This window comes from Megalops cyprinoides, chromosome 9, assembly GCF_013368585.1.
Source record: "Megalops cyprinoides isolate fMegCyp1 chromosome 9, fMegCyp1.pri, whole genome shotgun sequence".
Classification (NCBI taxonomy): domain Eukaryota; kingdom Metazoa; phylum Chordata; class Actinopteri; order Elopiformes; family Megalopidae; genus Megalops; species Megalops cyprinoides.
In genome coordinates, this window is record NC_050591.1 from 35,782,756 (window position 1) to 35,926,194 (window position 143,439).

At 43.4% G+C, this 143,439-nt stretch overlaps 8 protein-coding genes across 13 annotated transcripts in view; 4 read left to right on the plus strand and 4 right to left on the minus strand.

The window, feature by feature from the left end:
• The first annotated feature begins 16,436 nt into the window (after positions 1 to 16,436).
• LOC118783476 (myb/SANT-like DNA-binding domain-containing protein 2) lies at positions 16,437 to 21,376 on the plus strand. The gene is made up of 4 exons (XM_036537369.1): positions 16,437 to 16,880; positions 17,521 to 17,764; positions 19,526 to 19,586; positions 20,301 to 21,376. Exons 1-4 carry the CDS (start codon positions 16,437 to 16,439, stop codon positions 21,148 to 21,150), a joined length of 1,599 nt encoding a protein of 532 aa, XP_036393262.1. The 3' UTR covers positions 21,151 to 21,376.
• A 4,375-nt stretch (positions 21,377 to 25,751) lies between these two features.
• Positions 25,752 to 70,242, plus strand: esamb (endothelial cell adhesion molecule b). 2 transcript variants are annotated; one of them, XM_036537064.1, is made up of 7 exons: positions 25,752 to 26,250; positions 60,593 to 60,738; positions 61,800 to 62,001; positions 62,759 to 62,914; positions 67,632 to 67,754; positions 68,520 to 68,649; positions 69,630 to 70,242. In XM_036537064.1, exons 1-7 carry the CDS (start codon positions 25,992 to 25,994, stop codon positions 70,096 to 70,098), a joined length of 1,485 nt encoding a protein of 494 aa, XP_036392957.1. In that variant the 5' UTR covers positions 25,752 to 25,991; the 3' UTR covers positions 70,099 to 70,242. The 2 variants fall into 2 exon arrangements, with proteins under 2 accessions (XP_036392957.1, XP_036392958.1); XM_036537065.1 differs by lacking the exon at positions 25,752 to 26,250 and adding an exon at positions 52,660 to 52,734.
• Positions 70,243 to 74,359: 4,117 nt separating this feature from the next.
• Positions 74,360 to 80,144, plus strand: LOC118783838 (V-set and immunoglobulin domain-containing protein 2-like). The gene is made up of 7 exons (XM_036537796.1): positions 74,360 to 74,369; positions 75,482 to 75,645; positions 75,909 to 76,113; positions 77,790 to 77,948; positions 78,895 to 79,014; positions 79,394 to 79,532; positions 80,018 to 80,144. Exons 1-7 carry the CDS (start codon positions 74,360 to 74,362, stop codon positions 80,142 to 80,144), a joined length of 924 nt encoding a protein of 307 aa, XP_036393689.1.
• A 3,055-nt stretch (positions 80,145 to 83,199) lies between these two features.
• Positions 83,200 to 95,337, minus strand: LOC118782621 (fasciculation and elongation protein zeta-1-like). The gene is made up of 10 exons (XM_036536018.1): positions 95,007 to 95,337; positions 92,207 to 92,556; positions 88,909 to 89,020; positions 86,520 to 86,606; positions 85,762 to 85,927; positions 85,031 to 85,305; positions 84,614 to 84,694; positions 84,027 to 84,102; positions 83,717 to 83,782; positions 83,200 to 83,521 (listed from the first exon to the last, which is right to left on the minus strand). Exons 2-10 carry the CDS (start codon positions 92,518 to 92,520, stop codon positions 83,505 to 83,507), a joined length of 1,194 nt encoding a protein of 397 aa, XP_036391911.1. The 5' UTR covers positions 92,521 to 92,556; positions 95,007 to 95,337; the 3' UTR covers positions 83,200 to 83,504.
• Positions 95,338 to 99,870: 4,533 nt separating this feature from the next.
• acad8 (acyl-CoA dehydrogenase family, member 8) lies at positions 99,871 to 107,890 on the minus strand. 2 transcript variants are annotated; one of them, XM_036536557.1, is made up of 11 exons: positions 107,754 to 107,890; positions 106,282 to 106,382; positions 105,744 to 105,913; positions 105,371 to 105,480; positions 104,643 to 104,719; positions 104,118 to 104,255; positions 103,495 to 103,630; positions 102,946 to 103,043; positions 102,415 to 102,567; positions 101,686 to 101,788; positions 99,871 to 101,395 (listed from the first exon to the last, which is right to left on the minus strand). In XM_036536557.1, the coding sequence occupies exons 1-11, from the start codon at positions 107,866 to 107,868 to the stop codon at positions 101,343 to 101,345; spliced, it is 1,254 nt and encodes a 417-aa protein (XP_036392450.1). In that variant the 5' UTR covers positions 107,869 to 107,890; the 3' UTR covers positions 99,871 to 101,342. The 2 variants fall into 2 exon arrangements, with proteins under 2 accessions (XP_036392450.1, XP_036392451.1); XM_036536558.1 differs by lacking the exon at positions 107,754 to 107,890 and adding an exon at positions 106,511 to 106,592.
• On the plus strand, positions 106,908 to 111,296 carry thyn1 (thymocyte nuclear protein 1). 4 transcript variants are annotated; one of them, XM_036536562.1, is made up of 8 exons: positions 106,908 to 107,089; positions 108,609 to 108,654; positions 109,054 to 109,265; positions 109,357 to 109,425; positions 109,583 to 109,675; positions 110,155 to 110,250; positions 110,435 to 110,585; positions 111,075 to 111,296. In XM_036536562.1, exons 2-8 carry the CDS (start codon positions 108,612 to 108,614, stop codon positions 111,119 to 111,121), a joined length of 711 nt encoding a protein of 236 aa, XP_036392455.1. In that variant the 5' UTR covers positions 106,908 to 107,089; positions 108,609 to 108,611; the 3' UTR covers positions 111,122 to 111,296. The 4 variants fall into 4 exon arrangements, with proteins under 4 accessions (XP_036392455.1, XP_036392454.1, XP_036392452.1 ...); XM_036536561.1 differs by lacking the exon at positions 106,908 to 107,089 and adding an exon at positions 108,000 to 108,038; XM_036536559.1 differs by lacking the exon at positions 106,908 to 107,089 and adding an exon at positions 108,092 to 108,197.
• Positions 111,297 to 114,450: 3,154 nt separating this feature from the next.
• On the minus strand, positions 114,451 to 119,969 carry vps26b (VPS26, retromer complex component B). The gene is made up of 6 exons (XM_036536661.1): positions 119,483 to 119,969; positions 118,297 to 118,453; positions 117,424 to 117,588; positions 116,841 to 117,016; positions 115,414 to 115,556; positions 114,451 to 114,718 (listed from the first exon to the last, which is right to left on the minus strand). The coding sequence occupies exons 1-6, from the start codon at positions 119,703 to 119,705 to the stop codon at positions 114,584 to 114,586; spliced, it is 999 nt and encodes a 332-aa protein (XP_036392554.1). The 5' UTR covers positions 119,706 to 119,969; the 3' UTR covers positions 114,451 to 114,583.
• Positions 119,970 to 123,883: 3,914 nt separating this feature from the next.
• Positions 123,884 to 143,439, minus strand: part of jam3a (junctional adhesion molecule 3a) — a 19,669-nt gene continuing 113 nt past the window's right edge. Inside the window, exons 2-9 of the mRNA XM_036537272.1 lie at positions 129,082 to 129,150; positions 128,817 to 128,930; positions 128,075 to 128,227; positions 127,037 to 127,239; positions 125,866 to 125,965; positions 125,182 to 125,311; positions 124,630 to 124,684; positions 123,884 to 124,341 (exon numbers count right to left, since the gene is read on the minus strand). Coding sequence (XP_036393165.1) covers positions 124,306 to 124,341; positions 124,630 to 124,684; positions 125,182 to 125,311; positions 125,866 to 125,965; positions 127,037 to 127,239; positions 128,075 to 128,227; positions 128,817 to 128,930; positions 129,082 to 129,150 — 860 coding nt within the window. The 3' untranslated portion in view covers positions 123,884 to 124,305. The remainder of the gene's footprint in view (positions 124,342 to 124,629; positions 124,685 to 125,181; positions 125,312 to 125,865; positions 125,966 to 127,036; positions 127,240 to 128,074; positions 128,228 to 128,816; positions 128,931 to 129,081; positions 129,151 to 143,439) is intronic.

The window sequence follows — 143,439 nt, forward strand, 5'->3', positions numbered from 1 at the left end:
ACCGACAAATTCTACGCTTTCACAAATACTTTACAGTATGGATGGGAATTAAAATTTAGTTCTGTTTGTTATTTCATTAATGGACCTAATGGTTAAGCAGATGCCAGACTCAATGAAAAGATGGCTGCACTTTCTGAATGCAACAGACTCATCACGTGTATTTTGCTACTTCTGTAATACTTTGAAATGACTGGATAATTAAAGCTGGAAAAGAGCCCCTCTCCTGTGTTAACAGTGAAGCTTAATTTTTAGATAAATATGCAAATTTACTGAAGTACCTAAGATGAATGAGTGTAGCATATATGTTGTCCAGTTACAGAATGGAATATTAACAAACCATGATGGACAAGCACACTAAGCACAAGCTTTGCTCCTGTAATCACTACTTCCCACTGCCTCCCCTACAAGTGATGTAGAAATGTTTCTCAAATCTGCTATAGATTATTCTGATCTCCTGAAAGAGGACGTTGAATACTCTGTCTTCTCTGTTTACCTGAGGTATTGAGGTAAGAGTCATACAGTATTCAAGCACAGTCTTCTGAATCACGCCAGCCCCTGCCAGTAAAAAGCAGACAGGACAGTGCACTCGTGTAACTATGTGATATTGGACTGGATTGCCAAGTGCTTCATGGGAGGAACTAGCCTTCTCACTCCTAGCTTCATTAGGATGTCCCAGAGAGACTGCAGAAACGCTGCTGTTGGCTTATGTTCCTCTGTTTATCTCAAGGTGAACGGTTTGAATCCATTCCCTTGGTTTTTTTTTTTTTTTTTTTTTTTGGTTCTCATTTTGTTTTTCTCAACACCTCCAGTGTTTAAAAGAGGCCTCTAACAAGCGTTTTGCAGTGCGAGCACGAAGCAAGGAAATCAATACCATGCCTCCGTCTACAACTCCAGTGTTTTCCTTACCTGCTGGAGAACATGATCTGAATCGAACTCTCATTTACTTTGGCTGCGCTGTCCCCTCCCCCGACACTCCGAAACACTGCAATTAGCTCGATTAAATTAAGTGGAAGGCACACACTGCAACAGTATATTGACAAAACTTTAAGCTCTAGAAAGCTTTGAGACAGGATAAAGGGGGAGACCATTTTTGCAGCAGTGCCATAATGCTGTTCTGTTTAATGAATCTGCCAGGGTAAGAAGATATGTGTGGTAGTACAGGCCATTCAGACAGAGTTCTGTTTGGAATAAAATAAACATAAACACTTTTTCACTTTCCTTTTTACAAGGAACAAGGGCAATTAAAGAAGCTGAGTCAAATGTGCTGATAACACAGGACATTCATTCAAAATGGAATGACATAAAATGAAATGAAAATGAAATGAAAACAGAGATTCTTGCTATAATTAAAAATGCTCATTTCAAAGCAATAAGCATCACAACCTGAAACCCTAAAACCAAAAGACAAATGTTGTCAACCATCCTGCTGAAAACGGTGTGGATCTGTGTTTGCGGCCCACTGAAATGGCACGCGCTGATGGTGGGTACTCCTTCACTAACACATTAATCAGCTCAGATGGTGTTAAATAACAAAGACGCAAAACATGTCAGAGCGCGCTGATCAGGGGAGACGGGGTCTGTACGGACTCCGGGGCGTCCCGGGATTCTGCTCCGTAAGGGGAGGAGGTGGGTGTTCCGAACATCAGGGGTGTTGCAGCTGCTGTGGCGCGTGTCCCGCGGTCCGCGGGGTCCCAGCAGAGGGTCCTCAGAGACCGGGGCAGGCGACGGAGACAGCAGGGCAGGGCTGGGGACAGATGGCTCGTCCCCAGGTGAGCAGGCTGCAGGTGTGCCGGGTTCGCCAGTGCTGGTCCTCACAGCTGGAGGTAGCAGCACCATGGGGAGGCGCTATCCGCAGGAGCTGCTGGTAATTGGGAGAGTTTTGGCGGTTCTGTCGGCCATCGATGAGAAGTGAGCTGTCCTTCCTTTCCCGGCTGACCTGGCTGATTCGCTAACAGCAAGCGTACCCTATAATTAAGCTGCTTTTAAGGCGTGGTGCCCATATGCCACGTGGCACAGTTAGTCTTTCATACACCCTCAGCTGGGGCTGCAAAAACATCATGCCTCATGCAAATTTCACTCAGTGAAAGACTTGTATGTGTAACAGTAACCTACCTCATACACACACCTTTCACACCTTTTTGGTCCTTAAAGAGGGGCCTTTCATACTTTCAGCATTTACATAGTCATTTTAACGTGCACTCACTTGGAACAAAACTTGGAAAAACCCATTTTTGATCATTGTAGGTTTTATTCATTTATGAGTGTGTGCAGATCATCATAAAGGAAAGGTCTCTGCAGCAGGCAAGCCCTGACTGGACGTGACATATTTATTCCAGTGATGCTTCGCTGTGTCTGATATTTTTGTCCAGTCCAGCACTTTCCCAGAATTCCTCTACAAGCCGACAGTCTGTATTCACTGAGCTTGTAGCTCGGCTTTTGGCACGCCTTCACCATCACCAGCTCTGCTGCGCTGTTGCTTTTCTGGCTGAAAGAGATTCAAGGGAAGTCAAGGGAAGTTATACATTTCGTGTGGTCTTTCATTATCTGTGTCAAAAGATGTCTCGTTTAAAACAGGGAGCGTTACAGGAACACCTTAGTGGACCAGCACATGCATTAAAGGAGAATTAAAACCATAGTCAAGCCAGATGATGTGAGTAGGTGTGTTTGAAGCGTTTGTGTCTCTTGTTCACTGCACCCTCCAGAGCTGACTCTTGCCTGTACGCACTGTGTTGAGCTGGGTGGCTAGGCAGCGGAGCACTGACACCAGCATGATGTGTGTATCGTAGAATGGGGAGGTGGAGGAGAGAGACATGAGAGCACTGCTCCAGAGATCACTGGGGGATCATCTGTTCTCCAGGGAGAGAGGGAGACTGCCCGCAGCCGTGGATGCAAAGTTAAACAAACCTCACCGTCCAGCCAGGAGGCCGTTCTTTCTAAACCCAGAACAAACCCCCCGCTAATCGCACAACAAAGGGACAATTAGCTGCTACCCGTCGGACATTAACTCAGAAAACACCCCTCCGCTCCCGAATCATTCCCTTCGGGCATTTGCATTCTTATGAATTTTCATTTTCTGTCCATGTTTTTAATTTGTTTTACCCAGACAAAAGCTAACCTGCAGAAAAAAATGCAAATGGTGGATCAAATATGCATTATGACACCCAACGCCGCCCCCCCACCCCCCAAAACCCCAGTGCTAATTTAGGCCTGGCACACCCACCCCTCACTTACTGACCCCAAACTGTGTCCCCATCCAGGACTGTGCTCCCGAGCCAGACTTCAGACCGCCCCAGCACTCAGAATGCAGAGCCACTTTAATCAGCTCGACCTGAAAAGGCCTCATACACGTTCAAGCACACTCCACTCTCCCCCAGTCAATACATTTAAAAAAGCAGGAGCAGAAATTGACCAAGGTCATTCCAATCACAACAGAGAGAAAGACTGACCACGTAAAGGTGAGGAGGAGTGTGAGGTATTGATTGGGAAGACATTACCTCTGGTATTTGAAGACCATAGAGGGAGAGATGGGTTTTTTGATTGCTCTTACTGAAGTGGACATCTCTGAAACTTCATTACGAATGGATTAATGAGGGGAACCCTTTTGGTCCCTCAAATACTGCACTTGGACTATGCAAAGGTAATTTACATGAAATATAACTTTGGGAAACAGTATCGCCGTTCCTTGATTATTACTCTTGACTGACCTCCGTGAAAGGATTCAATCAAAAATAATTAGATCTCTTAAATCCAATTATATAAAAAATACTGGAAGAAAAGAGTAAGGCCAGTGATTGATTGCCGAGGAAAATGTTGTTACTTTGAAGACATTTGCAGGAGAAGTAACTTGCAGAGTGTGACATGATGTATTGATGTTCTAGCATTAGTGGTGAGTCAGACTTCTGATTGCGCACACACACACACACACACACACACACACGCACACACACACATATGGACATCTAGCTCAGCTGTCAGTAAACATGACTAGAAACTGGAGTGAAAGAAGTGGACCAGGCAGAAACAAAGACATCTGAGGAAACTTTCCACAGCACACCACTGCAACCACTGCGACATAAGATCGAAATGGCTATCAGTGGCAGATGGAATAAATCTGTAATTCTAAGCACTTTTCTTGAACACAGTCTTCTTCTAATTATCTGGATATACTGTACTGTACAATCTCAATAAATCTGACCAAGCAGAGGCATGCCTGTGGTGTATTTCAGTGGGAGATGCACAGCTGCAGTGTGTGTGTGTGTGTGTGTGTGTGTGTGTGTGTGTGTGTGTGTGTGAGAGTGTGTGTGTGTTTTTCTGACATGGTATCAGTCACACAGAGGGGAGTACTGACAGTCCATTGAAGCCCTTACAACAACATTGTTCTCAATCACCACGCATCACCAGTCATGGGTACGTCGGCTCCGCATGGTGCCGCGGCAACCCCCTACCCCCCACCCCCCGATCCCCCGGGCTCTGGGCGAACAGCTGGGGCCCCTTCCGCGGGGCTGATGAGAGGGCCCTGCAACAGGTAGCTTCCCCAGGTGTGGCTTCCCTTCGAGCGGTCGGAAACCCATCACTCTGGGAGCTCACAAAGCTGGGCTTAATTAGGCCAGCGGAGAGGTCCCATTGGCCAGCCAGTCACAAGCCAATATCAGAGGGGGTGGGGAGGAGGGTGGAGGGAGGGGGGGGGGGGTCCTGATTTTAAATTTCACCTCTGCATTATGGATTTACCCATCTGGCTGCACGAGGAGCGCAACGCCAGCGACCAGCTTAAACAAAGCCGGAGGGAGAGGGGGGCGTGTCCCTGATCACACGGTGAATTAACAGTGCCACGCTTAACCCATTGTTCCTCCGATGGGCCGCACGCTCACAGCTGGGCAAGGCCAAATTGCTCCTTTAAACGCTTTTATGTTTCCTTATTGAAGCGGGCGGGATGGAGGAATAACTAACAACCCAACAAACAGAGCAAGGAAAGAGACCCGGCTGCAACCTCTGTCTGTTCCTCTCCCTCCACTTCACTTACACTCAGAGATTCTCCGTCTCTCTGCAGGGTAAACGCTTGGGTTTGTTCTTGCCCCAGGCATTCATATTTCACAAAAACAGACATTATACATTCGGATCTGTGGGCTTGTATTTTGGGGTTGAACTGCTGCATGGTATCTGTGAAGATAACACCAAAAAAAACTAAGAACTGTCAACTCCTTGTTCATTGAACGTTAAGGAGAAAGCCTTTATGTGAATGTCAAATGACAGATGTGGCTGTCTGGCTCTTTACTGGAAAAAAACAACCAATGGGACAGCAAGCTTTTGATTGTCATGTATCTTCAGAGAAAAGACAATAACTGTACAAAAAGCAATACATGAAAAGGAAATCAATTGAAATTGATACTATGATGAACTTTTCAGCAAGACTAATAAATAATACAATTATGTAACAATAATACAGTATTAAAATCACTCAAACTATGGGAAAGTGGGAATGGCCTGTGTGTTTTGGGTGCACAATTATGTATCAGAAATTCAAAGTTTTAACAATAATACATTTGTGTGGTGTATGGGTAGAAAGCAAGATTGCTGTTTTTTTTTTTTAAATGGGGCACTGCTGTTCAAGGTGCTTATCACAAATTTCCTCACTAAATAACCAGCTGTATAAATGAATAACATTGTAATTGTAAACTATGTGAGTCAATCTGGAAAAAAGCATCTGATAAAGTAAAGCAAAATAATAACCATAGTAATAATAACCATAAGAACCATTATTTATCTGTTCTGTATTATCTCTTTGATCATTATTTCACAGCCCTCTAAAGTTAGAGAACAAAGGCTGACTTTATCAAAGACTCCACCTTCCACTTCCCGGTGTAATGCTGTTCTATGGAAATTAGTAGGGAGGAAAGCAGGTCTTTTATTAGTATAATGAATTGAGAGCCTGGATGGCCAAGTCTGCTGGTCATTACTGCACTTCATTAAAGCTGAATTCTGCCATTAGCTACCACTCAGATCTTGCAACCTAAACAGTAATTCCCCTGTGCAGTGGGGATTCCAGTGCAAGTGTGCTGAAATGATATTTTATTTAATTTTTGAAATGTACTTTTATTTGATTATTATTTATTTTGTATTCATTGTATGTATTATTTGACATCTATGATAAAAGGATTTATAACTGCTTGAGGTGACATGAGGAGCTGGATCAAGCAGGCACATTACAGGCAGACAACACACAAAGAGCAGAGCAGATCCATACAAACTCCCCCAAAGGACCACTGAAACCCTCAGAATACAATGCTAACTCACTTACACTCTCAGAGCCAGCGAGGGAAGCTTCACAGTGAGGATAAAGATCATTTCATTAAGCTAATTATGGCGCCCTGGTTAAAAGTCACCTTGGATTGCTCTGAGAAAATAAAACCTTTGGAAAGTGTTGGGTTGTGTGTACAGTACCAAGTGTCTGTACCTTTACCTTGATCTGGAGCAAAGAATTGGTGTTTGGTAGGTCCAACTTTATGTCGGTTTCATTTTCATTTTCTTACTACACTTACTACAATAATGGATTTTCTCACAGAGCTTTGAAATGGGATCAAGTTTACATTGGTAGAATTAAACTGTCATTTAACAGCCCCAAGTGATCTCTGAAACTTACTCCTGAATCACTTCTTCATCATGAATGAAAAAGCAAACAGATTGTACCATACATGTGCACATATTTACATATACCCAAAATTTAATGCCTAAACAAAATGGATTTACCACAGGAATTAGAAACAGACAATCAGAATATAACTGATGAACCTAACAATGTCCATAGCTGGCAAGAACGTTTAGCATACAAGAAGCAGTACATTTTTAGGAATGTTTGACATGTTTGGCAGAAAAAGGGGAAAACCAGAGAGGCTGACTTGTTTTAACTCACAAAGCACCTGACACAACAAGAGCTGGAGCAGACAGGGCTATCAGAGCAGCTCAACGGCTAATGGCTATTCATACGAGACTCAGGCCTGTCGGTCCCCAGGGGGACGTGACTAGGGGACATCTTTATACACTTTATTAACAAATTTTGATATGTGGGGGGAAAGAGGTCGTTTCCGTCCTGGGGACACATTTATGTTGATTTAAGGGGGGAGCCAGGCGCCCCTTGAATATGCATGGGGTGCTGCATCCTGGCCCTCAGAGAGCCAGGAGTGACAGTATGATGGACAACGGGGGTCTGGTATCGTCTGGGGGTTCTCCTAACAAAGGGCCCTCTCCCCTGGACTCTAATTTCACACAGGCGCTTTCATGGGCAGCTAATGAAGGACCCGTGGTAATGAGTGACATGCCTGCACAGGGGGAGAGGGACTGTACTGCAAGCAGGGACCCCAAAAACGATACAATCAAACACGGGGTACAGGACCCCCAAAAGTGTGTGGGGATGGCTTCTCTAGGAGCGTGCAGCCCGGCTGCTGCAAGCCCCGGTGAATGTCAAAGTGTGTGTTCTTTTTATTTTATTCCCTGTCCAATTCCTCTGGCTAATTAGTGGGAGAGCCTCATACATTCCCTCCTTGGCATTTCCCAGAATGCACTGCAGTAAAATATGCCTTGGGTGTAATGTGCAAGGGCAGTCTTCGGCCACGATTCATCACTCGCAAAAATGCAAGACTGTGTCACAAGGGGGGAAATAATTAGTACAATTACGAGTGAAAAACCAGCATACATATACATGGGGACCTCCTGGACCTGAACTTTAAGAGGAAGAGATGGATTTACAGCTGAGAATGGCTGAGAACGCCGCTGGGACTGCAGGGAAACGTGACGCCAAACAGTCACACGCTAAGGTGGAGGAACGGCTCGGGCATCTGCAAGCGCGCATCACGGCAAAACGTCGGAACTCCAAACGGGGCCATTGGGCAGAGCGCGGCAGAGCGTCTGCGGCTGGCCAGCAAAGGGCAGGAGGCTGTGATTGATGGAGAACTTTGGCAGGTGGAGAGAGGGCTGGACAGGGAGGTGCCGAGGGGAGAGGCTGAAGGAGCTCTGGAATGGCTCTGAGCTCTGACTCTGCATTAATGTTTCTGAGGAAGCAGCACAGCCGACCACTTCAGCTGCTGCTAATCCCCTAAACGCAATGCAAGGGAGTCATTCCTGACTCTATAACGCGCACACACACACACACACACACACACACACACACACATACACACACACACACACACACACGCATACACATGCATGTGCACACACACACACACACACACACACACACACGCATACACATGCATGTGCACACACACACACACACACACACACACACACACACACACACACACACACACGCACACACACACACACATATACACACACATGCACACAGACACACAGACGCACACACATACATGCACAAGCACACACACACACACACACTTATACATTCACACATATGTGCCTATGTACATCCATGCAAACACACACACACACACACACACACACACACACACACACACAAAACACTGCCATTCTGACATCCTTACCCATACCATCCGATCACATGTACATTACTACACCGGTGTGAATATTCTATTTTCCACACATTCCAGATCATACAGCTCTAACCAACCAATCTAGAGACTGCGGTATACGCTGCTGTATGGAATCAGATGTGCATTCTCCAGCCCGGGACAGATAATGCCTCTGACTGCCGGGCTCAGAGTCTGAACAGAGGCACATTAAGATGGCAACCCAGCGGCAGCAAAACACAATTACTGAGTGGATAACAGCAGGGGCCCCAGTGCACAGGAATAAACATTTAGAGAAGACGCCGTCTAAGGATGTGTGGAGAGCAGGGGACCTGCTGCCTCAGGAGAAGCTCCTCCACTCTGATTGAACCTGAAGCCCTTGTCTCTGCATCTGTGTGTGTGTGTCGGGGGGGCAGGTGGAGTTCAAAGACTCTGTGGGCTGCTCTTTAAGCAGTGGCATCTCAGCGTGCTGTTAATCAGAGACGGGGGGACGCTGTGCCCCCATGGTGCTCAAAGCCACCCCGCCCCCCCCCCCCCCCCCCCCCCACCAGTTCACCCTCCCTGCCACGTCCCCCTCGCTCTGTCTCCCTCCCTGTCACATCGTTGCTTAGGGTGCCACACTGCAAAGAGTACTCTGAAGATTCATTGATCTATAGAGGGTGTGGATTGGCTGAAGAATGCCTGAACAGTGAATGACATGTGGAAATCCCATGATATTAAGATCCTTGAATCAGCATAGAATTCTGGCATGGAACATGACACCCTAAAACATAACTTGCCCTCTCTCTCTCTCTCTCTCTCTCAGCGAGCTCTGCTAACTTGCTTTCGCTCTTCCTCTCCCACTGTAAGCATAGCTCTGAAATCCTTCTTTCTCTTTCCCTCTCTTAATTACTAACTGACTACAGCTCTGCTACAGCTCTCTCTCACACACATATAGCTCCTTCTCCCTCTTTCGCTCTCTCTCTTTCACATCTTCATCATCTCTCTCCTCGTTAGTCTTCCCAGAATGGTTCACAGCCCATGCCCAGTGTCCAGTGTTGGTGTCCAGTGGCCTGAGAGGTCATGACCCCTGGCCGGAGCAGAATAAGATATTCCTCTGACTGTCCATTTGGACATATGGGCAGCAGACCACCCTGTACCTCTTTATTAAGGCTGGAACCTTGGGGTCTCTGGGGTGCCACTGTGGAATTCTGTGCCTTAACATCTGAACATCCATTGAAAATCTGAAAATGAGCCATTTTAATTGGCGTCCACGCCTCCATTACTGACTATTGCTTTATTATCTGTGAATGACTTACCTGTCCACACATGGTCTTCTGGGTGAACATCAGGCACAGAGAAATTGTTTCTGATTTCTCCTCTTTTCTAAATGACACAGAGAAGCAGCTGACCATCTGCTCGGACACCATAGACACCATAGATTCACCACCGTTTGAGTGAGACCTTTTACCCTCAGAGAAAACTTCAGGGCATCCAAATTTCTGCCCTAGCAGATGACCCTCTTCTCAAGAGAATAAATAGAATTGACTCCCTGCATCTCAAGACAATTAAAAATGAATAATTACCCTGAACAACTATCAACAGCACCCCAAAACCTGAATTTTGTGGATTGAACACCTTCAATTTCCACATTTACAGTACCTTCATCAATAATCATTTCAAAATAAATTTTTATTTTGTTGGCATTGCATCAATGAAATCACTGAAGGGCAACTGGCATATTCTCACAAAGAAGTAATATACCTCAGCATATGGGTTGCTGTCATTTTCATTCATTCAATGTGCATACCAATATGTGCATGAAATAATCTGAAATGATATGTATGAAAGGCAGTGAAATCCCAGAGAAGGTGAATATGAATGCGCAGCCGGGAGGATGTCTCTCCAGGAGGCAGGAAGACTCCCGGCTCTGGGGGGCACAGCCCTGCTCTTTATTGCGGTTATCAATCAGCACCGCATAAAGGGAGCGCCCAGCACGAGGGCCGGTTCTCACACATGAACCAGACTCATTATGAGCGAGTTCAAAGGTGAATTATCACGCCGGGAATTAGCCAGATGAAATGTGTTTTAAATATCATGTTTTTGATACAGGAGGGGGCATAATCTCTGTGCCTGGGACGCTAAAGGAATCAGAGTGCTTCCCGCCTGCTGTGGTAAGGATGAAGTGATCCAATATCCACACAGAGGCATGCAGTACCTATGTGCTGTATGAAACGTACTGTGTTACGCTTTCATTCAGCAGGTCGATAGAGTCGAGCAGGCTACTTTGGATGAGTGATTATTTTTTTATGTAGAGAAGGCAGGTGTGCCTTCTATCCAGATGCACCTGGGCAGGACATACGCAGTACCACAGCACAAAGAGTCAGGCAGTTTTTGGAGTTTCCCTAGGTCTGTGTGCTTTCACATGTATCTGACTGCCTGCACAGTTTGTGAAGCAAGGATGTTTTATGCAAGGTTTTGGTGATCGAATCTTTGCTGTCTCTTCCTGTTTTTCCTCACATGCTGAAGACCCTTAACTCACTTCCTTAGTTTACTTCTCAAGCATATTAGCTGCATTATTGGCGTTACAGGCATAATTATGATTATGAAAGAAAATGAACATTCCGCAAAGTCAATTTCAATATTTGTGCTTTAAGCCAAATGTAAATGTAGTCATCAACAAGGTGATGCTACACCCCCTGTACTATACAACTCTCTGTGGCATCAAACAGCGTATACAGGATTTCTGAAATGAAAACGTTCATGCAGTTCTGGTTTAAATTTTAAACAATATTCTTATGCCATCGTAATTGATAAATAAAAATTAAATCCTTGATACCCTTTGTGCTGAGTTCACGGACACCAATGACAGTGTATGATCTACATTATTTGAATTAGGTTTAGGTGTAATTCTAAGCACAGGAAATAAATAAGGTGTGTCTGTGAAAATATTTTTTTAAAATTTAAGATATGTAATGTTACGTCCCATGGGTGTGTTGGTGCTGTTTTTCCCTGTCTTTCTCTGTATGTGTGTGTGAATCCTTGCAGGCATGTAAGTTTTTGTGGATAAAAGTGCCAACATAAGTAATGTTATTCTCTTTTTCCATACATCACACTAATCGGACAAAGGCCAGCCCTCCTGCAGATGGGGATAACATCTCCATCCCACAGTGAAGGCAGCGGTCAGGGCCTGCATTGAGAGGTGGTCATCCGTCGGGTCAGAGGCTACCCTAAGCCCTGAGGCACAGGGTTCAGCTGCCCTGCACCTGGGTCTGGGGGGTCCAGAGGGCTGCCCGCCCCGGGACGCCCCGCCGCCCACACGAGGCAGGGGCCAGTCCATTACTCAAACGTCCCTCTCTCACACCCCATCAATGGGCCCGCCGCCTGGCTGAAGTGGAGGCCATGCATCAAAGAGATGACCACTATAGATTGTTCATTAATTATCCCTCTCCCTCTCTTTGGCTGTCTTGTCTGTGGCATCTGTGACACCGGAGGCTCTTAAATGGAGTGGATGCTGAAAGCTGGCGGAAGAACAGATGATTTTGGATCAAGATGGTGCATGCCTACCCCCTTAACAGAATGTTCTGGCTCTGATGTCTGAATGTCTGAATCTGATTGAAATGGTTGGCATGTGTTTCATAATGCAAAATTCCTTTGAAGTTCCTCAAATATCACTTCCGTGATATGTCAAATTAAAGCAATAATCTTTACATTCATAATTTAATAAAGAGTAGCTGGTTGTGTGCGTAGCTATGTGCATGTCTCCCTGTGTGTGTGTCTTTGAGCGTTTGCTACGCTGATCTCTCAGTCTATTTTGACCCGCAGGTTCTTGGTGCTCCTTTCCGCCTTTGTGGTTAGATTCAGTCATCAGACTGCAGAGATGGTAATTGCTCTCTTCCAACAATTGCTGGGCAATTCAGCTTGTTGAGAAAAGCTTTCATTGGTTATTGCTACGTAAGGTGTAGGCTGTTCTTTCATGGATGAGGACATCTTGTTTGATAATGGCAATATGACTGTGGCTGGACTGACAATACTTGGCAGTGACACAGTCCTTGCCAAACCGCTTTAAGATCATCTCATTGTTTTTTTTTTCTGCAGTAAATCATTTTCTGTGAAACTTCAGTAGTGTGTAAGTGTTAAACAGTGAAGATTATTTCTTTGTCTCATGAAAGGTCATCAATCATTTTCAAAGCCCTCCTTGTCATTTCAGTTGCATTTCAAAGTAGCACATTTCATCACAGGACCAACAGAAACCATTAAATGAAGTAAATAAATAAATAGATATGTTAATACTGTTCCATCCAGCTATTTTTCATTGATTCAGAGCAGGAAGAACAATCAATGTTTCAATTCTGCTGAAAACTACAGAAAAGAAAGCACTGGTCACTTGATTCAATCCCCTGCACAGAAATTAGCTATGTTTGACAATGTCACTCAATACAATGTTATTTATTTATTTATTACAGCATATTAAATATCCAGACCTGCAATGCGATTATCAGCCTGTTATCTGGGCGACCTCTAACTTGGATTCTCTTTCTGACTCGCCGTCAATAATGTGCTCTGCGGCAGGAAGCAGGACGAGGTTTTGGCCCCAACTGTTTTGTTATTAGTGAGGAGATCAGATGTTTTCTGTAGTTACCCTCAATCTCTCATTAGGTCTTGCTCGGGTCCACGTCGGACTAATGAGATGGTCTTTAACATAAAGCGCCGCAGCCAATGAGGGATGAAGAGAGGGCGCATGTGTGTGTGTTTTGGGAAGGATGGTGAATTATTCTGTCATCTGACCGCAGGATAGCACCTGGTCCTCCGTCGCCTAGGGGGAGACTGGGGGGGGGGGGGGGGGGGGGCTGTCCCATGGGGCTGGGATAAAAGGTGCACACTCCACGGGACGGTGTGGATGTGTGGGCGTTTTCCGCGATCTGAGAGCGGCGGTCTTTTGTTCCGAGACATGCAGAAGAATTCAACGTGACAGCCAAACCCAAACAGCAGGAACGTGCTTGAAGTGTGAGCGTATTTGTCATGTGCTGTGCTCTTCATGCACCTCTCAGTGAATTAATGTGACATTTACACTGCGGCGGATGGACAGGGTCTTAATCCGTGCATTCTCTGCAAGAAAAAAAAAAAAAAAACGGAACACAAAACCCTACAGGATTTAATATCTATCCCATTTTTCAAATGAAATCCAAATAACATTACATTTCATTTCAGTCAATGCTATTGAATTATTTATACAGAAAGAAGATTATTCTGTCACCAGTAAAACTTCCATCACTATCGTCAAATAAAAAGTCAACACTGGCAAAATTCAACGTTCGACAGATACAGAATCACAGTTTAATTTTCTTTGTTTGCTGGTTTGGCTTGCTTCAAGGTGCATTACACCTGTGTTCAGTGATGGCTGAAAGCAAAGAGGGAGAGGCCTGGAGCCTGGAGATCTAAAAACACTGACTGAGCAGCTGCTGGAACCACCACTGCACCAGATAACAAAGTTATGACCTAGCAGTGGGTAGTGAGATAAAACAAAATCTGAAAGAAAGATATGAAAGGCTCCTAATGCAGATAACTTTCTCAGAGTAAATGCAGAAAATAACTATGATCAGAGCATAAAGTATTTCCTCTTAACAAGACCAATTTACACTGCTTAAAATGAAACCACCACACCGTGTGACCTTGGATGGAGGGTTACAGTGAGCTGGGTTTTGGCAGGAGAGTTTGAGGTGAAGTACCTTGCTCAGAGGTAAGATAACTATGGGTTCCCATCTGAGTTTCCACCTCCAAACCCTGCACAGTCTAATACAGCCTGACACACAGCTTCACAAAAATGTGTAACAATATTTCCATGATTTTTCCAGTTTGCACTAACATTTGCGCTCTCATATAACATTATGAAAGCTCCACATTATCAGCAGTACATAACCTCAGGGTTTTTTTTAATCAAACATGTCATTAGGTGAGTTTCCTCTCACCTTTTCATACCTTTCCACTGCTGGAGCAAACAAAAGCTACACCTAATATTAGTCTACTCTTGTGACAGTGTGAACACTCAACATGTAAATAGTTGTGGTAGTCACCTGGCTGTGCTACAACCAATATTTAAATAACCCTCCAACTAATTCTCATCACTGACTGTCCCAACAGCCTCATGTCATAAAAAGATTCCCTGTCTCTGATGTTTACCAAGCACATAATTCGGGGATTTGGTAAGAAAAAAAAAACAAGTGTAAATAAAGAAACCATCTCAGGATATTTCTCTTCCCGTGACCCCAGGCCACAGACAGGATATCTGACCTGCGCTCGGCAGACAGAGGAGAATGCAGCCGTGCGGAAATCAAGCCACACTCCCTGTGGGGCGTCAAATTAAAGGCAGCCAAATCAAAGGTACGCTCCTGGCATCCACAACATCATGACCCCCGGGGAGCACTTAAAAGAGTCCATTACACGTTGGAAGAACTGGAGTTGAGTTTCACTGCACCTGTGTCAGAGCGGACTTCAAATTAAGGGGAGCACCAAAGACGGAGTGCGGAGTCAAACCACGCAGTCGTGTATGTTAAAAGAATGGCACCTCTGCGTCCTTGTGAGTATGGCATCGACAGCAATTACACCAGCCATATGTACAAGTGCACTAATCTGTCACCCTAGCTGTGATCGTGCAATTTAAGCAAGCTTTTCTTTCTTTTCATATCTGGATGCATGCCAATGAGACTATTTATTTCTCTCTCAAACTGTATTTTTATGTCTTCATACATGCATACATACATACACACATCTCACATCAAATAGGAATGAAAAATAAAAGCATTAAATAAAGATTGACAGTATCCCATCTCTGAGAAACATACACCATTTGAACATCCCCACCTAAACCAGTGAGACAGGGTGGCCAAGCTTACAGTCAGAAAGGAACACTCAAATAACATGGACAAAAAAAAAGTTAAAATTCCCTTATTACATGGCAGGTTCGACAAGTACATTGTGTTCCTTTCATTAATACAAATCCTCTACCAAAGAGCACTTTTTATATGTATGCCTGACAACAAGTATAGTTTACTTTTTCTTCTTTCCATTTTTCTTTGCGACTCTTTAGGCTACCTTTGTCATGGACCTTGCTGTCTTAATGATACTTTGCCGACTTACACACCTCTAGGTTCTATGTATGGAGTGTATAGTGTTTCTGGTGTTAAGATTCAGAGTGATTTATCGTCGGGGGAGAAATGTTTTTGTCGAACACACTCTCAGGAACATGGAATGTTAAGTAAATTTACGTTGTTCGCCGCTCTCTCCATTATAGGTGACAGGAGCGGTGTTGTCTCCGCCTAGTGGCCAACTGTATGAATTGTTTCATATGCGAGTGACAGCTCTGGTCATTGTGTCCACTGGTCTCGTCAGACTAAGGTAATTCGCAGATACGTGGTTTGCATTAAACAAAGAGCTGCGCATTAAAAACCACAGAAGCTATTTGTATGTTGCAGAACCATTACACAGAATAAAGTGCATATGGTATAAATGTTGGATAGTATTATATGCGCTTTGAGGTGCGCATTATGCGCATATAATACCCGAGGTGAGGGGTGAAGTGTCTCACCTTATGGCGAACTATAGCTAGTTTCCTAGCTGAGGACAGGAGAAGCTGCAGAAGGAGCGGGAGCGCGGTCTGTGCGGGATATGTCTCTGCGGCTGTGCAGAATGGAATGTTTGCGCTGAGAGAGAAACTGATCTGGGGTCTGTATGCAGGTGATTACTGGTTATATATCCATATTACCTGCATTCACTATGCAAATGTTTGGTCAGCGTTTACGTGTCCACCAGAATTCTTCAGCCTTCTGGCTGTATTTTTGCGGGGTAGTGAAAACCATTGGGATATTATTCTTGCCCCACTCACTACTGTTACTTGCTACCACTGTATAATGTTGCCCCCAACCCCCCCCCAGAAATAAACACACCCTTCCCCCGCCCCGCAGTAGCAGAACCAAGATGGCTGCGCCCTGTAAGGCTGAGCGTTCCCCCAAAAATCCCAGGGCGATGAAGACCCCGAAGAGCGAAGCGCCGTCAGAGTCGGAGTCGGAAGATCTGAGCGACGGAAACCAGTATCACTCCAACCCGTCCACCCCCAGCCGCTTCTCGCCGCTCAGCGCGGCCGTCTCCAGCTCCGGCAGCGCGGGCCGGGGCGGATCGGCCGCGGCTTCCAACAGCCTCCCCGCCAGCCGGGGCATGTCATGGACCCCGTCCGAAACGAACGCCCTGATCGCCGTGTGGGGCAGCGAGCGGCTGGCCGAGGCGCGGATGCAGCAGCTGGAGGTGGCGGGGACGGTGTTTTCCGGAAAGGCTCCGGGACCGGCTATGTACGACAGGGTGTCCAAGGCTTTAGCGGAGCTCGGCTATGAAAGGACCCCTTCGCAATGCAGGGAGAGGATGAAGGTAAATCGCAACAGTTTCTGCATATATAGCTATATCTCACCAGTTATGAGCTGCGCCAGCCGTTTAGCTGCATAAGATAAAACATAAGTGTCAGGTTGGTAAAGTCATGGACGCTAAATTTGCGTAAGGGGCCAGCTATGTTATCTATAAATGCGTAATGTTAGCAAGTACTTACAGTATGAATGTCAATGTATTCGGTGCGTTGAGCTGTCATCAGTCAGCTGTTGTTTAGTACTATGAAGTATGATATCATGCGGTGAAACATGCAAGTCGACAAGCCCTTTAGCCCTAACATAGTTCTTTATGTTACTGTTTAACTTTGTTGGCTAACAAAACAGCTCGGTTTTGCAATATAGTTTTCGCATGCATGTTTAAAAAGGTGTATCAGAGCCATTCTATTACAGCCAGATATGCAGGTCCTGCCTTTCTCCCGTTTTGTGTCCGAACGGTTCGGGTCGGTAACAGGAGATCCCTGTGCTGTCTGCGTTTTTGTACAGATCAGGGATGACAATGCTGTCACTTTCTCATCTCTTCCTTTAAATAATGCGCAGGCTGAGCTGATTACAGTCTAGCTGCTGTTTGTCGTAGTATGAATTACTGTGTCCTGACGCTGTTTTCTACACACGCCGTTTGCCGACAGACGCTGCGGCGATGCTACAGCCGTGTGAAGGAGCACGGCATCGGGAAAAGGAAGAGCAGCTACTCGCTGGAGCAGCTGGAGAAGGTGTTCGGCCAGGGAGGCTGGGACTCCCAGCCCGTCCTCATCAACAGCAGCGGGCTGTACCAGGAGATGGAGTCGGACGGCAGCACCATGGAAGACTACTCCCAGGAGGCGTGGGGCAGCCAGGACCCGCCCTCCTTCCCAGAGGCGGACTCGGATACCGGTGAGTGGGGCTATTACGTTACAGTACGTTACATTACCGTCATTTAGCAGACGCTCTTATCCAGAATTGCTTACAAGGAGCAGAGAAGTGAAGAGAGGAAGAAGAGAAGGTCTACCACAGACATTCGGTTATGTCCCGATCAGCTCCAGTGTTCCTTCCATTCTTTGTATAAGAGGTTCCAGTTTGTTGCATCAATGCATTCTAGTGCTGTATGCTTCCTGTGCATACCTGAGATGATCTGCTTTACACCACATCCCTTCTAGAATGTTCATAACAATCAGGCAAATCAGAATGGCTGTGGCTTCAGTGATGGCAGAGAGAGAGTTTTCGGTTTTGAACTTAACAAGATGACTGTCCGGTTGGTAAATAAGCATCTGAATTGGCAGTACTGCACATCTGTGTGGTCATGTCAATAAAGCTTGTTTGAAGTTGAATCCGCACCACTACGCTGCAGTGGTGCCGTGTGGGGGTAAATAACCTGCAGGAGGACCCCGGGTCTGTTCGTGGGCGTCTCAGAGAAGGAGACAGACGGAAGACCGAAAGGTTGAATTAGACTCCTAATCTCCTTCCTCTGGGATTTTGTGAGATTTGCCTGCTGTTCCCCTGCAAGATTCACAGGAGATCTGAGGAAGATGATTACTCCTCTCACCCAAACTGAGGGCTTTGAAACGAGTGATTAGAGGTTTTCTTACAGCCAAGTTTAGGATGCAGTGAGAAATTGGTGGTTTCGCCCCACAGCATCTTCATATCACTCCTGGTGTTTGTGAATCGGTTGTGGTTTTTGGCAGGTAACTGACAGGTGACAGGTGATAAGTGACAAGTAGTGGTTAAATTTTACACGTTCAAACATATGGCAGTTTGATTATATGTATATGTGCTTCAGTTGTCAGGTTTTTGACGTTGACGGTGGTTTGTTGTGGTGACAGTGTAAATACACTTTGACTTTGAGATTTCCACTGTTAGTGGAACCATTGTATATTGAACTGCATCATGTTTGCTCTCCATATGATTTGAGCTCGCTCAGAACGGTACGATGCCCATCCTCCCTGCGGGATCTCAAAAATACTCCTCCACTGGAGATGTGCAGTTTTTTTACACCGTGATCATTTTAAAAGAAAAACAAGAAGTTGCAATGAGTTATTTCGCTGGTCGCATCCTAATTCATCCCTGCTCCCCAATTATTTGACAGATTAGAAAAGCTTTACACTTGATGAATCGAGTGCTAGTCTTTAATTACAAAAACTTCACTCCAAGATATCTGCACATCTCATTGGACTCACTAAATCAAATACAAACAAGTTTAAAGACACACATTTTTGAGTTCACCTAATAATGCAGCATGCACAACAACTTAGCAACCAAAGGTTAGAGTGATCAACATGTGTTTTCTCATTCTCCGTTATGATTTAATCTGACTGCAGGAATAAATAAAATTTACCCTTTACCTTTTTTAAGTTCTAGAGGCATCAGAATGTGATACAGCAGGATAGTTCAATTTCAGTTGCAAAACATGCCAATTACTCAGTTTGTTCCACAGACACAGATCTCCAAAAGCAGCTGTTATTTTCCTTTTGGCCTGTGATTTGTAGGTGTTCTGATGTGGTTTCCTATTAAAAAAAATGTTTGTATGATTTGAATGTTCGGTAGAGTGTAGTTTGGGGTTGCAGACGGGAGAAAGCATCGTTGGGCTGCAGCAGCTGGTGGGTACATGTGACCCCTGTGTCGCTGGCGTTTGTCTGAAAAAGCTTTTGTGTTTTCCAGTGGAAATCCGGCTTTCGAAGAAGAGGCTGCAGCTTAAGCAGGAATCCTCAGACGACATCCAGTGAGTCCTTACGTTTGGTCGGCCGTAATCCCCCCGGGAGCGCGGCATTGTTCAACAGCTGTCCCACATGTTCATGAAGACTCCAGCACAATCAGTGCCTGCAGCGGTTGTTTTTCTGAATCGCTTTACATTCTTAGCACTGCGTCTGTCATGAATTCATCTGATTCATTGACCTCTCTGCTCAGTACTCTGCTGACGTTCTGTTAGAATCCCTGCAATCGACAGTTACTTGTGTGTAGTCTGTTGGTGCGAACACCACAACACTATTCAATCCCACAGGTTGATTCATGTGAGTTAGACACACTAGCGATTCACTTATGAATTTACCAGTGGTCAAAATACCATCAGTAATTGGCCAGAAGAAACCTATATGCTCCTACTGTTTCGCGACTGTCTGTTTTCTGAAATTTGCAGTCCCTTCGAAGCTATGCCAGGGATACTCTCTAGAAAACAGCCAGCAATTTACTGATTGTCACGTAACATCTGATAGGAAGCTTGAGGCCATTTTTAAGGTTTCTGGAAAAGGTCTCTAAATAAGTGGAAACCCTCCCCAGAGCAAAGGGTTTATCTGAAAGTAAGTGCCGCTTCCTAAGCCGGTTTACTCTGCAGCGCACTACATGCTTTTAAATTCACAGCCAGTCCATGCTGAGCTCAGGCGAACTCCAGGCTTGTCTTTGCCCGCCCCGCCCTAGCGTTCTGTCCCTCTGTCACCAGGCAACAGGAAGTGATGCGTAACGTGGTGCGAATGCTGGAGTCGTCGCAGGCGAAGTGGGAGCCCTTCCAGACGTGGATGGACTTCTCCCGCCTGCACCTGTCCAACAAGCTGGCCATCTTCGGCGTGGGCTACAACACGCGCTGGCAGGAGGAGATCCGCTACCACCACGCCGAGATGAGCTCGCAGGTGCCGCTGGGCAAGCGTCTGCGCGAGTACTTCAACCCGGAGAAGGCCGAGGGCCGCATCATCATGACCAAGGTGCAGAAGATGAACTGGAAGAGCGTCTTCTACAAGTTCCTGGACATCACCATCAGCGAGGCGCGCTGCCTGGAGCTGCACATGGAGGTGGGCTGGATCCCCGTCTCCCGCGGCGCGGGCGGCGGGTACCAGCTGCCGGAGGGCATCCCCAGAACGCACGGCCTGTACGCTGTCGGGTTCGAGGACACGCCCGCCACCGCCCAGCCCTCCAGCTCAGGGAACAGCTGCTCCTCTCCGGAGTTCAGCGAGCCCGACCTGAGCCGGACCCGGTTGCCGCGGACGTCGAAGGCGTCGCCCGCAGTGACCTACTGCTTCCTGGGCGTAGCGGAGGACAGGACGCTGCATCAGTGCCTGCACCAGCACTTCCGCACCGCAGGCAGGCGCTGCGGGAGGCGGGGGGAACCCCCGGCCCTCGCCAGGTTCCTGCAGGAGAACTCCGCCCAGCCGAAGGAAGGCGGCTCCTCCCACAAAGACATCTATGTCAAATTCATCGAGGTGGAGCTGGACTTCCTCTCTGCCGGGTCCCTGCTGGAGTGTTTAGAGATGGCGGTGGGTTATTCCTTGAAGTTCAATGAGAAGGAGACGTTGTAAAGCCCTTTGTGTTTATAGACCGGCTTGTGAATGTATGTTATGAACGCTAACAGCCGAAAAGACACACTTGTGTTCTTCCCTAAGCGGCTGTGCCCATATAAGGTAGGGGAGGAGCTCTTCCATAGGGGCGGGGGCAGGCAGAGGGATTCAGCCACTCAGAAAACTGCCTTCTCTTTATTTATTTATTCTTTTAAAGTTTATTCTCATACATTGTCCCAGATGAGACACCCAGGTAAAAGTGAAGCAAGGATTGTAAGTTAGTGTTAGTGATGAAGAGTGGAGAATTATAGCTATACAAATACAAATACCAATTCTATCTATCCATCTGGATATATTAATATATATATATATTTAAGAACATATATTGATGCGTCATTCCAGCAAATGTTATTGAGGAAAAAAAGCTTCCACTTTGTTTTTGAAAGATTTTTATGTGAACACCGTTACCTCAAGCACATGTACAACTGTTTTTTGATCACTCTATTTTGTGTTTACATTGTTGGTAAAAAACAAAATAAATGCACATCTGGATAATAAGCTGCCGTTCACAGCACCCTGCAGCGTGGAAATTTCCATTTGCATTGGTCTTAATCAGTGACAAAGTAACAGTGCTGTCAGTGGGCTACTTCCTGTGTCAGAGAGAGTTCCTGGAACTTACATGATGTAATAGTTTGTAACTGGATTTTTTCATTTGACCGGTGCTTTGTGCTTGTTAGAAAGATTATGAGGTCACTTCCTCCCTCCCCAGGCCAGTTAACAGTGGAGGCCTTCAGTGGTTTCTGTATAAAACATCCTGCTGGCTTCACCAATAGCTATCCAGAGTATATCTATATCTATGGCTGTCCACAAATGTAACATAATTTTAGTGGACAGTAAGGATAACTGCCTTGCATAACACGGTCATATTCCTTTCATATTTCTCAAGTGCTTTTGAGTCACAAAAACAAAGGTTGCCATGGACACCATTATGCATGCATATTATGACAGCTTTTGACTTATATTATTTGTAAAGCAGAAAATCAACAACCCAGTAATCCCTTGCTGTGCACAGTTAAAGAGTTACTCCTTTTTAAGACTAATTTTTGTCATTTCATTTTGATGGAAAGTTCAGGTAAGTCATTTGGCAGGGGATAGTCATTTAATTACTTTCAAACATGTCTATGTCCAAGTAAATTTTGGAAAATGATGGGATAGTTTGAAAAACAATAGTTATAGTCTATACTTCCAAAGCAAGCAATACTGTCACAAAGCTCATTTATACCATCGATACAGTGCATTCATGAAGTGATGCGTTTTGACTTTTACCACTAGATGGCAGATGTAAGCCACAAAACTGCCAAAAATCATCAAAGGGTATGTTTTATATTTTTCTTTTCTCACCTCAGAGTAAATGGGTGTATTTTAAATCTTTACAGGCCTTTTACTACCTTAGTTTGTGATTAAATTTTACACTTAAATTACATTAATTTTCCTTGAGGATACATCACACTCAGAAACAGTGGTACAAATAGCCAACAGAAGTCTCGCACACATGTCCCTTATTTTCCTCATAATTGTTCAAAATACAGATTTCCTCCCTCCTGCAGCCACATGAGGAAATTTTCACTGGTTTCTCCCTCAGTTGTTTCTTCTGCTGCTCCACTTAGACCATATCATGGGCTTCACTAGAAAAGGTTTAATAATTAACAGAGGAGTTTCGTAGAAGGTGTCATGTTATCCCCTGGGCTTTATTGGCAGGTTACTCAATCATAAATCTTGCTTTCATCATGCACTGTTGATTACATGACTACACGCTGGCAGTGTATTCTGTAGAGGGATGAACATTAGGAGCTGTGGGCTCTAGAATTTTTTTTTAAATATCCAGGTTATGTAATCCTGGATATGCATGCAAATGATCGGATGAAATGGGAGTTTGTGAGACTTTTGAAGGAGCACAGCCCTAAGTGTGACAGGAGGGGTATTGGATCAGAGCCCGAGAGCCTGGTGCTCTCTTCACTCACTGCCTTATTTTCAACCTCTTCCAGGAGTGATCAATAATTTACACTCACCATCAGCATCTTATTTTCTTTGCACGCCCGATGAAAATGACTCTGTTTGCAACACAAAGAGCAGAGGTGTTTCAGGTTTATCCCCTGTTCCTTTAGTAAATTTAGTTATATTTCACTAAAAGGAGATTCATTGTGTTTCATCCATGAAAATGCATGCATCATTTATTCATAAGTTTGAAAAAAAAAAAAGGTCACCTTAAGGTTATTATGTATTTCAGTTCTCCTTTAGCGTACTATAAAACTTCTGTACATCTGAAATGATGAACAGTTGAAAATATCTGTGATGTAAATGTATGCTGATATCATATTATAATAATACAGAGCATTATGTGTATGTTACCTTATGATATGCAATATTATATTGCCACACAGATGAGAATACTATCCATACATGGGCACGGGTATATTGGTCAGTAGGTAAGAGGCTGTATTCTGAAACTCTGAAACCATTCAGACTCAGACCATTGTGATGTTGAGATGTTGAGTTTTCTTTTTAAGTTCAAACCTTGTCAAGGATTTTATATTTGAACATGATTTGCTAGGTGTTTGGTAGAGAGCAAAGCAGAATTGAAAATACCAGTACTACATGAAAAAAAAAAACTATAAAACATTCAACTTCACCGTTCAATAATTAACTTACTGTTTCAGCATCACAAACCCATCCCATCTGTCAGGATTGTGTACCAGTGGTTAAGATGTAGAATTTCTTTTGTTTTAAGTCATGGAAAGAAAAGTTAAAACCAGGGAAACTGCTACCTTGTAATACACTGAAACCTCAGCCCTGGAAAAGTACAGAACTGGAAGGCATGAATATTTCACTTGGATTCGCATTTATGAATCAAGGCAGGTTTTCAAAGTGGCTTTACAAGCTAAAAGGCAAGGCTAGTTTCATTTCATTTTTACCTTTGATGGTACTTTTTTGATAATGTGTCTAATTAAAAATGTCATTGTTTCTATGTAATTTGGTAGAGGATGAGACTGAATTAAATTAGAATACTATTACAGCAGCAGATAGACCATAGCTACAAAAAACAGATTCATTTCTACACCCGGCATGCTGTTCATTATCTCTACTGGTTTAAATTCATAAAAACAATTTTCACTGATTATTGTGATAATTACAAGCTTCATATGGATCCACAAACATGTCATCACAGTTCTCAAAAACCTGTTTATTGGTATTTGCAGAATTTGAATGAATTGAATTTTGCATCAAAACAATCCCTCAAAAAAGCATTGCTTTTGAGTCTAGAATTATGCTGAAATTTATAAGTGTACAAGAAACCTGATTGAGAATACAGTTTAAAAAAACAATAAATAAAGATTTGTTGTCAGGTATGAATATCGACAAGAATATGAAATATTATTTGGCTGGAATACTGTATTACTCATTGAAATTTCATGGTATTCCTCACTGAGCGCTTGTGCTATCTTTGTTTGCAGCGTTCTCCCTTATCAAAATTTCATCTCCAAGCACTCACTCCTCTATGCCCCCTCGATTCAGAAATTTGGATTATAAACTTAGATTTAAGCTAGCTCATCCACCTCCAATAATTGAACAGTCTTGCTGCATTAACTTCAGCTATGTTTCTATGGCAACTGGCCAGAGCTCGGGAGCAGGAGCTGGGTGGTTTTCACCTCCGTTCCGCGCTCTGAAGTCAGGTGCAGGGGGGTGACCGCGCTCTGACCGCGCTCCTCAGCTTCCTGACAGAGATCCTAATGAGGTGCTCCCACCCGGTACAGAGGATTAAGAAAAAAAGTTAATAAAATGCAAAAAGCACTTGTTATTTCTTCACTTAAGCCTCGCATAAAAATTGTAGTTTTGGAGCATCCGAAACTTGGAAATTGCCTCTCATGAACCGGGTACTTGTCTCAATGGAATCGTAGTTAAGATTAATGACCTTATCAGGTTAAAATAATAAATGAGATGTTCTGTGTTGTAGCAGGCGTCTTTGACGTGTACAGTCCAAGAACTGTGACCTCTCTGTGTGGTGTCTGTTTAGTAAATACTGACGTGTGTTATGTTGTCCTTAAACTCTTTCGCAACTCCTCTTAAAAGAAACAAAGCCATTTCAATCTGAAGATTTAGGGAAACGTACTGATCTTTACTATAAGTAGCAGTGTTTTAAATGACTGTGCTTTCACCCAACGTTGCAAATATATACAAAGAGTGGGAGTGACAACCTTTCCGTAATTACAAGCCAGGAGAAGTTGTGTGTAATTGTGTGTAATGCAAGCCCTTTGTATATTTACCTTCAGCCACTGATAGGGAATAGTCTACTAGCAAGCTGGGGTACGGTCTATAGACGTATAAACTTCACAAAGTACACGCATTACTTGTTTTCTATGAGTCGACATGGATCCTGTCTTGGGGGGAAAAAGTTTGCATTAGTTCCGAAGCACGAAACTACAGCACACAAATACAAAGACTGGCCAGCACCAGAACGCTGAAAGCACCTGTCGAAACGGGAGGCGTGTCTGTGGTCACGGCAGACGTAGCTGCACCGCACAGGTGCGGGGGGATGGGCGCTTACTACACTATTCCAGCGTCTGGCGACAGGAGTACTTCACTATGTGTGCTACGTACCCACTAATGATTCTCCGAGACAAAGTGCTTAAAAAGCAGGCAGCGAGAGAAACAGCAGGAAGGAAGAACTCCAAAACTGGCAGGACGTCGCTCGTTGCTTTCTGGTTCGCTGGACCGTGTACAGAGTAGTACAAAAAGCCGTCTGCGCCGTGCAGCTCCCCGGCTGCGCATCGGATATACTCCGGAGATGATTTCTAAATAATTTCATGCTCCCCACACCTCCAACGTTTTCTTCACCTCTGGGTTTTACTGTTAATTCAGTCTTCAGTTTGACTTTTGAGGTTACCGCTGCGGCGGCAAGGGACAGTTACGTGGAGATAACGTTAATTCTTCGGAGGATTGTACTTTCAGCGAGGCGGGGAGTACGTGCGGCTCACACGGACGGCGCATGTTGGGCGATGGAGATGGTGACTTCTGGGAAACTTAGCACCTTGCTGTCACTGACACTGCTATGGGCTTTTCCAGGTATGTGATAATTTACTTTCAGAATAAAGTGTGGAGAATTACGAAGATCCCGTAATTTGAGATGAATCGCTTTTAAGAGTGTGATACATGTTCTGCACTTTTACGTTTGCGAATGCAGACAATAACAGTAACCTTTAGACAAAAACAGCACAATATTTCATTTATTCAGAACTGTGGCATGAGTGCGGTTGTGGAAAGGAGATGACGGGAATTGGAGTAGAATGTTTCGGTAGCCTGATTCCGAAGGCAGCGGCAATGTTCAAGTTGCACAAGATTATCGAGAGCGGCTTGTCGTCAGGATTTGGACATAAACACCTGTTCTCCTATCTGTAAATGTAACGAGGTGCTTAGGTCTTTCCAGGGAAATCTACTACGGTAACGTGTGTGTGACAACACGCAGCAACCGACTTGCTTGCCTCTTGAAAGCACGAAGAACCAGTGCTATTTTGTTGAGACTAATTCGCGTACCTTGAGTTGACCCTCTAGCGTAATGGAGTACGGGCAGTGTAGTAGGCGTCTTATTGTTTACCCATCAACCATGTGGCTAGGATGACATCTGCTCGAGGAGCGTCAACGGTTATCTCGCTCGGTCAGGGGTTTATCTTGGGAATTTATGAAGTTTTAACAAAAAAAGTTGTTACCGTTTTTGTTGAGGAGGAGGAAAAGGGAAGGAGCCAAGGGTCCAACAGTTGTACTTGGCAAAGGCCATGAGTTTACAATACGTGCGGATTAACGTTGGAGTCAGCAATTTTAGAACCCCCGCACATGTATTAAACTTACCCTCAGTGTTCAAAAGACTTACCCTAAGAAATAACACTATTGCATCAAAAACAATCATAAAGGAGGTGTTGATGTTTTATGATTATTGGAAGTTGTGTAATGTAACGGAACATACTGCCTTTCAATGATGAGCACTTTTTCTCGGTAGACTTGGCCCCAGATTACCCACAGGTCTTCAAAGAGTTTATATATTTGTTAAAATTACAGAAATAATGTGAATGACGTATTGTCCTTTTTCACTCCGATGCCAGGTTGTCATGACATTACCAAGCCCTCCTGTGCTGCGCTCCCCTATGCTCGCAGTATACTGCGCGTGCAGCGCGTTTTGTGGATAAAATAAAATCTCATACGCAATGCAAAAAAAAAAAAATCCTATAACGACATCATCTGAATTGGAAAATCTAAAGTATGTGTTGTGGTCTTTTTTCTTTTTTGTCGGTCGAAGGGGTTGTGAATCAAGGATGTTTAATGTATTCAACCTACACGTCACGTTTATGTATACATTATATCCAACAGCCACTATATGCTAAAAATAGAACACCTCGACAGTTGTTTTGCGTTTGCATAGGTTAATTGCATTCTGAGAAAAGAAGTACGAATTTGGACAGGGCATATAGTGCATTAACTGGCGTGAATCAAGAGAGAATGTAAGTTTCGTAAAGCATTTGCGCAAAGTACTCCCACAAAAATGTTCCTTTGCCAAGAGTTGAAGCACACAATATGTCAAAGTAACATTGCTCATATAACCAGCTACCGCTGGCTTTATTCACCTGCACAGAAAGAAGGACAAGGCCAACATCTCAACATCCAGTGTAAGAAATCACATTTACAGTGTTGACCTCGCCTTTGCCTCAGCGGTGTGGAATTTAACATTAGTCAATGCCAGAAGAGACCTTTAAGGTGCTTTGCAAAAGCCCAAGAAGGAAAAGTTTCCTGGAAAACAGAAGGCATGAGGTTTATGTCAAAGCTTTCACCTAGCATTTCTTTAATGATAAGTGGGAATAGGATCACAAGGCTTTATAACAGGATAAATTCCTAATTATAAGATGCCTGCTACTTTGCACTGCAAATTAAATGGAGTAGTGTCATCATTGCTGTAACAGTATTCTACACTTAGCTTCACAGATAGACTATTGTGACTGACATTGACCAACAGAATGTGTGGACTTCTCCTGTCCTTTGTCTCAGAGACATCACCATTCAAGTTTGCCATTAACGTCTCCCAGTAATAGAAAAAATCTGTTTTTATACTTCAATCAGAATTTGTGTGGGTGGGGCTGTGTGCTGTCACATATGTGTGTGGTTTATTTGCTCAGTCCATGACATTTATCTACTGTATACACAGATCTGGTTTCACAGTACAAAGTGCTGTTTTGTGTGCTGATTTTTGGGCTCTTACAAGCAGTATGTATTACTTGCAGTGCTGCTGGTGACGAACAGTTCCCTCCCACAGACAGCCCTGTGCTGTTCTGCTCTGTTCATATTTGTGCACTCCGACGAAGGTCCCGAAAGACCAAATCCTTCGTAAAATACAAACAAACAAAAAAAAAAGCTGTGACTGATTTGCAAGTCTGAGTGCGAGGGTGTTTTTTCCAAGTTTGCACTTGTCTCTTGTCACAAGGGGCTTTGAGTCAGATTAATATGGGATGAAAGGTGAACCAATGTTCACTCTGTAAACCAGGTGAAATGCACCTGCGTGAAACAAGGACATTAACAGTCCCATCAGTTTAAAGGGAACTTGGACAGGTCAATGAGTGGTTCTAACCTGGTTACCTTAGCTCTGTTACCGTAAAAGTATAATTTGATGTATCTTTAATAGGAGATTCTAACTGATTTGAATCGTCTTACGAGTAAGTACTTTGAAATGAGTTTCAGGGAAACAGTTTAATGGAATTATTCAAGCACCTACAACAAGGCAGATGGTTTAAATTACATTATATTGTTGTCATTTTAGGAGACAGTGTTATCCAGATTGACTTACATAGGTTACAGTTTTTACATGTTATCCATGGATTTTCTGGGTTAAGCACATTACCCAAGCATATAGCAGCAGTGTCCCCATGGGGAATCAAACCAGCAACCTTTTGGGTACAAGCCATGCTCCTCACCACTATCCTGCTGCCGCTAACCTATATTGAACTGGGTTGCTGCTTTTGTGTTTGGATGTATAGCCAGGTTTGAGTGTTCCTGGGTTTCTGAAACAGAGAAAGGTAATGGCCTGTGCCTGTGTGCTAATGGCCTGGTTCTCTTCACCTGTAATCAGACAGGTGCGCCGTCATGACGGGACACGCCTTGCCTGAGTCAGTCCGCTCTCTGTCTCCAGCTCCGCACATGTGTTCATTTGCTCTCTGCGGCAGGTGCTCTGTGAATGAAGCAAAGAGTGATTTAACCGAGACGTCCTTCCATATTCCCAATCCTGTTATGTCACCCTGTTATAGGTCACAGTGATATTGGAGCAGGTAGCAGCAGGCCAGGTGCTGCAGTGTAAATTCTGTGACTGGGGTGTAATGTCTGTGTTACTGCTCCAGGCTGCCTTCGGAGGAAACTTTAACCCTGCATAAGGGCGTCTGCTAAAAGATAAAGCATAGACGTAATGAAACCTGTGACACACACACACACACACACACACACACACACACACACACACACACACACACACACAAATACTCACACATATACTCTTCCTCTCTCTCACACACACACATACACACACACACACATAAATACTCACACATATACTCTTCCTCTCTCTCACACACACACATACACACACACACACATAAATACTCACACACATACACATATACTCTTTCTCTCTCACACAAACACACATACATACACACACATAGACATAGTGCATAATTTGAGGCGCCTGGCCTAAAGCAACCTGGTTTTCCAAAAAACAGACCTCATTGAAAGTTTCCTGCAATCCCTTCTTTGTAACTGCCTTTTCCTTTCTGAAGAATAAAGGAAATCTACCCCAGGTGAAGTATTATGTTGGCTGTGGAATTATGTAACAACTTTGCAAACAGATGAATGGATTAACACACAGGCATTAGCCTGACCTTCCAACACTGTGTAAAGACACAACAGAGACAGAACGCTTTGGAGCTTTTTGAGCTCGGCCCCGGCTTTAGAATGCAAGGTATCTGTTAAAGGTAACCGCGTGTGGAATGCCGGTGATGGATGGCCGATGTTTGGCACGCTCCTCTCATTCCATTCCCTACAATGCTCTGTGCCAGGCGGGGACCCTGTGGGTCCGGTGGAGGAGGGGGAAAGTGTGCAGGCCGTTTCAGGGTGTTTCAGATCAGCTACCTGCTCTTTCCAGGACTCTGTCCTTTCACCTGTGAGCTGTGCCTTACCAACAGGTACAGCGCGTACCCTGCTGGTTCACTGCTTCCTCTCTGCTCCAGTGTCTTTGTCTTGACTGATAATATTTTAGTTTTTATTTCAGTTGTATTGTTTCTATATTCATTCTTGCAGTCAAGTAGGGTACATATAAATTAGCAGCGGATATTTGATATAAGCATATGGGAAAAAATGACAATGATGAGAGTTGTCACATACTCTGTGCTATGTAAGGCTTTATACATGCTTTATAATATATATTTAATTATTTAAATTTATGTTTTCGCTTTTTTTTCCAGTTCTATGATGTCTATATTTATGTGTCCATGCAGTCAAGCAGGATACATATAAATTAGCAGGGTAATATTAATACGGGAAAACTGACAACAATGTCATGTCACAATTCTGAATGTGCGTTATGACAGAAAAACATTTTTTTTTTTTTCCAGTACAGTAAGTCTACACAGCTATGGGGGGAGGGGGGGAGTCACACCACTGTTTGGAGGCCAGGGCTGGGAGGGGAGGTGAGGGGAGCGGGGTGAGTCTCTTCCTTGGAGGTGGAGATATGATGAGGAGGATGGCAACTTGTCAGATTTACAGCTCTTTCTTATCTCAGATAGCATGATAAAACAATACATCAGCTAAAGGTGTCAGAATGGAATTCTACCAAAGAATATTTTCCTTCCTCCATCGTAGTCCAGTTTGACATCTGGACGGCTTAGTGCTACTGTTCCTGGTACAGTATGATAGAGGAGGGAGAGGAGGCAATGCAAATATACCTCGCCGTATTTGTGGAAGAAGAGAACATAGACGTCATAGATGTCATTTTTGAGGCAGTGATAGGAGTATTGTATATGGGCTAATCTGTACTGCTGTTGGGATCACAACGTGATTGTGATCTATTGAATTGCCTTGACATTTCTTCAGAGGCAAGGACAAGGTGCTGTTGCAAAGTCATCAGCAGCCCCCTCTGATGAGATTAAAATGAAAATTCTGGTGGAGGGCTAGATTGCGGAGATGCGCTCCGGGTTTCATTAAGGACTTTGGAAGATGGTGGGAATTAAACGTGATCATTAAGCGGCGTCCTCATTCAGCCGGCGTCCTTGTGTCCTGTCAGGGGACACACTGAGGGTGGACTGATTAAACTTCCCCGCTCGGCCTCTGCACGGTGACCACCTCCCAGTCGGCCTCTCCTCTGCCTGCCTGTCCCACAGACAGCAGCCTCACACTGCGGGAAACTTTCCCAACCTGTCGCCTGGACTGTGTGTGTGTGTGTGTGTGTGTGTGTGTGTGTGTGCGTGCGTGCATGAGAGCGCGCGTGTGCGTGTAGGTGTGCACGTGCGTGTGTGTGGGTGTGCGTGCATGCGCTTGTGTGCGTGTAGGTGTGCGCATGCGTGTGTGTGCGCGCACATGCATGCATATTGTGTGTGTATGTACATTTTTTCCTTGGGTGTGTGGGTTGCATGGCCACTGAGAGCATGTGTCTGGTGACATACAGTCGTATGTTTCCTGTAGGGGACTTAGTGCTGACTACGTCCCAGGAGCAGTGGACTTAGGGACAGATTCCCACAACCAGAAAGCAAAGAAATGCTCCATAGCGGTGTAGCAGCTATATTTGTTTGTTTGGATAGTGTAATACATTTAAAAAGACCTTTACTAAAGTAATGGCACATCGTTCTCAGTATAGAAAGTTCTGTTGAAATACTCCTTTTTCCTGTATCATATTAATACAGAATCACTGAAATTGTATAAAGAGCCATGCTCCTGAGCGGGTTATGTTGTTGTGTTAAGCAGTAAACCATATTTATTGCTCCTAAGCTGCAGTGATAGCGTGTCGATGTGTTATAACAGCAGGGATTATGGTGGGTTTGTAGGCGTTCGGGCACAGTGTCTCTCGCGTGACTCGGGCTGTTCGGGCCGCACGGCTCATTACCGTCTCCCGGGAGGAAGTTTGAGGAAGCGGCGAGTGTTTGCTGTGTAGCAGAGCGGTAAGCAAGTCGCCATGGTGACAGGGCGGACAGGCTGCCTTATCGTCCTGTCCTCCCGTTACCTGTGCTTAGCGCTTACCTGTGCTCACCTCCTCCCCGTGGAAGCTGGTGCAAAAGGATGGCAGTTTCTCCTGATCTGTGCAGTGTAAACTCTCGCTACACTTTCAGTAGTTCCTTTAGGGTGGAACACTGGACCACGGTAAGGACAAAGAGTGAGCAGTGGATGATAAAGTATACAGTACATTTGTGTGGTACTAACCATACCTAGAGTGCCAGTCCAGTGGGAAATACTGCATTAGTGTACCATGTGATATAGCCGGGACCCCCCACAATCTTTGTGTCTGTGATATTTTAAGGAAACTAGATTTGAAAAATATTTTCAGGCAGTGCAGCAGAGACACAGCTGACTGTCTCAAGCTTGCTTTTCTGTTCAAATCAGTGGTAAAGATACAACTGTTTTAATGTATGATTGACATTCCAAAATGGGTGAACTGGTATACCCTTAATCAGATGGTCATTAAAGGCCAATTTTCTCTCTCTGCACATTTTTGTTTAATTTCTTAATTTAATTCAGAAGGAGTTAGGTTAAACCACAGTGCATTCTTCCTGGAGCTGGTTTATTCACCTGCAAGTCTTCACAGCCATTGGCCTTGGTCTGAAATTTAATGACAAGTTTACCATTGGACTGTAATAGATTCTTTTTAATTAAATGACGATAGATTAATGCACACCCTGTTCCTGCTCAAGCTTACTAGTAACCATGCAGTTATGTAACAATACATTGTTACAGACTAGCTCCTAAAGTTGTTACACCGGGTAAGGTCACCTTAATATTAAGTGCTACTGTAATTATTGTTGCGACTAACCACCTGAAAACTGATGCTGTGTTTCCATGTACCAAGATTTGCTGTTGGAAATGTTTTGGAGAATCTTAGATCCTTGACTCCTCCTTGATTACTGAGCTGCGTTTGGCTCCGAGCCGCCTTAGGCCTGTGCATTGCCTGCAGGTGAAATCCACGCTAATCCCCTCACAGCCTGCTGGGGCCGAAAGGTCTCCACTCACCCCACTTAATGCAGCACCGTCTTACAGGCTCTCTGTCAGAATGCAGGCCGACCTTGGGCCCCGGGCCAGGGGGTCAGGCGGGCGGAGCTCCGCGCCACAGGTGAGGAGCAGACCCGTCAGGGGATCAGCGGTTCCATCCACATGCTGCTGCTCCTTTATTCACTGATCTCGTTAATGCAAAGAGATGATTTAAAAACAAAAAAACAATGTTCACAATCCGTCAGGAGGGTGCTGCAATGCAGCCCCCAATTAGTAGAAACAAAAGCGGTTGATCAGGGGCCGCAAGGCTGGATCCATGTAGAACTGTTTGAAAAAAGCAGCGTTTCTGTGTGATAGTTTGCAGCAGAAATTCCATTCCTGTTAATGCAGCAGGCGTGGACCGATGGAGAGAAGTGAATGCATTCAACTAAATGTCTGCATAAAAGCACATATTGGCAAATAATGGAAATCATGAAATGAAATAATGCCCCACTCTCCCTGGGACTCTGCCTCCTTCTTGCTACAGGGCTGGAGTTAATGCCGTGTTCGATCTGAGGATCTCCGGCTTCACGCACCAGAGATCATTAGCAGGGCTGTACTCAGCCACCAGGGGCAATTACAGGCACCCCCCGCCTGGCATACAGGTTATGGTCATATGTATAATGTATACATGTATATGCCACCTCATTAGGCCTCCATCACTGACCATAATGCTAGGCCTTTCAGTCAGACGTTTCTCCCTGAGGGGAAAAAAGGGAACATTGAAAATACTGACAAATCAGAGCTCATTTTTACACAGCACCGTGTCATTCTGAAACCCCTGCGAGGGAAACATTCGTGGCTTTGCATTTCAGGCCATTTTTGCAGGTCGATCTTCGCAATGTTCTCAGTCCCTCAGGAGGGTTCAGTGAGGCAGGGCTCTGTAGGGCTTTCCCTCGGTCCCTGCAGCCCCCGGTCCCTCCAGCCCTTAGCCGAGCAGGTGAGGAGCCACGGTCTCTCACCACCTGCCTGGATTTCAAGGCTGATCTGCTCCAGAGTGCCCTTCCCTCACAGGGCAACAGAGTCAGGCAGAAGTTCCGACCCTCACACACACACACACACACACACACACAGTAGAGAGATCCTGACAAATAAACACATACTGCACACAGACCCTACTGAATGCACACACACATACTGCACACAGACCTTCCCAAGCACACACACGCACACACACATGCACACTCTACACCTCGTAGTCAGGGGGAAACTCAGAGGGTAAGGTCGCCTGTCAGCAGAGCCTTGGCCGTTGCTGTGACAGGCGGGGTGGAGGGGGCGGGGGGCGGCCCCCCCCGTCATCAACAGGTTTGAGGACAGCGCGGAGGTTGAGGTAAAAATGGCCTAATTACAGCAGCGCGGGGGACAGGGGGGGACAAGCTCCCCCCCACCACCCCCCCAGGCTGAAGGCCAGCTGTGTGACACGCACATCCACACCTGAGCTTTAATGGGGTCACCCCTGCACCTCCACCTGCCCGGTCCGCTCTCCCGCTTATTATGATAACGAGATTGCTGGTCTGCCCGGGTCATGGATTTATTATATCTCTCTGCGGGTAGTGCTGGTGTGGCTCTGACGGACAGTGCTGCTGTGATTTCATTCATTCCTTGGTTTATTATAAAAGATTTATTACCTAGAGGTAACTAAGAATGCACTCTGTAAGCTGGAGCTTAAGACAAAAACATCCTCATTTTGTCCAAATGCTTGTGTGACTGCTTATTTATTTCTGGCTTTTTTGTCATTTGCAGCTGCTGATGTGCTGTGACACTATACCTTACAGAAAACATAGTGATCATCAGTGAATTAGATTAAGAATCTCAGGAGCAGTTTAGAAAAACAAGAAAAAAAAAACAGTGATGGGACAAAAAGACAAAATGTCATTTCTGGAGTGCTTGCCAAAATCGTAAATTAGTGCTTCTGTGAGAGCGTTTTTTTTAAAATCAGTTATGGCATCCCAGGTGACCAACACGCAACAAGCGTAAAAAACTGAGTCAAAGGCACGTAACTGAGAGAGAGACAGAGAGAGAGACAGAGACAGAGACAGACACAGAGACAGAGAGAGAGAGACAGACACAGAGACAGAGAGATGCTGCCATGTCCTTCTCTATAGAGCTGTTCGTGTGGCAAGAACTCATTTCAATGTGCTGATATCCACTAGTGATAAAATATTGTGTGTTAATATATTCACAGCATATTTCCAGTCGCTTCCAGTACACATTCATCTAGTGTATAGAGCTCGTGTTTCTGTGACCGCTGCGTTTCACCTCCTATTGTTATCGATACAGAGGAGATAAGAACAAGTTAGCAGTCAAGCTTGTAGTTTAATAAAACAAAAAAAATGCAATGCAATTATGTACTGTCTCCATGCCAGAAACCCACTGTAGCAAAGGCCCACAACTTGCATATGCATATTTTACTCCAGTGACTGGTATCTTTTCACATGTCCTGAGAGACTAGGAAGAAGGTTTCCTAAAAAAGATGGCTTGGTTCATTCTGGAAGTCTTTTTTGAAGAGACCGAAGAATTTTAGTTTATGCTAAACGGGATCTCTTTGGATTAAGTCAGGATTTGAGGCAGTTTAGCTGAGCATGACTTTCATGTCTCGGGGAGAATTTCAAGACGCCACGCTCTATGCCAGCCCATAATAAAAACGTGCCCTTGAATGCGGCATTCTGCGTCTGTAAGGCCGCGCGGAGCTGCCTTCGGCGTGATATCATTCAATAACGTTTCCGTCCACGGAGCGGGGATTTGAAACGGGGGAGGTTATATCCCTGTCTGAGAAGGCATTCTCCCAGAAACGCTTGCACAGGGCACAGAAACAATGTCTGTTACAACTATTAAATATTCTGTCTGCACAGACTGTCTGTATTTAAAAATAAATGTAACGTAGGAATGTAGCAGAAGTATTGCGAGGGGCTTTTGTTCAGTGTAGCTACTGCCTTGATATTGTGTGTACAATAAGGCTGTCTGCTGATGGAGTTCTCCTGCAGTGTATTGATATCACAGAATGGTAGATATCACAGGCACAGTAAACTGAAGACTCTGAGGTGCTGATCTGATAAGAAACTCTGATCAGGTTTTTGGTCACCGCACAGGTGTTGGTACACACAGCGAGAGCCTCTAGAATCCTCTCTGTCTCCGCGGAGCCAAGGGGACAGTTGGAGGAGGGACTTTCCCGGAGCCGTGCCCCGGATTGCGAGGCCTTGGCCCGGGCGCGTGAGGCTAAAACAGGTGCCCAGAGGTCGATCCGGGGGCTAGAGAGGCTTCTGGGGAGGGAACAGCACGGACAGCATCTGCTGCCTCTCTCAGATTAACATTATCGACTGTGTTTAAGACTACCCCCCCCCAAGCATCCCGCTCCCCTCCAGCTGGGACAGTGATATTCACCGTCTTATGACAGCACAGACACTGCTTGGCTCTCCCTCAGTCAGGTCTCAGTAAACCAAAGGTTGCAGGTTCAAGTCCCCGGCGGGGCACTGCTGCTGTCGTGACCTTGATCAAGGCACTCAGCACTGATTGCTGGGGTAAATATGCAGATGCGTAAAGGGATGATATGTAGGCTGAGTAAGTCACTCTGGGTGAGGGAGTCCGCTAAGCACATGAATAAATGAATCACCACCTTTCACTCCGGCTTTAGGAAACTGCTGGGGTTGCAGTCACTCATCTGTCCCTCTATCCGGAAAGGGGGCACACAGGGTCGTCCTGCGAAAAGTATCAGTTATGTAACCCGCAATTAAAATTTCACTTCGACCATATATCTGATCTGAACATGAAATTCATTTTAAGTTTTATGGGTGGAAAAAAATCAAGAAGGAGAATTTGGAGATGAACCCCAGGGAAGGTATTTAGTTGGTCGCAACCAAGCACACATCCAAGGTAATGGCCCAGACAAGACGGATTTAGAAATGTTTGCTAAGTCCAATTAACCTCTGTTTGAAGTCCTCAGAGACTCTAGGTACGCTAGGTGTTGTTTACAAATGCACAAAGTGCTGCCGTGTGTGTGTTTGTGTTTGTGTGCATATGCACTTCCGTGTGTATGTGCACATTTGTGTGTGTGTGTGTGTGTGTGTGTGTGTGTGCAGTATATATATAGCAAAAAATATATAGTATTCCTGGCAGACCCAGAGGGGCTTATTATAGCTTTAACATCAATCTTTTCCCTGAGCATGTGCCTGGACTATCAGTTTTTCTACCTATTACCCTCCTGGCAGTTGTAGAAATTGCCTTCAAAATGATTGCCTTAGGGTTTGAGTGTTACCGTGTTAAAAAAAAAAAAAAAATGCATTAACGACTCTTGCCAGGGAGCCCAAAGTTAACACACCACTCTCGGTATTTCTCTTTTTTTCCCCTCAACTGCCTCAAACTGCTTCAGTCATGACGACCCGCCGCAGAAATGACTCAAGCTAACAGAACAGGTCGGGGGGAGGGAGCTAATTTTCTTAACATCAATTTCAAATGGACAAGCTGTCAAGGACAAATGACCTTTTCATCAGCCCACACAAACTTAGGCCCTAATTCCTGTGCGATGTATTATTGAGCACTTGATTAAAGTGCCGTCATCACCGTGTGTCTGTGACCCACCTTCCTGTATGGCCAATGGAGGGAGTCTGAGTAATTATGCAAATTAAGGCCAAGGAGTGGAAGCGGAACGGGGGTGCATTCCTTACAATTCCCCCGGTCTACTTTCACTGGAATTCTGGGAATTACAGGTTTCGATTTCAATTCCATTTTTTCTTAGTGTGTTGATTTATGTGCTGCTCACAGCGCAGTAACAAATGAGAATTCCTTATTTTTGCACAAATTTTAGGTAATTTCTAGGAAGTTTTATGTCAGGAACTGCGATGAATGTTATGATATTACACAGTTCCATTTTGATGTTATGAGTTCTGACTGGCTGCCCTGTACTGAGGCTGGCCTGTACAGTATGGAGTACCTGTATGACAGTGGTCTTAATATCAGATCAAGAGTTTGGGCTTCGTTCTGTCTAAATGCAATGCGTGCTGCACTTACACATCCAGACACTTTCTCCATTTCTTCCATAGGGTTGTGAGCAGTTAAAAAAAAAAGTAACTCCCTGCTGAAAGTCATGATTCAAATGGTAAGGTAACATGCATTGCTGATAGGTACAATTAGACCTACGGAGAGAGTTTGTGAGAGAGGGACAGGGACGCCGAGGGAGAGACCACAGCAGACGTCAGGATGGGGCAGTCCTTCCTATTTTATCCAGCCAGGGAAGACTACGCTCAGATTGTGCTAGAATTGTTAAGTATCAGCAAATTTAGCCCCAGGACTTAAATCTCAAAGAGAGGCTGAGCTGAGAGACCGGTAGGAGCTTTAATCCAGAAGCTTGCAGGAGACCTGCCTCAGACACTCCTTCACCTCAAAACGCTCATCTCTTTTAATCAGAATCTGTCTCTTTTAATCAGAGGGCCCGCATTCCCATGTAAGGTTGTGAAATGTAAGGGGACATTATGAGAAAGCTGGTTGCTCAGACCAAGGGAGATATTAATGATAAACATTTCCAATTATAAAAGCAGTGCAAATTTAAGCACTATAATGAATTTGCAACAGGTTTTGGCCACCATTCTGGCATTTTATATATACTATTATACTACGATTATGCTATTATTGCTGAATGAATTAACAGCAAATGAGCCTGCTGTTACATATTACAAATGTACTATTTAAAGAATTTATTTGCAGCCGCTGCTTGTTATTGAATAGTTACGCTTTATTGAGTTTGACATCTCGAAATACCAATTTCCAACCTGTCATGACATGAAGCCTAATCCATGCATAGTAAATTACTTCAGAGCTTTCAAGGCTGTAGCCTTCAAACCTTCAAAAACCCCTCCAAAATATTGATACCCCATATTCATATTGGTGTTCAGTCCCATATGGACTAGACAAAATAATGGAAAAGTACAGACTATTTATGGGTCCCTTGAGTTCTCATAAGTCGTGGTTTTTACCATGCTTTTTCTCTCATTTGAAGCTGAGATGGACCTTCAAAAACCCCTACGAAATATTGATACCCCATATTCATACTGGTGTTCGGTCCCATGTGGACTTGACAAAATAATGGAAAAGTTCAGAGTATATATAGGTCCCTTGAGTTCTCATAAGTCGTGTTTTTTTTTCTGTGCTTTTTCTCTCATTTGAAGCTGAGATTTCCCGGCAGAAACGCGGCAGCTGTGAGTGGCGGAGCTGTGCTGAAAGCTGCTCTCAGCAGATAAGCACAGATTGTGTGGAGTTTGCAGCACTGAGACGGTTTCATTTACCCTTCCTAACGGCGGAATGGAGTCACACGCCCGCTCAGTTCGCAGGGACGGAGACGCTCCACTGATCACAGACGTCATTCATGAACGATTCAGAAATGTGTGCGGAAACTGTTAACCTTCGTACGACTTATCCCTATATGAGCTGTATGTATAATATAGCCTACTTTTCTGTTTATGATATTATTTTCAGGTAGATGGAATGGACTGGATGAGCCACAATTTTCCTGTGTATTCAAAGGATTCTAAAGGATTCTAAAATAATGCTGTAGTTCCATTCAGTCATCTCATTTGAGGGGTCTGACCCCAAATGAGATTGGACCATACCATACCTCACCATTCAATAAGACACAATGGCACAATTGTTTTGCCATTCTGAATTACTCCACCACTAGCTTTGAGTTGTTTATTTGTTCTTGGTGAACTGGGCTGGTTGAGCAATGGCCTGAGCTCGCCTATGTAGTCCATACTGCTTGCGTGACATTTTTTTTTTTTTTTTTTACTATTTAGCATTTAGCCTCATTTGCCTGCACTGAACTTCTCCTGTTGTAATATGATGGATGTGTGTCTTCACACATTAGGCTGCACATTTCACAGAATTGCTGATAGATCCTTAGAGAGAGGTTCTTCCCGTCCTTTACTGGAAATGTGTTTCATTATTCAGGACTCTACTCAATGACATCATAATGACCTCATTTAATACTTCTCTTCTGTGACTAAAATACTGTGGTTACGGTTCTCTCTTGTGGATTGTAGGCATCTCACAGTCCAGCCCTGAATTCGGTCACATTGTAAGGTTTGCCGTCTCCACTGAAGCGTTACTGCTACCCCTAAACACACTGAGAAGGCACTCGCGCAAATCGTGAGTTATGGTGTCTTGCCAGCAACAAAGGGAAAGCTATACGTGAGGGGGGCCTTAGTGTAGGCGCTGGTGATGTACCAAAAACTCATTCGGTGGTTCACTGATTCAGACTTCAATCCTTCTCTGGATTTGAGGTCAATGCAGAAAATGGCATTGTGTACACCGAAACCCTTTCTGTGTCGTCATGGCCAGAAGACTGAGGATTCTGTGAACCGAGCCGTCCTTTTGAAGCAGGTACGTAGTGTCCGTGTGGAACCTGCACAATGGTTTATTTGCATAAACACAAAGCCATCAGGTGAATGTGATGCTTCTGGGAGGTAACACCACTGCTCACGTGGCAGGAGTGTGAAAAGAAGGTGTCTGTGTCAGAGGGGGAGTCAAACCCATTCGCTGTCCACACAAAGAGACCAAAGTGTGTCACCTTTATTTTTTATCTTACTACATTCTGAAGGTGGTGGCATGAAAAACCTCTGCGTAACACTTTTCTTTTCAACAGAGCAACACACAGTTGGCTTGGTCTGTGACGCTTCTGAAATTGGAAACGCTGTAAAAATTTGACAGCAAAAAGAAAAGGTCCCCCTTATCATCATCCAGCGATCAAATAACTGTCAGTCTCCCCCCCCCGCGAACCAGAGCAGATTAATCATCTTCAGAATTAAGATGCTGACGGGCAAATAAAATGATTACAGCCCTCCACCCAGGACAGATCAATAGCCATTGAAAACCGCCCGCACTGCCGCTGAGTACTTTCGCCGCTTTGATCGATAGGGAAAGGGATAAACAAAATCGATCTGCAAATCGGTAGAAACCGGAGCTTGCTCGAAATGCCACACGTGCGTGTGCGGTGCATGGGAGATTGCACGCGGTAACGGCAGCAGAAAGCATGGGAACGAGAGTCCCACGCCCTTCCAGGAAACGCGAGAATCTTCGTATGAAAGAGCGAGAGCCGAGCCCCTCCCTGACTCTGCGCTCTGCACAAATGAGTCACCATGACCAGGACCTGGGAATTGCTTAATTGCCACTGAGGAAAGAATGCACACCAGAGCCTAGTTTCTCCAGACTTTACTGAGGCACAGATTTATATCCCCAATAAACGCCGTACTGGAGTGGGAGATCGCAAATTGGGAAAGGGATATTCGGATAATGGGGTCAGATTGGACAGCAAATTGAGGTCATCTCCTTCCTTAGGAGGGACATGACTGGCTGCCTGTGTGTGCAGGGTCTCTCATAATTGCTTGAGAAAATACAGGCTGGTTGTCACAACTGTGAGGGTGTCCAAGAAATGGGATCAATGAATTAGAGGGGCAGACAGTTCAATCAGAGTCTGATTGGACAATGCTCTCCCTCCCCAATCAATTCCATGTATTGTTTTGCAAGCTTTTGAGTCCAGCCACTCTGGGGGTTTCGAAAGAGTTTTTCTTTGCTTTTCGAAATATGCTGACATGCTTATTCCAGGGAGAGAGAGTGAAAGAAAATTTATGATGAATTGAAATTGCGTAAAAATTGAATAGTTCTTTCCTGGTACACCTGGGTCATGTGTCAGGAGTCCCCTCTCCCTAACTCCCCACCTCCCCTCTCAGCTGCCTGGCTCTCGGAGATAAGCCCCACATTTCACCGTAACTGTACTGCCGTTCACCGATGGCAGCGATAGCACCGTCGCAGTGGGTACAGAACTCACTATTTGCATGTGAATATGAGCTACATCACAAACTCTGTGCACGGGGGCTGCTACAGCCGAAACGCAGGGGGAGACATCATCTCAGCCCCGGAATGAATTATGATGAGCTCCCGGTTTGGGGAGTAAAGACGGAGAGGGGCTATGGTGGCACGCAGAGACTCTCCCTTACGGGGGTTTGAGATACACATCCACGGGTGAAAGGCTTTCTGTAACCTGCGCACAGATTTCTTCTTTTATCTCTTTGATTGCTGCCCCCTTTTTAACGGCAAGCAGTGAAATCTTTACGGCATCTTTAATTTGTTTTGCTCCTTGTTTTATCGGATCTGCTTGTAGAAGCCATTTTAAACAAGGGCTGATAAAAAGAGGTGCTGATTTGGTGAGGAGATTTGGGCCCTGATTTTAATTCCGTGGTCGACAAAACGCATCCAGCACTGTTATGAATGTGAAATTGTCAGTGCAGTCTGAATACACGTGTGTATATTCTGCATGTTCATACTGCAGATTAAATAGAATCAAGAACAACATAACATAAAGTATCTACAGGTATTAGATCATTTTCCAATACGTGCATACTTTTCTGTTGCATTATTTTTCTGTTCCCATTTAGTCAGGACTGTGAAATATGGAGGACAACTGTATGTATTTATAAGAGCAGCCCCAGCTTTCCTGAAAAGGGCAGCGTGCCCCACATTCACTGAAAGTCTCCCCATCCCTCTGCTCACAGGAACAGAACAATGTGGCTTTCAGAGGGTAACCTAAGCCCCCACCATTGTCACCTGTGTAAGGGCTCAGAGACAGAATCTTTGTTTTCCTTCTAGAAGGTTTTGTGTGTCATGGCAAAACAAGCTCTGTCAGAGGAACACTTTCTGTATATATATATATATATATATATATATATTTAAAAAAGTAAAGATTACAGGTTATATAATACACAATAATCACTGAACAAGCAGTAAGAAATATACAGTACATACACTGTATGCTGTATGTATAGATATAGAGCGCAACAAGTAACCATAACACTTGTACTAATAATGTAATTGGAGCATGGGAAAAATGTTTAAAAGGCACTGAGCAATCATCTAGCACAGCGGTTGTCTAGGGGAACATAGCGGTCTAGCACACCAAAAGCCTGTGACATCACAGGGTCACTTACTCAAGGTGAAACGCACCAGCTTTAGTTCTGAAGGAAGTGAGAGTTATGTGCATCTCTCTCTCTCTCTCTCTCTCTCTCTCTCTCTCTCTCTCTCTCTCTCTCTCTCTCTCTCTCTCTCTATCAAAATGGAGCCAGTGGCATTGCAAATTAAAAACAGCAAAGAACGCATCTCAGGTTAGATAAATAACTGGAGCTTGTCCATTTTACCTTGGACTGGGCTCAAGAAGATCGGATTTTTTTCCTTCTTTCTCAGTTCATCATATACTGATGAACTCTGGTGCATGAGAAGCACCAGAGAAATTTAGAATAGCAAATAGTGCAGCGGTAGATATGTATAATAGGTTGTGAAAAGGGTGTCCACCCACTCCCTCTGTATTAATCTACGTGGGGTCTTGATGTTTAATGCAATTGTTTGGGGAATTTAAGTGGAGAGCCGCCAGATTAAGATGCGGCCTTCTTATGGCGTGAAATCCGCATGTCCCCAGCTCCCTCCCGCTAAAGACAGCTTGGGAGAGTAATAGGATTAGAGAGCACCGAACGGCTTAGTGACCCGGCCTGAGAAACACCCAATCCCCCTCTCAAAGAGCGCAGCAGGCCCGCCCGGGACCCGTGCGGTCAGGGGCCCCGAGAAACACACACACACACAAACTTGCTCACACACACACACACACACACACACACACACACACACACACACACACATACACATACATACACACACTCGCACACACACACACACACACACACACACACACACACACACACACACACGCACCCGTCCAGCCGGTCTAATCTCACCAGGTGCTAATCATGCACAACAGGGACACCTCTTAAACTTTCCCACTTGGGATGATCCCAGAGACCTCTCTCTGGTGCAAAGACACCAGTGCAGACGTCACCATGCAGTTGGAGGAAAGGGAGTTCAGGGCTCCCTCACTCAGAAGAAATACAGATAAGTAAAAAAAGTAGTATTCTCTGCCGTTGTGGCTGGCAGTATTATCATTTATAACGTTATGCTTATTTATGTGATTATAAAGTATTTATTTCTTTATTTTGTAAATGCTCTTAGCCAGAGCCACAGAGACAAGCTGTGTTGTAAATGCCTGCTGTATCACAGAAACAGGAAGGGCAGCTACACCATGGGTGCAGTGTGGCCTGTGGGCAGGGCCTGAGAGTCCAGCTGAAAAACAGGTCCTGAAAATGAGTGCACAACAGTTTTAGAGTCTCTCTCTCTCTCCCTAGCACACCTGCATGGTACTGACAGGTACACTGATCACCATGATGCCTGGGCTCATTCTCACTCGATTGCTGATGAGATTTTTGCTGCTGATGCATGCTTTTGAGTCATGTTGGGTTGTATGCAGTCCAACCTTCACGTAACTGCTGTTTGCTGTGGGTAAGAGCATTTGGTAAATGACGCAATGCAATGTAATGCTATTTTGAGGCCTTCTATTTACTGAAAACAAACAAGTCATGATATTTACACAGAAATGTATGTAACAGCCATTTCTATATTTAATTTAGACTTGTTCTTAAAACCACATTGCACTTGCTTAAGGTTAAGGCTTACAAAAGAACAGCATTCATGTTTTGAAAATATTTTTACATGTCATATTTACAGGAATATGGGATCATTTCTTTCCAGCTCCTGTGAGCCTCAATAGTCCTGCCTGTCACCTGGATCACACCTCTCTCATCTCACTGTGTCCAGTGTCATAAATCTAACCTGGCTGGTGATAAACACCCGCACAAACAGACAGGCGTTTGTCTCCCGGTGAAACGGTCATTTGTTTCAGTCTCACCTGCTCTCACCTGCACTGGTTTCACCTGTGGTGGCCCAGGTGCGAGACAGAGCTATGGAGAGGTGTCTGAATACTGGGTGTGAGTGAGGGGCCCTCTCTTTTCCTCACCCTCTCTCTCTTTCTCTCTCTCTCTCTCTCTCTCTCTCTCATCCTTTCTCTCCCCGTCCCTTCCTTGCCTATCTCTCTCTCTCTCTCCCACCCTTTCTTCCCCACCCCCTTCCCTCCTCCCCTGAACAGTGTTACTGGTCAGTTTTTTTGTTTAAAATAAGCCTGCAGGCACCTAGACTAAGTCTGTATGAATGTCAAAGTAAAGGTTATGCGTATTTCAATATTAAATATCATAAACATGAAAGTTTTATGAAAGTATTGATGGTTTTAGAAATTAACAATGATTATAGTTTTTTAGATATATAAACACTGCTGTTTATCTAAATCTGGTAAATTTTACATAAATGTAGGCTAAACACTAATCAGATTGTACTTCACTGTCATAGAGAGAACAGGACACCAACTGCAATTTCCCATGAAATAGGACACTACAGGCAGGAAACATGAACCTCACAGCCTGGCTGTGGTGGCCCTGGGTGGAGAGGCAGATCTGTCATTGCGTCCAATAGCTTGTGATCCAGGAAACAGCTACATTCACATGACTAAATAGATAAACACATGACTAATTGTTGAAGGTGAAAGTTATTAAGACTGAAAACAATTTAAGTGTAATCCTCTCTCACTGGAAACAAAATGGTTTGTTTATGTTTTTGGTTGCTAGAACATTCTCCTCAATGAAGGATATGATTGTGTGTTACTTTTGCTAGCTTGCTTGGGTGTGTGCAGCCATGAGAGATACGGTTATCTGGGCAGGTCCTTACCGGTCATAGTAGTGCCACTTCCATGCACACCTGGACTCAGGCAGAGTTGTGTATTTCCCTTATTGGGAACAGTTGCTTGTGTCTATTGCCGCATGTATGTGCTTTTGGTAAAATGACTTTATCTTATTATTGTGTCTCCCCATCCAAACAGATACTTGCCTCTTAAGTGGCTCAAAATATACACAATACAATTTTGGGAAGAAAGCATAAGTTGTAGTGATAAAAATTCACGCAATACATCCACAGTCCATCATTTTAAATTTATTTTATTATCATAATTTCACTTCCCAGGCTGCATCAGTCCATGCATTTCTGAAGTTTGTTTAAATGTGCTGAATATTTTACAAGACAGCATTAATCAATCTAGGATTTATTAGGCCACTAATTTACCACAGAACACATTGCAGATTTGGTCACATAAGCCAGCCTTACTTTATCCAGAGGTTAGAACGCTGAAGTGATGGTGTGCGTAATGTCTAGCCATCCTAAGCGAAGTGACTCATCGTAACTCAGCTGGCCCCCTGGTTTCCTCTCAGCCTCTGCATTCCTGTAGTACCTCTGACCCCAGAATCACCACGTGAAGCTGACCAGCTGTTCACTGCAGCCGTCAGTGAAAATGTCCCAAATTCAGCCTGCTGTTTTTTTTTTTCTTGACAAACAGCAGTAGTGATTGCTCTGTCTGTATTCTAGATGAGCACAAACCTCTTGTTCATCTGTACTTTTTAAATAAAATAAAATAATAAAATACAGTAAAGTACTGTCTCATTGATATCTGTAAGCAAGACTTTCAATGAAAACAATTTTACATTACATTATTGTCATTTAGCAGACACTCTCATCCAGAGAGACGTGCATAGATTCCAATTTTACATGCTATCCATTTATACAGCTGAATATTTACTGAGGCAAATGTGGGTTAGGTGTCTTGCCCAAGGGTACAGCAGCAGTGCCCAAGCGGGGAATTGAACCAGCATCCTTTTGGTTCCAAGACCTGCTTCTTACCGCTATACCACACTGCTGCCTGTGGGGCATAAACTGAGTTTGTATGATGTCAGAGTGGCCAGTGTTCCCCTCCTCCATTAGCACAGCACTGAGGCGCTAACCGGGTATGAGCTGTGATGGGATCTGGATTGGATAAGAGTCATGTTCTGTTTGCTGCTCTGCCCGATTAACCTTCCAGCTCACTGAATGCCAAACACCGCATCTTGGCTGGAGCACAGCGCCTCCCTGTCAGTATTTTCTCTTTTGGCTCAGGTCCGCAGCCTCCTGGACTTTTCAGGCATACATGCAGAGGTTTCCCCTGATATATCCAATTAAATGTGCGACAACCAAAGCAAAACAAGGCTAATCAATTTAAACGCACTATAATTTGATCTTGTCGTTTACATTAGAGCGCGAGCCCAAAATCATTTCCTCTTCAGCGATTCAGGGACAGTCCTGTGTCCTGGCTGTGCCTCTGTGTGCTGCTTTCCCAGTACAACCATATGAATTTCCACTGGTTTTCCCAAATGCAGTGTCTGTACCTGTTGCACAGTATTTCCATTGCGAAGCAGTGTGAGAGAGAGGTGTAGTTTTATTAACTCATTAGTTTTATTAACTGTTCTGATGTCGTGTTTCCAGCTTTGCTCTCTTGTGGTCCCAGAGAATGCCATAGCACGGATCAGGTCCTTTTTTTGGAGCATTGAAATGATCCAGGTTCTCATCACAATATCCAGGGAGTGTGAAACTTCATGGCACTGTATACCATTCAACCATGCAGTAGCTGATTCAATGAATACCCGATCTATGATAACCCCACGAGTTATGATGTGACACTAATCTAATGTTCAGGGATGGACACATTATTAATATATTGTATTGGGCAGAAGAGATGTGTCGGCATTTTCTTTGTTTTTAATTTCATGGCTCATCAACTTTGCCTTCATATTAAATAAGGATGAATCTTTAAAAGTGTGGACTGTTTGCTCTGTACAGTGGTGGAAATGGCTTTACACACATTGAGTGGCTGTAGTACATTTTAATTTGCTGCTAGCTGTGGACACATTGTTTATTCACCTTTTGTTCACAGCTGTATTGATTATATCTCAAGAAGAAAATCACATCGGTATAGATGTTTCTCCCAGACCATTTGGCCGTTTACAGATATCCCATCTTTTAATCAACTTAATTGCAGACAGTATAGATTTATATTTTGTCATGTTTGTCATGTATTTTATAGAGCATGTAGATGGAAGTATTCTGTAACTTCAAGGGGAATTTAACTCTGGGAAAAATTTTATAATGAACATATTATATAATTTTTTATTCTTACAGCTTTATTATTTTGTTTCTTCTTTTGCTTTGAGTGTTGGTAGTACTGGTGCACTGTGCCGAATGTGTTTCTGGCTGAGACCAAGCAGGTGTAGTGCATTATGGGAAAGGCCCATTTGAAACCATATTGTAGACATCTCTGTAAAAGGAGATGATTTGTGCCCTTTGGCAGCTCTGATGCTGAAATATATGAGAGCTTTACCAAACATGATGTACAACCAAAAGAGAGAGACATGCTGATGATTATTAGTAAGAGCTTGGGGGACCTTTGTCCTTGACTAATGTTGTTATCTGTGATCTGAGGCCAAATAATGGCATGTAGCAAATCAGCTTTTTTTTACTAAAGATTATGCAGGTGAATAGGTGCTAGGAAAAAATACTGACACCAATGGCTAAGCTAACAGTTTTTATTATTATGGCAACATTACCAGATTTAATATGGCTGGCATGCCCTTCCCACTGTAATAAAGATTAAGGGAGAGGTTAGGGAATTTTGATTCAGCACATTATATTGTCCTTTGTTTTTGTACGTGTCATTTCTGTGTTTCTGTGTGTCATTTCTATGCGTCATGATTATTCTTAGATCGTGCCCTATTGCACTGAATAGAAAATGAATAGTGATTGTGAGAATTTTCCGGTTGCTCTGGGGTTCCTATGGGGGGAGGGTTAGCAGCATCAGTCAGGTGACCTCAGCTGAAGGAAGCAGCTGTACCGTCTTACAGGAAAACCCTTTTTTAATATCTTTTCCTTAATGCTGTCATTTACAACTTCCCAGAAGTCACTGCCCGTCAGGGATAGTGAAGATTTATTGAACTGAGAAAATGAGACCAAAATTTGGTTCAATTTAGTTACTTTTTTTATAACACCTTTCATACAGTAGTACAGGTACAAGTAGCACATCATGCTCTACAGGTAGAATAAAACAAAATAAAACAGAATATACCAAATATAACAAGTAGAACAAAGTTCATAACAGGATTTACATAAACGAACAGAAACCAAAATGAAGTCCCGTATCGACAATAAATAAAATGGCAAACCCCCCCCAATTAAAAAAATTTGAACAATACTAAATAAGTAAATAAACAAATAAATCAAAGTATGTAACTCCCTACTCCATGCGTCTCACCCCCTACGGAACATTCTGGGTCCCGAGCTGCACACTCTCAGTACTGTGGATGTCAGCTGGGAAAGCATGTAAAAGTCCATTAACACAGTTTGCCTAAAGAGAGATGTTACAATATTGGCATTTAGCAGACACTCTTATCCAGAGTGACTTACTTCAGTTACAGGTTTTTTTTTTTTTTTTTAATGTTATCCATTTATACGGCTGGATATTTACTGAGGCAATTGTGTGTTAGGTGTCTTGCCCAAGAGTACAGCAGCAGTGCCCAAGGGGGGAATTGAACCAGCAACCTTTTGGTTACAAGTCCTGCTCCTTAACCACTATGCTACACTGCAGACCACTACAGGATAACTTTTGAAATCCAGATCATGTATCCATTAAAAAATCATTGGCAGGGAAAGGTGACTGCAGAATGGTTTGAGAGTGTAATACAATCTGCCCTAAAGGTGCCTTTCCTGATTGGATCATTTCTAGTTTCTAGTCTACTTTTCTGGTGTACTTTTTTAAAGATTCACTGTTGCACTGTGAATTTGCTACTGAGAAATCTACCCAGTGAGCTATGGCGTCTTTCCATTTGTTGAATGATGATATATTCTGATTTTCAGAGTGAGGGAGAGAGTGACCCTCTCTTTATACAGGTACTGTAGAAAAGTATTTGCCTTACAGTACAGGGAAGGTAAAGGTAAACTGTAGACTACAGTTACCACCAGTGAAAGCTTGCTGTACCTTACTATGTAATTTCTGTGTTAAGCTGAACCTCATAGGTGCCTTATGTGTGTACCTTTCCTGTGCTGGGATTACTATCAGTGAACTTGAATGAAACCAGATCTACTCCCCATCGCCCTTATCTCCAATAATGACTGTTTCTCTCTCTTTCTCAACTAAGCACTACTGTTTGTTGCCAACTGATGTTATTTTTATTGTTGTTAAAGTCAGTGGAGTCAAAAGAGATGGGAATATGAAGGAGGCTGGGCTAGAGCGGAATCTGTGTTTGTTTGGAGCTCTGGGGATCTGGCTGCATGTGTGTTAACATTGTCCAGCTGGATGCACAGGAGCACCGTGGAGGCACTCAGGGGGTGACGAGGGAAATTCAAGTGGGAACACGGCCATTGGAGCCATAACCAAAGCCCTGTCCGTGCCATGGAGAGACCCCGAACAAAGGGCTGAGCGCATGATGACGAACTAAGGGAGAGCCACATGAGTGTGTGTGTGTGTATGTGTGTGTGTCTGTGTGTCTGTGTGTTTGCTCTCTGAGGTCAGAGCCTGGCAGCACTATGAACCACCTGAGCCACTGAGAGGCCCACAGTCCCCTACAGCTGTATCTCTCTCCTGAACTGCTCTGAACCCTAAACCCAAACCATCTCCCACTGTACTGAACTCTAACCCTAAACCCAAACCATCTCCCACTGTGCTGAACTCTAACCCTAAACCCAAACCATCTCTCACTGTGCTGAACTCTAACCCTAAACCCAAACCATCTCCCACTGTACTGAACTCTAACCCTAAACCCAAACCATCTCCCACTGTACTGTAAAATGCATGTCAAACTTAAGCTTAACAATTAATACGTATGTTATTAAATACACAAACACCCAAACTACAGTAAAGTTAGTGGATCAAAATGTTACAATTTAGAATGATGTAGTAAATAAGATAATAATTTTAATCACAATTTCAATGTGATATACCTTGATAATGCTAATTAAATGCAAACCTGTCCTCTCTGAAAAGTCTTTCTTTGATACACAAATTCTGTGGAAAAAAATGTTTTCATCTAAATTCAACTTGAAATTAATTTTCAAACACAAGTGAAACTATCTTTCCCTCTGGAAGCTACAAGACCACAAAAACGGTCCATTTCATTAGTGTATTAGGTAAATAATCATTATAATTTACATTTATATTAATTTAAATTAATGAATTGTTCTGTATCATCAAATCACTGCTTCCCCACATTCCACTGTGATATCAGTATTAGGCCTAGTCTCTATCCTCTCAAATTCACTCTAAAGTTCATTTGAACTTTTTCCTTTTACATTGGGTGAAATATTGCAAAGTCACTATCTTAGTATCATTTTCTGTCTAGCTTAGTAATGTCACTTTGCTGATGCTGAAAAATGTTCCAGGTCATTGGCTTTCACATCAAACCCACAACTGAAAGTTATTGGTCATTGGTATTCGGTGCCAAGAGCACCTCTAAGTGTGTTTTCACAGAAGTCTTTCCCATTAAAAAGTCGAGGAGAACATAAATCTGATATGAAGGGGAGCACATTTTTGCTAAAGACAGGGACCCCACCCCAAGCACAAAGATTACGTAACATCTCTTAAAAACTGCCCTGCTGCTATAATATCGTATCAGCTTTGCAAAATGGTGCTGTGTTTCATGCTAAAAGGAAGCGTGCATGCGCTAACAATGGTCAGAGTCCTGTTGTGAGTGAAACGAGTGTGTGTGTGTGTGTGTGTGTGTGTGTGTGTGTGTGTGTGATTGTACATGTGTACATTTCAAAGGCTGCGTTTGAAAAAAGGATTAATCAGAAGCTGGTTTTACCCACCAACACATGAAGGATTTAGTGGACAGTTTTTTTTTTTCTTTTCAGTGTCTAAAAAATATGAGCATTAACCCTTCCCATAATTCATCTGAGAATCCCCCACACAACCACCTCCATCACTTCAAAAAATCCCAAACTCTGCGTAGTGGGTGGGTCTTTTCACTGACTGTAATCCCCTGGAGAGGCATGGGTATATGGAGTGGTCTTATGGAGTGGTCTTGGGCTGTCCTTCACTCGTCGCTGTTGAGATTTAATTCTCTCTCCGGGAGGTCTGCATGCCCCCCTGCTCCTGCGGCACTTCTCTGATTGGTCAGAAAACAGGCGCCCATCAGATGTCATGTGCCCGAGTCATTATTCTAACGTGAAGGAAAATGTTATAGCCAGCAGACTATTCCTCATCACACATGTTGCTCATAAATGATTCCAATTTAATTCAGACCATGAAATCTGATTTACAGACACGAAGAAAATCAGCTCTCATGTCTCAGTGTGTCACAAGACCTTTGGAATGCAGATAAGGATCAATCAATCAATGAGGATTCATTGTGTGTTTGTTTTTTAATCTGCAGATATATACAGGGAGTGAAACAGACCTGATGAGTCCAAGGTCTGCACAGTAAAGTCATATCAGCGTTGAGCTGCTAATCCAGTGCAGAAGAGCAGGTCTGTAGATACGCTGAGCCTGGAGGTGTCAGGAATCACACCACCCACCCGGCATTGTGCAGTCTGATATTCCAGCTGTCCTATCCTTGGGCCACAGGCATTTTATACATTACTTTACGCCACGGAAATGTGTTCCAGTGCCGTGTCTCTCCAGCATGACTGGCATAGCGATACTGAATACCAACATTGATATCTGAGATCACTGGTCTGGATAATGAAGGTGCCCTGCAAGGCTGGTTTGATGTGTTGGGACATTTTGCCTGCATGTAGGTTTGGTTTTTCCCGTGGTGTAAAATGTATGTTCATCGAAATCCCATAGGAAACCTGATCCTGATTGACCTGCTTCCTCTTCTTGGTCTTCCTGTGCAGTAGATGAGTGAGACAATGACGAGAGGCTCAGAATTAGACTCTGTCTGCTGCAGGAAGTTATTGCTCCGAATACCTGTGTGTATGCGTGAGTGTGTGTGTGTGTGTGTGAGTATGTGTGTGAGTATGTGTGTGAGTGTGTGTGTGTGTGTGTGTGTGTGTGTGTGTGTGAGTATGTGTGAGTATGTGTGAGTGTGTGAGTGTGTGAGTGCGTGAGTATGTGTGTGAGTGTGTGTGTGTGTATGTGTGTATGTGTGAGTATGTGTGAGTGTGTGTGTGTGTGTGTGTGTGTGTGTGTGTGTGTGTGTGTGTGTGTGTGTGTGTGTGTGTGTGTGTGTGCCTTTGTGTTTTCTCCTGACCTGCATGTTTGTGCACCGGCTAATTCTGGACCATGCTGCAATCTGTAGTTTTCAGGGGGCTTCAGTCTTTCCTGTCCCCCTCTCTTTGCACAATGCAAAGGAAGCTGTGTTTGTTCAGGGTGTAAATACATGATGGTGGCCACTGGGGTCTCTGTCAGAAAGATTCATCCGGCATCAAACATGCTGCAGACTGCCTTGGCATTGGCTGAAAGTGACATATGTATCTTTAAATAAGTTCATTACTTCAGACTTAATTCCACATGTATTTTCATATGTGGCTTCATTTACTGTAATAGCCAAGCAAATGATTTCTGTATTGAAGCATGACCTTATTCAGTGCAACTACTGAATCAATTAGGGCACAACAGTAGTGTCCTGCCTCAGAGTTGAACCTGCAGCAAGACTCTATCCGAACTCCACTCTCTGTACTCTCCCACCAGCTTGGCTGTGTGTGTGTACGGGATGTTCCTCAGGAAAGAGAGTGACTGTAGAGTGCTGTTTGCTCATACTAATGCCGTTTATACTCCTGTTGCCTGTCACTATTGTGAGGGGGTGCATTTGTTGTTTGCACACAAGGGGTCTCTCCTGCCAAGCGGCAGCTTCTCTCCGCCCCCCTCATTCTGCGGGGCTTAAGTGGGATCTGATTTGGTAAACGGTTAATATAACCGTGCCGTACTGAGCAGAGCCAGATGAGATGGGAAAGGAGATCACACAGCCTCATAATTACAGCTCCAATTAACCTCCCGCTCCCGAACTCCCAGGGCCCGGCTCCCCGAGCCGCTATCGGCCCCCGCATCACCCGAGCTGCTGCTGGAGATGAAAGCACAACCCTGCAATTACACCCCGCGTTTATAAATATCTGCGCTGCACACCAAGGTGGAGGGTTTGGCTCAGGAGGGGAGGGGGGCGCCGGGGGGAGGTTGGTGATGGTTTTGGTGCGATTGCTTGAGTCTACCCTGTCCCTTTTATTTCCTTCCAAGATGGCCGCCCGGGACCGTGGGCCCCGTTCTGTGTCGGGCGATGAGCGCCGTGTACTGATTGGTCCGGCCAGGTCTCGGCGAGGGGCAAGTCACCTGGGGGGGAGCTCAGTGTATCAGGCCCATGCTGCCTCTAACCCCCCCCCCCCCCCCCCCCCTCACCCTAGTGCCTGGCAGGCCTGTGTCCATCCGCCTAATGAAACTGCCTACTCTCTTTGTAGGGTATCAAATCAAATGAGTGCTCCATCAAAGGGACCCAGAGCTCTCACAAATAACCCCCCCACCCCCCCAATAGAAAAAGCATCCCTTCATCTCTGTGGCTCTGATCCCAGCACGCCTGTCCCTCCGCCCTCGTTCTGGCAGACTGTGTCCCTCGGTGGGGTCGTGGGGACCGGACAGCATGCGTCCCACAGAGGGCAGCAGTGTGGCTTTGCGGTCAGCAGCTGGACTTGAAAGGTTGCCAGTTCAGTTCCCCAGGTGGGGCACTGTACCCTTGAGCAAGATGTGCAAACAGATCATATTAAAAATGTAAGATGTGCAATCTGCATGCATAAGGGTGTCTGCTAAGGGAAATAATGTAGTGTAATGTGTTGTATGCTCTACTCTGCTTCAAAGTACAGCTGACTGTTTTTATCGACGCGGACAACATCTCACTTAGCAAACAGAGTGGGGGATCAAAGGTCATCGGCACTACTGCTGCAATAGGCCCAATACAAAATATTTGTTCAGCTTTCTGATGCCAGACAGTCCGGGGCAGCCAGCAATGTCAGGCACAGGTAGACAGCAGCACCTTCAGGTGAGTCTGTCTCCATACATGGTTTTAGTCTGCGGAAACAGAAAGAGGAGCCTAATGTCAGCAAACAGGGGGTCATCCCAGGAAAGCAGGCCTGTTCAAAAGAGGTAGACTCCAGGGTTCCTTCTGCCTACCAGGCCAGCTTCACTGGCTGTCCTCAACGGCCTCTGTCCTCTGCCACGGAACTTCCCCTACCCTCCCATTGGCCGCCGTTCCCGATACTCAAAGACAGTCTTGGTCCTGGCTCCTCAGCCTGGCTTTGGTTTTGGGGCTCCAGGTATTTTGATCCAGGCATAAAAGTCCTCCCGGCATTTGTGTTTGACCGGTGCGGGGCTGGAAATCTGGTCTCTGACCCCAGCGTTTCACGCTCGGGCCCGGTAGTCTGCGCCTCTCTGGCTTACCTCAGCCTGACGTCACAGGCCTCGCTCTCGCTCACAGCAGGTGGTTTGCAGGCGTAGCCGGTGACTCGGCCGGGGGTGATTGAGTTATGTAAACCATTGTAACAGTTGTCATAATGTCACTGCTAATGTTATTAGGGGGATGGACCCAGGGCAACATATGGAGGACCACTTTTTTTTTTCTTTTTCATATTGAGCGGCATACCCTCTTCGTTGAGATTATCTTTAATGCATTATTTAAGTCCAGTCCATCTGCTTGCGTAAAGTGGATTAATATTTCCAGCCCTGAAAGGGGGGACCGAGTCTGCACCATTCGTCTCTGCGGTCGGTGGAGCGAGAGCGGGGGCCGGTGGGCTCAGCTGCCCCCCCACCCCCCCCCCCTCCAAAACACACAGGCTCCAGAGCAGGAGCTCTTCCTTTGGATCTTTATCTTGATGGACACTTAAGTGCAACGATATGTCCAATCCACTTTAATTAATACACTGCTGCATTCCAGCTCATCCTCCTGTATCTGTAAGTGATCTCATAGCGTGCCTGTGTGCTATAAAGAGGTCTGTGTGTGTGTGTGTGTGCGTGTGTGTGTGTGCGTGCACATGCACATGTGCATGCCTGTGTGTGTGTGTGTGTGTGTGTTTGTGTGTGTGTGTGTGTGTGTGTGTGTGTATGCATGTGGGAGTGTTGTTTATCTGTGTGTGTGGTTGCTGTGTGCGCACACGTGTATGTTTGTGTGTGTGTATACGCACGCATGTCCTTGTATGTGAAGTGGTTACCATGGGATTGCCCATTGAAGAATTAATTTAAACACAATCAAAACTTAAGAGGGATTTAAGACATGGCTGATGAGATCGCACTCTCAAAACTGCTGAAAATAGCTGCAGAGATTAAACTAATGTAATCCATTTGCAAGGAGCCCTGCACCCCCAACCCAGTATTCATAATTTAAATGCCATCTGTTTGAACCCCCCCAACATGGCCAAAGAACCCCAAATAAGCGAAGCCCCCCCCCCCCACCGTTCCCCACAAAATAGAGCTCCCAGTGTTCTCCTAGTCACTTCCAGATCGCAGGGTCATGAGGTTTTCTGTGACTTAGTATGGCACTATCATAAGCCTAATTCTTGAGCCGCGGCTTACCAATTTCCCTCTTTCAAATGAGAGCCCCAGCGATTGTGCACCGTGCCTCCCTGTTCCCCCTGACAATGCGCCCCATTCACGGCGGAGCGAGGACCCCATCACGCCCCACGGATCTGCGCCCCCGACACCCATTCTCCTCCGCCCTCAGATGTGCCTGCACTCTCAGGGTGGGATTTGCGGTTATTTTAAGGTGCGCTCAGACTCGCGGAGATCGTCTGAAGACGGGCATTATCACAAGACACCCGCGAGGTGACTGTATGTAAGAGGAAAGATTATTTAAAGGGCCAGAGAGCAAAGCCTGGGGGCTGATGGGAACTGGCTGCCTCTGGTCTCGGGGGTTTGTGTGCTTCACATTTTCAGGCGTGTCTGTCAGAGAGGATCTCTGCTATTGAAGGAGAAGTGCTGGATAGCAGTGGGTAGTGGGATATTCACACATTCCTCACCACCATGACTGAGTGCACACCTGTGTCAATTGTTCTCACGTTTACTGCTTCCATTGTCGTCCTCTCCCTGGAAGGATACAGGAAGAACACGTTCTCAGCTTCCTGAATGAGTTCGGGTCTTTAGAAGTAAAAACCCATACGTGACCACTGTCCAGGTGCAGTTTCAGTTGAAAGCTATTTAAGCTTGGAATAACAGGCAGTTAAAGAGGACGTAAGTAGGCAGCCATGCTGGACTTAGGTCAGTTACACAGTTCTTACTGATACGTTCCCCTGGGGACCAGCAAGGCTTCAGGTTTCCTCGTTTATGCATAACAATGTCACTCCTGTAGGTTTGCTGCCCCCTCTTGGTTGAAAAGGGTAGTGAATTCATCTCTTGCTTGCTGATGTGTTATTTGTCAATGTCCTCTGAGCCATAGCTTTATTGCATTTTTTTCCCCTGATATGCACTGTTTATCACAAATGAGGTGTTTAATAAGAAGATTATCCCCTCAATTACAATATCCGAGAGCTATTTTTCCCCAAATAGGCAGTGCTGAATTTGAGCACACACACAGAACACTCTGCACAGAACACACATAATTGTGGTAATTCCCAGGGCTTTAGTTTTCATTGACAGAATAAATTATGTTTAGACAAACAAACTGTGATGTAACGCATATAAAGAATGTTAATTATTGGGTCGTAGTAAGTGTCCTTTAAGCTCCCGCTAAAGATATTCTAGAAATGCTAACCCCAGCAGGACAGTATGGATGACACATACCTGCACGGTAAACACTGGATTTCTTTATGGATTCCCGTGTGCCTCTAGGTAATGTCTTTTCCATGAGTCAGCAGAGAGGAGGTCTTTATGCGTGCAGATAGCTTTGTATAGGGTGTCACCTGATGGATATGTCACAAAGCTTCCCTGGGGGTTTCGGAACGGTCGCACCGGTCGGGCGTTCGCTTTGTTGGGGGGGTGGGGAGAGATGGGACGAGTCTCGGCACCTTCCGGAAACACTCTGCAGGCTGTGGGCCGAGGCGCAGATGGATGCAGGCCAGCGCTGTGGGATTAGGGAAGATTTTCCTTCATTTAATAAACAATCGGCGATGATCAGTCCCGGGGATAAACCTGGCAGAGTGCGGGAACGCAGCACGTTGGCACACCCTGCCTGTCCTGCAGGGCGGTCTCCACGGAGACCTGCCGCCCGCACCGCCATGCCAACGCCAGCGCCAAGGCCAGCACCAGCGCCGTGCCCTAATTCTCGCCCCTGTGTCATCGGAAGAAGAAAAAAGCTGAATATTAGTGGCACAAGCCGTGAACATAAATGACAGCAGTGTTTGCAGGGAATGGGCTCTGACCATGGCAAAGGTCAAGGACAAGGTCAAATAAAGTAAACTCACAGATACTGCTGTTTAGGCACTGTAAAGTCTTAGAACAGTGTTAGTTTTAAACTTTTCACAATGGTGCTGTTCATATTTATTCATGCCCCTCTGCATGTGACTATGCGTGTGTGCATGCATGTGTGCGTGCATGCCTGCGTATGTGTGCATGTGTGTGTGCGTGCATGTGTTTTTGTATGATGGTTGTGTTTAAAAATGACACTACAGTGATGTCCATATTTACTCATACCCCTGTGTGTGACCGTGTGTGCATGTGTGTGCGCGTCCATGTGCCTGTTTATGATGGTTGTGTTTAAAAGTGACGCTAGAGTGACGTCAATATTTATTCATACACGTGGTCACATGCACAGGGGTGTGTGTGCATGTGTGTGTTTTTGCGTGTCTATGCGTATGTGTGCGTGTGTGTGTATGTTTGTATGAGATGTTTGTGTTTACAGGTGCTAATAACTCATTATGAGAGTGGACAGAATGTCCAGATGCTCCAGTCCGCCCGGGTGGATAGATGCCTTAGCGATGGCATATTACCATCATTACCATCTCTGGAAGCTGCGCGTCATTGATGTGATATAGGAGAGCAGCTGAAGGATTGCACAGAGAGATTGTGTTGTAGGATTAGCAGGGAGGGTCTTAACTTACCGGCTTCACGTCAGAAATTAAAGAGGAGCCGCGGTGGCAACGGGGTCAGTGGCGCGCAGGGTTAATAAGAAACCACGGAGTCGCTGCAACTTTAAGCCCGACGCGAGATGCCAGCCTGACGTCACAGATATGCACATTCGCGCTGTCTGTAATTCCCCCAGCTGAATTCAGTATAATTCCAAAAAGGGGGGAAGACGCAGGCACCACGTCTGAACAGGAGCCTTCGGTTTCGCTGTGGGACAGTGCTGATTCTCCTCCAAGCTGGCTGACCACGACCTCGCCGTGTGCTGGGATCAGTTGATCCACCTCCAGCTGACTGGTTCGGGGGACTTTCTGCCTTGTGAGTTTAGTTTGGTCACGTCTTCCTCATAACACCTGCTATGAATCTTGCTCTCCTTAGTTGTGGGGCAGTGTGCCCATTCCATATTGTCATTGTGTGTATAACCTTGCATTCTCCACATGTTGTTATAAATTCTACTCAAGAAAATGTTACTTTTTTATTTAAGTATATAGAGGAAGCTTGGTACAGTCACAGAAACCCTGTCTCCAGATGATATGCTTTAGGCAGCTCGACTGGCACTCCAAGGAATGTTTCCAACCAATTTGTTGAAATGCATTCATGTTGCATTTAAATCTGAAACTGTTGCTATTAGAGTAAATATGTTTTAATTGTGTTTGTTAGCATGTCAGTGACAAGACCGCTGGCAGTATTCCGCTTCAAACTTGCAACTGAAAGTACAGCTTCACTGACGGCTCTAGTCTCAAAGCTTCAAGGGTGGATTTTAACCAGCAGTTGACGGTGTTGAGTAATTTTAATTTCGGAGTTCTTAGATACACTGAAATATGCTGCATAAAATTGAGAGGACGAGGGTTCCTTTGAGAAATGAGCGTTTTGGAGGATGGGATGAAGCGGTGGTGAAACTCGTGACCAAGATGAGATGCAAAATACAGCAGTACTCAGAACATAAAATCTGTTGTTTGGGTTACGTAAGCACTTCAGAATCACATGGGAGAAATACAGATTTTATTTCTTGTATTAATAAATATATCCCACCCCCACCCCTGCCTTCTTCATTCGTCCTTTTTTTTTGTTTTTGATTGCACACATTGTGTTATGCATTTGATCTCATTGCTCTGTTGCCCCCTACCTTGGCTTTGCATTTATCCTTTACAATCAGCAGGGCTGGACATGTATACATCTGTCCGTGACCAATATTTGCGTGGATTAGTGTTTGTAGCTGTGTTGGATTATGATGGTGTTGGTGTACAGAGCAGTACTGGATAACCACTGTGATTCTGGATGCTGAACACTGTGGCGTCATTGGACATTGTCTGCCTCCTAAATAAAGGCTCTCCTCTTTGCGCTCCTCTCCAGGTGATTCGCAGAGGGTTGAGATGCCCCGGAAAGACATGGAGGTGATAGAAGGTCAGATGGTGGTCCTCCAAGCCTGGTACAGCCCCACGTCCAACATAGAGCAGAACTCAGTCATATGGAACTTCATGGCCAATGACACCAAACAGGTACAGAGTGCGGGTGTGTGTGGGTGTGTGTGTGTGCGTGTGCGTGTGTGGGTGTATGTGTGTTGGGGGGGGGGTCATTTTCCTCTCAGGGTCTGCAGTGGCATGAAGAAGAGTACAGTTTTTGTTTTGGGGATGTTCTTCTTCTGCATGGGATAGTAATGCATCTACATTCCCCTGTTTTGTGAATGGATTGCAGAAGGTGAAGAAGGGGAGATTTGGATTGGTAGTTCAGAGAAACATTATCAGAAAGACTGTTTAATTACAGCTGTCATGCCAACTGGGACCCCCCCCCCCCTTTCACTGTTCAGCACAGAGATCTCCACACTCCTCTCCACGGTCACCTCCCTCCCTGATCCCAGTGTTGGAGAGCATTAGCAGATGTGCACTGTTTTCCTGCCATAGGACTGCCCTGCTTTGATCCAGGGTCTAAAGGTTGGGGAGAGGGTGTACACTGTTAGTGGCCGGAGGGATTAGGCATGACCTGGCGTCTAACACCACCTCAGAGGTCCCCCACCCCGGAGAGATAAGAGGGTCTGAGCGGGGACGCCGGGCGAGGCAGGTGACACAGCCCTGCTAATGACAGATCCATGGTTGCGTGGAGAGCCGACCCGCGGGCCGCGAGCCCTGCGTGTATTCCTCTGTGGTGATTACGATAATCTTCGTAGTTTCACTGGCCGTCGCCTGAAAGCTTATCGCAATAAAACTGAAAATCAGCCTCAAATTCAAACTCGACCATCTGTGCTCATAATTTTCCGGATTATCTTTATGAAGACGGTTTGCCTCTGTTATACAGTTAATCTGGAAAAGCTTTGCTTTGGAAATCATCAAAGAGGAGAATGGTGAGGGGTCTGCTGAATGTCAGTTTTCCCTCTGTGTTTTCACATCAGACATGATGGAGCTGAGAGGTTGGGTATTTTAGTCTGCAGCACTGCTGGAATTAACCCACTCGAAATTGCAGTGTTAAGTGTGTGGTGAAGCAGGCTGTTGCCATGGTAAATGGAACACTCCTCTGGTTCTTCTGTGAAAGCTGTAATCTGGTGCTGCCTCTCCCCTCTCCCCAGGTGATCACCTACAGTGCGGGACAGATCGGAATCGGCAGTTCCGAATTCAAGAAGCGAGTGAGATTTGCCGTCACCATGCCCTCCACCAACCTGTCGATCATCATCAACAACACGCAGGAGTCCGACTCGGGACGCTACCTGTGCAATGTCATCGTCCCGGGAGAGTCAGGCCTCTCCGGGGAGCTCAGCCTGACCGTGAAGGGTACACCCCCCAACCCCCCCCCCCCCCCCGATTCGCTCGGAATCCAAAATACAGAGTCTTCTCATTCACTTAGCATCTGATTTTCATAAACACATCCTCAGCCACTAAGCACCTGGAATTCATAGTCACTTCAACATCTGGGATTGAGAACCACTTCCTCATCCGCTAAACATCAGAGATTCAGAATCAATTCACTTCACAGAATCACAGACTATAACAGTGGGGGAAATACAGTCTTAATTAGAAGGATACAGGCACAAGGTCTATGTAAGGCATTAGATAAGAAAACAAACACAGGGGTTGTGTGCAGTGCATCACTAGGATGCCGTGAGAGGTAGCAGAAGACTGTTCATAGGCAGGTCATTCCATCACTGAGGAATATCACATCAAGGGATGATGCTTGTGGTGACTTGTGCTTGGAAGGTCAAAATGTCTTAACTTAAGTACTTCAGAAAAATCAAACTGCGTTATCTGAATATTGTGTTTGATGATTATTTTCATCTGTATGTCACATTTTCACTGACCAACACCATCAACTACCTCTCAAACTGTGCTCAGGAAACCCCATGTGAATCAGTCATTAGCATAAGTGTGAAATTTCATTATGGAGAAAGTGTGCGCCCTATCGAAAACCACTGTTCCAGGACAGTGAATTAAAAGTACGCTTTGTAACAACGATGATTATGTTGTTGTGTTGTTGTGTGTAATCTTTGTGGTAATAATAATCATAGCCTGTTTCTGTATCGGTCTCCTCCAGTTCCACCCTCGATCCCTGTGTGTTCCATGACTGGAAAGCCGGTGCTGAAGGGAAACGTTACTCTGAGCTGTCATTCGGACGCAGGGAAACCCGTCCCACAGTACAAGTGGACCAGGAGCACGCCGGTGTCCGAGGTCTTCTTCTCTCCAATGCAGAGTGAGTCCTCCTCGTTTCCACACGTGGTGTTCTTACCAGTGTCCGCACAGCAGGTCTGACCTTCTGCTAATCGCCATCTCTACCCACAATGCCCCTCTGCTCTCACTGCGAGTTCCATCTGCTTCGTTAACAGCCTGATGAGGCCGCACGCGGTGAGGTGACAAATGAGTTTCTCCTTCAGTCCTCCTCCATGTAATGTCCAGGATGTGACTCTGCATGTTAAACAATGACAAGGTGACTCCAAAACAAAATCGTGTGCAAGTCACGCCCCACACCATGCTTAACAGTTATTAAACAGTCATTAAACGCTGCAGCAACAGCAGATTATCAGCAAGAACTGTTCATTAGAAAAATGGTCTTTGATTGATTGATCCCAGCAAATGGTTATGTTTGAAGCACAGTTAGGTTTGAAGCAGGCCTGCTTTTGGGGATGCCAGATTGGAAACCACAGATTCCTCATATCTGTCCACTGAAGGTTAAATCACAGCTTCCAAATTTGTGTCATTTCTTTCTGAACCCCCATCACTCTGTCATTCCCCTCCTCTGTCCTTCCCCTGTGGGCTGGGTCTTAACTCGGACAGATTGGATGGCTGTTGATAAAAAAGGAAAAAAGCGCATGGAATCATTTGTGGGATTATTAAGATTCATTTGTCTCTGACAGAAGAGCACAGTCTTTTATATTTTTTGTTTTTTATTGATGCCAAAGGGAACAGAGACGGCGTAGTGCATCTTTCATAGTGATCACAGTGGGAGACGCTCAATCAATCTCTCGCAGCAATCTTTTCACAGTTTACTGTAAAAAAAGTGATAATCATAGCAGCAGCAGCCATAGTAACAGTAGTGATTGTGTGAGTTAGTGACCAGGAGTGTTGGTGTTATACATAAAAAATAGAATGTTCTAATTTTTTAAGACATAACCTGCCCTGTGACTGCTTATACCACATACTACAGTCACTACTGAGGTCATCATCATCTGTGAATGTAAAAGCTGTTCATTTAAAAGACCTCCTCAAGAGAACCAATAATAATAATAATAATAATGCATTTTGCATTTAATCAACGTTGGGCTACCCGCTGCTCTAGGTGCTACAGTACCAGGCTTGTTCTAAGATTGCAGCACTGAAATAAAACTGGGAAATAATGGCTAATAACAGATACAACAGGAATATGTTAAAATGTGCTTGACCGGTGACTCTGAGTTTGCTCAGTCATCACCGATTCATTTTACTGTGTGCTATAATTACAGTGTTCCTAATGGCTATTTACTTGATAACATTATATTATAATTATAAGATATAATTGAGTTATAATTGAGTTTATATAGAAATAATCAGGTTGTTCTGGAGGAAACAAGAATATTTCTGCCAGCTATTCATATATTTAGTGTGTGATTATACGCTCTGTTTGTGGAACTGATACAATCTACCTATGTCACATAGCAACAAAACAGTTTCATTTAAGCAGGTTAAAAATTAATGTCGTTGTAATTTCTAGTTTCCTCCTTATTTTAATTCCCTGTTGTTGCAACATTTAAGACTAATGCAATCCATGCCACCAATCCCATCATTTTCTCCCTGAGCCTGTCCCACCTTCTCCTCTGTTTCCATCTTTCATTGGCTGTCTGTCTCTGTCACTCTTCTCTCCTGTGTGCTGGCAGAGTGGAGAGCCTGTCCACAACCCGTGCTTGTACTGGGGTACCTTGGTAAGGGACTGACTCCCCTCCCCCACCCTCTAGAGCCCAATCTCACACGCCGTGTGAGCCAGACTAAACCTCTTTTGTTTAGGGGTACATACCCATGTAGTGGAGAGAACCACAACAGCTGTGGAGCTGTAGTTTGACATCCACAGGGCTGTTGTTGTATAGGTTGTGTACTAGACTGAGCCCATTTATGAAAGCATGCTTTTCAGAATTGCTTGCTTTCCATGTGGTAAAATTAAGGTTGAGCTTGAGCAATTGCATTCATTGGGCAGACGCTATTATGCATAGCTACTTCCAGCACATAATAACAGAAGCGGATCCATTCAAGCTGAATGAGTGACAGTGTGAGATCAGGCCAACGGCACTCTCAGATCAGCGACTGTGAGCGTAACACCGTTCATTACATTACATAAACTGAGTCGTAAACTGCTGGATGGGTTCAAGTGTCTCCCAGCGTCCGTGTTAGCGAGAACCGCGGTCCTGCACGTATAGCCTCGGAGAGGATGGAAGGCCATTAAAGGCTGAAGACTCTAAATCAGTCCCTGCTCCGGGTTTGAGAGCTACTGGGTAATCTTCTGCTGTCAGGGCATGCAGCCTAAGCGCCTCTGAGTTTATAATGTGTGGCAGTGTGAAGATGGCATGGCAATGAGGGCATCAGTTGCATGGTCACAGCTGCAAAGGTAGGTAGGCCACTAGAAAAATCCATCAAGATAAGGCAAGTAGTATACTGTTGCCTCAGTAGAGTTTAGCATTCAAAATCTGTTTGAATGAGTAGTTGTCTTGTGTGAATCTTACTTCCACTTCCTTGAGCCCTTTCCTGCCCCCTCCCTATAGCTGTGCCCCCCCCTGTCTCGTTGCTGTCACAGCAGCAGACACAGGGAGACATTACATTACATTACTGATATTTAGCAGATACTCTTATCTAGAGCGACTTTCGTATGTTAGTCGCTCTAGATATGTTTTTACATGTTGTCCATTTATATAGCTGGCGATTTACTGAGGGAGCTGTGAGTTAAGTACATTGCCCAAAGGGTACAGCAGCATTGCCCCAACAGGGAATCGAACCAGCAGCCTTTTGGTTATAAGCTCTGCTCCTTACAGCTATGCTACACTGCCACCCACTTGCCACAGATCACCTGGCAGAACAATGAACAACTCCTGCAAATCTCACTCTCCAGAGCAGGCACCCTGCCTCTCTCCAGCTGCCCTGGATACTTACTTTACCCGAGAACTGAAATAAAACCACAATTTCTAATCTCTCCACAGCGCTCATTTATCTGGCATTAGCACCCTTTGACCTATCTTGGCAAAGATGCTACCAACCAACGTTTTAAATTTATCCAGGGTGATGTTCTGTGGTTGTTGTAGAAATTTTCAATACAAATTAATATGAATACAATAATTAAAAAATAATAAAAATACATAGTAAATCCTGATATTATGTATTGTCTTTTTAGACAATTTCTAAATAGGTGAATATGTGAATGTCTATAGGAGCTTAATTTTGTAGTAGTTGAATTTACCCATGTCTTTATGTTGTACATTGTGTACTGTGTGACAAAGATATTTCTGTTTCAGATTTGTTACAAGCTTCAGACTTATCATCGTCATGACCACATTTTGGCATTACTCATGTGACCAACAATCTTAAATTATACTACTTATCTCATGCACATTTCACCAACAGAAATATTTTTTCATATGTCTTAGTTATTATAGCTCTAGATCCTGTAAACTTGTGTATTTCACATTCAGTATTAACAACACAGGTAATTATGAGCCCCTTAATAATCATAACTATAACTTATAAGTAGAAGAATGTAGGCATGGATTTTTCATAGTTTTGCTATCAGTGGTTTCCTTCACAAATGTAGAGAATTTGGTGTGTGATTGTTGACCTGTACAATACGAGTTGTAGGACCCGTGCTTTGAAAAGGGAAAAAACAAAGCTCGACCTGTTCAGCTGGGTCATTCTGCACTCACACAAACCCAAGGCATGTCCCTCAGGCTCCGCCCACACCACAGACCAATCAGCATCGCACTGGCAGCAGCTGATGTCCAATCAAAGTCATCCAGCAAGAGACAGTTCAGACAGCGTTCTGATGTCAGTGTAGATAAAAGTCATCTGAGTAGCCATTGTTCAGAGCAGCAGGATTGTGTGACTGCTTTGAGAATGTATGACCGCAGTGTGTGGGATGTCATGCTTAATGCACAGGGTTAAAGCAATGCTTCTGAGCAGTGGAATGGAGTGTTCGATTGTTTGCCATGGCCTGTGCTGTTTCCCTTGTTCACTGTTCAAGCAGGCTTTACCGTACACATGTCAGCAAGAATACATTTGAAAAACATCAAGTTAGGCCTATAATGGAGTTTTACTAACTTCAGTTTGATAACTGCTTTTTTCTGCAGTGTTACATGCTACAACAAACTCCCATTGCTGGCTCTTACAGACCTGTGGTAGCTTGTGAAGCTAATGTCTGGATTCCAACAATTCATATGAAGTTGTCCATATACCAGTATATCAAAGTCATAAATCCTTTTGCAAGTAGTATGTAAGTAGTATGTTACTAGTACGTAACAACACATTGTTAACAGCAACCACATATTAAAAAGTTGTAGTTGTGTGGCTTGTGCAATTTACAGAGGTTATCTGAATACCCCCTGCCCTCTCCCTCATCCTGACAGTAACTCCAGCCTGAACTCTCCCCCTTACTGTAAATCAAACCCTTAGCCTCACCCCAACCGTAAATCTAACCACACACCTCCCCTGAACCGAGACTCACCCTTTATGCAATTGCACAACTTACGCAACGATGTGAAGCTGCCAGCCAGTTATATAGCAACCCCCTGTGGTTACATAGGACTTGCATATTTAACTGCAGTCTAACAAAGGTGAATGGCGACCCGGTATGAACTGTGACCGATGGCTTTGATCCCACCCAGGCTGACGGTAGCCGCGGTGTGTTATAAAAGGTGCGGTGGAGAGTTAGCTTGAGGACAATGCCTCCTGTTTCCTTACAGATGAGAAGCAGGGAACTCTCCGGCTGAGCAACCTCACTCAGAACATGTCGGGGAAATACGTGTGCAGAGCCAGCAACACGGCGGGATCGGAGAGCTGCTACATCAACCTGGAGGTGTCTGCATGTGCGTGCGCTGTTACGTTACGTTACATTGTCGTCATTTAGCAGATCCTCTTATCCAGAGTGACTTACAGAGGTTACAGCTTTTTACGTTATCCATTTATACAGCTGGATATTTATTGAGGCAATTCTGGGTTAAGTACTTTGCCCAAGGGTACAGCAGCAGTGCCCCCAATGGGGAATTGAACCAGCAACCTTTCCGTTGTGAGCCCTGCTCCTTACCGCTATGCTACACTGCCGCCCTGCCCCCTACTGCTGTCCCCTCTGTGCTAAGCACAGATCTCCTGCACTCCAGGAGAGCCTGTGGGAAATCTACCGGTATGATATCCTGTGGTCATTAAACAGTCACGGAACATTACCTTTACAACCTCCCTGGCTTATACATAAAGTACTAAAGGTCATGTGTGACCAGTGACACTGGCACCTAAAGTCACTGCTGTTTGCCACCAAAGTAAAACATTTTAAAAAGTATTTTCTCCTACTTCCTGCTGTGCCATCAGAGTAGCCCAGTGTCAAGTGAATTTCTCTAGAATACGTTTAATAATCTTTGAGAGGCATACATTTATCGTAGAAAATGTCATTGAAATGTCATGGAAGTTAAGTAATTTATATAGGAGCCGTGTATCTATTAATTTTATAGCACACCTCAGAACATACTGAAGTTTAAAACAGATGTGAATTCAATGAGAGGTTGGAAGGTTAGCTGCTGTGATCTGTAGAAATGGTCCTGTTGAGCATCAGTGACTGTGTTCTGCCTCCGACCGCACAGCGACCAACGCGGGTGTGATTGCCGGGGCCACCGTGGGCTCGGTCGTGGGCTTCGTGGCCATCGTGCTGTTCCTGGTCTTCATCCTGAGGAGGAGGAGGGACACGGAGGAGGACATGGCCAATGATATCAAGTGAGAATCTTTGTGTTTATCCCCGAGCCGGGCGCATAATCCTGAGAGATGGGGGCTGGCATGGGAGCTTCGGTCTGTCTTATCCCTGCGTGCGTGTGCCTGGGTGTGCATGTGTGTGTGCCTGGGTGTGTGTGTGTGTGTGTGTGTGCCTGGGTGGGTGTGTGTGTGTGCCTGGGTGTGTGTGTGTGTGCCTGGGTGTGTGTGTGTGTGTGTGTGCCTGGGTATGTGTGTGTGTGTGTGTGTGCCTGGGTATGTGTGTGCCTGGGTGGGTGTGTGTGTGTGTGTGCCTGGGTGTGCATGTGTGTGCCTGGGTGTGCGTGTGTGTGCCTGGGTGTGTGTATGTGTGCCTGGGTGTGTGTGTGTGTGTGTGTGTCTGGGTATGTGTGTGCCTGGGTGGGTGTGTGTGTGTGTGTGTGTGCCTGGGTGTGCGTGTGTGTGCCTGGGTATGCGTGTGTGATTTATTGTATCTTATCCCTCTGTGAGTCACAGCAGTGTTGCTATCAACTAAAAACGGGATAATGGATAATTCCACCATACCCCCCCCCCCCCACACACACACACACACACACACACACACACACATTATCCACATATTACCACATTGCCATGTAATGCCAGGAGATGAGAGGCCATGAGTGAAAAGCAATTATGTTTTAATGACTGGGATTATGCAATATGTAACTTTCATTTCTGAATGTTCTGCACATCTCTGAGTGCTATTATTAGCACATGACTGTACTTCATCTTCTTCTATTTTAAGAATAGTTACTAGCGTGATGGTGGTAATAATAACAGAAGCAATGAAATGAGCATTATAATAATAATACAATAAATACTGCTGTTGTTATTTGTAATAGCCGTTACTGCTGTTACACAGACGATGTGTCTGCTACTGCTGTTATTGCCATTACTGCTATTACACAGACGATGTGTCTGTTACTGCTGTTACTGCTGTTACACAGACGATGTGTCTGTTACAGGGAGGACGCTCAGGCTCCTAAGCGAGTCTCGTGGGCAAAGAGCGGCACGGGCTCAGACATCATCTCCAAAAATGGCACCTTGTCCTCCATCGCCACCAGCCCGCCCCTCCAGGACCTGCACTCCCACCCCCACCCGCACAACCACTACCCCCACCACCCCGCCTCCGACACCATCTCCATCACCACGGCGACAGGGAGCACCACCGGCTTCCACCTGCGGCCGGGTGAGCCCAACCCACTGCAGGGTCTGCCCGGGTACAACGGCCCCGGCAGCAAGGCCCGCGGCCCCCCCGGCCACCCCGGCCACCTCACCCCCAACAGCAGCACTCTGCGCAGGACTGAGGGGGCTCAGCCCCAGGCCGCACGCCCGCCCCCCAACCCTGCCACCATGACAGCGTCCAACCTAACTCGGATGGGTGCAGTGCCCGTCATGGTGCCCGCCCAGAACCAGGCGGGATCGCTGGTGTAGGGGCACTGCTGGGGTAGCGGCACAGGGGTCCCCTGCAGACTGATGCATAGATCCACTCAGCAGAGAGCTTCTGAGCAAAGGGGGAGCGTGTTGAGGAAAGATGGCTGACACCCCAGGGGAGTGAAAAAAGGAAGTTAGCTCTTCAGACCGTACAGCAACAAGCAATGTTGCAGTGGTGGAATTTACATTATCAAAGTATATATAAACGATTTGTATTGTTTTTTATATTCAAGATGTACTAAAATGTAATATGTATTTAATACTGTATTGCAGTATCTTTTTACATAATGTATTATGTTTGTTTTTGTTTGCAGCTGTTTATTTTTTTACAAGCTGAATTCTGGTTTTGTAATTAATGCAGTCATTCTCACAGGGCTGGGAACGCCTTTACCGATAAACTCTCAGGCCCAGATTCTCTGACCCAATCCCGCTGTGGCCTGTCCTCATCTCTGAGCTGTGGCTTAACCAACGGTGTTCTCTTATGGTCCTTACACAACACTGGAGCTCAGTGTGTGTGTGTGTGTGTGTGTGTGTGTGTGTGTGTGTATGTGTGTGTGTGCGTGCGTGTGTGTATGTGTGTGCATGTGTGCATGTGTGTATGTGTGTATGGCTGTATGTGTGTATGTGTGTATGTATGTATGTATGTGTGTGTGTGTGTGTGTGTGTGTGTGTGTGTGTGTGTGTGTGTGTGTGTGTGTGTGTGTGCATGTGTGTATGTATGTGTGCATGTGTGTATGTATGTGTGCATGTGTGTGTGTGTGTGTGTGTGTGTGTGTGTGTGTGTGTGTGTGTGTGTGTGTGTGCGCATGTGTGAAGCTAAAAAAGAGAAAAAAGGATCATTTGTTTAATTCCAACAGTCAGAGTTAAGGACAGAGCACACAGTGGTTAGATTGGAGAGAAATTTCAGTCACATTAGGTTTTGAAAACTCAACATTCTGTTTCTGAAACACAAGATTCTGAAATGAAACAGAATGTGATGTTCAGCTGACAGTGTTCCGATGTCTGGCTCCGCACACAGGCTGAAAAAATCGAGAAGAACTGAGAAGCATCGAGAAGCATCGAGAAAACGCCTCTGTATGTCAGACTTGCACTTTCATCCTTGCAATGTGGAATTTGCTTTTCTTTTAAACTGGGAAATGTCAGCTGAAACCCACAGCTTGTGCCCACAAGCATCACTGACATTTGGCCTTTTCCGTCTAATTACAATTCACTTTTTTCAACAAGGTTTGAGAAATTAAATAAAAATAGCATACAAATAATACAGCACTCCTGGACACAAAGTTGTGGACCAAGCACATTGCATTTGCATTGAACAGAGGCCCAAGGAAATTACTGTAAATACAGTATGTATCCATTTCTCCTGAAAACCTAAAGTTAAAAATACACATGCTTCACACAGGTGCTCTGTAATTAGGCAGAGGCCAGACATGATTACATTTCACATCCTCTGTACAGTCAGAAGATTAAGCTCCCTGAAGGTCATCACTTTTTCTGACTGCCTGCCAGAGCTTAGTAGACTATTAAAATACCCATCATATGCCTTTAAAAAACTGTGGCAGTCTTTTCTGCATTTCAGCTGTTGTTTTTGAGCAAAGTCCTATGCTATGTTCAGGAATTGACCTTAGTCTAATATGTACAATATATCTAAGATATCAATATTTGTTTGTAGCTTCAGTTTTAGAACTGGTATTTATTTCTGGACACTGCCATTGGTGTGTATTCGGTAGCGAGCATACTCCTTGACTAACTCTGCAGTTATAAAATAGCATTTCAGTACCAATGAGAGTGTAATTGGTATATACTACACAATGAAATTGTGGCTTACGTTTGATTTTAATTATACAAACATTTGGAAATGAAATTGATATTGTACTCTACTTTAAATCAAAAACGTAGATGTATCCATGGGTTAGACATTTGTGTGATTATTTTGTATGTAAGAGGGACGTCTTCTGTCCACTGATCGATACGCTTTCATTTATAAGTGGGTCAGTTTTTATTTAATCAAGTCCTAACAAACAGATGGTCACACCAGCAGCCATTAGGGGTCATTTGATGTGGTGAAAATACTGGACGTGTTTTGTCTTTAAACAAGCCCATTGAGTGTAAAACTGCTATGTCATTAGAATAGAAAGGGGCTTTAAAGCCCATATCTTAAACACAACGTATAATAGCCTGAATCACATACATTTATGGTATCCTAAGATAAGAAAAGCATAGAATTCATTCAATTAATACTGTGCTGTGAAAGTACATGTCAATACAGCAATTATATGCAATTACATGCTTATGCATACAGTGCACTAAAATGTACACTCTTGCAGTGGAAGCATGACCTTGAGGGGTTAGAGCTCAGAAATGTAGAACTGCCTGCGATTGCATGTGGAGCGAGAAATAGGAGACTTCCATTGATTTGAAACTCATGAAATTAGACTCCAAAGGACAAGTTAGTCAGCAGAAAAAAATAGAGACACACTGGTTATTCTGTTTTTTATAATGAGTGTGGTTACTGTAACACAGATAATCATATTTCCAGATTACTGATTGTTTGAGTCTGTATTGATTATGAATATGATTATGATTGTTTCACTTTCACTGTCCTTTACAAAAAAAAAAACAATAGGACAAGCCACTTCCATCCAGGATTTTGTCAGTGAACTGCAGGGGTCTGGGGTAAAGCTTTTTGGATATTTATGAAGGACAGAGACTGCAACTCATTCCAGCAGGAGGGTGTCTCCTAACCATACAGATTCTAAAGAAATGATTTTGGACATTGAAAGGGATATTATTGTAGAAAACAATTCTAAACTCCATATCACAGTCATTAGATACTTTTATAAGAATTTACCTGTAAATTGTATATTTTGTTATACCTGGATAATGTTTTTTTCCCCTAAACACTGAACAGCATCATCTTGTGTATTGGTATGTTGTAATCTGTGTAGGTCCATGATAAAATGCAGACTGACGAAAAATAATTTTAGGAAGGTGCTGCCCTATTTATTCTAAATGTAAAACATGGATAGAATGAAGAGAAGTACATAAACACTGAATGAGAAGGTTCATTGACCATTTTCTGTTTATGAGAATCCATTTCATCCATATATATTCATATACTCACAGCTCACTTTTTATTGATTTGTCTCTGTAAGATAAACAAAAATGTTCAGTTAATAATCATCAATTTATATGTTCAATCAATACACAAAAATGTTCAGCTAATAATCATTAATTTATATGTTCAATCAATACTTCTAACATGTTCATATGCAATGGCCATGAAATTCTTGACGTTTTATGTTTATGAAATTACAAATATTCAATCATGCTTTGTAAGTTTTTTATTCAATAAAAATAACTGTAAATATGCCGACTAGTGTCGTACCTTGATTTTTTTTTTCCGGTGAGAAGACAGCAATACCACATGTGTCCACAAGGGAGCAGTACTGTAGAAGAAATCGCCTCCATGTTTTAGCCTTTTGTCTTGAGACAGTAGCTTTGTGTAATGCTGCAGTAGCAAGATGCGTGTTGAAAAATTGAACAGTCTTGCAAGTTTAAGCAAAAAATGAAATTAAAAAATAAAAAGTCAAGAAAATTCAAACAAAAATACCATTTTCCTAAAAGTCCTTAAATAATCATGTGTTGCCTACTTGCTTCCTACCAAGTAAAATAATCCAACTGTGAATTAATTTCTAAACTGAATTTAGAGATTGACTTGCAGGTCATGTGACTTTTCCTTTGTGATGCACAGGTGTGTCATAATGCTTCATGAATAATTTTTTAATGGTTCAAAGAGGTTGAATTTGATTATAACAGACAGTCTGTCAATCATTCATGCCAACCATTAATTGGTAAGGGCAGCAAAAACCTTGTTTGCACACTAATACAGTTTACCACAGATTTCATATAGTCAGTCTTCAGGTATAAATGAAATATATCTGTTTCTGCATAAAAATAAAGCTGAATCAATCCGTTTTCCCTCATACAATGCACATTAAATGATGCATACAGCTTCACGCAATGTTTTAACATGCCAAGCACAAACCCTTGGGGTTTAGAGGTGCAACAAAATATTCTACATTTTTATTAGGAGGCCAAGCGCTGCTGATGTTCAGGCAGCCTGTTATATGTGTAGTAGTACATGTTACTAATCGCATTCTAATCACATTTTAATGTGTCATATGGTTAGAATGTAATAAAAAGAATGAGTGGAATGCAGTAGGAATGGAATTATTCTATTATTCTATTAGATTATTAGTACATGATTGGTGGTACTGTGCCAGCTCCGCTAGCAAAATGGTCAACTCGGAAATCTAATTTAAATACCCGTAATCACCCTACCATAACAAAAGGCTACAAGCACACGTAGGCCCCAAATAGTTGTTAATATAGTTGCAAGTATTTCATATCAGGACACACCTGTGCTTTTATTCAGAATCAGTGAGTAGCTTGGTGTGTTTGTCTTTCAGGAATACCTGGTAGTGAAATGCCTTTTATCTCGGTCTGTGAGGAGGAAGGGAACGAGAGAGCTAACAGGGAAATCAAACAAACACAATGTCACCTTTTCACAGGGAACAGATCGTACGGATTTGCGCTTTGTATTTCAGTAAGTAATATCTAATTACCACAGAAAACGAAATTAATCAGAATGTCGGATCAGTTGAAGGGGGTAGAGTAGGGGTAGAATTTATGTATGCATTAGAATCCTCATAGAATTCAGTTTTTAATTGAATATCAAATAGTTTCAGTAGTCTAATGTACATGTTGTATGTTTGCACCATCTCAGTATGAGTGGGGTCTTTGAAATTTCATGTCTGTAGTCAAACATATCACAGTGTTTGCCAATAAATATCCATGTTGTATTAATCTTAGCATAAGTGGTAGGTTAGAAATAAGCTTCAAGCAGTACCAGCCTCAGGAGACCATATGAGCAGATGTTTATATCAGGTTCTTTTTGAATTAATACTTTGTTCTCAGTGCATCAGAGTTAAGATGTTCAATCGTGTATTTGTTTCAGTATACTGTATCTTGTCTATTCTACCTTTGTGTGACAGTTGATACTTCACTGCGGCTAAATGCCTGACTGAGCTGATAATACAGCTACACAGTCGGGTAAAGGCTCGTTAAAGGGTGTTAGCCCTGCTGCTAACTCCTGTCTGTGAGGGCTACTCAGTCCTGCAGGTTTTGCACCTGTCTTTAAAACACAAACACTCACAGAGCTAGGATGGGAAGCTTGGCTGGCTCAATCAAGGCAGGGGACAGCTGAGTCGGGGGGTTTTGTACAGACCCTGCCTGGACTAAACACCTGCAGACCCTGCAGTCCCCCAGGAAGGGGTGTAAGTCCTCCCAGCTTATGGTGTCTCTCCGTCCTCACCTGGGGCAGGTGTTGTGTCCTACGGGCAACCAGTGCAGGTGAGGAGCCCCATCTTTGCGAGGGTGGGGGAGTCCACCGATCTGCCCTGTACCTACAGCACCAGCGCCACCGACGGGTTCACGCTGGAATGGCGTTATGCAGCACCTGGTACCCCAGCTATCCAGGCTGAGAGGGTGAGAGTGGGCGTAAGGGGTGCCTATGGTGGGGGTGGGCAGTGAGAGGGGTACTACTGAGAATGTGTGCAGGGGAATGTATATACAGGTAGAAGGTCATGACTGTAAAAGTCCTTGTGCTTAGCGTCACACAGCGCCAGTGAAGCCTCATAACAATTTTGGTACAATGTTTGATGAAATGGCACTCCATGTTTTCATGTGTTGATGAACGTAATGTAATGTAATGTAATGTAATGTAATGTAATGCCCCTCCTTCCAATCAGCTGCTGTATTACAACGGGAACATGTACTGGGTCGGATCCGACGAGGACCGCATGGCACTGGTCCAGAACCCCCCCGTCCAGGGCACCGCCACCCTCCGCATCTCGAACCTCCAGCCGTCGGACACGGGGCTTTACATCTGTGATGTCACCAACCCCGACGACTGGTCCGGAAGTGGGCAGGGCCTGATTAACCTGAGTGTGCTCGGTAGGAACCTGCCTGCCTCTCTCCATAAGCCATATACCGTTATTACTGTGATTAATATCAGTATTATCGCTGTGTCACAGAGCCTTCGCCTGTCCCCCAAAACCTGCAAACTTTTAATGGTTGTCAGTAATATGTTAATTGTATTTTAAATTGTGTGTTAAATATTTGTGTAAATGTGCTAATGGAGGATACCCTGTCTTAATTACCAATTCAAATTGATCAAAAACAGACCTCATTCCATCAGCTGCGTTTGAAACAGGATAATTGTGATTGACTGCAATTGAATGTGTGTGGTCTGAAAGCTAGCCATTAGCTAATGAGCTTCACCTGCCTAATGGCCGTAGCCTTTGTAGCGTAGCAGGTGTGTAGCTGGGAGCTCAGAGCAGCGGAGCAGTTACTTTGCTCCAGCTCTGGTAGGGCTAGTCCTGGTTTGTTTTCACTGAATTTTTTAAACATTTCATTTAAACAGTTTTTTGTTTCACGCTGTTTGACGTTTTCGTCTATTGTCTTTTAGCAGATGCTCTTATCCATAGCGACTTACCAATTTATACAGCTGGATTTTTGGTTTAAGTTGCCCATAGGTACAACAGCAGTGCCCCAGCATGGAATAGAACTAGCAACCCTACATTATGAGCCCTGCTCTCTAGCACCATGCTACATTGCTGAGGAGTGTGTTGATCAGCCTGAGAATATATTACAAATACATTTAAAATATATTAATGGAAATCAGACATATATTGCAATATACCAAATCAGCAATAATTTACATGTCATGAATATATTTATTGAGCTAAAAATGTGTTCTCTAAAATACACTATAAATATATAATTTTCATATGGGATACTTGGGCATGGCTGATAGTGACTTTATCCATCATCATAAGTTGTGCACCATACAGGTCAAGGTGTTATAGGCTTGCAAAAGACCCAGAGAAAAAGGATACCAGGAGCTGCTGAAGCAGGCTCAAGCCAGGGGATGGAGGTTATGGTTATCCTACTGAAGCAAGGGGTAACCGGTAGCCTCATTTTAAAATGATTTTCATCATTTTTCTTGTTCATTTTAACTTATTTATATTTGTGTGTATGTTTTGTTTTGTGTATTCTGGTAAGTCCTTGTTCTGACTTATGACAAGTGTGCGCCTTGAAAGGCTCATGAGTGCGGTTAGTATGGGTAAGCAGGAGAATGTGGTGACAACCCAGGTATTGATTGGTGAACTAATTAGTGATTAATTGGAGTAAGCATGAGAATGTGGCAACGGGAGTATTGATTGGCTGACTAATTATCTATAAGGCCATATATAAGAGCTGAGACTAAGTATTCTGCAGTAGTAGGTAGGGTAAGTGAGATGGTTGAATAAAAGTTAGTAAGGGAAAAGAGGAGCAGGGGAGGAGAAGAAAGAGGTCGGGAAAGCTGAAGTGCAGCCTTCAAGAGAGTTGGAAGGCTGTGGGATTGGGTGGGGGCTGGGACATTGGTGCTGTGGCACAAGATTCATTTATTTATTTGTGGGCTAAGAGACTAGGAATGTAGTGCAAACATTCAGTTTTGCGTCTGTGGAGCAAAGCCAGACACCAGACTATAACCTTATCTTATATTTCTAGAGATGTTTGCAGGCCCCTTCTAGTGCTTTCTATATTACTGATGAGATCAACCTGCGTGTTTCTCTTGTTGATTTCAGTGCCACCCTCTGTGCCCACATGTAGACTGAATGGGCAGGCTTATGTAGGCAGTGATGTCGTCCTCACATGCCAGGCCTTATACGGACTTCCTGTCCCCATCTACTCCTGGAGCAGAGAGAAGAATGCAGCCCCAATCTCGCTGAACAACATGGTGCAAGGTACCCAGAACCAATAAGGGCCTACTGCGAGGTGCTAAAAACCAGTCAGGGCCCTAAAATTAAGATACAATGAATTGTGAGTTGGGATTAAGCACAAATGTTGCCTAAATCCAAGCCTAAAATCTGAAGTTATCTGTAACTACAAGGTTATTTTAAAGTGAAGACTATACTGTTTTCCAAATTTAAAAAGTGAAGAGGCTCTGATGTTTTCAGATCAAGCTTTTTTTTCCACCCTGCTGGCCTTATGAACAAATTTCTTACAAATTAGGTGTTCCCATGAAAAATGAGCCATGTGAGGTTTTCTTAAAACAATGTCACCCACTCTTCTCATAAACAATCTACATAATTTTGCAGTGCTATGTATATGAAAAAAATGGCAGAATTGCTCTGCTGAAACCAAGAGGAGAAATAAAGCACTCACAATCTGCTGTTGCGCAAATGGTGTGCTGCCTTGCGCTTTCTAAGCTTTTAATGCTATCTAGTGCATACTGATTCATGGCTCCCTGCCATTGAAACAAAATGGCTTTCGCTTTATGAGAACACCAGGAGTAAGTCCCTTTATCACTTCTGTGCTCTCTGGCCTTTGTCAGAGAAAGTCCCTCTGCAGCCAGCCCTGCACCTCAGACCGACCTTTTGCAAGGTTGTTTGCGTTTCATTCTCTGTGCTGAGGTGCCTGAGGAAGCTCATTAGGGCTGGGCATTGACAAACAGCAGGGGCGGAGTTTGATAACTGGGAGTTAACACTGATCCACCACTGTTTGAATGTCCTATGGACGCTCCTTTCCCCCCCCAGTAGTTAAAACATACACCTAGTGAGTGAGGTCACATGTAGGGGGGACTCAAAATGCTCTTATCCAGCATTTGCCCCTCCCCAGTGTACCTGCAGCGTTAACCCCACCCACCTGTCTCTCTCCGTTCCACCCACCTGTGTCTCCCACCTGTTCCAGACCCGCGCACCGGGACCCTCCTCCTGCGCAACCTGTCTGCCCCTTTCACAGGAAAATACACCTGCACAGCCTCCAACGCCCTGGGGTCCGCCACCTGCACTGTGACCATCAGGGTTCTCAGTGAGTGAGCGAGTAATCACTCAAACAACTGATCTACCAATCAATCGCCCAATCCAACAATCAAACAACTAATTAACCACCCAGCTAACCAACCAATAAATCAATCATCTATTTGTCAAACTACATTCAATTTAACTCATCTGTAATAGTACATTTTCACAATGGAAAAAAACTAAAAACCAAGAAAACAGAACCTGAGAGAGCTGATGGAATTCATAGAATGATCTCTATGGTGTGTGTCCAGGAGTACTTCCTTCCACAATACCTTGCTCGAGTTCATGTACAAATCTTCATCCTTAAAAGGCATAGCCAACATAAATCTGAGTGGGGAGCCGTGAGTCTCATTCAACCATACCATGTTCCTCCTCCTCCTCTTCAGTCTTTGGTGCCACTCTGATCATCGGTGGCGCCGTGATGGGCACCTTCATCGTCATCCTCCTCATTGCTGCGGTGCTCACTTACTTCATCTGGTGCAAAAAGAGGAGAACCAAACAGGCCCAGGAGAAGAGTGAGATGAGGTGTGTACCCTGATCCTCTATGTCTGCACTGCTCATTGCTGGATGTAGGTTTTTATTTGCCCAGCAGACGCCTCGATATCCAGAGTAACTTTCATAGCTGGGATGACATTACCTTACATTGCATCCATTTAGGAGACACTTATCCAGAGTGATACCCAGCACCAGTCTGTCCATCCAAGTTAATTGACCAACAGTGTCAGACCAGGAGTGAGCGCAGTGAGTGTGAGCGCAACACCATTCAAGCACAACCACAAGTTAACCACAGACTAGAAAAGTAAGGGATGTCAAGTACACGGTGTTCATTTTCACAGCTGGATATGTACTGATGCAGGTGGGGTTAAGTGCCGTGCTGAATGGTAGAACGGCAGGGCCCCTGAGAATCAAAGGAGACCCACTTTGTGTGGTAGTGTGTGCTGTGTCACTCTGCTTGGCGCTTGGCCCGTGAGCTATAGAAACTCAGGTTTTGCCTCCTGTCTACTCCACAGGGAGGAGAGCAAGCCTCCGTCTTACCGCTCCTCCAGACGGACCCCCGAGAACGCCCCCCTCAGACGTGGGGCGTCCCGGCAGGAGCACCCCGAGCTCCGCCCCTCACAGTTCAGCTTTGTGGTGTAGAGCCGGCATCTCCGCCCCTGCACCTCATTTTCAACCTGGTGCTCGGTTTTTACTCTGCTGGTCCTGTGAGAAAACTCAAAGCTAGCGAAAAGGGTTGCATAAGGAGAGCATTCATAAATCATAAGCATCCGCACCTGCTGTATTTAGGGAAATGCTGTTTCCCGAGGGGTCATTTTCCAGTTTTTTTTTTTTTTTTTTTTCAAATCATTTTCATGGTCAAAACAGACACTTTTTAAAGAAGATTTTGAGTTAAACTTCAGCTTTTGGTGTAGTGCTGTGTTTACCTTAAAGGTAGTCATTAAATTTATCTGCTTTGATTTTTTTTTTTTTTTTTTTTTTGCTGTACATTTTGCTGCTTGTGTCTGGCAGATTTCCTCCTGGGAGAAAAGGATATTTTTTCTTGTAAATGTTATTGTTGTTGTTTTACTAATGACATGAAATTATCATTAAAATAGTAAACTAGTTTAGTTAACTTGTCTCTGTTTAATGATACCTTTATACGAAGCATCTGTATTTAATGCAGGGTGAGTTTCATATTATATTTTTAATATGTATAAGGAAGTGTATTACAAATAACAGAAAGCAATCATAATTGCTTATCACCCACATGTCACAGGAATCATAGACATCAGGAAAAAAACAGCAATTTTTTTTTAATAAGATCCTGTAATTTAAAATGTCTCATAAAATGGTGTAAACATGTGTAAAGCACTCTACCAAAGGATTGGGTGAATGTACACGTCCCTGTTTAAAAAAAAAAAAAAGAAAAATAAAAAGGCAAATCAGATATAATTGTTTTACTTCCCTGAGAATAAGCCCTCTTTCCTGTGTGTGTTTTCTCTGATGTGGTGGCTATGCCTACCCTCGGCCAGTTCGACACAGTGAGCATGCTGAACGCTCTTTGTAGTCATATAGGGCAGATCTAGTGTGTTAAAGGTAGCCTGGTGTACATGCTACATTAATTATGTGCATTGATTTATCCTCTTTCATTCTGAGTATTTCTACCATGTCACTTTCCTCCAGAACATATGACGTGTTACTGAAGCAATGTATTGATCTTTTCATTTTTCTTTTTCACAAAAACAAAAAGGTAGGAAAAAGACACAAAACAAAAAGTTAGACACAATCACACAGCTGATTTAATGGTATGAATATTTTATTAAAAAGTGGGATTTTATTCTGGGATATAGAGCAACACTTTTTTTTCTCAAAAGCCCCAAAAAGACATATCATTTAAGGAATAAGGATATTTTTTAAGAGACCCTGTGTTTTGTCTGTGTTAGCAGTGGGGAGGGGGGAGGTGTCACTAGGCTACATAAAACCAGACACAGTCGGGACACCTGAGAAATGCACATTTTTTTGTTATTGCATTTTTTTTAAATGACATTTTGTTAAGTATGGCTTTTGAATTTGAATAATTTTCTTCCTGTGTCGTCTATGGTATGGAATTCCATGACGTTTCCAATCTGGGATTATAAGCACCGTCGAAGGCCTCCATGGGGTTGTGATGCAAAGCTATTTACAGTATGTGTGAAAGACATCATGCCACTGACAATATTGCTATTATTCCAGACTTTTACAATGAGAAGTGTGCAGGTGCCAGATGTTCGCTGAGGCTACAGGCTGACCACAGCAGTCCAGTTGCTTCCACCTTTCAACGCATCCGTCCAGCCAAACGGCGTATGTATATGGTTGTGCACACCTGTCAATCTGAGAGTTCGGAGAACTCATATCTACAGTATTTTAAGTGCTTCTACGCAAAAAAAAAATAGTCCCAGAATTTTTACTATTACTGAGTTAACCAATGATCATATTAACACATGCAAAGCAAGCCTGAAATGGTTATCCAGCTTACCTCAAACCAAAGAAGAAAACATACTGGCTGACTACACTGTGTGTAGTGAGAGAGGGAAAGGTCAGGGACCACAGCATCTGTGACTAACTGTAACCTTTGTCTGGTGACATTTTAATGCCAAATCACTATATCTTTCCCATAACCACTTGCAAACTCTAAAGCAAACCGGTGTGAGACAGTATGCCATCTGACTGAAGACGGCGCAGCCGCTGTTGAGCACCTCTTTCACCGCCTGTTGTTCATGCTGCTCTACAGAGACACTTTCCATGAAGAGAATGGGCTATTGACAGAGCCACAACGTGCTAAATCGTTGGGATGTGCAGCAATACCAAAATGACAAACATTTGCTTTGAAATTTCATTATCCTGCTAAGTGTGACTGTACTACATCGAGTCTCAAGTTCCTGACATCATCACATCTAGGGTATTTACGCAAACACGCAGTGGTGAATTATATGGTTTGCGGTAGGCATGTCAAATGACAGTGGAAGTTCATCTTTGCAACATTACTGGTATGTTAACTACAGGTGTAGTATGGGACTTTTCAAGCTACTGTACAGCGACGTTTAGTTCAGAACATGTATGCATTCTGCAAAGATACATTGTATGCTGCATGTTAACACAGGTAGCATACAAAGAGAAACAAGTGAAAAAATATATAATTTAACTAATAAATCAGTGATGGTAGCACTTTTTTCCACAGTACCTTAGTAACCACTGAAAAACCCAGGAACTGGCTGGTAACAATTTATCATGCATAAATTCAGCATTTACATTTGATCATTTAGACTGAAATTTGAGCACTCAAAGTAATGTTGGTAGTATTAACATTTTTCAATAAAACAATGCATTATTTACTAACAACAACAAAGAAGGTTCCACTTTATCACAACAGTGTAAAGGGAAAAGAATGTGGTATAAACATGGTAGCAATATTACGTTAAAACCCAAGAACGTTTGACTTGATACGAAAAACAGAAAAATAACAAACAGAAATTAAGTGCTACCAGAACTTTAAGATGTCAGTTAATGCAGATATAAGCGACATCTGTCAGTGTAACAAAAATTACAGAAGCTACATTAATAGTAGTAGTATTAAATTATTACATAACCAATTGTTACAAGCCAGTTACTGGGTTGTTACTTGTTCATAAAGGCACTGTATAAGTGCAGCTTCAAATATGATAATGACGACAATAATAATAACAATAATACCAGCAAAAAAGTAGGCTTTCAGAGGACTATCTGAAGGCCTGATAACTGCATAAATGTCCAAACAGCTTAACACTGTGAGTATGTCATGCCCGGGTGACTCTGGGGTGACAGGCATGCCAAAGTCAGATGGGGAGGACAGTTTTGTTCAGGGTCTCGCTGTGTGAGGAAGGATGGTTAGATACAGTGACACATCATTAGTTATGGATGGGCAACTCATGCAGCCAAGACTGGACGTGGAGAACAGGCAGGATGGACGGGTTCGCCTCGGCTCTCCACCACCCAAACACTGCCTCAGGTAGGACACAGCACTGGAAGAACACAGAACATCATCACCATTGTCATCATCACCTTTGTCTCCATTATCACCATCATCATCACTATCATCATCACTATTATCACTGTCGTCTTCATCATCACCATCATCACCATGGTCACTGACATTGCAACTTTGTCATCGCAACTTCTGTCACGATTTTCAGAGAGATGAAAAGGTGGAATATTACCTTTCAAGATGTAGTCAGTTAGTAAGGTAGGAACCTTCTCACTGTCTTCCTTCATTGCATAAAGAACTAAAGGGAAAAGATGCAAAGAAACAGTCTAAATGTAGAATGCCTCTGATTGATCAATTAATCTATTAGGAAATTGAAAAATGGGGAGTTTGGACTAATTAGGTATTTTCTTACTATTTATGCTAAATATTTTCTTTTAATGCTAAAAATAAGAATTTTGATTTAACTATCAAAGAAGAAGTGAAAGGTTAGAAAGTGTCTCTGTGATTGAAGGGAAATGTCTGTGAGTGAGCCATAAACGTACTTCTTGTCAGCATCTGAAGGTCTTCCACAGTGGGAGGCGTCCCCTTCTCCTCATACGGGATCACGGTGTTTAAATACTGGACAGGAGACATCACTCATTAACGAAGAACCATTTAACTAACAGAGAAACAACAGCATTCAAATGTGTTTGTATATGTACTGAAGAAGCACACCTGGCGTGCCTCTCCACACTGGGTGATTAAAAGGTCTAATTTATTCATGTCATTCTTTGCAAGAGCAGACACACTCTCAACATCCAGACATAGGTGTGCAGGACGTATGTAATTTATTTACCTGTGTATGCAATGCATTATATTACATTACATTATCATCATTTAGCAGACACTCTTAGCCAGAGTGACTTATAATTACAATACCTACCATTATATTCTTAGCAACCCTGTCAAATCAACTGGACCTGAAAACGCAGCAAACCTGAAAATCCAAAATGGTCTCAATGCACAGAGAGGCCGCGGAATGCCCTAGAGAGCTATTGACCCTGTGTCTAAGATTGAACTTGCAGCTGAAGGTGCTCTGTGGTGGAGACCTCCCTCATGCCCACACACATGCATGCAGTGAGGTCTTTACCTGTTTGTCTGTTCCTGAGTTCCAGAATGTCTGTCTGATTCCTGCCTGCAGAATGTTGGAGAGGCCTTCCATGCTGAAACGCTGCAAAGAAAAGGAGGAAGCAAAGGGGGGTTACAAGCAGGCCCACAGAAACTGAAAAACCCCGAGTAACTGGAAAACCCAGAGCAACCCTGAAAAACCCTGGGTAACCCTGAAAAAACCTGGAAAAAAACTAACCCAGAAAAATATGCAAAACCCTGGAAAACATTGGAGAACCTGAATAACCCCGAGTACCCCTGAAAACCCTGTAAAGTTTTGGACCTTGATGCTGCTGTCTCTGACCCAGTTCCCTTCACCACTAAAGCACATTATCACCTTCTCTCTCTCTCTCTCACACACACACACACACTCACACACTCACACACAGTCAGCGCTGACCTTCACAGGCATAGAGCTGGCCTTCTCGGTGCGGGCCGTCCCCTGCGGAGCCCCGCCCTTGTCCCGGCGTCTCCTCCTGCTCAGGTCCCTCTGCTCCTTCTGCCGGTTCTGCACCTCCATCAGGGCGGTGATGAAGGTGTTCTTCACCTCCTTCTCAAACTCCAGCTCCTCCCGCGTGGCCAGCTGCGTCACCAGTTCCTCTGAGAACTCCTCGATGGCCGTCTGCACCCGGGACAACAGCTCCACCAGCACCGACCTGGGCATCAGGCTGAGACCTGTGGGGGCAAATGCACACGCACGCACGCACGCACGCACACGCATGCACACGTGCACACAGACACATACGCATACATGCATGTATACACACGCAAACATAGGCAGAAAGAGTTGCATGCATATGGTCAGGCAATCTGCTAGTCTGTTTCAGCTCCTTGCATTATACAGTACAATAGGTTATGGCATGAAGCTTTTTATTACTTATAGGAATGAATTGGCTTCCTTTAGTCAAAGCAATTCAAAAGCATACTAGCATCAGTGTTTTTTTTTTTTTTTTTTTTAGCTATCGCTCTTTACTTTTAGCTTTAGCTATATTTCACATGATTTTATTGAGGGAGGTGAGCAATAGCAGAGCATTCCCTTCTCCACTACAGCAGCTGCTACTAAAAGAATAGAGAGAAACAGATCCCATTCAGTAGACTGTAGCCTGTTCCAGCAGTTGGGGCTAGCTGTACCTTCATAGGAGCAGTTATTGTTGGAGGCCTGAGACAGCAGTCTGATCTCCTCTAGGAGGGAGGGGTTTGTCTGGGGGGTGGAGCCCACACTCTCCTCTTCCTCTTCCTCTTCGGTTTCACCCGGGTCTGGGGAGTTTTCCATCATCTCCACAATCTCCTCGATTACCTGCCAGGCATAAAAAAAACACCACCTTCCGTTAATCATGTAATGAACAGACTGATGGGTGGGGCTTCCAAGGGTTGTCAATCACTGACTCTTATCAACCAATCAAAAGGATTTTCTAGCTTTATGAAAAATTGATTTTACCGGTGTTCATTGTCTGTGTGTCTGCATTCTGTTTAATCCAGAGCTAAGACTAGGGACACTCTACTGCTCACAGCAAACTATATAAATTCAGTAAGCTGAAAATCATCCACACGCATTCTGGTTTAATAAATCAAAATATGATTTTTTTTTTTTTTTTTTGAGCTTGTATATTTTATTTTTTGATCTCTTCACCAAAACTTGCATGGAAAAACTTTCAACTATTTACATAAAAACCTGTTCATAGAGGAATGCATGTGTACTATAGATTTATGAAACTAAATCATGTTTTCATCACGATTTTTAATTCCCCATTCACGCTGTACTGCACAGCACACCTAAAGACAACATAGCACACTCCATTCTGTTGTAACCATGGTGACACCAGTGATGTCACACAGTGCAGTTTCCTGTGTCTGGATTGGTCGAGGAGAGCTGGTGTGGTTCTAATCACCTGATCGGCTGTGATGAGTGGTTCCTCATTGGCAAAGTTTGCATGCTCATTCTTCTCGTTCATCTCATCCTCCTCTTTTTCATGGATCTGGAAACAAAAAGAATGAACAACTGTGCTTACTTGGTGTCCAGTATTGCATTTTTTACCACACTGCAGTCCTGTGCTCCTTACCGCTGCACCACACTGCTGCCAACTTTTTTTTGCTATCTCTTTCAGTTCTGCCCGCTTAGCTGAAATCCTTGCCCTACATTTCCCTCCATGTCGTGTACTTGGAACAATGTCACTGAAAATAAAACTGGGTTAAATCCGTGCTCTGAAATCCCTCCCGGTCCTGTGGCACATTGGGCCAGCCTGACGCAGACAGAAGGAGAGGCCGATAAGCGCAGGCCAAAACGCTGCGGCTGACGCTGCATCTGGATGGGAAATGTGATCCCAGCACGCAAGCTTTCCGTGTCATCTCCCCCTTCCCTAATAACTCCAATTATTCATTATCATAACTGCAGCAATCCGCTGAGCTTTGGGAACGGCCTAAAGTCTCCGGACTTCACAGCCCTTTAATGGTCTCATTTATCCTCCCCTCCTGCCTCGACCTCCCCCTCCCTAAAATGAGTTACGTGGCTGAAAACTGGAATTTCTATTATTCAGCTGGCTGAAAACACAGATAATGTGTTCTCTCTCCTTGCCATTAACTGCTGAATCATGGCAAAATAATGAGAAAATAATAGTTCTCATAATCTGCGACTTTGCTACATTACTTCCAACAAATTAAAGGTGTTTATGGCTTGTTAGCTTGCAATACAGGTTCAACCCAGCCACAATGACATCAGACACTCAGACCCAGGTAACTTTACAGAGTGCGTGACTATTTGTGGTGATGCTTGTTTTCAGGTCATTTTTGTCCTGTTGAAGGCCAGTGATTTCCTTGAAAATAATAGTCTATCAAGACAGTTGCTGATTTCTCTGCCTGACTTCTGATGAGTGACACTGATGGCTGAATCCACTAGGGGATGCAAGTCTAACCGTGCTGTTAGGCCGAAGCAGGTTTATACAATCAATCCAAACAATCACTGTGTTGTCACAGTTAGTGGGGAGTACAAAACCAAAGTGAATTGCTACAGTATTTCACTGAGCTTCTTTGCAGCGCTAAGTTTAAACTCTAACATATTTAAGCAAGCGTTAACAAGGCTACTGCTGAACAAAGGCTTTGGTACATTCAAAAGAATACTTAATGGACCTCATTTACAAAATCCCCTCCCAGAGTGTACAGCCCCACAATGCATCTGCATGTGAAAAATCACATTAAGGATTAAGGAGCCATGGGCACATGGTGACATCATCGCCAAGTGAGAACCATTTTAATTGGTTAGTAAATCCCCCAGTTTTTTTTCCTCAGCTAGTGAAATCACAAAGGCTGCTGCAAATAATTTAGCAAATATAGCAAGTCTTTTTTTCTTTTCTGGGGATGGACACACATGCGCGCGCACACACACACACACACACACACACACAGTTCCAACCCAACACTTCTTTTAAAAAAAAAAAAAAAAAACCCTGCTTAAAAGTATTTGAAATTCAGAAGACCAAGCACAAAGAGTTTATGACAGTGCATAAACCAACCACGAGCCCTCTAACCCAGAGAGATGTCCACACACCACAGGCCCCGGTCACCCTGCCTGTGACGCAGTGACTGCCACAGGGAGGACAGGGAGAAGGGCACGCTGTCACCACAAACGCGGGGTGATGGGGCAGGAAGACTCGGGGTTGGGTTTGTGCTGCCTGCACTGAGTACACTGAGTACAGCTGACAGGGAGTTAGTCAAAAGCCCCAGGCCACAGAGGCAGTTACTTCAAAGCTCCGCCAATCCCGCCGTCTCTACTCGTACCTGTGGCCCTTTCAAATTATAACATCAGTTATCATTACCTACAGGCTGACACCACATGCACTGCTATTTCAGTGCTGTTTCAATTGTTGTGTAGAACACCCACTTGAGTATTTCAAATGTGCAATTGGCCATACTGAGGTGGAATTGTTGACACCATTACTTGCGTCGTGCATGCTTACAATGAATAGGAGAACATGTTGTAATGAATGAATGAATGTAATGAAACAATGGTGCTTTCAACCTAACGGACAAAACCGCATGAGTAACGCTGACGTGTATTGATCTGACTTTCAGTTCTTCTGTAGACCCGCCACGGGGTATGAAAAACGTAATGTTCCTTTGAGAATATAACTGTGCTATAATTTTTCACACCATTACATGTGCAGTGATTACATATTCACTCAGTAATAAGAGCTATTAATAATGTAATCCATTTTTAATGCAAGAATGGGAACGTGCTGTTATGAATTGTAAAGGGCTGAGATACTGAGCTTTCAGATGCAGTACCTCCTGGTCGGAGAAACTGCCGTGGAGTGTGTCCGAGTCATCATCATCATCATCATCATCCCAGCCAGAGCCAGAGGAGGGCATGTAGTTATCGGTCAGAGCATCCCACACCCTGAAATAGAGAGACAGACCACTGACACCCAGAAACAGTGATAACACATCTCCCAAACCACACCCTTAAATGGAGAGACCGACCACTGACACCAAGAAACAGTGATAACATGCCTCCTAAACCACACAGTGAAGCAGAGAAAACCACCACTGACACCAATAAACACAATCAGCAGTAACACATCTCCCAGATCACGTCCTGGAATAGAAAGACAGGCCACTGACATGAGGACGAGGGATTATGCATCACCCAACCGCTCTCTGGAAAGGGAGATCAATGACACTCGGAGACTCAGAGGGTGTTAACACACCTCAGAAATCTGTGGCAACCCATTCATGATAGCTGTGATTGTGGTGCTGTGCTTCTCCACCTGAATTCTTCTACACACATTACTTCGGGGTGGATCCTTTGGATGGTCCATGAGGCTACTGATGGATTCCTGGCAGTTTATGTGCCACGTTAGGTAGGTTTTGGACTGCACAGCCTAATAAAATATATAAGCTATGGATGTGCTAGAATCAAATGGGGGGGAAAAAATCAGTAAATGAAATCAGGGCAGGGTCATGATACTTTGCTTCTCATAAATGGCCATGCATGGAATCAGCATTTCACAACAAACAAATCAAGCCCACTAACAAATAATCCTCAGCAGTTCACTTCCATTGGTATCATAAGTCTCACATATTAATAAACATGAGACATGATTGAGGAGAGGTACAGAAAATGATCATTTCACATGTTTGCCATTACTGAATACACAGAACATGAATAATAAAAAATATTTTTACTTACTAATTTTCATTTTTAATTTGTTTTGATTTTTAAATGTTTTATGTGTTACAGAACTAAACAAAAAAAAAAACTACACACAAACTTTTTTTATAACTGCCAACCTGCCTCTCAAAAAATTAAGAACAGAATCCACCCACACCACAAATCCAATAAAGCCCCATCTCCTTCAGTTCAGACTGTCTTACACAACCCTATTTGTAGGTAGAGTGAGTGATCTGTAGCATTAAATTGCTTTTGAAAGTCAGGGTTATTAAATCACATTGTTATGTAATGCATTACATATACTACTGTAGTTCCCTTTAATATTTTTTCCCACATCTTATTATGCTCAATATTGTACAGAGAGAAGTCTTATTGTAGGCCACCCCACTGCATTAAAATTGATATACTTGTACATATTATATTTGTATTGTTTTGTGCTTTTACTTATGTTTTTAACTTGGTAGAAAAATGAAATATAATTCCAAGGAAGTATAATGGGAAATCTTCATTTCCATTGCTCAGGAAAAAAACATACAATGTAAATGACTAAATGGCTGGAGATATTGCCCATAAGCAACCCTGTACAAGTGCAGAAAACCTATTTGTGGCAAACAGTGCACTTTCTACATGTCTTACAATAACTGGAAACCTGACCAACATTCACCAAAAGGGTGAGTCAGCTGACATGCCAACAAAAATAAATGACAGGTAAAGGAACTGCAGCCAGTCCAGTGGACCATAAATTTAATCTGAAATATTCCTCCAAAGACCTCTTTCTGGATGCGCTTTGGAGACTCTCACTCACTACACAAAAACTTTCGTTAAATGAAAATAATGAGTTAGACCCAGAGCCGGAGCTGCATCCTCCATTAAATTTCCCTCAAGGCGACAGCCTGCGCCCCATCGTTCTAAGACATGGGTATAAGCTCTCTGTGGTCTGGCAGGAAGAAAAACAGTTACTGGCACTTTGCGGGGGGTCAGCTCTTGAGTATGGAGTGAGCTGAAATGAACGTGCAGGGGACAGGGAGAGAGCCATCCCTTTGTCCCCCTCGGCTGGCACGCTGCCCCAGCCAGCGGGTGGCGGTGCCTGGCACGGCGGGAAACAGGAGCCTGTTCATGGGTAGCCTGTCCTCACAGCCAGCCTCTGTTGCTGGCACATACCTCCTCAACCTCAGGACAACAGGCACTTACTGGCACCACTCTCTGCTCGAACAGCCCCTGTCTCTCTCTCACACACACACACACACACACAGCCTGGCAGGAGGGCACTTTGCATTTCACAGCTCTCTAACCACGGGGACTAAAAATAGATCTGACTCTCCCACAAATTTACACACTCACTCCTGTGGTCCAGCTCAAGCCTTCTGATGTTTTGTATTGGCTTTTTTGTTTGTTTTTTTTGACCGCGACATACAGTGCTGTGTGAATATGGATCACTGTGTTCTAACAAAGGTTCTAACAAAGGATGCATTTTTAACACCTCTGCGGCCCCCACCCCCATGTAGCTGAAATGAGTTCCATTTCTTCCCCCCTGTGTCTGTCTCAATGCTCAGACCCACTTAATTGAAGAGTCCAACACCAACTTTGTAATCACAGAGAAATGAGACAATAAATCTTATTCCATAATCAACAATCATTTTTAAATGCTCAGTTAAACTACAGTGGAAATCCCAAAACAAATAGTGTGAAAGCTTTGCACTCACTTTAGAATTTTTTTTTTTCTAGGCCATTTTGTAAAAACACACAGATTTCAAGATATTAGCATAGATTTAATGAGATACATCAATATCGCAGAATTATCTGTGGATGCTCCATGAATTTGAATAATGACGGAAAGCTGGATGTGCCATTGAAACTTCTGTTGCAGCCTGTCTGCGTGAACAACGATCTGTAAAATTACTATCTGAAGAACAATGGCTGAGCTATTTTTATCAAATAAGACTATTTTTGGATAGTGATTCATTTCACTAAGAGTGATTACAGCTTCAGAGTTGTCAAGAAAGGGAGTGGGAATGGGAGGCCCTTTCAACTGTGGAGGCATACACAGAAGAATGAAAGGAGTGAAGGGCACAAAATCATATTCAATAACTCATCATTCACAAACAGACAGGTCAATGGGGTGGAATCTCTCAAATGATTGACAGCTTGGTCATTTCAGTTACCATGAATGCACAAATTCAACTGATACAGGACATGATTCATTTCTAAACCAGCAGTATCTCTGAGTGGTCTGAGGAATTTGTACTTTTTCAAAATACCAGTCAATAAAACCAATTCCATACTTAAGTGACATAAACTGCATCTACAGGCTTGATCTGTTGATGTTTGCAGATCCTCAACTCCTAAGTGTTATTTAAAAGCAGTACCGCACTGCTGCCCCTCAGGTGAGCAGACGGAGGACAGGACACTCACTCTTCATCCTGGAGACGCTCCTCATCTTCCTCGCTGTGCGTGTGGTTGCGCACGGGCGCCAGGCCCTCTGTCTTGGTGTTGTAGTTGTGGAAACACACGTTGAGCTTCTCGTCGAACTCGTTGACCAGGTCCTCCATGGACTTGAAGCTCATCATCTCTGAGAAGTTGTCCAGCTCGGAGAAGTCCTCGTGGGGCGGCGGGGCATTTCCGCAGGGCCGTAGCAGCGGCAGGGGCGGGGGCGGGTCCAGCTCCTCCACCCTGCAGGAGCGCAGGTCCTCGAAGTCCTCATCCAGACTCACCAGCGGGGCCTCCATTCTGCCTGGCCCTCACAGAGACACCCACACAGAACCCTGGCACAAAGAGCAGGGCACAAAACACCATTACCCACAATTCACCCTGGGTGCAACTTCCTCAGTCCGGCATTGAACATGGATATAAATCACCTTATAATATCAGGGGGAACAAACTACAATGTGAAACCACAATTGGATTTCGTAGTATCATGATAAGAGCCTAAGACCTTCTTTATTGGTCATTGTAGAATTTTGAATAGTATCGAGAATCTGCTTTTGAAATTACTGATTAGAATAGATGATATGAGTAGAAATAATAGATTAGTCATTAATCACAGATAGAGGTGAAGGCCATTTCCTGCCTTGTGATATTAGCAGCTCAATATTTCACACCCTTGTACCCTTGAAGTTAAACATAAGAATCTAATCTACCATCCTTTTTCTCTCTGTACAGTACTCATTAAGAGTGACATACCCATTGCCTTACTGACTTGAATAGTTGCCTATCTTGTCTACCTTTAGCCTATAAAAACATCAATCTGGAGGGTTTTGATTTTAATTATGACCAATTTCTTATATAAATAAATACTGTGGAATCTCACAGGGCTTAATAAGATGGAGACTCTGTGCAGCTTGCACCTTGGGCATGCCATGCAGATTGAGCTAATGACGGCACAGTAGTTATGCAACGTGGAATACAGATAAGATCCAGGACTAGCCTGCACGTGTCTCACTGTGTGAAATCATTACCATCCATTAACTATTATGCATTCATCAAATCAACCCATTCAGAAATTCCTTCCTTTTTAAATTATGACTGAGTGATGTGATCTACAATATTTTTGGTTTATTTGCAAAAGGGGTACTGCACATCACTGCCAGTAAAGCCAATCTACCGTCCTTGTGTGCTACTCACTAACATAAGTAAGGAAGAAATAGTTAGGCCTATATGTGATTTAACAGTGGCCAAAAGCCAAAAAACCTATCACACTCAATTAAGAATCCCACTCTTCGGAAGACATGCTTCAAAGGCATTGCACTGAAAGCTCATCTCTCCAGACAGGAGGGAAGGACAGGGAGATATCCATTTAAAGCGACGTTTTCAGACGATTTTATTTTCCAACGGCCCTCTCACTCACCCCATCTCCCTTTCTAAAGGCATAAATGATTCTTGGGCCGAATTGATTTGACACCTCTGTCACCCTAACGAGAGCTCGGGAACATCGTGTTTCATAACAATCTCCCGCGTCCCCTAGCGCGTCAGAGCCGGCCCGACACCGGCCGCCTTTACGCGTCACGGTGTTTTCCGAACAGAATTTCAATTACTTCTACATTTTTCCCCACACACAATCTTGGAATTTCAAAAGCAACATGTAGGGAACCACCAAACGTAAGATTTGCTTTCTTGCTGTTGAGAATTAAGGAATAAACCTTTACATTGAAAAGAGGTAACGTTTACATACTGCAAAATACATGTCGATATTGGATATTAATTCCTTGCAGAGACTTGAAATTATCTTATCAAGTAGTATGGGTGTCATCTATTTGAATTATTGGTACTTTCACCAACGCAGTCAGCTGGATACATTGTTTTTTTATATACCTATTGCATGCAGCCAGCAATCACTGGTTAACGCATCAGCGTCATTCAAGCAATACTAACATCTCGTTAAGACCGCCGCGGAAAGCGGATAATAATCATCTGAAATAAATAGTTATCTTTTTGGGGACTTTCGCAATATGTTTATTTGGTGTCTCTGAAAACCGTCTTTTCCCGTCCTAGTTGCACCACATTGCATCCAAAAGGACCGATGAGAGAAACACAACAGAGGTCACAGGATGAAATGGAAAAGATGCCCCCATTTTAGGGGGAGGGAAAACAACGGAACAGAGAACGATCTTTCATCCCATCTTCGTGGACAAAATGTCATACCAGTTCAGAATTAAGAGATTTCATAAAATCACGTTTTGTTACTAATCGGTGCATGCATAAACAACGCCTTGGCGGCGGTAGTGCTTAAGCAAGTGCTCATTCCGTTCCACAAATGCTAAATAAGCACGTTTCCCTCAGGCTATATTTCTTTTTGATTATTGCCAGCCTTGTCTGACCTCCCTCGATTGCTGCACATAAAATACGTTCAACAATAGGCCATATCATTTGTAGAATACACGCGCACCTTCACCACCGCCAATGCAATCACGATAATAATAATAACAATACTATATTTCAATCTAAAGACAAATAACTTAAATAACCTAATTGACAATGTTTCCTAATTTTGTCCAGAAAGGATACCACCTTTTGTACCATTATTTATCATCAAATCGAACTGTTTGCTATATATAGAAAACTGTAAACAAGTGCCGCACCACCATTGCCATAGCGATGGAGAGAACGCGAGGGGGATAACAGGGAGAGAGCGAGACGGGATGTGGAGGAAAGGTGGACCAGTCCTGTCATTAGGTGAAGGATGGGATGATGAAAACAATGGATCTGGAGAAATTACCGGCGATCGATGCGTTTCCTGCTGAGTAGCGGCGGAGAGCCCCTCCTAGGCGATGCAGATCTCGATTATGCTTTCATCCGGACATCTCAACACGGTGAGACAGCGGCGATCGCATCCCCTTTTTAAAGACACAATAGCAGTTGTTGTTTGTTTATGGTTTCTGCGATGTCCGATCGTTCAATGTATATTCCGCAATCGCTGATAAGAATCTGAAGAAGCAGCAGCTATGGTTTCAATCAAAACGCAGCGGCCCTGGGTAATAAATTAATAAAGCGCTACGGCGACTGTCAGAATCACCACCGCTCTCTTCATCCTTCTTTTCCTCTCTGTCCTCAAATCCCTCCCCCGCCTCCCCACCATCAGCACAGCCCAGCGCGCTGAATATTCATGAGCCCGAACGGAGGAGGTGGAAGGTTTAGCTGTAAGGTCAAGCTCTATGCCGTACGGGGGCTGAATCACTGTGTCCTGTCACAGAATTAGCCGCCCCGAGGCCTCGCCATGGCTCTACGCCTGTCAATCATCGTTGCGATCTCACTGCGGAACCCACTCGCTAAGATGTTTATCGCGGGAAAATGCCGCATATTGACGGATAATTGAGTTAAAAGGCAGAACACCGGGGGAAGCAGCATAAGACATTCTCGCCCACAAAGCAATTTTTCATCTCATTTCTTTGAGTTTCAATTCACATGTAATTGGTAAGGATAATATCATCAGCATTAACTAGCATCAGCTCAGAAATCTGGATTTATTTTCTGCTGGGCACGCCATGAAAGAATTTCAAAAGAATCCAATGTTCCTACACATGAAGTAGGTCATGCGATCACACAGGACTTTGACAGCTGCCGGAGCAGAAACTCAAATCCAGCCCATCTGTGGGATTTGATGACTGTTGTCATGCTTGTCTGATCCAGTAACATTTTTCACTTCTCCCGAACACCACTGTTCTTCCACAGCATGTCTGAGCCGCAAATCCAGGGGCGTAAAGCAGCAGGCTAAAGTCTACACAGTTTAGGGGATTGTGTTAGCCCCATGTGCAAGCTTAAAGATATCTGCATATGACCAGCAGTGAGGTGCAGTCAGTTGCAAAGATTAAGCAAGGATTAGCAATGACAAGTCTTAGTGGGCCAAGAACAAATTAGGCATCCTACTATCTTTCTTCTGGTGGTTAAAAGCATTTTTTTTTTTCTGCCATTTTTTATGGCCTCCTTGTAGCATATTTGATTCAGTGACATTTACCTGTCACTAATTTTTTGAAGATGCACCTCTCTAAATTGCTCATATATAGATTGTGGATTAATGAAAACGGCCATAATGAGTCAGTCAATTTCTGATTATGTGTCACATGCAGATGAGGTCTTGACTGTTTTTTTTTTTTTTTTTTTTTTTTTTTTTTTTTATCAGAACAGAGTTTACAAACATGTCATCCAAACACATCTTCAGATTTCACTGATATACTGCATGAGAAATATGGGCACCACAAGCCATTGAAGCTTATTCATCTCTCTGACCATTACGTTTTACAGATTGCGCTAAAGCCTTTTGAACCACTGGAAGGAATGGCTAAAAATTTGTTCCAACCAAACCCATGCTGTTATGCAAATTATTCATGACAATTTTTTATTGATTTAGCAATACAACCACCATGAGCTAATCATACTGCAGGTACCGCCTATGCCTGAAACAATGAATGGCATTAAATGTCCAATTAATGACATATTTGCACTGCCTTCTGGGAAGCACCAGATTTGGAATCCTGGTTGCACATTTGTCATTCAGCACATGAATTCTGCCTTGCTGGATTTCCTATAATCTTTACTTTGAAAACTGCTTGTAACTTCTCACGAACACATCTAAGCACCTAGAAATTTCACAGTGATGCATTAGGCTACCACAAAACACAGCTACCACAATCCAATGAATTTAAAGCAGTTTTCACAGTCATTACCTGTGTAATGCATAACACGTCAATAAAATCCTCTCATTAACAGCTGAAATTTAGCACTTTTGTATAGACTTTCACCAAAGATTTTCATTAGAACTTCATACATTAAACAAAATAACTAGCCTATCATTCTTCAAACCACTTCAAATTGGTTTCAAATATCTGTTGTTTTTTTAGCATCCTTCAAAAAGTTATTGGTGACCTGAAGATTTTATTTCAATTATCTGTTGTATTAATGGGCAATTTTTGTGTTGATATTCAAATGTATTTCAATTTATGTAAGTATAGAGTGACTATACGTTGATGGTATTTTTGAGCATATCAAATCGATATCAATCGATTGTGAAATTTGTATTAGTGCCTTTCAGTTTTTAGCTGCAGGACTCAGGAGAACACTTTTTATGTTAGATCTACTCCAACAACATTATGCAGCGGAGAAGCTGAACATATGTCAACAAAGCTTTGGATCAAACTTTGCGTTAGATGATGAATCAAATCAATACATCTTTGATTTTTACATTTTATATCTATTTGTATGGATTAGGTCTCTTGTGTTTTGGTTACCAAAACACGGATTGATGATGTCTGGCTCATTGCCCCGCGTGCTTGCCTTTCTCTCTGGTGCCCATCATTTCACTGCACTGTACATTGTACCTTGGCATGTGACAGATAAAAAACCTTTGACCTTTGACTTCAGAGGACTCTTTCCAGTTCCTTATGGGGAGGAATGAATGATCTGAAGGGGCAGAGGATTGAACAAATGTGCAAGATGGAGGGGAGCTCCTCTCCACAGAACGCTCCGCCAACTATGACATCACTCACATGGCACAGTTTGCCAGCTGACTGAAACAGAATAGAAGAGCAGAGGGGGAGGGTCTTTCTGATTGTGACATAATACCTTAACTACAGGCACAATCACAGCGATGTACCCTGACTTTACACTGTGAAGGTTATGCGTCATGTTCATTGAGGTTAGGCAAGCGAAAACATGTTGTAAAATTCACAGCACATTTCAACATTGACAGATCACAATTAAATATGAAATAAGATCATATTGTACATTTAACAAGGAAGCACTGCATGTGATCATGTTAACATCAGAAAAACTTGCAGGCTCACAGCTGCCAGGTCAGAACCCTGATGGCCATAACATTTTCTCTGCATGAGATAAAATGATATGACATTGAGTATGCACTTTTTGGTTACACTGCAATATGAAATATTCACAGCAAAGCATTACGTGATGCAAGGGCACATTACATTCACAGGACTGCTAGCTACCATACTTTCCAAATAGGATTTTGCTATATCAGCATTATAAAATGTAATTACAAAAAAGTAATTACCAAAAAATACTGACATTTGAAAATATCACTGGACCTCACTCCTGAGTGTGATTAAAGAAACTGATGGAATGACTAGCTCTGGCAAGGTTTGGTAATTGTGAAGATAAGACTCCTTACATCAGCAAGTGTCCATGAATTATCTGGCCTACTAATGGTTAATTATTATTTCAGCTATCGTCTTATTCCTTGAAGAAATTTCAGTCTTCAGTGGACTCATTCTCTGTAAGGATTATGTTTGAAACACGGAGGAAAGAAACTTGCAAATTAAAAAGTCGATGATGATTGCATGCAAGTACAACCAACCCAGCTTCCTGTTTTCCCTGTTCCACTAAGCTTTCACCCCCTTCAAAAACAACGCTTTACAGGCGTAATGACAAAACGACCGCCATGGAAAGGTCCCGTTCCCATGGTTACTTGGCCGGCAGAGCTCAGTGCTGCACTGGAGATGGTTGCCATGGTTATCGCTGAAAGGGGGATGTCTAATCCCTTTACTTCTCCTCCTCCTTATCCTACGCGTGAGAAAAATCGGGATGTTCTGTTCCAGACGAAGCAGCTTCAGCTGAGATTGTGTGATAAACTACACCACAATCATCTGTGACTGTGTGATACAACATGGCAGATTCATCTGAGACTGTGATATGCTGCTATTATTCAATTTGATGGACACGTAGCCCTTTGCCAGCTGGGCATCTGCCCTGGCCAGTATCTGAACACACTGCAATAGCTCACTGCAATAGCCATCCATCCTGGCATAGTTCACAGTACTGCTGAGATAAGCACATGTGATTTGATTATTCATAGTCAAGGTTCCCAAAGGACGCTAAATGGCATGATCTTTTCTTGCAAAACACCACTCAACCCCAGCAAGTGACCATCTCATCCTTGGAAATAGCCATTACTGAGTCAATGTTCTCACTCCTATATGTACCAGAATGTGAGACTTCTATTGTTATTCTCCAGGTCCTTTCAGTTCATCTCTAAAGCTATTTCCATCTTAAAGCTTTTCAGCACAGTGTAGAAAATGCTTATTGTCTTAATAATACATATATGACATGACATTTTAGATCTGCAATGAATTCTTCAAAAGGTATCTGTAATGACAAAATCAGGACATTTTAGTAACTAGTGATTGTGTGAGGTTACTTAGGCCGAGTACGTTATTAGTTCCCTTACACCTATTATGAAAGATCACAACTTCAAAAAAAGGTTCCTCGTGAGGAGCAATGAGGTGGAGGCCATTTATTCATAATATGGACAAACGTACAAAGATTTTTTTTATTGTAAAACAACTAAAAAGTTTCATTGTTGCAATTTAAGTCATGGTCAGAGCTGCATCACTACACCCTCCACAGTATACAGTACAGGTTTGTTTCCATCAGACACTGTTACCTGTGGGTGGGACAGCCACACCTACACTTCCCTACATCATTTTAGAACCTGCAGATACAGTAGCTACTGAAGGACAACCAGCAACCAATGGAATTCCAACTGGGCTTGCTAATTTAAAAAAAAAAATATATATATATATATATATACTGTGTGTGTATATATATATATATATATATAAAACCACCTGGTCACTTAACTAACAGCTAGGGTTGAAAAGCAGTTGATCTTGACAGCCTTTAACATCATACTGCATCACCTGATCTGTAACATTGAGAGCTAACCTGCATGTCTCCTTGGCAAAACACAGAAATTCTCATTCAGCTGTAGCCAGCATGTGAGCACACACAAAGGACACCAGTATGAACAACATGAAAATGAAAGCTTCCCTCTTTCTCCAAAGCAGCAAACAATATCTCAGTCTGGCTACATGTTCATATCATCATGCTTCCTTAAAAAAATTAATCTAATCTCGTGAAGACCTCCTATTTACTTACTATTGTGCCAGGCAGTCCCATAGACATGCCAGCTTCTGGGAAAATGTAGTGTAACCATGCCCCCGCCACACTGAGTACTAGGTAACCAGCTGCACCTGGAGTGACCCGTTTTTAATCCTACCTCACTACGGCTGGCCATAAACCGAATTTGCCTTTTTAGCGGGGACAAATGCCAGCTGTGGGTCGGCATGGCTTATGGAAACAGGCTAGCCTGAGGAAGACTGCCACATTGAAACAAGCAGCCAGAAACCTATAATGCAAAGAGACACCATCTTCTGGCTCATTCTCTGCCCTGCATGTTTAACCATTCTTGGGGCCAAACCGTTTCATGTCCTGAACTGTGAGACAATACTAACAAATATCCAGCACTTTGGCAAGAGAGTGGTTTGCCTTTTATCTTTCATGACTTAGTAGTGCTGACTGTGCTCCTATTGAAGTGCACAGGTTAAAACAGGAGTGCATCAAAGAATTTCACAAGAGTACATTCATAAAAGATCCACACTCACCATTTCTTTAGAAGAATGAGGCAAAACGTTTCAGGTATTTCCACTTACTGGCTTCATCAGCGAAATGGTTTCATTCTGTTAGCAACCTTTATCTGCTCAACTTGCTGGCACACAAATTCACTGCAGAGGAACTGCCTACCATAGAGCCTGCATTTTCTGTGAATTTACAAATGAGTTTGTGCTAACACATGTCAGCAACAATGAAGATCTAGTAAAATAAAGGCTGCTAGTGACACTAACAATTTGTGGTGCGGCTAGCCACAACACATTTCCCTTCAAAGTCAATAACACTTATTTCACTGTTGAAGGACGCATGCTGAAATCTGAATCATTCAGCTTCATCCTAATGCATTTCATAAAGTGCAGTGGAGATATTTTATGGGTTGAGTTCATGACTTACAGGAGTATTGCAAAATAATAACTCGCAGAGAAAGGACTTACAGACGTTACCTAAAGACTTCCCACGTGTACCACTGTAAATACCTTCAGAATAAGGCAAGACACTTGAAAGGATCAGACATTGAACTACACAAACGAAACATTACTACCACACAAAAGTGGCAACTGCGGAAGGTCCAAACACGGTGCTGAAGATCAAGTCTTTTTTTTTCCTGAAGGTGATTCGCTGACTCGCAGTCAGGCACCATGATAATGTTTTATTAGTCCGTTAATAGATTCCTGGCGATGATCATACGCATCACTTCATTAGTGCCTGAATGGAAAGAAAAATATAAATTATGCCACATTTTGCCAGGTGAGTATACAGTGCTCTGCATTTATCAAAAGTAAGACACCTCAGCTACAACACCACAAACTAACTATTTTTATCCTGTTCAAGAAAGACATCAAGGTGCCTGACCAGTAACTGTTTCAAACTGAGATGCACTTAGCGTTTTAGTGGTAGAAAATCATTAAACTGTACAGTGTGTCAAACTCTTGAACACACAAGGCTTTAAATAACCAAACGGCACTTCAGCACAGAGTAAACATTCTAGATTATACCCTCAAGTATCTGATGCACTCTGATGTCCCGGACGAACTGCTGCACAGCGTAGTCTTTTAGGTAGCCATAACCTCCATGCATCTGCAAGGCCTGGTTACAGATCTGTGGAGAGAGAGAGAGAGCAGGAGGAGTCAGTGGCTGTTTATATTATCCTAACTGCTCATACAGTCACAAATACACACGCATTCAACACGATGACTCAGTGGGTGCAGTTTAAAAGTCAATACTCTGAGGTAAATACAAAGGCATCTGTTCCCGCTGAGCCTTTCACACTGTTTCCCAAACTGACTCTCACAATCCAGAAACAAAACAGCCGATGAACCAGAGCCACTACCACCAACGAAACGGCACAGACATGAAAAAACATCACTAAACCGCACAATCAATATGAAGAGTGGCTATCTGTACATGACAAAAAGCGTTAAGTGGGCTTATTGTACAAGCCAACAAGCTAGCCTGCTTCTTATCAACATCTGAACCAATGACACAGCCAACCTTCACAGTAACTGACACCAGGCTGGTGAGGTAGCCAGAAATACAGAGGTATTTCACTACATGTAACAGAAAAAATAAGAACAGACATTAATGCAATTTTTGGGCAATGAGTTCCTGAGGACAGTGGGAACTTAACATGATTTTTCTAGAGGTTTTCCAGGTAGAGAATGTTTTTAAGGACTGTAAGAACCCGGCTGATCCTGACCTCTGACCCCAGGGCTAATGTCACCCACCTGGAAGCACTCGTCCGTGGCGAACAGCTTGGCCATGGAGCAGAGGGCGACTGCGTCTGGCCGGTTCTCCTGCAGGGCCACCGCTGCCTCTCGTACCATCAGCCGCGAGGCCACCAGCCTGGTGGCCATCTCTGCCAGCTTAAACTGGAGGAACTGAGACAGGGCCATCAGCAGCAATTTAGCTACACGCTCACCAACAACATTAAAAACGAGTCAATGTAAAAATATTTCATGAGGGGGTGGCAGTGTAGCATAGCGGTTAAAGGAGTAAGACTCGTAACCGAAAGATTGTCGATTCAATTCCCCACGAGGGTACTGCTGCTGTACCCTTGGGCAAGGTACTTAACCCACAATTGCCTCAGTAATTATCCAGCTGTATAAATGGATAATACTGTAAAAACCTGTAATTGACATAAGTCACTCTGGATAAAAGTGTCTACTAAATGCCAATAATGTAATGTAATGAGCAAAAACCCTTGTGTAAAGATGTGACACGCGAATCACGGATGATGGAGCAGGAGTGCTATTTACTTGGTTATTGGACAGCGCCTCCCCGAACTGCTTGCGGACCGTTAGGTGGTCTCTTGCCAGCTGGACACAGGCGTGTGCTGCCCCGAGGGAACAGGAAGCTACAGAGAACAAAAGCACAGGGTTACATCCAGCACTACAACCAATGCGGGTGGCATAAACAAGAGGCAAATAAGTTATTTTCCTGTCGGGTACAGCACAGGGAGCTTTGGAAATGAAAGCAGACCATTAAATCAACATGAAAAAAGTCTTTGCTTGGTTTTCAAACAGAAACTGAAACCAGTATGGGGGGCCAAAGTAAGAGGTGCAAAAACCACACAAAATATTTAGTTTGGGGGTAAACAGAAATGTTAGTTTCCCCATTTCTATGACAGCAAATTTTGCTAACAGATTTGTTTTGCATCACTGCACTAGTCACCAATACTGTCTCTAGCCTGACTCAAATTTTGGAGTTTCGTTGTAATCAAGACTGCGCAGTAGCTATTAACACAAAGGAGAGAGATGTTTAAAAACTTCTGCCAATGTTTAATTCTGAGGCCTGAACAAACCCACCAATATTGATCCTGCCTCCGTTAAGGCCTTTCATGGCGATGTTGAAGCCCTGGCCCTCCTGGCCAAGGCGATTGGTCACCGGAACTGCGCAGTCCTCGAAGATGACAGCACGTGTTGGCTGCGAGTTCCAGCCCACCTGGTTCAAAGACGGTCAACAACAGTCACTTACTGTGCTCATACACGTTCTAAAGAAAAGCTTTTTCTTAAAGCAACATTAGAAACAACGCTGCCATCTAGTGGACATTCTCTTTTTCTCTAGGAATGATTATTTTTCTGTGTTAGGAATTTATTCTTTTGATCTGACAAACAGCACAATAAACAGTTTCATCAGCAGCTTTAGGAAAAGAAACCTTCCTTCAAGTTTTATCCTTAAGTTCTACAATCTAGTATACAGTTTTGAAATGAGTCCGAGCTGACAGCAGGACATTTTAGACCATTTTACTGTTTGTTTAAAGTAACTCCAGAAAACAGTACAAAAAAGTCACCTTGCCCTTAACTTCAGCCAAAACCATTACCAGTGAAACAGTCTTCTTTGTGAAAGACAGATATCAGAAGCTACAGGCAGGGCATAGGACAGCTCTGTCTACAGCACTGGACCCCTTCTGCTTCACCTATCAGATTACCTTCTTCTCCTTCTTGCCAAAGCTGAGTCCTGGCGTTCCTTTCTCCACCACCAGGCAGGAGATTCCCTTGGCACCCTTGCCACCGGTTCGACACATGACTACGTACACATCTGTGTCCCCTCCCCCACTGATAAAGGCCTGGGGCAGGAAATGAGGAAACCGAGAGACTAGCTGTGAGTCAGGAGAGGACACTTCTGCAGCATACGCTTCAACAGGAACAGCCATCTCACCCTCTGTGTGTTACTGTGCTTTAGTCTGAAATCGTGAAATTATCTGTAATTCATTCATGGTGATGACAGTGGGTGACAGCAGTAAGGGAATTTGGTCAATAGGCCAGTGTGAATCCCTGCTGGGATACTGCTATTGGACAAGGGTAATTAACTACATATCTTAAGAAAGAAACTTAAGATGAATAATCTCTGTAAATATCCAGCTGCAGAAAAGGACATTGCCTTATATATTAGTTAAACGAAATCACCCTGCATGAAGCATTAGACTTCAACAAAAAATGAAGTCATACATTACCTTGGAGCCATTCAGGACATAATGGTCACCTTTTAACTGTGCATTGGTTAGTAACGAAGCAGCATCACTTCCACTGCCTGAAAATGGAAAAAAAAAGTTACAAAAATAGACTAGAACAAGATCTTTATGAAGGATTCAATGAAGAAAAAAGAGAACTGCATTCCAGCATTTGAACAGTCTTAAGCACAAGCCATGAAATAATAATTATTCTCTAACAGGACAGAGCAGACCAGCTCTGTCCACTCTTATGATTTCCAATTTCATATTTCTCATTTTGTAATGACGCTCATTTTCAAGGAGTGTAACTCAGCTGAATTTTCATCAGCCATATTATGCTGTCCCTATTATTCATGCAAGCATTAACTGATTAGCAAATGTGGAAAATAAACTACCAATCACAAGCTGTGTTTTTTTCCTCTGACCTTATTCCTTCTATAACTTTAGTCACATGTATACTTTAAAGGAAATGGCAGTCGGTATGTTTTTTGCTTTATTTTGTTTAAAATATTAGTCACGGGCTGGTACAAAATGCACACTTACAGCAGTGCAGTGCAATTATGCAGAAAACTATACTGCAGTAATATTGAGTCCATAATTCCATTGCATTCACAATGTCAAATAAGACATGCAGGCTTGCGAACATTCAGAACACATCAACTCCCAAATCCAAACCCTGACAAACAAGGAGTCCGAAATGCAGATTCTCCCCCCCTTTCTGAGACACTCACCGGGCTCAGTGAGGCAGTAGGAGGCAAACCTCTCCATCGTGCAAAGGTCTGGGCAGTACGTCTCCCTCTGCTCAGGACTGCCAAATGTGTCAATCATCCAGGCACACATGCTGCAGCAACACCAACAACCGGGTCAGGGACCTCAGACGGGAACACGTCCTGCGTACGCATATGGCTTACTGAGCCAATGCTAATTCGTTTATCACCTCTACTACTGGGGAACAACCATGGAGCATTAAATATGCAGAAAGACACTTTGAACTACATTTGCAATGCATTTCAAGTCTTGAGCACATCACACACTTCAGCACTCCACAAATGGAGAGAAGGAGAGTGACAGTGTCTCCACTCCTCAGACCCCGCTGTCTCTCACTTGTGAATGCTGATGTAGGCCGTAGTGCTGACGCAGCCAGTGGATAAGGCCTCAAAGATGACGGACGTGTCCAGCCGGGAGAGACCAGAGCCGCCCACGTCCGGCTGAACGTAGATCCCACCGAACCCGAGCGCTGCGGCCTTCCGCATGGTCTCAACAGGGAATATTTCCTGGAGGGAAAAGTTACGCTTCTCATTTAGTGTCTCCTTCAGTGGTACCGGAGTGTTCCACACCTAATCGCCCTAATTGCAAGTGTCGGTGCATGCTGGAATGAACAGTAGGAGTAGGTAACCCTGATCATGGAGTGCTGGAGATGTCAATGTTTCTTGTTCCATATGAGCTCTTAATTACATAACTGGATGAATTATGATAATTTCCCACTGGGGAGCATGTGGCATCCTTCCAGCATTCTGCCATCTGCATTAATTTAGCGTAACAGCTGATCTGTTCCTGCCACCCCGAGCTTGTAAAGCAACCTTCGAACGCAGACTGTTGGCGCGCAGACACTACGTGATGTCACAAGGAGCGGCTGACGTACTTTCTGGTCCCACTCCGCCATGTGCGGCGCCATCTCATTGGCTGCGAAGTCGAACGCCACCCTCTGAAATTCCTTCTGTTCATCGGTGAGGCCGGTTGAAGCTGTGCGGAGAGTCACAACATGGTCACCAACTGTGTACACATTACAGACGCAAATGGGACACTTCGCTATCGTCTAAATTTCACCAAGCATTACAGTTGTGACTGATTATTATATTTAATATGCACACCTCTTTTTTAGCCCAATGAAATAAATCAGAGCACAATCCACTTTTATTGAATGAGAAAGTATTTGAGAATGACAAACAAAACTGTCACAATAAAAGCTCCAAACACTAGCAGGGAATCCAGTTGTATAGTGATGTATCTCCACATCCTCCATCTCCGCCTTGGAGCATGCACCGACCAATAAAAATAATACAAAGAAACACACCTCCCAAAGACTACGACATACGTAATGTTATGAAATATTTCAGGCACTGATTGACGGGAATTGCAGTCTACAGCTCGTTACACAAACGCCTCAACCCCAATCTTTGGACTACACCTTCCATCATCCTATCAAAAGACGTGGCGTTTCGTCCACGTAACTTAGCCGGGGAGGAACACAAGATTTCAAACCTAGCACAAAATTGAGAAAATACCTACCGCTCAAAAAAAGGACACGCTATGCCTTCCATGTCAAGACGATATAATGATTTCACTGCGTGTAGCGAGTTAAACAGTTAATATAAACTAGGCATCTACCATCAGCTAACCCCTCAAATTTACAAATCTCCCAAGTTCACTCACCAGCTCACCAGCAGAAGGTAACTCGCTTCGCCTGGCCAATTGTCTACCTATGCTACCTATTGATACAAAAAGTCACACTTAGAAGTAAACTGGTGACCCAGACTAGCGTTTCTTTGCAAAGCATATGTCATTAGCTAGGCAGACTCGGTCACCGGGGGAAAAAAATGTGCTGCATGCAATCTACTTCAGCATATCGTTTGCTGAAAGGATACAGAGCAAATGTTGTTGGCTAGTATTTAACTGAAACAAATACGTTCCTTTCGTTAACAAAGTTAAATCGTTCATCTCTGAACTAGGTAGTACTAATAGATTACTAGCGAGCAAATGAGACTGGGCACGAGTCGAATAGCTAGTCTAGCAAGCTAGCTACTAGTACTGTCAATGTCACGAAAAATCACTAGTCAGCTATCTAGCTACAACCAACCTAGGTCTGACTAGGTGTCATCCAAGAGTTTTTTCATTTTCATTTTAGGTGGTTGCACTAGCTTGCTTCCGAGGGACATCGGTAGATTTCTCGCTAGCCAGACAGTCATCACATCTACCCTCATCCACAAAAAAGTTTAGCCAGCCAGTTGCATTTCATAACAAAAAAGAAGCATGTTTGATCCATTACCTAACGTTACCTCTATGTTGCTGCGGCAGCTAACGTTAGCTAAGTTAACTGAAAAGCTGGTAACTTACGGTCGATACAAGCTGCGATCCCTCGTCTTTGTATTCTGTTAAATATTAAACTACGACTTCTCCCAACATATGATCCCAATCTGGGCAACTGGGATAACTTCCCCGCTAACGCCATGATACTGGAGGGCGATAGTTACGCTAGCTATCCTCTGCAACAGCCCAATGTCTAACAGCATGCCGGGTAATGTAGTCCAAGTTAACAACCCAATATGCAAGAGCACGCCGGGTAATGAAGTGAAAGTTTTAAATCAATGCAAGAGATATCGCGGCTGCAGTGCCACTTTTGTAAGGATAGGTTTTATTGCGCATCGTATCTTTTAATGTGATTTACTAAAAAAAAAAAAAAAAAAGTTCGACTGCTCGCCTAACATTAGCTGCCTAGCTAAGTAGCTGTTATAGACCTATCACCTGAGCGACTGTCATAGGGGTGTTGGGTGAGCGCAAATAAGGCTGCATTTTGGGACGTTTGAATTATGTTATTGTTGTATAAATTATTGTTTTATTGTGGCAGCAATTCAGAGGCATAGCCTGGCTAAATACTAGATACTACTCAGGTCTACCCAGGGCTTAGTTTCATAACGAACTAGCGGAACACATTGCTATTTTAAGACTCGAGCAGGAAATAAGTCCAATGCAAATCAAAGTGAAACGAGTAAACCGACTGTGTATTTAGGTGGCGGGATAAGTGGCTAACTTAACTAGATTAGCAGAATAACTGTTGTGATAATAGTTGCGTGCTGATGTGTCGCACACAAAATCTAATTTGAGTATATAGACAGGCGTTTACTTAAATAAGGCATTCGATCGTGTCGGTGCAAGGCATCATCTAGCATCATCAGTTTTTTTTCCTCGTAGACCATGCCGCCAAAGAAGAGTCTACGCGGTGGACCAGTCAAGTCCAGTAAGTTGTTATATCAGGAACGATATCTCTGCTAACGTTAACCTTTTAAACAAATGAACACAGAGGCAATCACATTGCCCCTTTTCAATTCTACTGCGTCACAGGATACAGAGGGCTTCTGGCCCATTATAAATGTCTGAATCGAGGTTTACAGTTTTCGTGTCTCCACTGAACATGCAACCCCGATTGGTATGATACCCTGTTCTTAACTTTGCCGATATGGCCATATAATGAAACGCCATTTGGCAAGTGCAGAATAAACCTGCTGTCGTACCTTTAAGTTACTTTCCGAGTCATGGTTTATGCCCCAAATACAAGTAGAGGAGCTTTGATTATTTTAGCAAGCCAGCTTGTTGAGACAGATGAACTCTTCCATTTAATGCACTGTGTCACATACAGAACAAAGTGACTCACCTGCAAGCTCAGGTAAGGAGCAAGAAGATGAAGACTTCACTGTGGACGTTGGAAGGAACAAGAGGAAAACTCCTCAAGCAGAGAAATCTGGGAAGAAGAAGACTGATACAGGGGCCGCAGCTGAAAAAAAGGTCTACTGTCACTGGCTGATGAAGTCAGAGCCAGAGAGCCGTTTTGAAAATGGAGTCGATATGAAGGTAGAAAGAAGGTGTCTGTTCTCACAGGGGTGTCTAGTGTTAGGGTGGCAGAGCAGCGTGTGTGACGGTAGCGGTCCTTTTGATTTTGCAGTTTGGGATTGAGGACCTGAAGGCCCTTCCTAAACAAACGGGTTGCTGGGATGGAGTTCGGAACTACCAGGTGGGAAACAGGTGTTTTTGAGTGGAATTATTCACTCAGACATACAAGAAATCTCAGCTACCTGGGCATGCCTTCTACGTTATATTGTCTGACCAAGGTGTAGAAAAGAGGGAGGGGTTTCTTTGTCTTATGGATTTTTTTTCAACCTCTTCTCCAGGCTCGCAACTTTATGAAAGACATGAAAGTGGGCCAACGAGCATTCTTTTACCACAGCAACTGCAAAGAGCCTGGAATCGCAGGGCTAATGAAGGTGAGTGCTAGCTTGTTTGAACAGGGTTCCCACTCAGATAAGAGTTATGTTTACCATTTCTTTTCAAGGGTAGATACAGCTCTCTGCATTATCATTTTTATAAACCAAATTGTTTTTATTGCTGCACCAGTCAAAGTCCTGCACATGGGGTTACTTTGAACATCCGCACATTCACGTTACGTGACCTTATCCTGAAAAACATCTAGTGAGGTAGCAAGATAGATGAACATACCTATTTTTCTGTAAGAATGAATTCTTTGAGGATAGGCCCCGTTTTCGATCGCTTTCCATGGACAGTGGGGTATTTTTCCACTTCACATGGCTTTTCCATGACATTCCAGAGAAAAAGGATTTCAAGGACTGTGGTACTTCTGTTCAGCTGTGACTTAAATATCGAAAATTTGAATCACATTACCTGGGAGAGCACTTCATCTCCCAGTGGTATGTCCTTCATCATGTTCCTGGTCACAACTTTATAGATTGTCAAGGAGGCCTATGTGGACCACACCCAGTTTGACAAGAAGGATGCCCATTATGACCCCTCAAGCAAGCCAGAAAACCCCAAATGGTCAATGGTAAGGACTCAGACAAAACTGATACCTTTTCTAAGACAAAAAGTGGAGAATCCAAACTCGGGCGGCTGAAGTGAACTGTGTTCATTGCTGAAAGATGTGACGAGGTTTAAACCAGAGAGGGTTAGCTCTTGTTGTAAGCATGCTTGTAAAGGCAGTGTGGTTACCCTGCTGTGTCTCCCCAAAGGTGGATGTGCAGTTTGAGAGAATGACAAAGCGCTTTATCCCATTGGCTGAGCTGAAGAAGTACCACCTCCAGCACAAGGCCAAAGGCGGAGCCCTGAAGGACATGGCCCTCTTCACCAGAGCCAGGCTGTCTGTGCAGCCCCTGACACGCGGTACGTCTGTGCTGCAGAAACACGTTCTTTATTGCATGTATATTGATTTTAATTTCAATAATGCTTACAGGCATTGTCATGGGGAGGTAGGAAAAAATATTTGAGCTATTTCCTTCAGATGACTCACTTTGGTGGAAAAGCAGACATCTTTGTTGCAAATAATACTGTCTCTGGTATACAAGAAGAGACATTCATTTTTTGAAGTCTTTCACTGGACTTTTAACGTTTAAATTCATCTATCATGATGTGCGTGATTTGAACATTTTTTTTTTAATCTTTAGGACATAGTTTCCCTAAAATCCTGTTGAGCTAGATGGGCATGTATCCATCAGATGGAGTAATTATATCACCTGAGTATGAAGGGAACCAAACACAGGATAACAGTAATATTTGAGCTCTAACTCATAAGCAATTTCTTTCAGTACAGATGTGGTCATAACATATCAGATGGCTGTATTACATCTTTTCTTCTCTGTTTCTGGCTTTCAGAGGAATTTGATTTTGTTTTGAGCCTGGAGGAACAAGATCCAATTTGAAGATAGATCTCCTTTGGTTGTGATGGTTATCTCTGAAATTCGGGCCCACATAAATAAGAATGACATCATGAATGCAATGACACCAGAATAAGACTTGTGACTCTGCATATGTTCTGCATAAAACCTTTCTGTTGAACTCTTTCCTAGCTCAGTTAGGCTGTATCTTGAGTCTTATTCTAATATGACTTATTAAGATTGTGGAATCAGTTAAAGAACCATGACTGTACTTTTTCTACTGTAAAAATAAACATTAAATGAAAGTGCCGTTTTGTGTTTGCTTAACACAGTTATGACCAAGCAGTTCAGTTATGAATGCTTTTAATTTGAAAAATAAAATGCTGCTGGCAAGTAGTCATTTTACTCTGTTAATAACTACTTGGGATTAGATTACATAAAAACTTTGACCCAAATAACAGACCTCACCTTACCTGGTGGGGGAAAAAAAAACAGAAAAAGTTCTGTCTTGTGCACAGAAGGCTGTGATTTAGAAAAAATGTTGCTGGCAAGTCTTTATGCTACTGTGCTAATGACTGCTTGAGACAAGATTTTATTAAAACTTTGACCCAAATAAGAGTTGAAACCACGTGCCAGTCAGAGGGTGCCTTTGGTGGAGGGCAGTCCCCACATCTACTAAACGCCACTATGTGTATAACCAATGCAACTCCCATTTCTGTATCTATGGACTTGGCAGAGATCTTAAAGTGATTTAACAGTAATATGCCTACATTTGCACTACAGACACACTCTGCTGTAAAAATGATCAAATTAGCATCTGGAGGGTCTGTCTGTGCTGCTGACTTCTGGTAAGGGAGCACTCAATTACAAACTATAGTTTTAAAAATAAAATGCCACTCCCTTGTCTGCTTTGTGTGATGGCTTATGGCTAACAAAGTATTTTAACAGGTCATAATGTTGCAGAAGTCCTATATTTTAACACCTATGGGGTAAAAGTACCTTCAAATAAATCTAAAATTTGCTGTGCTCAATCAGAAAAGAAAGTAGGACACTTTAAAGATTGTTTTAGATGGCTCTCTTTTTAATCAGAGAAGCAGCAGTAACTGAAAGACAAATATAAAATACATCTACAAATAAACAGCATTTATCCTCTAATAGTTTTAATTTCTAAAAATGTCTTTATGTGTATTACCATCAAAGGTAGACTGGTAGCTTAAATTTTTCCTATGTGCTGTCATTACAATGCAGTATCTATAAAGTGGAACAGATTCAACTGTCTATTCCAGTTTTTCCACAAGAACAGAACCTCTCGCCAGATAAATAAATATTAAAAATCAAACTGACTTTAAAGTAGAGCATAGCCCATTCTTAATGCCCACTTCTAGACAACACCAAGAAAACAAAATTATGACTACGTATGCTCACATATGACCATTTTTTTCTCTTCAACAGGTAGTTTTGTTTAACAGAATGAGAGTGCATCAGCAGCTGAGAGATTAAGCATATGCAGTCGCTGGTTTTTTACAGAATTAGAAACCTTTATGCTGCTTAGACTTGAGATTTGTTCCATTCCAGAATGCAAATCACACACATCAACTAATATCAGATACTATAAATGGAAAAGAAGAATAAGTTGTAATGCCAAAATGGTACACAGCAAGTCCAGTCCACAAGGCTGTAGTTTGAAGGCCTGGTTGTCTCTATAGTATGTGATGTACACACATCGGTGGTAAAGAAGATATTTGTCTGTACTTGTACTGAGCTGTAATTGCAGCCAGCAGTATCTCCCTGTCCCAGTCTGCTACATATCCATCACCATCACTACTCTAATGGGAATGGTGGCATTCCAGGCTAGCCTTCACTCCATCTCTTTCATGAGTGTTAACTTTAATAAATCCTAGAAAACAGTAAATCTTATCACTGTCATACAGAGAAATGATGTTGAAGTCTTCGACAAAAAGAAAAAAAAATGAAAAATAAAAAAAAAAACAAAACCATAACAATATCTTGTATGCATTTTGCATTTTTTTGCAGGGGTACCTTTAGGCACAACGTTTGTAACAGGAAACGCCAGAGGATCTCAACATCGAATGTACCTCAAAACCAAAAACGGACAACATAACATAAACGTTCATAAACACTAAGCAAGTACAGGATGGTGTTACAGACATCAGCAGCACACAGTGCAATAAGAGTCTGGTTCTGCGATTTCTGGTCTACAGGAACTGGCTTTATTTAGTCTGAAATACTGCTTTATGGAAATATTACACGCATCCTCCTGCTTTTCACTCCGTTTCAACACTGATGACACACATAAAAATACATAACAGTGAAAAGGAAATTAATTAACTCCTTCTAAATCTAATCCTTCTACTATTTTCCTTCTAACGATGTATACTGCCAGGACGCAACAGCCTGTACAGTCGATCCCAAAGCGCACATTAAAGCATATGAGCAGGATCACTGCTGCCTTTAATTATCAATTCCTTCAGAACCACGCTTTACTTCATCAACGCTTCAGAAGCGCCAACATGAAAACGCATCCCCACGTCTGTATTCAACCTTAACACTCTGTCCTCAGTTTTGAGTAATACATTTAAGCAAGTGCTGCTTTTGTGAATATAACTTTAACTTTAAGAATATAACTTTAGGCTCTAAATAAACCAAAATGCCAGACAAATGAAAGTCAAGGACAGAGCACTCTAGTTAGATTGGACAGGCCTACATATTCAATTCATGAAGTGGTTAAATTTATGAGTGGGGAAAACAAAACAAAAAAAAAAAACCTGGCTGATGATCAGTCACATTTGATGAAACACCATTTTTACTCACCAAAGAGAATGTAATGGGTATGATGCTTTTCAATAACGGAATGCTGTGTGAACCTCAGGGTTCTCTGCATTTTTAAACTTCAGGAAATATGATGAGAATCTATCCCATGCACATTTCAGGAGCTAAAAGCATGATCATCAGTATATACATGAACATGTAAATGGGAACTGAACACTATTTGCCCAAAATTAGGAATGCTTTTCGTTAGCGTAAGGTTTTCACATTTTCTTGTTAATTTTGGAATGTACATCAATAAAGTTATGCACTGACATTACATTGGAGGGCATTGGAATAATCACTCTTAGCTTTGTTTTTTGGTGAAGGCATACAAGCTTGTTCATAAACAGGTGAATTTTTGCTAAACGGCTGCCTCTGCGCAGGTATTAAAGAAAAGCTCACAGCACATAAAGTGCAGCTTTGTTTCTGTTTAACGGCTTCCTGTTAAACTCTCTAAAGTACTCCTCAGTCGTTGGCTTACCATGATCGCAAACAGAGGATCCCCCAACCCCAATACTGGGGTTAATGGTGAGATGGGTGGGTGGGTGGGGGTGGGGAGGAGGAGAGGTTAGGGGAACATAAAGACCCCTGCCTCATCTCCACAGTGCGCACACACACGCACACACACACACACAGATAAAGTCTCTGTTCTAAGGAAGTTGGCAGGGAAGTGGTGAGTTAGTTGCTGTCCTCCTGTCCCTGCGCTGACGCCTTCTCGCTGCTCGATGAACCCTCGAAGCGCTGAGAAGCGATGGTGGCTTGGTGGGACATGCTCTTCCTCACGATGTCCCCTTTCCTCCACAGTGTGATCTCCTGGGAATGGAACAGACTCCGGTCAGCGACCCCGGCCTTAGAGCGCAGGACTGCAGCGTAGTGATATGGAGCAGGGTGCTTCCACTCCCAGGGGGGGCACTGCTGGGACAACTTTGGACCAGGTAACTTAATCCCAAGTGGTTGAGTGAAAAGCACAGTTCTATAAATGGGTAACATGCAAGATGTCTCCAAACCAAAAGTAATGGAAACAGTTCTCCATTAAACTGCCTGTATGTTTTTTAGCCAATGGTCAGTTTTATTGTAATGCTAGACAACACTACTTTTTGAAATATTACTACTTCCTACTTTTTTAAATAGTAAATTTTCTACTAGCCAACAGCCGCTGGGGCAGGTGAAACCTGACAGCCATCTACTCAGCACTCCAGTTTTTTATTCCTTCTTTTTAACTTATTAGTCCACTACTCGCTTTTAAAAACAAAACAAAACAGCTGTCCATATACAATTATATTTAGTCAAGGCTTTCAACCTGTCCACATTTTCTTCTACTAGACTTTATACATCAATGTTGTGCATGTAAGTCTAACTTTTGAATGAATAAAAATGTAAATGCAACACTACATAAACAGATTCATTTTTACAGAAATATATGCAAACCCAAAGCTTTAGCTGGTTAATGCACTCTGTTAATCAATGAACTGCTAAAGCTGCTGGAGTCCGCCCTGCCCAATGTGCACCTGCTGTTTGAAGTAGCGTCTCTCCTCCTCGTCGATCAGCACCAGGTTGAGGTAGTAGCGCACAGAGAACTTCTTATTAATGTCACGCATGGTAGGAGTCATCTCATACCCAGCCAGGAACAGGCGGATCGGGATCGATTCTCCTGATTAAAAAAAAAAAAAAAAAAAAATCATGGAAGAAATGACCCCATCAATCTTGGAGTACAGTGCCGTTCCAAATCGGACTGTCCCACAGTGCATCCCAGAGGGAATCCGAACAGAAAATGACTCCCTGGGGGTGTAACCCAGGGAATTTGTGGGAGTGCCTCACTGAGCCCTAAGTGGGTGACATTACATTAGCCTATTACATTACATTATTGGAACTTACCAGACACTCTTATCCAGAGTGACTTACATCAATTACAGATCTTTACAATGTTATCCATTTATACAGCCTGATATTTACTGAGGCAATTACGGGTTAAGTACCTTGCCCAATGGTACAGCAGCAGTGCCCCCGTGGGGAATCGAACCAGCAACCTTTCGGTTATGAGTCGTGCTCCTTAACTACTATGCTACACTGCCAACTCAGGTGACAGAGCTGGACCCGCTGTGACCAGGCAGTGTTCTAATGCAACCCAATATGGCTGCTTGCATTTTGGCTGTAATCTCCCGGCTGCTCAGGTGCTGCTAATGTCAGCTGCTACTGCTAATGCTACCACCCTGCGTCACGTCTGTTTGTGAATAAACCCTCCTGCATGCTTGCCAAATCTGTGCGGTGGCTCACTCACTTAGGGTGGGGAATACAGATTATGTCTGGAGAGATCAAAAAAAAAAGACTGTAGTGACACGATTATACTCAGATCCCATCAGCTCCGGAAGTGAATGTTCATTTATTTTCCAGCACGAAATACCCCTGATACGTGAACATGACCACGGACTGTATAAATAATCTTCACGTTATGGGCCTGTTTACACTGGTAGAAGACAGTTGGTACTATGAGTACCTCACCATTAACTAGTTAAATGCCTCCTTTTTTCAGACAGTCAGCCAATGTTTAGTTAACAGGTAGGAAATGGGTAATTCACTTCCAATTTTAGAGCATGAAATGATTTAGAAATGACTAAGCTAATGACTAAGCTAATACCTCTTGGTTTGAATTAATGTCTGGCTATTAAATCCACTTCAGCTGTTACATACAATTTAGTCACTTCCTGACAGAAACAGTACACAAACCATATGAAATTTTCTGAGCTATTTACAACCCCCTTCTTATCTGTTAGCAAAATAAGCCATATGGAATTCATGTGTACTAACATGTTTACATATGATAATAAAAGAATTACTGTACAAGGAAACTTCAAAGATGGAGACAAATAAACAGACAGTACTAATCAGAACTGTCTATCAGGCACATTTAGCCTGAGGCTTCTGCAGTCTCACTGACCTCGAACTGGAGCTCCGTCCATAATCTCGTACTTGGCGATGGTGTCGTTTTCATGGTACACACTGGGGCCCGTGCCCGTGGTTTCCCGTTTGATGATGTCAATCTCCATGTGTTTAATCTTAATCCGCACCAACAGGAAGTAGATCTTCCCTACTATGACGTCCTTGAGGTGGTACCTGCATGTTTTAACAGTTTTACAAGGGAGACGGTTGGCTTTGTTAGAAAACAAAGGGAATTTGTTGTCAGTTAATTCATGTACCAAACAGGAAGTCACGGTTGGCAGAGTGCTCACACACCATGTGCAAAGCCTAAAGTCAAAATACAAAGAAACTGGAAAAAAGCATGTAAATGCATTTCACAGGCCTTTTCTGTCCTGGTCACTAAATACAGAGAAAAGTACACTGGAAATACTGGTAAAATGGAATTTGCTGCCTGATACCATTCCCACTAACACGATGAGTGTTTAACTGCACTGAACAGATTATAAACTCAATAAGCCCTGAAAATGTCATCTACTTCTCGAGTCTCTCTGCACGACAGCCATGAAGCACCTATATCAGGCCATGATTTTTGTCACACCTACTTGGACTTGTTGTACTCAAACTCGATGTGAAGACAGTCTTCAATTCCAACCTCCATTTTGATGGACGAGTTGAGCTCGGGGTACGTGCTGAGCGTGTGCACGACGATATCTGTCTCTTTAGTGATGTCATTCAGTCTCCTGCTGATGGTCGCCCGTAGAAAATACCTGCAAACACAACGACCACGATGACTGGACATGTACAGGGCAGCTCATTTTAATACAGTTCATTTTAATAAAGAAAAATGCTCACCCTCCCTTTTCAGTCTTACACCGCACAACATTAGCTACAGAGTATTTATGTCTTGCCTGTCAGTATGTGACATGAACAGTTCATCTATTAGGGAAAATGTCATTTTCAATTTTCAGTTATACTGCACCCTCATCATACGCTGCCCTTACTGATCACGGGGTTCCGTGTTTAATAACAGTAACTTCCACACACTGCTGTGTCTGCCCCCTTAAACAGGCGTGATTTTATACCAGGTTAAATTAAGGTCTGGAGGGGCATGTTGTCATTCTCTTACTCACCATGCAACAGTCACAAATGCTGTGACCAATTTTCAGGAAATACAAACTACTGGTGCAGGACATGTCTATACCACTGACTCAGGCAAGATAACTTTGGAAAAGAGAAGTGAAGCTTTATGCCAGTGAATGTAAAATCCAAAACTGCAGTAAATGAGAAATAGCTTTTCAACGGACAATGCAGCAGGACAGAACAGCACAAGAAATTTGTACATGCAATAAAATGTTTTGATCATATTTTTGCATAATTTGGTGGTTCCTTGGGGTATCCTGGCAAAGCAAAATATAAACAAAACGAACACCACAGACAGCCAGAAAAACAGCATTGCAATGCTGTGCTTAACTTACCTCAGCTTGACATTCTGTCCTGTGTAAGACTCATAGGGCTTCTCCACATGTGTAAACTCAAAATCAAACGTCTGGGACTGTGTGAGTTCACCAGGCCGTGCCAAGTCTTTCACCAGGGACACAAACTCGTGGTGATTCCCTCTGTCATAGTAAAGCTCTGCGGAGACATAGAGGCAACCGGCTGGTTAAATGTGGTTGAAACACAAGCTTTACCGGCATTGTGTCAAAGAGTTTAGGCCGTGTGGAAGCGGTATACATAGTATTGCCTATATTTCTGCAACACCGGGTACAAACTCCACAAGCTTAGGCGGGGAGTGTTGCTGTTTGTTGTTTTCTTGTCCTGTTATGAAATATATTAAGAATGCTGAAAGTGACTAAAGCGATGTCATTTTGAGCGCAAAGCTCTTCATTGTTCTTTGTTAGATGCTTTATGGTTCTGTGCAGCAAGTGAATAAAACTAAAACTTTTGCTCCTGTGTTTTCAGTCGTTGCACCATTTATTATAAGGATCAGTTCAGGGTCATTTCTGACAGGCAGTTATTTGTGAAACATAATCTTGCGCTGCCCATCATAGCTACTATTAAAAATGTCCAGGTAGAATGAAATAGCTCTTAATGTTACTAGTCTATAAGTTATTCGGATAAATATTTGCCAATCAAATGCACTGATTTTTAACGTCTTTTCCCTCAGATCACCTCACTGTTTATAATACAACACTATCAAAACTATTTTGGGAATCTTGGGCACTGTTGAAAACATAACAACTTAACATAACAGCCCAGAACAGTACCATTTGCCAGCTAAATTAATTTAACTGAGATTCAGTTAGGACACAACACAGCTACATCCTGTTTACACACATCCACTGGGCGTGATCTGCGCAGAGGTATTTTATTCGGGTATCTTCAATCATATCCATGATTATGCTTCATTTCCACAGATCAATGGACCGGAACTCGTGGACCACCTGTGGTCCGCGAACCGCAGCTGGTGAACCACTGAAATTACAATAAAGCCATAGCCGACGGCTAGCTAGGAAGCCGTGCAGATTATGTTAAATTATTTAGCAAGCACGCTAAATGTATGCTAGGGTGTCTTTGCATCGCTGTGCATAACTAATCAGCGGTCGGAGCTCTTGTATGAATGCGGGCCTAGGTTTATGAGCTTGCAAACGGCCACTTGCTCACCGATCTGCCCCACGAATTCCACCTTGACGCCGTGATGCTCCAGCCTTTTCCCCGGACTCTTCAGCGTTACGTTCACTTTTCCGGACACCGTCTCGCCATCGTAGAACAGAAAATACTTGTCCTTCTTCCCGTCCTCTGTCTTGTGCTCGACTTTCTTTCTCGTTTCGGCATCGCTCAGGACAACATCGATTTCGGCGCTCTGACCGAAACTGAAGAAGCTCATAACTGCTGCCTGCAGCTAGCTAGCAAACTCCCTGGCGTGGATTTGGAGGGCTTCCTATTACTTTAGCTAGCTACAGCTCGCTAGCTCCCTGTGATCAGTTACGCATTGACGTTTTGCCTTCGTGTAAATACCAGGATACACCGATTTCAGTAAAACAATGTCCAGTCGGATTTAAGATGAAAATGTTTCTAGCGTAATGTTACCAATTGCAAGACTCGCTAATGTTCAAAGTACAGTATCAATTCCGTGCTGCTTGTCTGTGGGGTGCGCATGCGCGCGTTGGGGTGTCACAGTCTTTCACGATGATCAGAGGCTGTATTGATAGTCGACTGCTTCTATATCATAAGTATCTGTAATTTGAAATCAGTTCTCTAATGTTTAGAACTGCAATAAGAAAAAAGTACACAACATGACGGGGAGTCGTAACTAGCTGTTTGGTCACATTACTCTCAAAGTATTTTCTTCTATCGCCCAAAATGTTTGAATCTAATTATATATTTTAAATGTAACAAATTTTATCCTGTGAGGGTGAAATATATTGTTTTATTGAGCAAAACACATCATCCAAATGTGTATTTTGCCCTCTAATGTGATCACTTCCTGTGCAGTTCAGCTTCCGGAACTCGAAGCTACTTTATTTCAAAATAAAAGCATAATACAAAAGGGGACCTACATCAAAGGGGCCATCGTAGTTTCTGGATTTTTTCTTAATGTTCGATCCACTTACGGATAAATGCAATCATTTAGTTTGGCTAGCAGTGCGTTTTAAAAATATAATTTAATAATTATAAGAGTATCTATAGTGTCCATTTCTATTTTGAAATGCATTGAGTTGCAGCGACTAGTTTGTAATGCAAATTCTTTATTTATATTGTCAGCGATGGTAATGGAACTTTGTGTTGTTGCCATTTAACATTTGTGAGGAGAAAAACGTTTCTGCGTTACTAAACGTTTAATTTCCCAAATGATTTGAATAAACGTAGTCATACGGAAAAAGGAGGAAATTAAGAGATGAGCTCTCTAACTACAGTGGTATTTTTAATTTCGTTTATGTCCATTTGTGCTCCAGCTTACTAATAAAGAGCAATTCAGTCTCCAACTCGTGCTGTTGACGCGATTTATTTGGCCCTGTAATTAGTCGTACAACTGTTCTCTCTGTTATTTTCCGCTCATTCATATTCACTCGAAAGGGGTATAAAATGGCAACAAAGACTATAGGAACCGTCTCCCTTACCTTTCTGCCTGCAGCAGATGATTTCAAAGCGAAGCAGAAAGACCAAGAGTCATCTGACCTGCAAAAGGCAGTGACTTAAAAGTACTCGATAACCGGGCCATAACTGGAACATATTGAGGAGAAACCTGTTTTAAACAATTCAAGCTGTAGTTCGTAATTTGCCCGATTTATTCATGAAATGAGTCTGTGGGTACTGCGGGTCACCACACGAGGGAGTTCGTGATTTACAAAAGCAATTTTGTATTAAAATAACGCCGAATGATCGAATGAATCGTCGGTTTTAACTGTAAGGAGGGGCAGACGGAAACGCATTGTCCGGCTGAAGCCTATGTTGAAATAACATGTTCGGAAGTTTGGACAGACAACGTAACGTCTATTTACTTTTAATCAAGTTCCATTACCTCATTATAATACAGCTGGTGTTTATTATATTCCTTGTTATATCTCCTGTTGTGACATTGTCTGCTTCGCTGTGCCTGGGTGCGACACTTGTTTACTCTGTGGTAACCATATCCAAAACCAAACTCTACTTTATTTCCTTTGGCAAGCTGTGAACAAGAACCCCCATTTTGGAAGTGAAAGTGTTCTTACCCGCCTGTGATAAACTGTTACTGAACCTGTTTATGTTCTAGAATCTAGAACATTTCTTCAGACCATGGAACGTGGCTCAGCTACGCTGTTATAGTTCAACAATCACTGTATTTTATTCAGCCAATGGATATAAATCTCGATTATTTTCTCCATACATTCAAACTCATAACAAATCGAAGCACAGCTATCTTCACATTTCTGAATAAATACAAGGAAATCAGAAGAAAGACTAACATACACACATCACAAGCGTACATTTCCACAATTCAAATGACCTGACCTAACCTAAGGAGACTGTATTTGTCGTGCTGGGAAATCACCTTTACTGAAGACACACGTAACCGACCCTCACGTCACGTGTGCAGATTATGAAATGCATTTCTATATAATCTGAAATATGAACCTTGGTACAGCTATAGTGTATATGTGTTACATGAAAATGCGAAAATGTTCTGTTTCACAATTCTGATTTACACATCCACCCAGGGAAAAAACACTTGCCATTTTACACCCTGTAGTTTGCTTTTTACGCAAAAACTTGTATACGAAAATAGCGATTTCACTAAATGCTGAAAAAAAACTTGTCAGCTACAATTGCATCATTTCATACCGCAATGACTTAATGTAAATGCTATATACGGCAACAATGCAATTCCATTTGTCAGATTTTGGTAGGAAAAAGTAAAGCTTCATGTTTATGAAATCTGTCCATTGTGCATAGGTTGGTTATACGTGGTAAATCAGAATGTCTTCAACTGAATGTGATGTCACAATGCGTCCTTTTCACACCCAGTGAAAGACCGCGAGAGCTGAAAGTTTTGGAACTTTCTATTATCCACAGGGGAAACAATCAAGGACATCAGCAATCATATTCATGCTTCTTTATTACAGTGATCCGAGTGAGACAGTATACAACAGTTAAAGATCGGTGGTCCATGATCATTCCTCTCAAACACCTATATGTTTCACACACAAACACTTACAGACAAAAACATTAACAGCACTTTGAAAAACAAGTTACCAAATCACAAGCATTTGGTAAAAGAAAGGTCCGCTGGACAGTACTGCCCTAGACCTAGGGTAATAAAGCTATGAAAGTATCTAAAATGTATGCTCCATTATTACCTTGAAATTCCTGAGAAATACTGATATTTAACAACTAAAGTTTTCTACATTCAAGGCACTTGAGAGGAATGAAAAAAGAAAACATATAAAAGTAAGAAAAGCAAAAACGAAATCATTAATACTTTGTATTTTTTTAAATGCAACAATTGTTCTGAGTGTAGTTTCCTTTTGATCAAAAGCAAAACGTCCAGACAATACAAAATAATGACATCTATTCACATGATTCTAAGTTGTTTTCTTCAAAAAGACAACCTAGTGTAAATAATTACATTACATTTGATACCCTAATGAAATGAAAAATTAAACCTTAAAATGTAATAATTTACAGGAATTTTAAACTATAGTAGTGTTGCATTTATTCCAGTCTTTTTAGTGAATCTACTGTGTGAAAAATGTATAAAAACATAAAAGAAGGTATAAAAAACTGAAACATTAAATTAAGAAATATCCTTACATGTCACAAGATGCACTGACCAAGGCAAATCCCCTTCATTCTGAACATTATTATTATTCATATAATTTGTTCGGACACAAAACAAATAGTCATATTGCCTGTTCCAGAGGCAAACCCAGGATTTTATCAGTTGTTCTGTTCTTTTGTAATTTAGAAAAACAGATTTTCTTTGCACAATTATGTACAATCAATTAAAAGCGTGTTGAAGAGTAAATGAATCTCACACCTCCTCGTTGCATGGAGACTTTTGCTGAAGTTTAAACTAAAACTTGAGCAGTATATGTGAGACTTACTAGACAAATAGCAAACAGTGAAGGTTACTTAAAGTGAAGAATGCTTCCTTGATTGTTTGATTGTGCCCTGGATTTTAAATGATGTCCTTTTGTTCATGTAACTGTCTAAAAACTATTCTACAATCTACATCAACATTAAAATACAACTTTAAAAACATCTTACCATTTAAATCCCAGTGGTTTAAAAACAATGGTGTGTAAGACAGTTGATCAACAACCAAATACTCTTGATATGCTGAGGGAAGTAATAAAAACATAATAAAAAATAAAAAAATTCTATTAGTATCAATTATTATTTCAGTTGCATGTGTTAACTGCTGAATACTGAGTGGTTATAAATATTAACTACAATTTCCAGAACCAAACAAATAAAAATAAGCATTATCTACGTTATTTTACAAATCTTAAAAAAAGTAAACATTCATCTATAGGCATTTCAAAATATATTCCATCAAAAATAGTTCAACAAATTTTGCTGGTACAAAAATTGCATGTTATATAAATGACAACAATATGTTAGAAGCAGGGGGGCTAGGACAGAAGTCATAGTAATATGCTGAACATCAGACTTAAAGGAGAGCCAGACAGACAGACAACCTCAGACAAAATATGGTCTCACTGTTAACCAGATTCATCCAGCAGACTTAATGGGGACTTAATGGGAGATGGAACAGCAAGTGCCTTACACAGATTTGAAAACATGATTGTTTTTTTCTTTTTCTTCATAATCTATCTGTGATGACACTTGCCACCTTTGGCAGACAAAGTAGTTCCGTTGCCGATGCGTGTCGGTGCGAACAGCGCCCTCTAGCGGCTCAATTGTCTCAAACTTTAGAAGTTCAATCAAAGGAGGTGCCGAGCCCCTGGCTTCATGGTACCCAGCGTCTTCCATCAGTCATCTTCTCAGATCACGAATGACGACTTGTGTCGGAAATCTCCCTATAAAAGACAAGTGGAAACAATGCTGAGCATAGGATATTCATTTTTACATTACTTACTGCCTCGTAATAAATTTTATACGCATTATTGACTGCAATCTTCCTTTGACATTTCATGTAACACATTGATACAGCTTGATTTGGTATGTCAGAGGGTCACAAAAATGAATTAACCATGTATGTTCAGAGAGCAGGCCAGCTGCAGTTTGAGGCCATTTAAACAGCATTAGCTTGAGCATTGATTTTTTTTATGCTCACAGAAAGCACAGGCCCCGTTCTAGCCCCTCACCTCATCGTCTGTTCGGACGTAGTCCACCCCGTCTCCTCTGGCAGGGGGCTTGAAACTGACACAGAGAGATAACAAAAGCCATTACACTCTCACACATGCAGCAGGACCGCGCACAACCCTCTGAAGAGATGTCTCTGACACATCCGCTATTCAAACATGATCCGACACAGCACTCTTAACAAAAGAATCCCAGCAGAGTGCGTCAGAAGTTCCATTCCAAGGAAACGGTTCGTGAGACGTGCTACGGCAGCGCTTTGCACAGAGTAAGATATTACATAAACGATATCGCTCGCTTGAGGGAATGAAAAGCGCAAAAAAACCCTTCAAACACTGGAGAGCTAAAAAAGTGTAAAACTTTTCCTCTTTCCCCTTGCAGCCGGGCAAGATAAAAGAGCAGATATGCTCTATTTGCATGCTATGCACGGCTGAAATGAGCTTTGAGTTATTCATCAAAAGAAGATTGTTCTAATTGAATGACTAATTACCCATGACTAAAATTAGCAGCCCCCCGAGGCAGGCAGACTGTTGCGCTCTCAGCGGCCTCATACTCACTTGCTGCCAGTCTCCTTCTTGCTGGGGAGACGTCCTTTTCTATACGCACAACAGATCCCTATGGTTATGCACAGGAGAACCACAACCACCACCACCACGCCCACGATGATCCCGATGATATCGATGTCATCTGGAGGGAGAGAGAGAGGCACCACTGTGTCACTATCCCAGCACCTACACGCTTGCGTGCTGTACGCAGTCCCAACACAAACCGGGTGACACCGTTTGCTCTGTGAACCACTGCAGGGGGTTAACAAGGGGGTTAACAATTCCTCGGTGACATGAGGGTCCTGGAGGGTAAAGACAACCTCAGCTTTATCTCATAATACTGTGTTATGTACTCTTTTCATACATTTTTGACTTTTTGGAGCTCATCACTGAAGCATCTATGTCCAAATATGATTTCACCCCATCAGGGCCACTGCTGACAGTGGGAGTGACCCAGAATTGTGACCCTGCAGGGGTCAGGGAAGGACAGCTATTCGCCCTGAACTAGCAGAGCATGAGAGAGTGCTCTGGCCGGCGTGTAAGGTCTGACCATCTGCCAATACAGAGGAGTCATTCCCCTCACTGCAGAGTAGAGCATTGGAGGAAAGCTGTTACTGGTGGCCAGTGGAGTGATCCAGTAAGCCAGTGGATACTGGCTGCTGATTGGCTGGCATGGTGGCAGGGGGAGGGACTTACAGACTTCCATAATCTGTGGGCTGCAGTCGGAGAATCCCGCATCGTTCTTGGCTCGACAGTAGTACTCCCCCACATCCTCCTTCCGCACGGCACTGAACCTCTGTGGGAGAAAGACACCCAAGCCAAACCTCAGCGCTGTGTCACCGACACGGACACAAACGTGCACAGACTCCTGTCTCCCTTCAAAATCCTCTTAATGTTTATTCACAGAGTTCACTTCTCCACTGAGCAATACATTCATTTATACAGTCTGAACAAGCACTTAATTTAGTCCGTGAGGGAGTTTGAGGGAGGTTTACATTCATTTAGTCATTTACAATGTTTCAAGAGCTCAGTGGTACTCTCGCCTGGCTTCACACTAACCACTAGCCTTGTGAAGTAGGCACCTTCACCTGCCCCCTAAAAAACTGCTTGTAATTGTTTAATGTGTGCTCAAAGGTCATTGTCATTCAGATTACAGCGCCATCCATAACTGAGCTAATTTCATTCAACTGCATCCCAACAGGTTACTTGTTTCATTTTTAATTGTCTAATTGTAATCGTCGCTGTCTAGGAGCCAGCCATTGGTTAATGGGCCACACCTGCCGAATCAGAGACACATTAAATACAGGTGTGTGGCTGCTGCCAGAGGCACACAGATTTCAAGCAGTCTGGCTGTGTGCTCTGGACTAGCTTCTTTTGATTTTATTTAATTATATATATTTACAATTGATTTTTTTTGTTTGTTTTTAATCTTTTAAGAAGTAAAGCTTGTGGAGAAGTGAGCCAACGATTCCCACAAAAAATAAGCTTAAACAGAGTGACTGTTGCTTTAGGGGTATGGCAGTTGCTAAAATTGAGAAAAACTGTTGTATGAGAAATGGGGGTGGGGACAAAATTTCATTATCAGAAGACACCCAAATTGCACAGCGGTTAGATTGGCTTGTGGCCTGCCATTTTGTGGGACAGTCAGAGTGACTGTGGCATCCTTCAGGAAGGACGTCAGAGTGAGTGAAAGCCAGTCAGAGGGACACTGGAATAGCAGCCATGACCGGAATGTGAAAACAGAGAAAGCAGATTCCTGGCATTGCTGAATTCCCCATAAATCATCCATCCGATGCCTCCGTAAATGAACAGTCTCCTCCTAAATCCCCCCCCCCCACCCACCATTCCCTTGGGCCCAGGCCCTTACCAGTGTCCCGGTGGTTATGTCCAGGGTGTAGGTGGAGTTGACGAATTTGGGGCTGCTCCTGGGGTCCTCTGGGATCTCCTCGTCGTTGCGGTACCAGCGGTACTGCGGTTGGGGGAACCCCTCCTCCTCCGCACAGCTCAGCTCCGCCGGTTTGCCCACGGGCACCGACACTGGCACACTACACCTGGGCACCACTGGCTTTACTGCGGACCACACCAGACACATTACATTACACTACTGCCACACCCGACACATTACATTACACTACTGCCACACCCGACACATTACATTACACTACTGCCACACCCGACACATTACATTACACTACTGGCAGTTAGCAGGCTCTTATCCAGAGCAACGCAGGTTACAATTTTCACAGTATCCATTTATACAACTGGATATTTTACGGAGGCGATTGTCTGTTAAGAACCTTGCTCAAGAGTACAGCGGCAGTACCCCAGCTGGGATTTGAACCAGCAGCCTGTCATGAGCCCTGTTACGAGCCCTGCTTCTTGCCACTACACAACATTCATCTGCAGGGAATACTGTAGCTCAGCTACAACATGGCTACTTGGGTTCATTAAGGAAACCATCTACAGAGGCACGTTACTATAGGAAATACTGTGATGTGCACTGCAGTGGTTAGCTTTCCACCTGGGGCACTTCTGTTGTACCCTGAGCAAGGCACACACCCAAAAACCTGAACTGCTTCAGTAAATGTCTAGCTGTATAGATTTAAAATGTTTTTAAAAAGTGAGTTGACTTCAGATATGTTGTGTGTTACATAAGTAAATAATAATAGTGTTAAAAAAAGACTTGGACCTTGATCATTCTGAGCCAATAAAAAAAAAAACAGTGCCATGGCAAGACCGATGGCCTCACTAAAGCACATGGAAGTCCTGGCCTGAAAAGTCCCTATCCGGCTCATGCTTGTGTAGTTCACACTGTGATGTAGGAAGCACATGGTGATGCCAGAGAGCTCAGAAGGCGTCGGCTCTGTGACATCTGAGCACAAGGGTCAGGTGACCAATCACACACCTCTAACCACCAGGCTGATTAAAATTTCGTCGAAGGACTTGGGGTCTTCGGCAGCCGTGACCTCGCAGCGATACTGGGCAGTGTCTGCCCGGGTCACGTTCGTTATGACCAGGGTCGCGGGTTCGACTATCACTGCCCTTTCAATCAGATCCCCTGGAAGACACAAACGCAAACATGTTCAAAACCAAGAATTTCACTTCCTAATTTAACATGAATGACAAGTTTTATAATCACAGTAAAATACTGCACAGTATTTCTGTGTACCCTTTTTTAATGATGTAAGAAATGTAGCTTGTCATTTAACAGATGCACAGTTCTTTTTACTTGTTATTAAGGAAAAATGTAACCCCATCTATAGACGTGATATTGTGTTTATGAGTGTAAAATGCTGAGTATCCATATACAATTACACTGGCTTAGCAAACTAGCCAGCTCCAGATTCTTTTAAACTGACGATAACCTGTGCACCTGCAGAAATCTCACTGCTCAAAATGTGTAGTTACTTTCCTTCCTAACCCAGGACCTTCTTCAAGTGTTTAGGACCACCTTTTCAAGAAGTCTTGGCTCTCTTAGATTTGGTTTTGTGTCAGTGTTTTTCCCATAGAAATCTGACATTCAAACTACATTTCAGTGGAACCACACTACACTCAATAGGAAACCAAACTAGTGTGAATATCCACTGTGAGCTGGTACATTAAAGAATACGCATAGCAGACTGTCGCTGTAATTTGCTTGGACTCACCTGCAATCTTTTTCTCAAAATAAACGTAACTGGGTTCGCCATCTTTGATCTTTTTCCACTCGATTCTGGGATTGCTTGTGGAGATGGATTCTATCAAGCAGGACAACTCGATCGCTGAGAATAGAGAAGGATGAAATTACATCGGCTCTGGGGCGAACGACCTTGGGACTGCGGTCTGAGTTAACAGTAAATCATTTCATGCAGGTTTGTAACAGACAGAATGTCACCTTAGTGACCCGATGCCGAAAACAGAACCTGCACTTACTGTCAAACTCATTGGCCCACGGAGCCTTGTTTGTAGTTCTGAGAATCACAGCAAGCGTTGTGATGTAGCCTGTAAAGCATAAAGAAAGAGTGTTGGGTCAAAATTCAGCTTAATGTCAGCAACGATACAACTCTGCTACTCAATCCTCCCAGACTCTGTAGTTTGACAATATGATATAATGTAATACTGACAATCAAATATCAGCGGGTCTTCTTTTTTTCACATTTGCTTTATTTTCACAACATTTTTGACTGAACTCTGTAACTGCTATTCATGGTGCTATGCATGTGACAGGGGAAGAGAATTGAACGCTTAAATTTGTTAGTGAGAACGTAAAGACGAACTTCAAAGTAAGAGGCTTGAAGCGCTCTCTCCCAAAGGGTTCAGTGGATAAATGGCTGCTAATTGTTTGCGAATGCATCGGAGAGAGAGAGCGAGCCTCTTCAAAGGCAAGCTCAGCAGAGTATGGGCCCTTCCCTGAAATGACATCTGCGTCTTTCTTCCTCTCCTGTGAGGAGTTGCATTTGATCACCGCAGCCTCCGGACCCTCTGACCTGTTTCTGTCGGGTAACTCTGTCTGTACTCTCTTCCATTCTCCAGTTTTCAGGGCACTGCATCCTCAGGTCATGTGACCTGACCTGAGAGTAACACACAGCTGACGGCGCTCTCTCTCTCTGTCTCTCTGGCGTCCCCTCTCGGGAGCCCATTCTGACGCTGTCTACATCTGTATCCCAGCTCCAGACCGCCTTTCACGGTTAGCAGTGAGAGATTTAGCACCTGATCATCGTCTCCCTGGAGAGACCGCCGTGCACCAGACCGAGAGTAATGTCTGCTCACATGACTCCTGTGGTTTAAGCCTCGGACATGCGTTACAAATCCAGCAGATCACAAGCCGGTGTACCGCGAGGCGCCCCGACACACAACACTACAGGGCTCCAGCAGAGTTAGGGCTGACAGACCACACCGGGGTTAGAGGGGTATGGAACTACAGCCCAACTGTGTCACCACCTCAGAACCCTGCAAACCTTTCCCAGCCACAGCCCCGCCCACCGACCATAGCCCCGCCCAGTGCTCACAGCCCCGCCCATCGGCCATAGCCCCGCCCACTGGCCAGTGGAGCTGCCCTCTGAGAAGGCTATGAAGCTCTGAGTTTAGAGACTCATCGTTAGCATATGATGCTAATTTATTCTGTAATGTCTGGGTAAAATGGAACCGACTACTTAAGTCTAATGCCCTTTTTCCTTAGCCTTCACACACATTTAATACGAGTGTTATATTGTTTTGGCTTCTCACACAATTTGAAAAGTCAAAAGACAACAGAATGCATAAGAAAATGAATACAAGTATGAAGCCACGGGAAAATAAGTAAGTGTTAATATGGAAGGAAATCTGAAAGGTTCTGTGCAATTAGATGCAACCTTCATGTTTTGATAAGTGATGTACCACCACCGCTTTTGCCACGGTGTAGATAAGATCGGTGAGGGAACATTTGATCTGAATGATCAAAGAACTCTGTAAATCATAAGGACATAAGCCTACATACAATACTGTCATATTTGATCTTGCAAAGTAAGATTTCGGGTTTTGGTATTTTTCATTGATTAAAACTGTTCACTCAGAACAAAGGAGATGACTACAAGCAGATACTGAAAATGAAAAGCTAGTAAAAGATACACTGCAAAGAGTTTGTGTTGCACAGCCACCATTTAAATGTATGTAAAATTCAGAGCGGGAACAAGGCCACAGGGTCGAAGCATGATGACAGATACAGCATGTTCTCTCTCCAGAATGAAAATGCTGTGAAAGGCATCATAATTTATGTTGTGAGTCCAAGCGAATGCTCAGTTTCAAATGAGTTCAGCAGCTCTGCAGCCCTCTATCATGACCCCGAGAAGGCACAGAATTTCTGAGGTTCCTAATTTTAATTTTTCTTCACGAGATTGCACTCTCAGAGCTGAGGTCACACCCAGAGGTGTCGCACCACGCTTTGAGCTTCTTCCGACAGCACGGAGTGTTCAGCTCCAGTGAGAACGGAGAGGAAAGCGTGGAGGAGGGAGTCAAAGTAAAAGCTCTATGGAATGAAACGCTGACATGCCACCAATACAAGAGTAAAAGCTCCCTGTTAGCCTTTCTGATGAGATCGGGTATGAAGAGGACATAATTCAAACGCCATGTTCCTCTGATTTCTTACAAAAGCTCCCAGCAGCAGCCTCTCAGTCAGCCCAGCACCCGGTTTCCAGTAAGACCCGGTATGGCTCAGTCTGCTGTGCATTGGGAGTTACATCCCCAGTGTGTGACACATCAGGAAATGGGGGCGTAGGGTGGTAACCCCGCATCCTGCCTTGAGGACGGGGCTGAATGAGAACGTTCCTCCCCGGCGCCCCCCGCGAACGGTGTCCGTATTTCAAACCCGAGTCACCGGACGCACCGCGGAGCCTGCTCCCAGGCCGAGAGAAATACTGCCCCGGTACAGGGCAAGCACTCCCCCGCCACCCGAAAAGAATCCAAAAAGCAGGAACTCCCAGCAATTCATGGTGCCCATTAAGCGTGGCCCCCTGCTGGTGCAGGCAGGGGTGAATTCCAGCTCGCCCCCGATGGCCCGGCAGAGAGGGCCCGCATTGTGCTGCCAGCGCAGGGGGTACGGGCACGTGCGGGCCCCGAGCACAGACACCTAGAGTGTAAAGGGCAGGGAGAATTCACTTGCTGCCCCAGTGATTCACAAGTCTTTCCAAGCCCCTGGCCGGAGCAGCAGGGAACCTGTTTGTGCTCTGAAACTGTTGCCTGAAAATAAACCGCCGCAGCCTCCCAGGTACAGTTGGCTTGGGAGGAATCGATTTATATGGGTAAACCCTGGCTAATGTCATTTTCATAAAACTCCAACTACGCAACAGGAAAGAAAAATACGGCCACTGAACTCCTCACCAGACACTTAACATTTCACGACTCCATTTCTCACTTGCACAGAATGGCGGTGGTGACATGAGACCCAGAGGATTCCGTCTCGGAGTGTCTGGTTCTCGTCCAGTTTCATCCAGTCTCTGCTGGTGCTGCTGGCTTGATTTCAAACGTGAAAATTAAGAGGAGAAGAGGAGGGAGAGTTTCTCCAAACATCCTCGGCTTTTTTTCTTACTTCAAGCATCACATATATATACATATATTATTATTATTCAACATATTTTATTCACACAGTTTACAAATACTGGTACAGCTCTTCTTTTGTTAAGTTCATTCTGAGAAAAAAAAAAACATAACTGTCCTTTAAAATGGGAGTAATCTTACCATGTTCTTTTGTTATTGCTTAAAATGAGACTAAATGCCATTTTCTGTTTTTACCTATCTATGCATTAAGACAAAAAATTTTCAAGTATTCATTCAAGGGAGGCCTCATGTTTGTATTGAAGCCCACTTCCCCCCCCAAAACTCCGGGGAGTCTTTGTTTCACAGGCCCTTCTTCACAGTCCTGTAGATCACTAGCACCTCACTCTGTAATGTCACGTGAATCATTAAAACATTTCCCTTCAAAATGAATCATTTCTAGCTAAACTCATCCCAAAGCTCTCACTACAAATGAACCCACGCCATGTTCCTTTGTTGCAGTGTCACATTTCCCTGATACACCACGTGAAATCAGGACAAATGGGAACCACGTTCCTCCCTGAATGATCTCCTTACATGGGGGCTCTCACCTGTTTTCAGACATTCTAACCAGGATGGTGTGTCAGTGAATCTGGATCTCACAGCCCAAGTGAAAACAACAGCAGTGGTGTCCTGGGAGAGTTCACATGCTGGGACACTAGGTGCTGTTATCACAGCTGTGCTCGGTGGGGAGAGTTGTTGACTTGCAGGTTTAAACCTTTCTCCTCACTGCTGACTTAACCAGTCAAATCTCTGACCCCCTGCATCTTGCCCTATTTTTAAACCGAGCACGGTGTGTCCACTATGACAAGTCAGAGAGAAAAGGCCCACGCAAATCTTCCTTACATAAGCATGGGGGATTGTCTTTGCAGGACTTAAGACTCTAATTAGGAGTCTTTGGCTGAATCTTCGGTCTCTTCACATGGGGAAAGGAAAAGCAGCGTACCTTCAGGAATGGGATAACAGAATGGTCTCAAAATGTAATTTGTTTTTGCAAAACTCCTGTGAATGGCTTCTCTTCTCTCGCTAGCTTGGGCGTCCGCCACAAAGCCCGTGTGCTGGCGCCTTGGCTATTTCCTGGACGCCAGTTGTCAGGCTGACCTGTTTATGGTGTTTATTGGAGGCATGTCTCCATAACACCTGATCCTGCGGTAGCTGAGAATTTGCAGGATTTTTTTTTTTCTTTAAAGGTATACTCATTTAAAACGAAAAGAGGTGAGAATGGTGTAGCACCGAACAAAGAAAATCTCGATTAAATTTTTTTGGAAGTATCTCTTGCCACTGCTGAACGGAAGGCACTGGACTTCCTGCAGTTACATCCTTTCTTAGGAGGATGGACCCAATTTACACAGTGCCTTTGAGTATCAAAGCTCTTTACAGTGTGTGTGTGTGTGTGTGTGTGTGTGTGTCTACTGTCACCTGTGTGTAGCACCCACCTGGGTGATCAGTATTAGCCGTTTTGTGTGTAGCGCCAGAATGCTACCCCAAATTAGCTGAAGTGAAGAGCGAGGGATTTATTTTGCTAATTGAACTGGGGATGCTTGCACAGATTGAGAGCCGGCTTGGGAATTCAGCCAGGATACCTCGGAACCCTCCACTTTTTTTTTTTTGCGATAAGCGCCGTGGGATATTTAATGACAACAGTGAGCTTTCTGAGCCACAAACCCAAACACAGGTTTCAACCAGCCTACTGCACTGGGGAGATGAAACTTCTTTGGCTTGAGAGGGAACTGTAGGGAGACCTGGAGATTCAATTTCAAACAGAAATTAATCCAACCATTTGGTTCAAGGAAATGGTTAACCTCATTTTAATTTCAGTTGCTCCCTTCAGGAAGCAGGTTTTTCGGTATTCATTTGTCCCGAATTTCCACCGGTGTCCGAGGCCTGGCCCCACCCTCTCTTTTGGCTGCTGAGGACTTCCAAGCAGCTTAGAGCCCCACCATGACTGCGTCCCCTCTGTGATGCACACACAGGTCAAAGACTAAGCCTAGGACAGCCAATTGGAAAGAGGACTGTGCCACCAAGAGCCTGGGAATGTGTCACTTTGTGTCAGTCTGAGAGTGTGACCTAGCATATGGGGAAGTCACTCAAGTGCATTTGCCTGCCCTGCACCAGGCACTAACTCATTGGTTAGAGCCAGTGTGACATCATTCAGGGACACTCCCACTGCCTCTCCAAAGACTGGATGTGGGGCTTTGGCCTACTGGTATGTGTGTAAAACCTTGTGTTGAGGGAGACTGACTCAACAGGCTCCAACTCAATTCTTACAACAGGAGACACTGACACTGCAGTGATTGTAATGACTGAAATTGTAATAATAAACATAGTTAATAAAACGAAATAGGAAATATCATTCTATGACGCGATCACTTTCGAAACACATTTCCCTCAGCAGAGAATACAGAAACAAAATCATCACAGTGGTTCTGTCCCAATTAGAATAATATTCTTACCGCAGCTATTCTTTTGACATTATTTGGTTCTCTGTAATGTAGGCTGCCCCGACTCTTCAGAGAGCCAAGGCTCCTCTAATGCAAATCAAGGCCTTTGTTTGTGACACAGTTTTAGTCTGCAGGGGTGAATGGATGCTAAATTACAAGCACAATGGTTGATTGCCATTGTGTTCTCAGCGTAAAGGCATTCCAGTTTACTCTGAGCGGAAAAGCTGACCCAGGCCTCGCGGTTACTGGAGAACAATGTAGAGGAGAAAGCTTCACTGCTCTGAGAACAGTGTGGGGCTGGCACCGCGCATTCCTCCTGTGTTTGATTAACACGGGAGCTTGCCCGGGGACCGCTGGTTTTACTTCGGATCTAGACGCGAGGTGTTATAACAACCTTTGAAAGACAAATAATGTTCCAGCTGTAGTTCCCTGATGACATTCAAGACGACGTGATGCGTTTTCCCCCGGTGTGCTATTCAGTTACAGCCAGCAGTCCACAGCAGAGAAGACAGCTGCTGCAGCTATAGAATTCAGCCACTAAGGACTTGCACCTTTACAACACCTTTTACAGCTAAGCAGACTTATAAAATGTCTTGCCAAAAGAAATCTATTAAAAGATCCTCCTGAACTCTTCAGTTCAATTGCACAGAACAGTCAACAGTGATTATGCTATAGGGACAGATAAGTCCCTGATAGCCTGGAGTAACAGTAGCATTGTACATTATGAAGTAATGTACTCTTTGGGATCAGAGAGACTGCTGTGTGTGATGACATATGTACTGGCAATGCTGGATATTAGGGAATAATCTACGATTCTGGGAACAGAGGGAAGGCTTTTTGCCTACACACTACACCTAAGAGTAACAACAGCCATGGACAGTGGGTAACAGTGTACTGATCTGGGTACAGAGAGAGGGCTCCGTGCTGTTTAAAAGTCCCTGCATCTTCCTCAAAGAGCTTAATTTACCTCTTTCAAATGCGCCTCCTCTGTGCTGACACAGGTCTGCTCTAGAGGCTATTACCACACTTTCATGCCATTACTTATCCATGAGTACTGCTCTTGAGAATATCAAAGGGAATTTATGCATACCTCCAAGAAAGATGTTGTTTTGCAAGGATGCTAACAGCTAATTTGGCATTTTCAAGTGTTTTATTTATGCAACATTTATGACCATTTTAAAATACTAAAACAGCCTTCATCTATAAAACTACTTGAGTTCATAATTCATGTTTCATACCAACAAGTAACTATGTTCCCCATTTAAGAACCTCTCAAACTTTCCCTTCAAACCGCCTTAAAACAGCACTCTAAGGTTTCCCTACATTTAACTTTACAGTTTTTCATAATGCCCAGTAGCACAGAAAACCCATAAAGAGAACCATAATCCATAAAGAAAACCCATAACCCTATGAGTCACAAATAATAAATTATACAGACCTAACCTATATGGTTTAAAAAAATTAATGTGCAATTCATGTTCATATGGAAATGACTTTGATTATGATAAGTCTATTACTATTTAATTCCTTACGATTCCTTACGAGACACCCTTATCCTTAGACTTACATGGCATCCATTTACACCTGGATACTGCTGAAGCAATACTGATTAAGTGCACAAGGATACTATAGCAGCGCTCCATTACATTACATTATTGGCATTTAGCAGATGCTCTTACCCAGGGCGACTTACATTTTACAATGGTATCCATTTGTACAGATGGATATTTACTGAGGCAATTGTGGGTTAAGTTCCTTGCCCAAGGGTGCAGCAGCAGTTCTGCTGTGGGGAATTGAACCAGCAACCTTTTGGTTATGAGTCCTGCTTCTTAACCACTATACTACACTGCCGCTCCACCTGAGTACTGAATGCCATCTTTGGGGCATGAGCCCTGCTGCTTACCGCTATGCCATAAAAGTCTTCTGTGCAAAGTACAGATCCAAGGTCCAGTGCTTACTTCCAGCACTCACTGCATGAAATCTCTTCATTCTAGCTTTATCAGATCAGACCAGGACAGGTTAATGGGTCAATCGGTGTGACCCACTAGATTTAAAAGTCAATACGTATGGGTTCAGTCCAGGCTGTAGCATACGTACTTGCTGTGTAAGGTTGGGTTGCCTAAAGTGTGAAAATGCTGAAAGCCTGGCAGAGCTGCTGTAGATGCTGTAGGAATACAATGTAATGTACACCACTCTGCCCTCAGACACTGAAAGTTCTATGACCACTTGTTCTAGAGGATTGCTTCACCCCAAAATCGTGATGACCTGTAGGACAGGAATGCAGGACAGGAAGCCTCACCCGAAACCCACCATGTTCCCCCCTCCAGCCACAAAATTCTCTGGATTAATGCAGCAAGCTAAAGTATACAGTCATTCCCAGGCCCCTGTTTGCCTCCATTTGTCTTCTGTTCCTTGGATTTGACAGGAGCGACACTTGCCTGCCCTTTACTGGGGCCAGGGAATCATTTCCCAGTAGCTATTACCCCTGCTTTCCAGAGGTTTCTCTGTGGTTTACGCCTGCTCTATCTAGCCCTTAGTGACAATGCGATGGGAAGAATTCGCTGTAATACACTCTGGTGACAGTGGAGACACACGCTTTTTCTTACAACATCAGATTTTTGCACCACCTCCTGGACTTGACCTTGATCAAAGTTACACTCGTGTTGGTGAGGGAAAACCTAAACATCAAGAAAAGCAGGGAGATATACAGGCTAAACCCACAATTGCTACTTATATATGTGTGTGCGAACTGTACCAAATGGCACAGAAAGCCATTTATGTCAACAATACTTCACATGACAGATCAAGAGACTCTGGGAACTAAATGGTGCAATCTTGTAAAAAACAACACTTCTGCAATCACGCAGGTTAAAAATAACTGTAACTCAGCAGTTATAAAGCCTACTTCACAAACATTTTTTCCAGGGCTGTTAGGATGACAGCGTACACCAATCATGTGGTTAGAGCGTACAGAATGCCACTGCATTCACCGGAGATAAATCAGCTGCGCAGGTCAAACAGCAGCTATACAGCCCACAGAGGGGCTATTTCTCAGCCAGCCCCTTCGGCTCAGGGTTACTGCTGTCAGCAAATCAAACAGTGGAGCCAGCCAGTGCATGTACCGCACATTTCACCAGTTCACCTACATGAAGGAGGTGAGGAGCGGTTTGAATAGGACAGAACCTCCAAAATACTCCTAACGTGAACAAATGGCATTTAGTTCACATTTACATGCAACTACAGATAGCCTTGGCACGCAGTGAAAGCCTTCATTAGGCTCAATGTGAAACTGTGAAAAACAAATCATGTTGACTCAGCACTGTCCTGACAATCTGTAGATGGTGCTGTACATGGTGGCAGAATTAGCTGCCTGCTGGTTTCAGCACAGATGGCCTAAGCCCTGGTTCGCTTCAAATGCCCCACATTCTGGTCTGGAGAAGGCTGACCTCTTAATCCGAATTAGGGGGGCGAGTTCAAGTGGCGTTTTACCAAGTGTTAAGAAAACAAAAACAACAACTCCAGTAAAAAATACTTCAGTATGATAAAAAAACTGCTCTCTAAAATATAACAACATAACTCTGTCACCCCGTTTTAATTGAAATGTTGTGTGTCCACTCAGAGCCTCGAAGCATTGCAAACACAAGCAAGATCACAGTTTGCCCAGGGTCATGGCTTTACTGCCTTCTTCTATCTGTATTTTCACTCTGGTACTTTCTCCACTGAAAAAACAGACTACATTTTCACATAGGATAAAGTATAGGGACTGTAGCAAATCAAAACCCTCATATTTTTCTTCCATTAAAGTTTCATGTGGGCATACCACTATTCCTTAATAAAACATGGTGATAAAAGATATCAATATTCAACATGGTGCTATGTTTTCCATCTGTAGAAACCAGACACATTTAACGAAATCATTTACATAATATACCTGGAAATAAAATGGACAGTAATAACCACAACCAAAATGGACCAACAAGCCACCAATTAGGCTAATCAAGAGAAGCCAACAGCAGCATCGGAACGAACCTTATTTAGTCTACACAAAAGACTAAGAAAGCGTGACAAACATGTATACAGATCCCTCGTACTTCCCAGCAACAAGTTTAAGATTCCTACGAACTTCTTCCACTCTAGAAATAATAGCAGCAGACTTAATTTAGATAGCTAAATTGGTTTGCTTGCTACTAACAATTTAGTTACTTGCATAACTAATTAAGTCATCCACATAATATGCGACCAATCAACGGCTGCCATCTGCTTCTTCTGCTTCCGAAAAACACATTCCCACACAATTGGGCTACTCTGAAGATAGAATTGTGAGTTGTGAGCTTAATGTAACAAGCTAACTGCTTTGTTGGCCATAAGAGCAGTAAATGACATAGACCTATTTCAGCTTGACGTCAGAGCAACGTTTACACCTGTGATGCTCGACAGTAATATCTGGATATGCTTGAAGTACCACCCTCATGTTCACTGGCAAGGAAAATTCTGTCATACCATGTAATTCAGCGCTGTTCCTAACCCCGCTTGCACACTTTTAAATTATACACCAATATACACTCTAGTGATCTAGCAATAACATCTGAACACGCAACAACAGAGATCGGGTCAACATCACCACATGGTGCAAAATTCCCTTCCAAATTGTACTGATATGCCCTTTAACTAAAAGGGACATCCATTTCCATCTTGCTGAGTATTGCTCAAACCGATCCCTCCATTGCTAAATCAATTTGGTGAAAGCATTTTAACAGCGTACTGGACTGCAGTTCATATATTTTTATTGCAAGCATTCCGCAAAACCCTCACACGCCTGTTCCAGATTGAAACGCATCTCAGCCTTTCTGCTGGCCCTAACTTTTATGTAAAAGGTGGTACGCAGGAAAGACTTGAGAAATTGTGTCAACTGTTTCTCTGCAGTGTTGCTTCAGACATTGCTCTCTATCTCACCTAACTCGACCAGGCAACAGATCTTGCGCAATTTCATTTATCTCTGACTGTTTCCAAAGGCTGCAGTTGGCAAAGCAAGGGATTTAGTTGATGCTTACAGGTGCTATGGCAACACTTAAAAAAAAAATGTGTTTACTGCTTTGCGCTCTTTAACTGTGAGCCAGACATGCATTGGTCCAGGTCTCTAAATCACTATCTCCTGAAAAGAACCTCCTGAATAGAACTCCTGATTACTTAAGCGCCCCATGCAAATTACAGCTATATGGGATATTGAAAGTGTACACACAGTGCATGAACCCTCTCCTTCGTCTCTCTCTCTCTCGCTGGAAAGGTAGATTTTAATTCTTTGTTCGCGTTTTGGGTGCTGGAGGCTGCAAACGGCTGCATTCCTGAGAATCCGCTCACATTGAAGGGATTTCATCTGTAAAATTGATATTGATGTGTCCTTGCACAAAGCATCCAAGGGGCCAAGGGATCCTCCTGACAGCCAACAATGGAGTTAGATTACGTCTGAAAGAACGAGGGGTTTTTTCTTTCCTCCAGTTCCCGCAGAATCAACCCAAAAAACATTCAGATCTTCCAAATAGTTAGAGCATTTCTGTGGATAGTCTCCTGTTTTTCTGTATTTGTGGTTCATTAATGTTTTATGATTACACCACAAAATATTCTACATTTGTACGCCAAAACTAAATGATTTACACTTGAAATTTCAGCCAGCTATTTATTTCTTCCCCAACACATGTCAGTGCTGAATTCTCTAAAGTGGTATTTATAATGCCAAATCAATAATAATGCTTCCTTCTAATGAAGCGCGGCACCTCACAGGGGACCTGGAGCTTAGACAGGAGAAAAGGTCATCTTGTAGCAACTGCTGTGACCATGGAGCTGCTAGACATGAGTTATCAGTCTGGATTTTGAAGTTGAAAAAGCTGTGAGCAGAAGAAAAGTAGAGAACAATCTTGATCTTGTGCTAAGATTTCAATGAGTCAAACTACTATATGCGGCACAAACTGATTAGCTGCTAACATAAAGATCACAAAATATGCGACACATATTCTAAGAGCTGCTCAGTAGCTTTGAACTAAGTATAAGTACAGTCAGAACATGCAAAACATGCCTTCAAGATCTCCTCAGACTGTATTAAATACAGGGTATCAGACTGTACCTGCGATGGTTTGGGGGTTTTGTAGAACCATGCCTGACTCTGCCATGAATTTGTTGGTTGCATGACTTGCATCTCTTGAATTTTTATTGCATTTTTTTATTGAATTTATGTCTGTCCGTTCAGTTTTTATTTATATTGACACCGACCCATGGTCTTATGTTTTACGTGTCTATTTGTATGTTGTTTTAACTGTGCAAGACTAGTAAATGGTGGAGCAAGTTTTACGCACAGCTGATTTCTGTGCACAACACACAATAAAGAAATCTGAATCTAAGAATTAAAAGTCAACTCACAAATGAAACAATTTTAAATTTTAAACGGACAATCTCATTACTCGTGAAGCTGGACTGTAAATTTGTCTATAAACAGAAACTACACATGTGCACATGAGCAAAATTTAGACTGAAATAGTTCGCTGTAGCCATCTGTTTGGGAAGCCACGAACGGAATGTTTCACGGCAACTGGTGGGACGAGGGACAGCGGGACTTGAAGGCTATAGCTGAACTTCCCCACAAAAGAATTGCTCCACAGATTTCTTTACATCTGGGCCAGTCAGTTTGTTGTACTTGGTGCCATAGTCAGCTTGGTGCACATTACATTTAATATTCTGCCCCTGCTATTGCTGAAGCAATAACCTGATTTGCTGACTCTTTACAAACATTCTCGAAGGGACCACAGTCAGCATAGTATAACAGACAGCACTGACACCTCCTGTTAACAACTGGACCCTCACCGACGAAGGATTGTAAGGAATTCAGGATCTGGACATCTAGCTATGCAGAATATCTGTGATCCTTCAACTGCTGCGAAAGAACCCACGGCCTTTGTGACATCACCTACGGTTGTGCATCCTGTTACTGTCTCCTTTATCATGGGCTTTTAAAACAAATGTTGCCATGGCAACTTTAACGGGTTTACCACTGTGTGTATATTCTGTCTTAATGCTAATGCTACCTGGAAAACAGCTGGACAGTACAGAAAAAAGACAAAAGCAAGTGGCAGCTGAAAACCTTATAAACTTTTCACTTCTGCTTAGGTCAGATAAAAGCTGTTCACTGATCTTTCTCCAAAGAAAACATGCTTTACAAGTCCTGACAGCTGCAGTTGATCTTGTCCATATAAAAGGAACTAAACTTTCCATTTGATATTAGTTGTTATTTTTTCCCCTGTTGTGTTTTGTAGATAACTGGACATTCTGTCATGAAATTTTCCTAACTGGACAGGAAGGGAATTCCTTCAGTCCAATCATGAACACTTGATTGATGCCTACTCACTTTCTGTTCCACTCAGAATTGTCCCTGACTCTCTATGGAGAACGCAAAGAGTGTGGATTACAGATTAAAATTATCTGATGCCAGCATGTTGAAAATTTTAAAAACAAGAAACCAGCCTTTTTCTTCTCTAATGGGAAAGAAACACATTTTCCCCCTGCTTCCTTTCAGATAATAAGAATAAATAAATAAATTCTGCTTACACAAAACAGAAAATCCTTACAGATCAAATAAAGAATTAGAATCATGATTCTTATACAAACAATATAAACCTAATACATCAATAATGACAAAAGTGAATACAAGTAGCTACAGCAGACCTTCCAGAAATGTAAACCGATATTGTTAGTATGTATTATGCAATGACAGAAGAAAATTTACCAACTCGACATAATGTCAAAGCCTGAAAGACTACCCTGTCAAATCATGGGCTTATTGATCTAAAGTGTGATGGGGCGACAGCTATTATCAAGCGTACCCCCCACGGTGCAGCTAGAAAAATTAAATTCAGAGCTCAGTTTATTCCGTTAACCCTTTAGTGCCCACCTAACATATCTTATTATAGTCTTATTACAGATTGTCTTACTTTATTTAAACTGTATTATGTTTGCATTACTTAGATCAGACAGAATCCTATTCTGTTTTAAATTTCAGCCACAACAATAATGCTCTGGCTAATTTACTAACTCGCACCTGCCTTCGAAAGACCGTTAGCTTGCTGAATATCGCGAACCAATGAAACGGCTATCTCTGGATTATTGTCTCCGATTCAGTTTGCTAAACTAAAAAGAAATCGTCATATAAATGACTAACTAGCTGCCATTAACAAAAACTGTAGTTACGAGTTCAACTCTGACACAACCATAATTACCAAGGTAAAGCAGCGGAAAAGAAAAGCTGACTCTCTACCCGCCAGCGATCTCGGTATATCATATTTTGCCGTAAATTAATGCAGCCACTCTTATCGTCTGCCTTTCGCTAGCCGGTACGAGGAGGAAAGCGCTGAGATTTATTCCGAGGTATCAGCAGTTAGCAGGCTAGCTAAAAACACACAGCCCGCTACACTAAGCGTGGTCATGCCATCTTACAAGCAGACGGTCGCTCCAGACTGGAAGTAACACCATTAGCCTACACGCATTCAGATATCTGTAATCATTACCAGCAAGATACCTAACGGTAGTCGTCTCGATTGATTCAAGATATAAATTAGCTTTCTAGCTAACTCGACTAGCTAGTATTTAGAAGCTGGGTGGCAAGCTAGGAACAATCAATGAGTTGTCCGATTGCAATGTTTTAACCTTGCCTTAACACTAACTAGACCTAATACTATCGCTAGCTATCTAACGTTCACGATATGGTCACAATAATAACTTGCTGTAGGAAAACAGAACA

Coding starts and splice junctions, on each gene's coding strand:
- LOC118783476 (XM_036537369.1), top strand. CDS start 16,437: ATGGCTGCGCCCTGTAAGGCTGAGCGTTCCCCCAAAAATCCCAGGGCG. Junction 16,881..17,520: donor AATGCAGGGAGAGGATGAAG/GTAAATCGCAAC, acceptor GTTTGCCGACAG/ACGCTGCGGCGATGCTACAG. Junction 17,765..19,525: donor AGAGGCGGACTCGGATACCG/GTGAGTGGGGCT, acceptor TGTGTTTTCCAG/TGGAAATCCGGCTTTCGAAG.
- esamb (XM_036537064.1), top strand. CDS start 25,992: ATGCTCCCCACACCTCCAACGTTTTCTTCACCTCTGGGTTTTACTGTT. Junction 60,739..61,799: donor TGGCCAATGACACCAAACAG/GTACAGAGTGCG, acceptor CCCTCTCCCCAG/GTGATCACCTACAGTGCGGG. Junction 62,915..67,631: donor CTTCTTCTCTCCAATGCAGA/GTGAGTCCTCCT, acceptor GTTTCCTTACAG/ATGAGAAGCAGGGAACTCTC.
- LOC118783838 (XM_036537796.1), top strand. Junction 75,646..75,908: donor CAGCTATCCAGGCTGAGAGG/GTGAGAGTGGGC, acceptor CCTTCCAATCAG/CTGCTGTATTACAACGGGAA. Junction 79,015..79,393: donor TGTGACCATCAGGGTTCTCA/GTGAGTGAGCGA, acceptor CCTCCTCTTCAG/TCTTTGGTGCCACTCTGATC.
- LOC118782621 (XM_036536018.1), bottom strand. CDS start 92,520: ATGGAGGCCCCGCTGGTGAGTCTGGATGAGGACTTCGAGGACCTGCGC. Junction 86,607..88,908: donor GCAGTTTCTCCGACCAGGAG/GTACTGCATCTG, acceptor TTTTGTTTCCAG/ATCCATGAAAAAGAGGAGGA. Junction 83,783..84,026: donor CCTTCAGATGCTGACAAGAA/GTACGTTTATGG, acceptor TTTTCCCTTTAG/TTCTTTATGCAATGAAGGAA.
- acad8 (XM_036536557.1), bottom strand. CDS start 107,868: ATGGCGTTAGCGGGGAAGTTATCCCAGTTGCCCAGATTGGGATCATAT. Junction 104,720..105,370: donor CTACTGCCTCACTGAGCCCG/GTGAGTGTCTCA, acceptor TTCCATTTTCAG/GCAGTGGAAGTGATGCTGCT. Junction 103,631..104,117: donor TTGGCAAGAAGGAGAAGAAG/GTAATCTGATAG, acceptor TCTTTGAACCAG/GTGGGCTGGAACTCGCAGCC.
- thyn1 (XM_036536562.1), top strand. CDS start 108,612: ATGCCGCCAAAGAAGAGTCTACGCGGTGGACCAGTCAAGTCCA. Junction 109,426..109,582: donor ATGGAGTTCGGAACTACCAG/GTGGGAAACAGG, acceptor CCTCTTCTCCAG/GCTCGCAACTTTATGAAAGA. Junction 109,676..110,154: donor GAATCGCAGGGCTAATGAAG/GTGAGTGCTAGC, acceptor ACAACTTTATAG/ATTGTCAAGGAGGCCTATGT.
- vps26b (XM_036536661.1), bottom strand. CDS start 119,705: ATGAGCTTCTTCAGTTTCGGTCAGAGCGCCGAAATCGATGTTGTCCTG. Junction 117,589..118,296: donor GGACAGAATGTCAAGCTGAG/GTAAGTTAAGCA, acceptor TTGTGTTTGCAG/GTATTTTCTACGGGCGACCA. Junction 115,557..116,840: donor GGACGGAGCTCCAGTTCGAG/GTCAGTGAGACT, acceptor TTTTTTAATCAG/GAGAATCGATCCCGATCCGC.